This window comes from Ixodes scapularis, unplaced genomic scaffold (assembly GCF_016920785.2).
Source record: "Ixodes scapularis isolate PalLabHiFi unplaced genomic scaffold, ASM1692078v2 PGA_scaffold4__175_contigs__length_147842914, whole genome shotgun sequence".
Classification (NCBI taxonomy): Eukaryota; Metazoa; Arthropoda; class Arachnida; order Ixodida; family Ixodidae; genus Ixodes; species Ixodes scapularis.
The window spans coordinates 129,508,809-129,640,681 of NW_024609879.1; the positions used below are offsets into that span (position 1 = coordinate 129,508,809).

The 131,873-nt window shown below is 45.8% G+C and overlaps 1 pseudogene; it reads left to right on the forward strand.

Annotated features, from left to right (window-relative positions):
- Window positions 1–876: 876 nt before the first annotated feature.
- On the forward strand, window positions 877–61,044 carry LOC120837317 (annotated as a pseudogene).
- The last annotated feature ends 70,829 nt before the right edge of the window (window positions 61,045–131,873 follow it).

Below are 131,873 nucleotides of genomic sequence, written 5' to 3' on the forward strand. Positions count from 1 at the left end.
ACCTCGCGGCCGGCGTACCTTCAAAATTTAATTACTGCACGGTAAATTTTTATTTTTATAAAATATTTTGGTTATCAGTTGAGAAAGGGCTTTTGATGCGGCCTGGAAATTTCCAGCCCAAATCGAAGTCTGCCAATAAATCGGCGGAGCTCCCCATTAAGTTAAAGTTACACTGCTTGTATACATCGTACAAGAGGTGAAATGTTCGCTGCGAACATATTGGCAGAGTTGTCTGCTAACACGGCCGAGCATGTTTCTGAGCGTGTTTGCTTCGTACATTTGTATTCCTTGAACGTGCTTAAATGGAACAGCCGAAGCATCCACGTTGTCAATCTTCCTTGAACATCTTTCTTTGCAGACCGTTTTTGTACGACCAGTGTGTGAAGACTTTCGTACAAGGAGAAAGCACGCCTAAAAGAGTGTATTCATATTGAATTTTGTTTAAGGTATTAGCACTGTGATCGCAGCTTTAAAGCACGCACACGCACAGACACGCAAGTCCGCGGGTACTTCATCTGTTGCGCTGAAGAGAAGGAAAATAATACAAACATATCGGATAGTTTAGTCACCACTCACCAATAAAAAAGAAGGGTGCAGCTGTGGAGTCATATGAGGACATGATTGAATGTCACGTCCATAAAAGAAAGCCAATAACACGTGTTCTCTCGTCTAGCCTCAAGCTGGGTTTCTTAAGAGATGTGTTTCTTGCCCGTACGGATGGTGCTCAAAGGTTATAGTTCAAGTAGCTGCAAAATATCAACACGCTTTTTTTTCCCGAACAGCGTGCCCACAAGACACATTGCTCAATTCATGACGTCAAAGTGTGTACATAAAATCGAAAACCTGCTTTCTTGACGGTCAATACTGTTACTCGAAATGAACGTCCTCAAGCTCATAGAGCTCCTGCTCCTGCTCTTGTTTGCCAGTTTGAGCGGTATGTGATCTTCATAACAAAAGAGAAAATTATTGTTGAAATATTTTCTTAGGGAATGTGTCAGCAGCTACGTGTATTTTTTTTTTCAATTTGTGTGTATATTAATTAGATATCTTTAATCTGTTTTGACCTTTCTGTGATGAGAATGTATAGCATAACGGAAGAAAGTTGCAAAAAGAGCCTATGTTGAGTTGGCCCAGCAACACGCCTTCTGATACTTCATAAGCACTATGGGGGATATGCTTTGTTCGAGAAGTTTAGATAAGTTCAAGGAGCTCTTCGATTTATATTCAGCTTAAACAATGTAAAAATCAAAGGTCGTTTTTTTTTTTTTTTTGTTTTTTTGTTGTTGTTTTAAAACGATTGCTTCACGAGTGAAACTTTGCAGGGATTTCTGTGTCGGCGTTTGTTGTTGCCTGTCGTCGCAGTGGAGATAGAAAAGCCCTTCTCTACCCTCGTAGCACGAGGAGATAGAAAACAGGTGTTCCCATTGGCCACACCACGCGAAGAGTGAACGGAGGAGAGCCCCGACGAATCGCCAATAACGGTGCGACGACGAGGAAGCGTCGTCTGCTAACGATAACTTCAAAACATGCTTTCAAACATTACTCGCTGTATACGAAATAACAGTTTGGCAGCATCCAGCTGCTACGCGTAATGTTGTAGGGTTTTAGAAACTTCCACCGCGTTTGATTTCACTGCACATCTCTACTTCTGGAACGCGGCTCGAAACGTAAAATATGTTCTGGCAAAACTCGTCGCCTTCCACCAGCCTTCCCCGCAGAGCATCGCCTCGTTTATCTGCATACTTCCCCCTCTCCGCTCATCGCTGAAGGTAAACATTACCTCCTCTCGCTCAACAACACCGGGAATAGCTGCGCTTGCGTCGTCTTTGCAGCAGACCCTTCCTAATGGCGCCGCCGCGCCAAAGGCGCACTCCGCACGAGGAGTGAGCGCGGAGGAAACGGCTGGCTTCGGCAGTTCGCAACCGGAGTCGCGCCCACACTGACCACCAACGAGATGCTGCCCGTGCCGCACGATGATGCCCGCAATGCGCGAACGTACCAGAGAGCTATCGCTTTTACTTTATCGCACATATTAAGCGGAAAGGGCACCACTTTTGTAACATTTTAGCGCATTACAGAGCTTTGAAACATGTCAAACGATTATGAGAACAAATCGGATCAAAATTAACGTTTCTGAGGGTAGGAATTATAATTCATCTTGCATTTATTGACAGTCATACAGACAAAAATGTCATCCTATAGCGCCTTTAAATCTATCTAGTGCTGTATATCGAATGATGTCTATGAAATATATTTTATTGGTCGTAATAATATTAACTTCTGTAACTTTAGGGTCAGTAAAATTCTTACGGAGTTGACAAATATCAGTGAATCAATTACTAACATTATTTCTCTAACTGCGTACGGTCAGTTCAGAAATTTTCAAAGAGTGCGCCCACCGTTAAACATAAAAGTCAAACATCTATAAAGTCTATTCACTGGCGACCATATCTGTGTTCTGTGGTTAAGCGCGCGATGACAGCAACCGTTTGCCAGACTTTTTTTTTGGCGCCGTCAAAACGACTGTTTACGCCACACAAGAAGTTTGGTTTCCTCACAGCTCGTGTTCATGACTATTAGCGGCGAGATGTTATAGTGGCACCCTCCTATGGTTCCCCCTTGTGACGTCATTACTCTGCAAACGACAAGTTCGATGGCGTTTGTAAATAGCATGGTTGGAACTTGAAATCATTGAGCTCTTAAAGCAACACTGCCAACACCGTCAAAATTAAAGTTCTTTCTTTCCTCTTATTTCCGTCGATGATAAATCCTTTTCTGACGTCATAGTCAGCGTTCGGCCAATCGTGGAAGGCCGACCACAGCAACGCTTTCGGTCGCGCACGTCGCCAATCTATACACGTACTCGTCGGTACGAGCATAGGAGGCAGAACATACATATTCACTTATAGCCATTGCTGGAGATGGTGTTGGTGGTCCGTGCCCACAATAAAGAGAAGACCAAACAATGTCACAAAATATTATATTACAGGTTTCAAAGGGCATCACGGGCTTGGCAAAAACCTCGCATATCTTTACCTTGAAGTAAAGACATGCGAGGTATACCTTTTTACCTTGAGTTATACTGAAAACGTATAAAGGGGCTGTGAAGCAATATTGGGTACGACATATTCTCAGTCTTTACACAATCCGCTGGGTCCCAAGAATACACGCACGAAGCGTCACTGGCCAAGAGGCTTTTTTGATGCCCTGTAATTTTAAGAACACGAAAGAACTTGTTTTTTTACGTCACTCTTTCGCAAAATTTTACGAAAACGTTGTGGGTGTCGCATTGTTATGCAATCATCAGGATATCGCCATCAAGCTTTGCGATTCGCGCGGTGACAATATTTCAATATTTTTCATACAGTGGAGACGAGCATTGCGCTTGCATTCGATTTGGTCTTGCGACATTCAATGCCTCGACATGCATTCGGGTAGCGACTCGCGCCCAGTCGCTGCGGTGACGAGGGTAGCCGAACACTGAAGCGCCCCTCGCCCCCCCCCCCCCCCCCCCCCAAAAAAAAAAAAGTTTCTTTAATTTTTTCGTTAGCCGATTCAATGTGGTGTCGCTGACTACCCAATCAACATTGTGGTAGAGTCATATGTATCTTTAATAAGACCAGAAAACTCAACTGCTCGAAGTCGAAACCGAAACATGACCACGGAAGCTCATGGCCGCGACACCTGGACGACAAAAGGAGAGAGAGTGTTGTTGGAAGGCACGCGACTACACCATCGCGTTACCCCCCCTTCTTCTTCCAGTGTTTAAGCAGACGACGATGACGACGCAGTTGCGTGCACTGTTTGTCGTGCGATTGCTTTGCATTTATATCCCTTCCGCTCGATGGCCCGAACTTGAAGATCGATAGGGTGGCACCACGAACGACAGTTCCGATGTTGATGCCCCACGTCCGTCGCAACGTAAATCCGTGATGCGCAACCATCGCGTCATTCAGCCACGGTACGTCGCCATATTGAGATTGAAGTAGTACATGTATAGACCTACACTGGTGCGGCTCTGTTTACTAACATGGCCGGAAGGCCGCGCATGCGCAGAAGCTATGTGGTCAGAAACGGCCGGGCTCTCCGTATTTTCGCCAATGCGTTGTGCGATGTGCGCTCGTTGCTGACGTTGTAAGGACGCTTCTAGCTTCATTTGTGTCTCGTATTTCCTGCCAACGTATGTAGTATGTTGTGCCCGTCTATTTGAGCTCGCTACCTGAGCCTGGACGGCAGCGGTGTCGAAACAAAATCTTCGTGGAAGGCGTTGCCTTAGACCATCCGTACGCCGTAAACAAGGACTGCTAGAGTTACGACGTGAGGTTGCTGCCACCGACATCGATGGCTTACGTCGTCGTTTATTTAGTTTTTTCACCGAGCCAGTTCACGGCCGACACGGTGCCGGCGTACAAGTCTCTGGAGGCGGTTTCCGCACTGTGGCGGTATCAGCAGACTGTAGGTCTGTGTAAGTGTATTTATTGATTAAATACACACAGCGTCCTTGAACTCAAGGTATGATATTTTTCTTACCCTCAGGACCACAAGGCACGATAGAAGGTAATGCTTTGTCCGTTTTACCGCCGATCTATTCCCGCTTGGTAGCACGGGCGTAGCGTGCCACCGAGGAGTGCTTGGCGGGTGCTTTTTGCGCGAACACCGTGTGAACAAAATCCGGGTGGTCTCGATCAGGCAACGGTTTCCCTGCACATAAGCAAGCCTCGGGACTGAAATTGAAATGGAAGCCACACTTGCCTTTAAAGGGATACTTCAACAATATTTGAAATATTCCTGTCGTCTTCAAAAATAGGTTGAATATGATCCACAATATCCGTAAATGACAATCGCACGTTTGTATTTTGAGCCTGGTGGCTGTATTTTTCGTTATAAACAGCCCACTCTGGCAAGCGCTCGGAGACGGCCCAGCGGAGACCACGTGACATCCAACGCAATCGTGACGTAGGTCGTCTCAGGACGAGCAAAGCTACGGCGAGGCTGACGTCGAGAGGATGGCCTATTCGTTCCAGCTACCGAAGCGGCTGCTTTTGTACGAATTTTGAGTGACGGATTAATCTTCTATATTCTTGTAGGGGAACAATAGCGACTTCTGCGACACACAAAAGGCATTCTTGGGAAGAGGGGAGTTCCTCCTTCCCCTCTTCTCTCGTCGTGACCGGAGGCGAGACAACCTCCGTCACTAGCTGTCAAGGTTCCTAGACGGGCATTACAAGCGAGGCGCTCTATGCTAATCGTTTAATTCGTTTTAAAATTCCTTTTCGTGACTTTTTTAACAAGATATTGGTATCCTAGATGTGGTGCTGCTCCTTTGAACACATATATACCAAAAAATGAGCGCCCGAATTTCGTTGTAGTATCCCTTTAAGAAAGTGCTTGCCGCACGTACGAACGGGCGTCCGCGCGAGGCGACCTTTGGTTTTGACCCAGGGATATTATCCACTTTCTGGGCCTTTCATAGTCAGCCGGGAACTTGTGGAAACTCCCTCCTCTTTTTTTGCTTTACCTTTTGGTGCAATTAACGGCTACACAGCTTTGCGGCATGCTGAAAGGCTATGACGCGCATGCAAATGTGCGCCCTTCTGCCCACATCACCTGCAGCTTCGGCGCGATCGCAGCGCCGCCGCAGTTCCGTGATGTGAAGCTTGCGTGTCGGTCTATAGAGAGTTCCCCAAAAAAATATCCGTGTTTTTTTTAACCGGGTAAAGTAATTATGCAGCACAAAAAGCTCAAACTCCTCGAGATTGTGACGCGAATGGTTGGGATATAACGCGAAAGTTTGAGAACATGAGGCATCCTGAATCGGGAGATTTACCTGCACTTTCTTGCGCCGGTGCAGAAAAGTGTAGGACAGTGCGCTTCCGTTATGTGTATTGAGATATGACCGGAACTACACCGCCCTACTCTTTTCTGCACCGGAGCTGGAAGTGGTCAGCTTGTTCTGGCTGCGAGCTGAAGGGGTGAATGCTACTCTTTTTTCTCGAACCTTTTTTTCTACGAGTGCCCTTGTGGGGAGAAAACAAATAACTTGTGTTGCGTGTGTGTCTCGGGGGGGGGGGGGGGGGGGGGGATCGGTGAACGACTAGGCTAGTGCACACCAGCTCGGAGTACGTGGAGCGAAAGCTCGCGATGCAGAACCCCGGGATCTTGGGCTCAATCCCCACCCCTGCCCGTTTTGATCCGGATGAGTATCGTACCAGAGTGCGATCTTGTATCAACACTGCATGGTGCACGTTAAAGACCCCAGGCTAGCGGTTGTACTGCTCTGGCTGAAACTCCAGACACCCACTGAGGCAGACTACCTTCCGGATGTATAGACATACACACAACAATTTGATTTCGGTGTTTCGTGGGTTACGGATATCAAGGAATAATTTTAAGTGGTCTTTGCTGAAAGTGCTAAAATTGTTGAGCAATTTTTGTCTTTTCGGAGGCCTTTGCTTTTAAGGGCTATTGTCTTCACAAAAGGGTAGCGCGAGGTTACTCGCTGTTGAAGGCCGTGAAATTCGCTTGTCTTTAAAGGGATACTACAACGAAATTTCGGCGCTCATTTTTTGGTCTATATGTGTTCAAAAGAGCAGCACCACATCGAACATACCAATATCTTGTTAAAAAAGTCACGAAAACGAATTTTAAAACGAAATAAACGATTAGCAAAGAGGACCTGGTGGATGTCGCTAACGCCTCGCTTGTAATGGCAGTCTAGGAACCTTGACAGCTGGTGACGGAGGTTGTCTCGCCTCCGGCCACGACGAGAGAAGTGGGGCAGGAGGAACTCCCCTCTTTTCAAGAATGCCTTTTGTGTGTCGCAGAAGTCGCTATTGTCCCCCTACAAGATTACAGAAGATTAACCCGTCACTCAATATTCGTACAAAATCAGCCGCTTCGGTGGCTGGAACGATTAGGCCACCCTCTCGACGTCAGCCTCGCCGTAGCTTTGCTCGTCCCGAGACGACCTATGTCACGATTGCGTTGGATGTCACGTGGTCTCCGCTGGCTGTTCTTCGGGCGCTTGCCAGAGTGGGCCGTTTATAACGAAAAATACAGCCACAAAGCTCAAAATACAAAGGTGCGATTGTCATTTACGGATATTGTGGATCATATTCAACCTATTTTTGAACACGACAGGAATATTTCAGATTTCGTTGAAGTATCCCTTTAAAGCTACCGAGACGATCGAATTTCACATTTTAAAATATAACAGTATCACAGCTTAAGCGTTTTCGGTATAGACCCTACAGCACGTGCTCGGCTTGCATCTACGTCATTACTCGCAAATAGCGCAACGAGCTTCTTTTTCTTACTACATCTCCTTCCCCAATGGCGGCCGTAAACATTCTGGACTTCCTTTTTTTATTATGTGGTGTCGTTTGCGGTAAGAATACCATATATCATTTACGAACATATAAAGGTAATCGGCGACTTTCTCGAAGTTACGCCTCGTACGTGTTACTGCGTACAAAAGCAGCGGAACGTTTTTGTGAGGGCTCAAATCACAATGCTACAATATTGGGTCCAAACTGTATTTACCTACTAAGTATTGTTGCTTGACAAAAAAACAACAAAAAAAAACAACAAGCGTATAAGGGTAAAAGCCGAAAATGTGATTTTCTTTACGAAATCTCAAACATAAAGCAGTTTACTTTTTTTTGCTTGGAAAGCTTTTTGATTATTGTGCTTCATATAAATTTAAACATGTTCATATGTGTTGTAGCCGACTGTGCCTTGCAGAATAAAACCAAACACGATGTTAGTAATCGGCATCTTTTTTTTTTTTAGAGTGCAGGCATTATATAGTTACAGGTATGGTGCCTGGATCGCGTCTTCGACTGGTGTGTTTAGCGTCCTATCCCGCCCATAAATCAAAAATGGTCCCCAAGTGGCAATAGATGACGTAACAGAAGACGGAGTGTCATACTGTAGGATGCCGCAATCCTGGCGATTAGTAGTAGAAGTGTTGGCGAAAAGCAGGAGTGAACGCAAGCGTCGCTGTGGTCGCGGCGTCCCAACCTGTCGCTGCTGATGCTTCCGTGGACTTCCACACTAGAGAGCGATCTGCAGTAGAACAGGCGTCTGCCACATCCACCACCGCTGCTGCGACACCGCCAGGATCGCAACCGGCGACAGCATGACACTTTTATGACGTCATCAGGCGGAAATCGAGGGACCACTTTTTAGGACGCTCTAAACACACCAGTCGGAGAGGCGCGTTCCAGGAACCATACTGTAATCGTTCTAAGAAAGACCAGATGCATAAAAAAAGACTTCCCTCGTGTTTTAGTTACCTTTATAAATTGTTCTAGTGGCCCACAATGACATTTTTTTGGCGTTAACAAATAGAAGAAAGGAAAAGCAGAAGGGCGCTTAAATGAAACATTTCAACTCAATATATTTGGAGTTGATGGTGTAGAAGTGCTATAGATGGGTATAGAGCGAGATCATCGTTTTAACAAATTTAATGAAATATCGCAGAAAAGGACACCACAGAGTAGGACACACACAGAAAGTCCTTGCTCTTGTGTACTTTTTGGGTTATTTTATTCCTTCTGATTATGCAAGGACTCGGATACTACAGACTCGGATTTAAACTTAGAAACCTTGTCAAAACAAGTGACTTATTATGTGCACTTTTGAAGGAAGTCAATCACATCGCCCCCGTTGCTATGCAAGTTCTCCCACTGTGTCTTAAATTTTACTTCATCTGGTGTGCACGGAGTCAAGAGGAAAACAAGGATAAAAACGTAACAACGTAAAATTGTGGATTACACAATATAATGGGTGCATCTTTTCAGAATATTCACTCCAACTTTACATTTATTAATGTTTATTGGACGTAGGATTTTAGAACTGAGTCTACTAACGTGCTAAATGTGAAAAAAAAAATGTAAATATTTCTAAAGATTTACTAAATATTTCTAGAGATTTTTTTGAGTACAACCAAGTACCAGTATGATTGCTTTCGTTGTGGTACCATAAATGTTTATGTTAACGAAAACTGATCTGCTGTTGTTTTTTTCTTTAGCTGCGGGGGAAAGTGCAACGGCCCCAGAACAAGCGGAGTGTGTTGGGCAAGGTAATTATATTACGTGTAAATAAAATTATTAGGTAAAACAACTTTATGGCATCTCTATCTACGAGTAATATAGGACAAGATAGGAAGTTTAAAGGCCCGAAGTAAGGAAGGGAGACCGTCTTGCGTGGGGATGCTAGCGACGGTAATTGCTATGGTTGGACAGCTTAAAAAACGCAGAGCGGGGTCTATGATTACTATGCTTCTTGTTTCATGATTGGTCCTACGCTCTCCTTATTGACTGACGACGCCATCCTATAGGGAGATCAAGTGGTCTGCTTCTAGAGAAGGAGTTCCGGTGACGTCAGAACGACGCCGAGCTCTGATTGGCCGACTAAAAAAAAAAAACAACTAGTGCGTAGATCTCAATGTTACAGAAGCTTTTAGGTCTACCCACTATTTTTTTTTAATTTAAATCAGCCAATGGTAGCTCGGTGTCGTTCCGACGTCACCGGAACTCCTGCGCAAGAAGCAGACGACTTGCTCTCCGCGTTGGCTGCGGAGCGAAAACAAGATGATCGAGACTCGCTCTAAAAAAAGCCCGTCCGTCTACTTTCCCGCACAACACTCGGAGGGCCAATCACCGCAGCTTACGGGGTCAGCTGAGCGAATGACGATGCCGAATTATATGTTTAGACAAAAAAAAAAAAAGAAAGCAGTCTGAGTTGTGACGCTAAGCAATGCAAAAAATGTCACGCTTTCATTACTTAATGTCGCAACTCAGACTGCGTTTTTGGTCTAAACATATGTTTCGGCATCGTCCTTCGCTGAGCTCCCTCCGTACGTTGCGCTGATTGACTCTCCGAGTGTCGTGTGGAAGTGTATACACAGGGGCTTTTCTTGAAGCATGCCCCACGTTTTTTTGTTTTTTTTTTCTTTTAAGGTGTCCCTGACTGCAGACGCTTTGCACACGCGCCAGATTACAGTCCATCTTTGCTGACCTTCACTTTAAAAAAAGCCCGTGCGTATACTTTCCCGCACAACACTCGGAGAACCAATCAGCGCAACTTACGGAGGCAGATCAGCGAATGACGATGCCGAAACATATGTTTAGACCAAAAAACGCAGTCTGAGTTGTGACATTAAGCAATTCAAGCGTGACGTTTCGCATTGCTTATTGTCACAACTCGGACTGCGTTTTTTGGTCTAAACAGATGTTTCGGCATCGTCATTCGCTCATCTGCCTCCGCAAGTTGCGCTGATTGGTTCTCCGAGTGTTTTGGGGGAAAGTAGACGCACAACTTTTTTTAGAGTGCACCACATCTTTTTGGTCACTAAATTTGCCGTGGGCAATGCGTGTTTATTATGTTAATTTTCAAAGAAATAGTATAGTAAAAAGAAACTATCGGTAGTCCGAACAGGCTGTCGCTCAGTTCTTTTGCCAACAAAAAACGAAAGTAAAGTTCTACTTGAGCCGTCGAAATCGAGGAGGAATGATCGTGTTGTTAAAAGGTTTTGAATGAAATTGGCACAAGAAATGGTATTGAGGTAGCCTTAGGGCCGATGTTGCATATCAAACTAATTCGAAGAGACCTAATATACAATTGACAGCTTTTTGTGTTGCTTTTCGTTTTCTTTTTCTTAGAGTGTAAGGCTCTGTTGAATCTTCCATGCCGGAGTCTGAGGTTAAGAGACAGCACTATAAAGGCTGTATTTAGGTGTTGGTTAGAATAAATATAGAAATAAAGGTAAAATACGGTATGGACTGTTCTAAACTATGAAATAGAAAATACATAAAATGCATTTGAAACTATTGTTTTAAAAATGAAACCAATTTTATAGTTCTACATTTAAACAGCTTCAGAAACCCAAAAGCAATCTATAACATACTAGAACTCTTCACTTGCATGAACAAGATAGTAGAAAATTGCGCTCATTTATAGATACGCACTCATATGTGTAACTTGACATTTAGCTCTTAATTAGCCGATCATTGTTTATCGCCGACTAAATATAACGCGAGCTTTTCAAGGAATCAATAAAGTTCGAGGTACGCAACCAAGTAGAACGTAATTTTTTCTTATAGCGGCTTTCCTGATAACAATAAACATGATATTATTTATCTCAGAAACTGGACTATATTATGCATTATGTACACAGCTTGCTCATTCAAATTCAAGCTCGATGCTCAAACAGACACGCGCAAAGCACGTATAACACGGACAGTGCACAGCTATCTGGGTGCACCGGTCAATCATTTGTGCCTGCTCCATTTGGTGTTTTTATTTAGGTATCATACACAACCTCAAAAATATTCCAAAAGAACTCAGTCCTGCCAGAGTTAGAAGTGGAAGTCTAGAGCCTAGCTCGCTAAGGTCGTTGATTAGAGGCGACCCAAATGACCGGAAGAGTTTTCTTTTAGCCATGATATGTTTAGAGTTAGTCGTATAATAAAGAAAAAACATTTATAGTGTAATATACGTCACGGTAAAACACTTTTGTGAGACATCAGCAATTCATGAGCCCACCAATGACGTTAAGGTGGCGCAAGTATATTGGCGAGCCGATGATTGAGTGTCAAAGCCAAAATGCAACTTATAGAACTGGTCGTCCTGAGAATACAACAAAAAAGGTAAACCAAATACTATATCCAGTGTTTTTATAACCCTAGATGCAATCGATAAAATAAAATAAACTTAAAAAAGATGTGACATCTTAAATCTTCGAAATTACCAATTTCAAATGTCTCAAAATAGGTCTTTTTAGCACGTTGGCATTAATCTAGCTGCTTGTCTCGAGAATACACTCTAAGAACAAACCGGTGTAGTCGGGTGTATCAGGCGCACATGCACCCTCTTCCTGAAAGATGCACCCTCCGTTGCCCAGCCAGTTTACTTGTGCACCGAAAATGAGCGTCCTCCTCTCCCTCAAAAACCTCTAGGTGTATCAGTGCACCACCGCGCTAGACACGCGCCCCGATCAGCTTGTGCTTGGATTCCCCTGGGGGTCACTCTTGAGTTCGGCAGTTTCTTAAGAAGTAGGGAGCTGTTTTGTTCGCTCGGTATCGACAGTAGACTAGGCGCTATGCTTGTTTTAGGCCAATCGGGCCTCCGGGTAGAATCACGTGACTACAGTCTCCAAGCTAGAAATAAGGCAGAGCACGGCACCTGCCTGAAGGCCAAGGCCACGGATAGCATCTACTGCACTATTAACTTTGGGTCGAACTTTCAAGAGGATATAAGGGACAAATCCTCTCGTTGTGTTCATTGTTGGGATAGCCCTGAAGATAAGCCTTTTACGAGGGCAGCCCCTTTTGGCCTTGAAGGAGCTGCTATTTTAGATACTTCACTCTTTTTCTTTCTCTCCCTAAGCTCAAAGCGTGGAAGAAGCTGCGCAGTCGCCGGACCAATGAGCTGGAGGCTTTTTTATCCCTTCAGTCCGCTGTCTGGGCGCGGGTAATGGCAGGAACGTGATCATGTGGTAAAGGTTTCATGGATGACGTAGTAGCTCTTTCCGATCGGGGAATGTCTGATTCCCGGCATGGTTTCTTGCGTGCAGTGCAGCGACCAGCGGGGCTGCGGGAGATTTCGTCCGTGACAACTTATTCGAGTGTACCAAGGCTTCCAGTGTTTGAAAATTCCTACGCACATCGGCAACAAGCAATTTCTTCGAAAAAGCCCAAGGAATTCATGTGATGCGTTTAGTGTTCGTTTCGGCATATCAATTCTTCTTCCTCATCGTGTTGAATCTTCACAGACTCCTTTCTTTTCGCGTTTGTGTCCTTGCGGTTGCTCTGCAGCGCCCGTGTCGACATATATCCGAGATTATATGTTTCAAGTCCGGTATTTTCATCGTAAGTGCGCTGCAACCTACTCCTTTGCAGCAATTGATCGTTCCGTTCCGGATTACATCTAGAATTAGGCAGTGCCTATTTCCTAGCAGCCGGGAGAATAATTTTCCCGAAATTCTATCGGCAGTCGCCTGCCATTATGTGATAGTATTGACTTTCTTAATCTCCCGGCGTTTTCTGAAAACGCATTTCATGGACACCTTCTCGTTAAAAAGGTTTTGTAGACACGTTACGTCGACACTAACATTTCATCGTTACTCGCTCGGCAAAATGCACGCTGTAGGGACCTTTCGTCGCGCGTTTGTCTCACAGGCGCGTGCTCAGCGACCCAGCCCACCCGTTCGGGTCGCTTCGTGGCGTCAGTCTGCGTCGGCTCATTACAAAAAATTCACCCTACCTGTGCCATCCGTATATGTCACTTTGCGCATATAGCCTGGGGTGGCTCATTACACAAAAAAAAAAGAAGAAAAGAGAAGCTTATATAGGAAAGCTAATCTGAGCTGTCTATGAAACACCGCCTGCCTATGAAATGTCGTTCGATGAAGTGATTGTATCGCCAATGAGTGACGACTGCCGGCAGAATTTCGGGTAAATAATTCCGCCGGTTGCTGGGAGAATAGACACTACCTAAGAATCACCCCGGTTCTTGTTTGCTCAGTAATCTTTTCATTTGTGTAACAGCTTCTTTGTGCATCTTAACATATCACGGATGGCTTGCACATTTCTACTTGTTTATGGAATAGGCTGTCTAATAAACTTGTAGGAGATTTGAAAACAACCCTTTATGTCTGTTTACCTGCATTTTTGCAACCACCTAGGTGCGTGCATTTTTTACAGGTTTCCTTGAGGTGGGTGCACAAACAGGTGTAATGGTACACCAATGAATGACGTGTATTTATGTTCCCTATGAGGGCGGGGTGGGTGTAAAGAACGGAGTAATGTAGACGCTCTTTGCGGGTGTATCTCTCTTCCTTGTGAGCGGAGTGGGTAACAACGGTGTAATAGCAAACCCTGTTGGTGGGTGTATCTTTACTCCCAAAAGATTGCGTGGGTGTAGAGAAGGGAACACTTGTACACCTTAAATTGGAGTGTACCCGCACACCGAAACGACAGTGAGGGTGTAAGAAAGAAGTAGCGACACACCCCAATATGGGGTGTATCTGCACTCCCCCGATTGCTGCAAGTGTATAAAAGGGCGCACATATTCCCCCTTAGAAAGGGTGTTTGTATGCACTTCGTTTTGAGGTGTACTTGTACACCTTTTGGGGTGTAGTATTAATGGCAGCACTTACACCCCCTGTGGGTGTACCCCTACACCCTTTTTTTAGAGTGTAACGACTGGACAGGAGTGTCGTGTATTATGTGCGTGTTCGTCGAGCATAGCGAACATGACCTTTGGCTCAGGCCACAGCGTGCTGATGAAACCGGAGACGCCGGCGAGGTAGAGCGAGCCACGGAGAAAAACGTGACGCCTGCGCGAAGGAAGAGACCGGGCGCGGTCGCGAACCGAACAAGACGCTTCTCAGCAGAGTGTAATCTAACAGTTAAATAAATATATCCTGCATTATCCTAAAATGACCGGTACATCACAAGAAGAACCGATGTTTTTGTACTGTGAAACCACACTTTGTGGAAAATCAAGACGAAAATATGGAAGAGAATCATAATATATTCTTCAAAAAAGAAGAAAATATATTTTTCTGCTTCTAATAACATGATATATATTTCTTTATAAACGCTACCAAACACGAAAAATATATAAAACACTCTAAAAATTGTGTGTCTTTACTTACCCGCAAAACACTCAAAGAGCCAATCTCTGCGATCTACGAAATCAGCTCAGCGAATGATGAAGCCGGAACACCCGTGTTGATCTAAAAATGAAGTCTGCGCTTTGGCATTACGCAGTGCAAAGCGTCATGTTTGCATTGTGTATTGCCGCAGCGCAGGCTACATTTTTAGTTCTAAACAGATGTTCCGCCTCATCATTTGCTGAGCTGATTTCGTAGATCGCAGAGATTGGCTATTTGAGTGCTTTGTGGGTAAGTAGACGCCCAGGCATTTCTTAGAGTATATGATAGCATTCTTTTTTCCTAAAAAAACTTAAGGACTGGAATTTACCTGTACTGTTCTGCCCGTCCCAATGTTTATTCTTTCAGTTTTGTTTAACTTCACCAACGCGCTCACGTCGAACTAATACGAGAACTTTTGGCAATAATCTCTGTTACGTAAACAATAGTAGCTGAGTTAGTGAGGGCAATCGTTAGTAAACAAGGACCAAATTTGAGAAAAAGAAAATCGAATCAACCTTATAAAATATATTTTACCATGTGGTACTTTCATTTGTTTTTATACTTTTAGATTCTACCTTTTAATGGACAATGATATTTACTGCAGAAATTCCAATATAACATATTTCGTTTTCGAAAAATTCATCCCTCACAAGGTTATATGAATTTAAAGGAAATCACCCTATCACATATTAATATACGTGATTGGTTAATCATCCATGATTGAACATTAGTATAGTACGAACTAACGCTGATGTGAAAATGTGCGCAAGTAGATACCATCAACAAACAAATAATTTTATATAAACGACAAGAAACCTGTAGTTGACATCTATGTAGCATATTCTCAGGAAAATAGTAGCACGTCTTAATAGTTTTCCTTGAATCTTTATAGAAAAATAAAAACGTAATGTAATTGACTTCACTTAAATTGTGTTAAATGTTGCAGCAACAACAGAGACGTGGTATGTGGGAATCTATGTAGTAACGGATGGATATTTTCGATCCTGTTCACCTTACAAGAACCACACACTCGAGGAATACTTAAAAGCATTTGTAGGGGGCGTAAGTAAAATTCTGTCTCTTTTTTTCAAACTCTACAACTCAAACTTAAACTCTTTATTTCTCTCCATTTGATTTAAGAAGTATGAGTGTACCAGTGTGAAACTTACTGTACACATTTTGACATGGCAGATCTACACCAAGCTGCTGATTGTATGAACTCCCGAAGCACTGGCCGGAATACGTAATTCCTAATAGATTGCCGAGTGTCCCAGAGATGCATTTACCTTTAGAAGTATATTGTGAATAGATACCCAAGAAGGAAGGCATCCCATAGAGATGTCTCGCCAAGTGACAAGCGCTTGCGGACGTGTGTTGTAGGCTCGAAATCACGTACCACAAAAAATAAGAAATAATTAAGGTACAGATAAAAAAAAAAAAAAAAAAAATCACAGTGGGTCTAAATTCACGCTAAGAAAACCGGGAGAGAATCCCCGCGATCTGAAAATGAATGTTGGCAAATGACGAGACGGAAGTATGTCTCGACCTAAAATGTGATATGACGCTGAGCATGACGTAAGCATGCGATATACCATGCTCAGCGTACCCTCGACAAATTTAGCTTTATATAGACCAACACGCGGCCCTGACTTCAGGCAACTGCGGTGGCGCTGTCAACGGTACTGCGCATGCGCAGACGTTTCACTTCACGCGAATTCGGTTTCTGCGAACGCGCAGTGCCGACACCTGGTGTGAGCAAACGCTGGCTTGTTTGGAAACAGCGTGTCGGTCTATACACATAGCAACAAGGGGAGGAACAATAATTCTAGGGATTATTAGAGAAAAACTTAAACGCGTTAAAAGAAGGGCTAAATATGTCAGCGGTCGTAATTGTCTTCAGGGGTTTTCTATCACTGGCTAGGCCAATCACGCGCAGAAACAAACGCAGGATAACGGGTATTCACACGAGGAAGAAATCCCGGGGATTTCTTCCCGGCACGCGCATCCCACGACGAAAACGTCAGGCTTTGCGATGTGCAAAAGCCTCGCGTTTTTATCTCGTGATGCGCGCGTGCCGGGGAGAAATCCCCGGGATTTCTTCCTCGTGTGAATACTTCTATATGGACGCGTTCACTGCCCGTGCTTGGTTCAGCCGGTGATAAGAAACGCGCGAAGACAATAGAGAGTTTTAGGGAACCGTTTCTGCTCATGCGATATTGTACAATGGGTCCTCCGGTACGAGCTGTGCAGAACAGTCGCGCATGCGCAGTTCATACCGGATGGTCCATCGTATACCGTATGTCGGATGTGCAGAAACTGTTCCTTAAAATTCTCTATTGAGCGCCATTACGATGCACTCTTGACGATGCTTGATTGCCTCCATCTGGTAGTAACATCGGCCGCACTCGAACTTGTATTGAAACGGAATATGGCACAGATACCGGGTGTATCAGCCGAAATATTTCAATATTTCCAACCAAAAAGGGGGATTTCAGAAAAAATAAATGAAAAAAATTTGGGAACATATTGCGAGCAACGTCGGACGTCAGGGATTGCAAAGAGCACATTAAAAAGTGAAATAATTAAGTAACCAACCAACTTTCTAATTAATGACAAAACATGTTTTAACTAGAAACTTGCTGAGCGTCATCGATACCCCCCATAAATAAGCCAATTTGTGAAGATGGGGGGTGCGCTAACGTTTATACTCGTGCTGCGGTCACAAGCGACGCAAAAACGCAAGTTTCATTCTTATCATCCCTGTATTCTCATCATTAACTTTAGCGTACTTCCACGCTTTGCTAATATATATTGAGCCTCCTTAAAATTCACTGTTTTTAGAGGTTTTCCACGACGCCTTGTAAGTTTCTAATTCGAACCGTATGTTTATTTTTAGTAAACTTTAGATAGCTATGTTTTGCCGTCCCTTATATCTTCTGCGGCTGTCTATTTGTTTTCCGTTAAAAAGCTTATTTTGTTGTCCTCCAATATAGTGGCAGGATTGTTTTTAACCTTCACTAAAACAACCGGTATATTTTTATGCTCGTCATTCTACGAGCTTGTTCAGCAATAATTCACCCATGAAATGCTCTGAAAGCCAAGTAGGCGCGCAGGATAAAAGCACTGTGGCAACGCGGTTCCGTCAACACCATGAACATTTAATCTGAGTTAAGACCAGTGTGTCGTCTGAGAAATCAGTGTCCACTGAAGAAAATGGTACAAGTCAGTAAATATGTTGTATGCATGTTTAGACAGCAGGAATTTAATCTACCTCAATGGGCAACTTGTATCCAAACTGAGAAGTTTATTGAGTTGAATACAACCCCTAGCCTAGGGTCTTTAATATGCATCACGTGATACACGACTGCACGCCGGCACGATGCTCATACAGGTCGAAACGGTCAGAGGTGGGAATTGAATCCAGGACCTCGGGGTTCTGCATCGCTGGCTTCCGCTTTACGCACTCGAGCTGGTGTGTGTTGTCACACTCCGCCACCTATCCCATACCAGGCAGGAGAGCTTGGTACTGCTACAGCTCCACGTGTGCATGAATGCAGTCATGTGTGCAAGTGTGCACGTCAACATTTCGCTTGCGATTGGTGCTTCTGTTATTACATGCAGCAAAAGCACCCCTTCCCGCTTTTCAGCCACAGTCTCTGCACAGGTGCAAGCAGGTGGCAAATCTAGCCGCTCCGCGAGCTCGCCGCAAACGCAAGGGCGAGAGGGAGCAGGCTTGGGAGGCGCCTTGAATTGACGAAGCGCCTTGTCGAGAGCACATATCAAAGTAGCAAAACTATTTGCGAAATATATGTTTTTTTGCTTGGGAATTTACCACCCTAAAAGCCGCAGTCAAGCTAAAACTTAGCCTGAAATTCAAAAGCTAGAATTTTCATCTTGGCGCTATACCCACCAAACAATTCCCGAGTTAGTCCTCTTTGTATGGCAGCTTGATTGTTTCCTAGCATATTTGGGAATCAACCTCCCAGCAAACCTCGAAGTTAGGCTTCAGTGATGGCTATTTCGAAATTTCCCCCTGGACTCTTTGAATCCAGTGGAACTTTGTCATTTTTTTGGCGAACCGCTGAAAAGCAAAATGTTGGCATGCCCCTGGATCCTCAAACGAAAGCCTAGTTAGGCGAAGTACTATAACTCTAATGGGTTCCTTGGAGCCAAACCCTATTAGGCCATATAATTAGGCCTCTAAAGTTGCCAAACTTGAACCCAGCGAGGGTTTTTATGGCGGGCTGGCAATTGCTTTCCGTCGCGTAGCTGGGCAACCATCCGCTATGTTACTCTGTCTGTCTGAAAACCTTTATTACAAGTATATCAGAGACGTAGTTTGAGGTGGCCCGGAGGGGGCCACCTCTCACAAACACTAGGTGGACTCTTTAATACAGGAGCCCATTGACGACCGCCGCGGGTCGGGCTCGTTCAACCAGGGCCTTCTGGCTTTCCAGGTCGGAGCAGTCGAGCAGGGCTGCCTCCCAGTCCTCCCGAATGGGGTTGGGTTTTGGAACGAGGTTCGGGGTTGATTGTCAACTTTGTTAGTACTGCAACGCTTTGTGTTATACATGCAGGAAAAAGGAGTGCCTTAAAATGCAGGGCATTGTTACCCTCATAATATCTGACTCACTCAGTCCTTCTTAGGAAGGCATTACAAATGTAACCACGCAGTTTCCTGCAGCGTGACGTCGTATACTCTCGTGTCCTCCAAGCTGTTTTTGTATTTTTTTTCGTGATTCACACTTTTCGCTACATCCTATCATCATCCAAACATTCGGAGATAAATCAAGGGCATGTGTTTGGTGTGGAGCAAAAATGGGTGTTTTTGTCACTGAACTAGAAGGTGTATATCCTTGGAAGTAATTTCAGCGGTACTTTGAGACCGGAAGTACCGTACTTTCCACGCGAATGATGAACTTTTGCGACCAATTTGCGCAACGCACTTGCACCGTCCGTAATGGACCTTTTCCGAGAAGCGTTCTGCGCACGCGCGAGCGCCCGATGCCAAGCGGTGGAAGTCGGAACGAAAAATCGAGGAAATTCGGAATAAGGCTGTAGATCGACGAGTAGAACATGTAATTGCAGCAAATATATAATTGTGTTACACAAAAAAAGAAAGTGGACGGAAAGAAAAACACGACGTTTGGGTGGACGCTACGGATTTCCCTCTTTAAAGTCGCGTTGGGCACGCGACGCAGCTCAGAGAGCGAAGCAACTGGTAGCGTAGCTCCCATTATCGATTGGTAGAGCAGGTAGGTCAGCTCCTCGATTTTTAGTTCGTGGAGCCACCGCCTGGTGCCGTCGGTATTTGGAAAAGGTCCATTTCATCTACGAGAGTATTCTAGCAGATGACATATTCAAAAAAAAAATAATGCTACTGGATTTCGGCTGTGTGAAATGCCATGCACAGCGGCGGAAATCTGCTAGTATTTTCTGTGAAAATATTATCTCTACTTAATAATATTGCAAAGAGCTGACTACACGCCTGGTCAGCGGGTACCTAGTATCGGGGATCCAGAATCCTTGAAATATGCAGATAGTTTGAATAAAATACGGTGAAAGTGAACCTCGCATCTAAAAAGAAAAAAAGAAGAAGAAAAGAAAGCTTAATTACAGGTTTGATTATTTTCAGATGGGGCTTTATTTTCATGAGCTGAGATCTCCCCCTATACATATTGTTTATCTTGGATCACGTAACCTTGACGTAAGTTGTATGTCTAACAGCACATTCGCATTGCCGAACACGTTATTTTCAAAGATTATGGTATTAACGTTGAAATTTTGTCATTGGTCACACAGGCGAATGAAGAGGGTGAAATAACTGGAAGCTTGGAAAATAAAGCTGAAATCGCCGTGAAAGGAGGAGATGCACTGAAACATATTATGAGCCTCTCGTTAGAAATTGATGAACTACGGAATAGCGCCTGGAACACTCTGCTTCTTGTCCTGACTGGGTAGGCGAAACATATTACAATCGATTATGAGCATATTGCGAAATACACCTGAGACGCACTGATTGATTTCTATCGTTTTCTTAGATTAAACATCACTGAGGAAGAAACAAAGCGTAGCGTGAACACTGATAAATCAATTTCCGTTAGCAGTGAGAGTAATGAGGATTATGACAACAGCGCCGAAGATAGGACACTTCTTGCACGTGTCGCCTTCGAAAAGAAGCTCCCTAAAACCGTTGGTGGTAAGAAAATATTACTTGACGTTTTTGTATCATTGACATCTCGCAAAGCCTTTTGCTGATAGGACCCAAATTATCTGATGACTGATATTTAAAATAGCCTAACAAGTACTCACATCACTAGGTACACGAATAGTGTTTTCTTCGAATATATTTGTTATATAGATTGGGATTTCTGTTTCCTAACTAAAATGTATTTACTCTGTATTTATCCCTCTGAAAAAATTAGAGTAAGGTGAGGAAGCACGAAAGTTGACTAAGATACCTGTAATTAATTTTGGGTCATGTTGCGTGTTACCACGTTACATATTTTTAAAATGATTGTCACCAATGACTGGTAAAGGAATAACTCAGGAGAACTAAAACTTTAATGTCATAAAGTTGTGACACAACCAAAATAGAATGGGTGGTGTCATGGCGCCAGTATTGATGTAACAGCAGGCTCGAGCGCTAGCGCAAGACTGACTCGATGCAGAAAGATGAGTTCTGCTAAGTATTCGATGCAGCGCGCTATGGCTGCTTTTACGCACTCTTCGTGCCAACTCAAATGCCCCAAGAGGCGCAAGGGAGTGATACTAGTGGTTCCGCGCATATGGCGCGAAATCGCCCTAATACGTCATTGGCCCATTCTGTGGCGTCTGTTCAAACGCAATCATGTTTTCTTCTGTAGGGCATTCAGTTGCAGTAACTCGGCACTTTGCAATTTGTTGTATTCTCGCTCACCGCTTGTCCGGAGAAAGGAGCCAAATTTTTATGAAAATATCTTTAATCTTCGAGTGTTCGGCGCTATATATGCGCCGCCATGGCTGAACCAGCTGAACTGACCCCTAGCCACGCGCGTCATGTCCCGTGCCTTGGTCCCGTGCTCGCTCCGCGCACATCCGCCGTATCGTCGCCAAAGTTCTAGGTGTCCAAAATCCCCACAAATGTTATTGCGGCTTTCTTTCTGCTGAAGGCTCGGTTATGTTTTAGGAAGGCTGGATTTGGATTTGGATATGCGGCTAACCCCTCTATATCGGGGGATCCCAGCGTACTAGATCTAGCCAATTTATCTGTTATTTTCTTCTTGATTTCCCTTCCACCCGTGGTCCAGTCTCTTTCTTTTCCACTCCACCACCGGTAAAGGCCGCGGACCTCTGCCCACAGTGCTGTCGGCGCCGTCTTTGCCTCTATTGTTGCCCTCCTCGTCGATTTCCCGGAAGTCCAACGCCACCAACATGCCTCCGCCGCATGGCGATTCCGGCTGCAGGACCGTGCACTCTAAGATGACGTGCTGTAGCGTTTCTTCGGCCCCTTGCGTGCACAGGGTGCATCGCACGTCGGTGTTCGTGTACTTCGCCCGATGTACTCGCGTTCGCACCATGCCTCCCTAAGCGTCGAACATATGTCCACTGCCCCTGCTGTTGTCCCAAAATTCGATCTTCCTCACTTCCTGTTTTTCCCTGGTGTTGCTGACTCTCGTGCGGATGTTTTCTGTTTGTTGTTCTGGAGCCGGGTAGAGGAAAGGGCTGTTTATGTGGTACCTAAGGGCCAGCTGGTGTGTCCGTCGCACCCATCTAGGTGAACCCCTGCAGAGGAAGGTTGCCTGTGCGCGATGCGACGTCTTGAGGATTGAGGAAATAACACAGGGAGAAGAATATATTGAATTTCGAAGTGCGGCTCGCCAATGTAAGACAGCGTCGCCCGTGGAATCCGCCTCAAAACAAAGACAGTTTTATGTGTGGTTTCGCTCGCTCTTGGCAGACATATATGTACAAAAGGATAAAAAGGCTGTTATATCGTTAATATACGTTGGCGCACAGCTGGGTAATCGCATACGCTCGTCTGACTCCGGCGAGTGTTATTGCAGAGCCCGAGTTTGCGGGTGCTGTAAGCATGCCGCAGCTGTTTGCATTTATGTGAGGAAAGATAATGAGGAGAACTACACAACCAGACCGCTACAGTGAGGCAAGTCGTTCATAAAACCGAAGCGAGAAGGGAACATAATCATTCCTGACCTGCTTCCAGGTACTCCGAGCATGTTGAATAACATAATCGAAAACGTTTACTACACATCGCAACACTGCAAGGTGTCGCGGTTTGTCAGGAATAGAGCATAGATTTGATTCCTAATTTTCTTATTGTCTTTGCACACATGGACCGTTGCGGTCAAAACAGTGGGTCCTTAATTCACGTATGTGCAGCAGTAACAAGAGAATATTTTTATAAACAAAACTAGTAGTTGCCGATCGCCTTTAACTTGCGCCAACAATGTTGCCTTCTTTTCTTTTGTAAGTAAACTTGTAATTATAATTTTCCTAGTTCACTGATAGGTTTCTTTGTGTTGAATGATTTTTGTTGGCCATCCGATAATGTTGAACTTCAGATATTCAGGACCTCTACACAAGCATATGACTTCAATATTACTTCTCTCTCTCTCTCTCTGCAAAAACTGGGGTTAAATTTAAATTTTATTTATACATTTTCAAATTACCTTTGTGACCCAGAAGTGTTCTAGCACCTAACTTGTCGTTTCCTTCTAGGCTTTCTTGCAACGTAATTGTGTATCTTGTACGCTTAATAAAATCATTTTAATAATATTGAAAATTGCTAGAGTGCAGCTACCAGTGATAATATTTTGTGAACTATGTTTTTTTAGTTGCTTACAAAAATTACTCTATATCCGGCTTTCTTTTCTCGGGGGCCACCGGGAACCACTAGAGCAATTACAGAAAGAACGCGCGAATGAAGCGCAGCCGTCCTATTGAGTTATGAAAAACATGTAGAAAAAATACATTCACTTTATTTTCTAGATGGACCTAATCCATTGCAGACTTTTGCGGATAAAACTTTCCAATAAGCCTTTCTACATTTGCGTATAGAATTCGGTTGTGGCAGTAGACGACACAACAATACCTGGCCCCGTGTCTGTCTTTTTCGTTTAGCATCATATTTTCTCTTGCAACAAACGTGCGACGTGCCAGCTTTGCCTGCTCCGTCAATAGCAACGCCGAACTAATATGTCCGGGCCTCTATTGCAAAGTGAATCGTTAGCCGAACGGCCCTATGTTCGTGAAGGTGATAAATTAGAACAAAAAATTGCTGTTAAAATTGCACTAGAGCTTTTCAGGAAAACCACTTATAGTGAAAGAAAAATATTGGCTTTCGAAATCGGAAACACTTAACTCTACTTGTGCGCCCCTTGCTCTGCCAACTCGGCCACACACGCGGTAATGTATTTGATAATACGTGTTTGCCACCTACCTTCGTACATGAATGCAGAATGACTGCTGGAAGCCCTGCACACAATGTTAGAAAAGTAGTCCGCTCGTGATGAGCACGTTGTCTTTACCTCGGCTGCATGTTACCGGTGTTGCACACAAGGCCCGCCACCAAAATAAAAACTTCGTGTTTCCCATGGTTACTTGTACATTTTACAGATCATTGTGAACAAAGCCTAAGAAGTTCCTCCCCTCACCCTATTTTTGCCATCTGGTGACATATAACGCGAAAAACCATTGGGGAATATTTGTGTATTATCAGTTGCCACAGATTGTATCAACTGCTCCAGATTAAAATATTTAATTTAGTTAAAACCATTATTGCAACATGTCTGATAAACACATTTATTAGAAAGTCCCTTAACGGGTTTAAGGTGATTAATTAACTATTCGAGAAGGCATACCCTTCAAATTGCATCAAGCCTGAAAAATTAGTAAATCCAGAAACCAGGTAGTTGCCATCCTTTAAAAATTCTACGGGGATAAAAAAAAAAAAAAAGCAACATGAACCGTGAAACGCCACTCATGATGTTTACTTTTATTTCCGTAACTTTACCAGAGCGCTCTAAGTTGACAAGTTTAGAAGTGTTCAAATTAAAAATACACGCTTTATGTCCTTGCTGTATTGAAGAATATAAATCCAAATCCATCGTTCCAGGATCTAGGCAAAGGCTCGGAAATATCTAGAAGGCCTAAATCTATCTCTGTTCCTGCGAAAATGTACCAACTGCGGAAAAGTACATTCCTACATTTAGTATTATCAGCTTGCTTTACACTGGTACACATTCCAGTCACATGCTGCGACAACGCGCTGACAGGAGGTATAAATCCAGCACTGACCAGATTGGCCTTCTTATTTATAATTATTAGGCTACAGTCGAAATGCTCAGGTTTATAGAAAGTGCTTAGTCGGGGCAAAAATCTGTGTAGAATGCAAGAGTGTCGATATATTCGCCTTAACTGTGCGGTGCAGTGTACGATGCGAGTCGCTGTAGCGTTAAGAATATTTCTAACAGTTCTGATTTCCTCTCAATCATGTTTCAAGTATTTAATAAAAATATGCATTCACGTTTATTCAATTTTGACTGCATTCCAACGATTTAGTTCTTTAACCCTTGATGTTGCATTTGTAATAATGATTTTTGTACTATATCCCCTTCTCAAAAAAAAAAAAAAAATTCAGGGCAACATTAATTTGTAATAATTAAATTTACCTTATCATTCACTTCGTAATATTAGGGCTGTCACAATATGGTTCCATGTGTTTAATGGCTGGGGCCATTGTTCAAGATAATGGAAGAAATTTCAGTGGAGTGTCCCACGCCACTCAGCAACTTGCAAACGTGTGAGTATTAAACATTCTACTTTAGCGTCGTAAATATACCTCATGTACAGTTACAAATCATAAGCAAGCGCTGAAATCATTTTCGTAAAGTTTTGGTTTATAGAACGCACACAAAAAAAATATATTGCCACGCGCGTCGCCGAGTGAGCGCGTGCGTGGACCAATGGTTACAGCGCTCGACTGTCGAGTGGAAGGTCTCGATTCGATTCCACTCAGCGAAATGGTCTTTTATTTGTTCGTTCAACAATGCGTTCTCGTAAGTTGGAGAACATTATCATCTGATCGAGTTCCGAATGTTCTACGTGCCAAAGGTTCTGCGCCGCATGTTTCAGAAGCCCAAGCGTGCACATAAGGGGCTCCGCGTGGCGCGCCGGAGTCAGTCTCGTCCCAGCGTCCGATCCTGTTCTTCTTATACGCCGACTTCGACACCCGCGGCGCTCTGTCGTTATCTTCTGTTCCCCTTTTTGTTTTGGGCACAAGTTCGCCCAATTAAACATTTCAGTTTTCTCAGTTATTTTTTGTTTCATCATCTCTTCGTTCGTGACATTTTGGTGGAGGTGCGGGGTATCGCATGTCCCCGCAGCGTACGCCTCCGAGGGCCTACAATGCAAGTTAAGACCCTACCAAGACCCGATCAAGTCGCCGCAACCAAGGGCTACCCCCAAAATTTGGATCCCCGCCTGCCAAGACCACGCAGTCGACGAGGTTGACGATAAGCAACCAGTCGTCGCAGACCCCGGCCGCCCCCGCCGTCGTATAGCCGCCGCCGCGGTCATATACCTGCCGGTCACACCCAGGACTGTGACACTTTTTTACGGGGAGGTCCGCGAGGACATCGAGGATTGGCTGCACAACTATGAACGTGTGGCCCGCCACAACGGATGGACGACTAAGCAGTGCCTCCACAACCTCTACTTCTCGCTTGAAGGAAATGCGAGGCACTGGTGTGAAAACCGCGAAGCGTCCTTCACTACACGGGAGTCCAGCGCTGCCGAATTGAAGCGGACGTTCCTCAACCACCACCGTCGGCAGTGAGCGGAGAACAATCTCCAAACAAGAGTGTCGGGCCCCAATGAAAGCGTGACCAGCATCATTGAAGATATCATGCGCCTATGTGCCCGGGCCGATCCGCAGGCAGCCGAGGAAAATAATCTTCGCGTCCTCGATACACGGCGTGAAAGGTGAAATTTTCGGTGGCCTTGTCCGCAATCCCCTGACAACCGCCAACAGTTTTTTGACTGATGCCACTAACATCCAGCGCGCACTGTGGGCCCGAGCAAGCCATTATCACCGACTCGCCGGCGTGCATGTTCCTCCAACCGTTGCTTCTTCCCGAATGAACCTGAACACCTCTGGTTCGACGGCCTCCGGGAAATCGTCTGCGACATCATCCGGGATAAGCTTCGCAAGATGCTACCTGCTGCTGATCGCCCATCCTCTTTATCACTCGCCGAAGTCGTGCCAGAGGAGGTTCACCGAGCCTTTCAGCCGGAGACTTCTGTCACCGTATCAGCACCGGAGGAGCCCGCTCTTAATTACGCTGCAATGGTCCAACGAACACCACCAGCCCCGCGCCCATATATGGCGGCCCCCCGAAGCGGGCTTCCCGACCCGCAGTATCCCCGACGCCAGGAAGATTGAGCGCACGTACGCCGAGAACAATCTGTGTCAACAGAGACCGACCTGTGGCAAACGGCCGACCGACGCCTATAGCTGCTCTGCCACCACTGCGGGAAAGCCAACCACATCTATCGTGGACTGGATGCCCCTACCGCCGACTTGGGCTCCGTGGGTTCCACCCGAATGACGCCCGCCAGAGGTGCGGCAACCACCCTCGCGACATCAAGGAGTACCTTCGACGTTCGCCATCCTCACCACCGCCTCCCCGCCGTGAATCCCGCTCACCATCGCCCAGATGTTCAGCGTCTCCAGCTCTAAGACCTTGCTGAGAGAGCCTGTCTCCCCTGCGTTGCCGAGAAAACTTAGTGCGGCAACGCCTGGAGGTGGCGTTGCCGAGGACGACTGAAGTGAAGAGCCCCCAAGAACGCCGGAGCGCTGCCACTCTTCCGACGCCACGCATCACTACAACGCTCCTGCAGCGGTGCCCAAGAACCAAAACGTTGTTTTCGACGGCTACGACACATCGGCACTCGTGGACACCGAAGCAGAAAACTCAGTCTTGAGTGGGAGGCTGTCTTGCCACCTGAGAAAAGTGACAACGACGTCGGATGGACCTCAAATACGAATCGCCGGAGGGCATCTTATCACACCCGTCGGGAGATGCACTGCTACGTCGAGATCCACTGTGAAACGTGCCCTCTGAAATTCGTCATTCCACAAGATTGTGCCAGAAACGTCCTACTCGGTATGGACCTTCAGTGTGAATACGGCGCCGTCATCGACCTTCGAGAGAACAGATTGACGCCGCGGACACCTGTTCCACCTCCAGAGGAACCCGATGCAACGTCAGTTGCCGTCCGAGTCGCTGCCGACCACGTGAACCTGCCGCCGCGGTCAAGCCTTGTTGTACCCGCCGTGACAGATGCAGCTACCTGTGGCGAAGTTCTGGAAAGCAACGTTCAGTTGTTCCTGGGAAGAAGAATAGGCGTCGCAAGGGGGGTAACTAAACTTCAAAATGGACGCACTGTGGTCCCCGTGACCAACTTCCAACAAGAAGCGCAACACTTCACGAAAGGTGAAACTCTGAGCTCTGAGCCACGTCGAAGAACTCCGGTACTCTGCCGAAATCTCCGCGATTGCGGAAATATCCTCGCCACCTCAGCAAGGCAGTACGCCGCCAGCGCAGCCCGACATTGACCCCAAGCTTCCATCCAGGCCCGAAATGACGGCAGCTGACTACCCTTATCGCCGAGTGCAGCACCTGCTTTGTGACGTCGTCGTCGGTGCGCCAAACCGCCGCTGCGAAGCACCACATCGTTACCGAGGACGATGCTCTCCCTGTGAATCTATCGCTGCACAGAGTCTCCGTAAAAGAAAGGGAGGTTATACACGAGCAATTGCACAACTGTTGAGCGACGACATAATCCAGCCTTCAAGCAGGCCTTCGGCCTCTCCAGACGTACTGGTTAAGAAGGACGGAACGCTTAGGTTCTGCAGCTGAACGCGGTGACGGAGAAAGACGTCCTTCCACTCCCCCGTATCGACGACACGCTAGAGGTGCTGCGACACTCTTCCAGCGTGTCATGGACATAGTACTGGCAGGACTGAAGTGTCAGAGCTGTCTCGTCTACCTTGACGACGTGTTAAGCGCGGTTCAAACAGATTCGAAATACGGAATCCGGGAGCCGGAACGCCGTACTGACGTATTCACTTCCGGCCCCCGTTACGGATCCAAGTCTTCACGGTTTGGTTTGAACGCCGCGCGGGCCGGTGGCAAGGAGGTCGGAGGAGGGAAGCGCGCCGCGCTGATTGGCCGTGGAAAAAATACGGAAGCCTATGTCACGACACGGAAAGGAGAAAGTTGAAAACAATTTTCAACTCCTGACTACGAGCCAGTCGTCCAGAACGCCAAGCTGCCTGTTGGTGGGCTAATTGATTGACAATCTAGGCTATAAAACCACAGCTTCGTGGTGAAATCGCTCAAATCGGTTGAAGCAGCAGGCAACAGGACGTGGCTCAATGGAAGTAGAGAGTTACCACCCTCTACACATTCACGCGCTATACATACATTGATTTTCGACGACGCATTATCATGGAACGCATACATTTCGTGCAGGCATTTTTTTTTCTTCAAAAGCTGTTGTTTAGGTGCTTTAAGTGCATTGCAACAAAACCACAGTAAACTCCAACCCATACATTAATCACCGGGCCGACCTTTTTTTAGGCGTATATATTTCCTGGCAGCAGCACGAAAGTTATATGCAACGTATCTATGGAAACAGAACGACCATTCATGCCCACTCACTTTCACAGGAAAGCTTCCGATTTTCTGACTAATGCTGCTTGCCCCCATTCCGAGCCACGCAGCAGCGAGCGTCAACAAAGAGGTACTATAATGGGTTAGAAGCTGCTAGTATAAATGCAAGTTACAGCGCTATGCTTTTGCAACAACTGCGTCAATTTGGGATGCCAGACGACTTTTTGATAAGATTCATATTGACATATTTGGTCCCCTCTGTCCATCTGGTGAAATTCGCTATCTCCTCATTTGAATTTACAGGCTCACACGTTGGTCTAAAACACGTGCTGCCGAGTAGATACATTAGTCGAGCTCTTATGAAAAAATTGATTTCTCGGTTTGGCGTCGTCTCGACATGTTACAACAGACTGGGGCAGTCGTCTGGAATACGAACTTTTTCAGAAACTAAGGCGCCTATGGGCAAACCAGATCCGTTAAACAAGTTGCCACCCTGTGGCTGACGGCCTCAATTGACCTCTTCATCCCTCTCTTCGAGCTGCACCGATGACCCACGAAGACACGATAAAGTTAAACACTATATCGATGGCGCGTTTACGCTAAAACACAATAGCAAAGCTCGACATTGTTACCGGTGACCAGGGTGTAAGATAGACAGGTGGGGAAACGAGAGCCAAATGAGCGACCGGATTGTGTCCCCCTCGGTTTTCTCTTTTTCTGTGGCGCCATCTATGAGGAGCACCGCGAACTCTCACTCCGGGTGGGCGAACGGTGGCGACCGGCTAAACTGACGGAGAAGGTTTCTCGTGGATTTTCAATGGAGGACTGTCGTGCTCTTGGTTTATTTTGCGCATTCTCCCATAAAGTTCCATGCGAATTCAATTCCAATTTTTTTCTTCTCGCCGCAGCGCCATCTGTCGCAAAGCGGGGGTACCCGCAAGCAGACGAGTACACAATCCGGTCACGGCGCTGCGGTAGGCTTCAATGGGCCGTTTCCCCACCTGTCTATCTTACACCCTGCCGGTGACCGAGCTTGTGTACAGCTGCACACTACGCTTTCTCGGAGATTGCTTTACTTTTCACCATGACGAGCCTGTTCTAATTTAAGGGATACGCAAATAAACTTCAATCAACAATGCGCGAAAATTGACTTGTAAGATTCCTGGAGAGGGACTAGCTCATTATCTAGGTAATGCAGAGCCTGAGCACATTCAGTTATGTTTAACTGCCCGTTGTTGGGGTTGGGAGTTATCTACAGCAATCCTGCCTCTCATCATTTAAATACAAGAATACCTAAGCCGTGTACTTCTGCATTAACAATCGCCGCGAAGCCGTTTAAATAAACCGCCTCCAGACAACCCAAATGTAAGTAGCCCTTATTCACGACGACGACCACCAATTACCAGTTTGCCGCGTGCCAGTGTGTTATTTTGAAGTCGTGGCATTTTGTCACAAGCTCATTTTAACTGTATGATGGTATTGTGTGCTGTTTTGTGGGAATGTCTATCACTGCTTTGTACGAAGGGAAGGCAGGGAGGACGAGGAGACATGTCGTAGAGAGGAAATAAGGCGAATTAAGAGAGGAAAAGATGTTTTAACTAAAAAATAAAGGACGCCATAAAACACTCCAGCATTGAAATATACTGCGAGAACCTAGTAGTTCGTTTACGCTTTTGTCATGTTACTTGAACAAGGTGATCACGAGCATTAACTTTTATATCTCAAGTGCATTCCAGAATATGCACTTCACACAAATATATTGGTTTTAATAACAATATTTTATTAAAACGAACAGGCATTGCTTCTTTCTGTTGATAGTGGGACACTCCGTAAATGCTCCTTGTCATGCTAAATCCCCCAATGCATGAACAATGTTCTATTCTCACATTTTTTGGGGCTTTTCTTTCGGTGAACTTCCTACATAAATGACGATGATTCGCTCCTTGAGTTCAAGGATAAGGTTAACACGCAGTCAGTTTTGCGCAGTTCATTTTCATTTGGTGTTGGAAAATTACGCGTCGGTTTAGTTTGCAATAGCTCTTGAAACAACTTACCAAATGAGCGGAAGCAAACTCACTATCGGCTGGTAAAACAAGTTGGAACTTTATATTCATACTACATGGTATGGTAACCCAGGAGCGAGAAAGAAGAGGGACGGACTACACAAAAGTCCGAGCTTTGTGTTGTCACACCCACTTTGTCCTAGCTTTTCTTTTTACCATGTCATTATTTAACCAGCTCGCCTGCACACCTGTTTTAGTTTCAATATTCATACTGTTCTTTCCGTTCAAAACATCTATGGCAGACAAATGAGCTCACCGACGTTACCAGTTTGCACAGGTTATAAGCAACGAAAATATAATCTCAGGAGGTGAATGTAAAATAGTTTCAAATGTTGGTGGAAGCAGTGTTCGCAGATTGTAGTAGAAAATCTTCTGGAAGTGTCTTTGTCGTCAACAAGCGGAGACCTTCGATCTGGAATCCTTTTAACTTCATGCAAGATCAAGTTTCTTGAATGACTGCCTCATGTTGACCCTCACTGACGGCTCCCACGAACACCGGAAAGCAATCTTAGGTATTTTGATTGGCTACATATAGCTGGCCAGGCAAGTACACTTTGTACAACGTTGTTTTTTTCCCTTTTTCCGGTCATTAAGGACTAGCTTCAAGGGCTACGAATATTCCCCTTCAAAAATATTTTTTAACAGGATTGAAATAAAATGCGCACTGAGGACGCACCCTAATTGTTTACTACCAGCTTTCACCAATTTCTCGGATCATAAACATACAGTTTTTACCTTGTTATGTTGTATCCCCTTATTTACTTTGCAAACAGCTTTACATTATAAAAAACTACTAGTATAATCAAGAAACAAATTAATCTCGCGAGTTTAAACCAAGTAATCAAACACGCTACCAACGAAAATATATACAAGCCCGTTTTTTTTTACGCCCAAGAAAAATATTTACCTGATTTATGCCAGACTTTGTGGGTTCCACGTATCTACAATGCTGATGAATACGTAATGTTTTTAATGATCGGTTGCAGACTTGGACCAATGTACAACGGAACAATACCTAAACGTAACTGCAAAGACGGCGACTCCGAGCTTCAAACGTTTCACGGAACGGAATGCGGATTAAGGGAAACACGATCGGAGGAAAAAGAGTAAGTAAAAATTAAAAAAAAAAGAATAAACGTTCAGCATTAAGCTTTTGAAAGTGTCCATATATCATGTTTGAAGCGATACGAATTTCAAAATCCTCACACTGAGAGGAATATTACTATCTTTTACTTGCATAAAGTAGCGTAAAAATCTTGGTTAGTCGCTTAAATAATGAAGGAATACATAATAGTATATCTAAAATGAAAAAACTACGATATCGCATTATTATTTCGACTAGCCTTTCAAATTTCGTTGGTATTATATGGACCCCGTTATTAAAAAAACAAGGTGCTGGATACGTGAAAGAAATCATTGCACAAAACGGCAACTTGACTTAAAGGAAAATATTCGTTCTCCATAATTACATTAAAGGTGGCGGACATATAAAGTCATAACTACAAAACGCGTTACTTAAACGCAACCACCTATTTACCTTTTTAATATATCTATACGATTTAACTGCCACGTTTTATTGTGAGACTTGTTGCCCGTCGTCAAACTATAAAACAGCAGTTGTCAAAAATTAGTGATCCATCTTCTGCTCCGCGCAAATTTGTTTTTATTAGATATATTAGAACATACCAGAAAGTTTTAAAATTAGGACACAACAGAGAGATGGAAATTTCATCTAGAAGTGACGTCAACCTCTGCTGCGAGCGCGGATAGCGAATTATATCGAGCCGGTCTAGCACCTGCGCGTTATCTGAAGGATGGTTCACACATTTGCATCTAAGTGTGACCGACCGCTGGTGTCCGCTTAGGAACAAACATGTACTACAACGGGCGAGAGCCGCTTCGACGCCTCGGCGCGCGCGTCTTGTTCTGGGTCGGCTAGAAACCAACGCTCCCGCGAAAACGCGCACCCGCGCGCAGGAAATGACGTCAGTTTGACGCCGACGCGCCTGAATCGCGAGCAAAAACGCGCCATGCGGTCTGCTCTGAACAAGACCCGCGCGCCGAGGCGTCGAAGTGGCTGTCGCCCAATGAGGGTCGGTCGAACTATCACGTGATCCTTCACAGTACGCTGTTTCGTACAACGTTATTAGAACCAACTCGGTTCTGGAGCTCTGCTCCGGGGGGTGGGGGGCGGGGGGTCCCTTTGCGTGGCGCCTGTTAGAGGGCGCGCGCTCCGCATTAATACTCGTTATCATCATCATTGACGGCGCGCTTGTGGCCGTTGCATCTGGCCTACTGAACTTACGGATGTTCGTGGCGCTTTTTCTGAAAGTGGCAGACGACATTCAAATTGTGTCTGCTGCAGTTGGTACTCATCGGCACATCTACTATTACAGTATGTACAAACTTGCCCTGATTGTAGCCACCGGATTGTGGCACCGACAAATTTGGGTTGTTCAAAACGCTTCGCGCTGTCAGCACTGCTAAGGCAGCAGCATTTTACAATAATACAAAGCGTATGCCGAAACGGTTGTAGCGCTTATCATGCTCAAATTATATTTTTTACTGGCGAAAGGGCAGAAATTAACCGACAACCATGCTGAACCTCGAGAGGAGTCGAAACTCACAAGCAGCTGCGGAGCAGTAGCAGACGAAAACGCGTGGAATAGTTAAGGAATAATGCGCCGGCCGCGCCACCTAGCTGCAAAAAAGTCGGACACGGTTTTGGACCCCCTCCAATGCACAGCGTCAATGGGAAGTTCCGTAACTGCGTTGATCTAGTAACGGTGGTTTTGTGTTCAGCACATTTCAAAGTGTTCAAAAGCATTTTTATTTCCCATACAAAAATTGAAATATGTTCCTTTTGACATACAAACCCGTTGTATTTACTTTTTTGTTCATTTAATACTGAATTTGTAGTATTTGCGTCAACATTTACGACGCGTGTTGAGAATTCTGTTATCTGGCAACGCTGATAACGCGCGGTCGGCGGTGCTTGGCTTTGTCTGCACGCGGATGCCACCGCGTCAGCTTCCGCGCTACCGCTCACAGCGCGTCGCGTTTTCGAGCGCAAAAAAACGCGCCATGCGGTCTGTAGCTCCACGCGAGCGCGCGTTTTTTTTTGAGGGGCGCTTGAATGGTGGCTTGCGATAGAACTAGAGATGACGTCAGGGCAAGTCCATGCGGAGTGGACGGGGGAAGCCGCCTCAATTCAAGAGAACCGTTGTTATTTGCGTGCGTGCGGGTAAGCGTAGTTGGAATGAAAAGGAAAGATGATTCTGCAAAAGCCAAGACCACCGAGCACGAATGAGACGGCAGTTTGGAAAGAGAGAAGGAAACACCTCACGTTGTATTTTCTAACTTCTGCAGAATCATGTCCCATTTTCATGTGAACTACGCTCACCCGCAGGCAGGCAGATGATAACAACGGTTCGCTCGAATTGAGCGGCTTCCCCCGTCCACTCCGCATGGACTCGCCCTAACATCATCTCTAATTTTATCGCAAGTCACCAGTCGAGCGCCCCTCGGAAATAAACGCGCGCTCGCGTGAAGCTATTAACATCCGCGGCGACTGTACATCAGCGCTATCTGTCGGGTAGCCTGGAACTCTTCCGATCTACGTATATTTTACACCTAATACTTGTTTTGTACCGTGCGATTTGATATATTTATCGAAATGTGTAATGTAGGTGATTTCTCATTAATAAGGCGAAGATTTGACTTCGCAAGTACTGGAAAACCATCAGTCTAGTTATTCGCAAATCGGATGTGTTCTAGGGCGACATAGATGGCGCCAGTGGGACAATGTACCAGTGTGCTTTTGGCTATATGCGGTTAGAAGCAGTTGCAACGCAGTCGATCTCGGTTAAACGCAAATGTGTAAAACCCTTAAAAGGGTAAAGTTTTTGTTATACTTCGGCGTTGAGTGCTACACTCAACGCAATGTAGGGCAGAACGTGGGCACTTCATTGGCCGGCGAGCAGGAACTCTATGGCTGCGACCAATCAATAGCGGTGTGCGCTGCGCTACGCCGCGTTTGCTATACGCTCGAAGACGGACTATAGCCGAGCCTTTAAGTCGGACCAGCGAACTTGAGTGAAGTTATAACGGTAAATCGGAACACATGGCCTGCAGCGGAAATGGCACCCCCGTGGTCGCCGCCACCTTGTCCGTTTTCCACATTAGTGGTCACGTGATGTCAAGACGTCTCTGTCCAGAGATGAGACAAGCGTGGTGATGCGAGTGTAATTGAGAGCTGAATAATGGTAAATCATGGCATTTGAAATGTTTGACTAGGCTTACGATTAACAAGCAGGGCCTGGTTTGCACGTATCCCATACAAGATCTGACAAGAAATTGTCACCGATACGATGGAATCGGTCGTATGTCGTGCACCGTAGCAGTGTCGGAACATCGCATAAACACGTTTTGCATAAAATTCGTGCAGTCTCGTTCCGCTTGACCATCAACATGTTGAGGGCTGTCGCCGATTTGTACGTGAGGGTCATGAAGAGATGCGAGTGGAAGCCTAGAGGGAATGCGTGAGACGTTTCGGTGGTTTCGTGTGACTCTGACACAAGACTCGAGGATACATTGATGGCAAGCAGTTCATAGAGGTCTGTAGGCAGTTGTCAAGCTCAGCTAATAAAGAACCCCAATGTCGACTCTCCGGTCACAGCTGAAGAAAGTTGACCGCAGTTTAATAGATATAATTTTCCAGGACAGCGCACACCTGCTCATGTTGAAGCTAAATATACTCACCTGTTTGGCGGCATGCGCCATATGTGGTTACAGTGGCGAGCCAGGATCGCACACCAGGCCAGCGATGGCAGGTACGGCGAATGCGGGGCTGCGCACGCGGTTGAAGATCAGAACCGTTTTTGTGAGCCTTAAAGGTAGTCACTTCTTATTCAATCACATTCGGACATTTCAACCCCGACAAATTGGTGACCCGTACGACTGACTCGTTCATGACTCCTCACCACCTTCAAAGATGAGTTCGGCGGAGGGTGATACGGCTGCTGCAGATGCTGTTTCCTCAGAATCTGTAGTGGCCTTCCAAATCAAGTTTCCACCGTTCTGGGCATAGAGCACTCGGGTGTGGTTCACGCAAGTGGAAGCACAATTTCAACCTCGCTACATCACAGCTCAAACAGCAATGTACCTCCACGTTGTTTCGTCAGTACCAACAGAAATTGGCGACGAGCTCGAGGACATCCTTGCGAACCCACCGGCAACCGACCCGTACAACCAACTGAAGACTGCCGTCCTCGCCAGAAACACCACATCTGAGCGCAACCGTCTTCAACATCTGCTAAACATGGAGGAACTGTGCGATCAGCGTCCCTTCGAGCTGCTGCGCCGGATGCGGGAACGTCTGAGCGGCACAACAGAGGACACAGATACTTCATTTCTCCGCGAGGACTTTCTACAGAGACTTCCAAGTAGCATGGTCGTCGTACTTGCAACGGCTGACGATATGCATCTCCATCAACTGGCGAACTTGGCGGATTGAGTATCGGAGTACCCCACGCCCACAATTGCTGCTTCATCAAGCCTCGTCCCAACAACTATGAAATCCTCCTCGCCGGAAAGTTAGCAACACCAGGGAAATTTGCTCAGCCGTTTAGAACAGGCTGTTCAGGACCTACGGCTGTGTCTTCATCCACAAAGCACTTTCCGTCGAAGGTCAAGATCTAGTCGTTAGTCACCTTCCAACGTTTTTCTGAACAGCGGTCACTGCTGGTAACACGAGACGTTCAAACCGCACGCGCGCAAATGTGTGCAGCCTTGCGCGTGGCAGGAAACTAGATAAACCGTCACGGGTGGCATCAGGCGAGGCCGGTTTACGTAAAATCTTCCTTTTTAATATCATGCATAACGTCACCGGTCAACATTTTTATGTTGGAGCTGAAGTGAGCGTCCTCTCTGTATCACTATCAGGAAAACGTCAACTCGCGAAAACATCGCCCCTTCGAGCTGTCAATGGTGCATCTATTTCTACATACGTCCAACGCTCGCTTACCATCGAATTTGGCCTATGTCGTACATTTTGATGGATCTCTACTGTAGCTGACATTCTATGGGAATTTTGGGGGCCGACGACCTGAGTACCTTTAACCCTAGTATCGATATGCTTTCTCGCCGCTTCGATGATGCAACGACCCTGCTATCCGTTCATGACACTGCTTCTACGCACACAGTGTCAGAGGTTCGCCCAGCGCTCCAACTTCTGCATTTGAGGAGCTGCTATTGTAGTACCCCGAAATCACAGAGCAGATCAACGTGGAACAACAAGTCAAGCACGCTGTCACGCACCATATCGCGACCAATGGGCCTCCGGCGTTCGCAAGACCACGTCACCTATCAACGAAACGTCTTGTCAGGGGTTCGATGCCAGGAGCTCACAGGAGTTCAATGACATGCTCCATCTTGGCATAATCCGCCCTTCTGCAAACGATTGGTCCTCCCCCTACACCTAGTACCCAAAGTGACTGGTGGCTACTGGCGACCCTGTGGGGATTATCCCGCGCTCAACGCACAAACTGTGCGTGACCGGTATCCACTCCCATATCTTCAGGATTTCACAACAAATCTTGCTGGGAAGTCGGTTTACAGCAAGATATACCTGGTCAAGGCATATCCCCAGATACCAGTTGAACTCTGAGACATCCCGAAAACGGCCATTACAACTCCTTTTAGGCTGTTCGAGTACGTACCCATGCCATTTGGGTTGCACAGCGCAGCACAAACCTTTCAACTTTTCATCAGCGAAGTGACGCGGGGCCTAGACTTTGTGTTCGCCTAGCTCGACGATCTGCTCGTCGCGAGCACTTGAATAGATGAACACGAGCCACAGCTTTGACTTCTCTTTGACCACCTTCATTCCTTTGGCCTTATCGTCAAGCCAACCAAGTGCATATTCAAATTTCCAGAAGTCGACTTCTTTGGTCACCATGTCACGGTCGCCGGAGTCACGCCACTGAAGGACAAGGTTCAAGCGGTGAGTGATTTCCCTAAACCTACTTCGCTGCGCAAGCTACACAAGTTCCTTGGCCTCCTCAACTTCTACTGGTATTTCATCCCGGACTGCAGTGCGCCCGTATTCTCCAATTCCTAACGCTCCTCTCTGAACAAACAAAGGTCCCAACACAACTGTCGACTGGTCAGTTGAAGCAGCGCCTGCTTTTTCTGTCGCGAAGAAAGCCCTGGCCGACGCAACCCTTCTCGTCCACCCACAAACTGACACACCAATTCGACTAATGACTAATGCTTCCAATATCGCCTTTAGTGCCTTCCTGCTGGAACACATCGAGGAGGAAGTACAAACTGCTTGGTTTTTACTCCCAGAAATTGCAACCGGTCGAAACGAAATGCAGCACTTTCGGACGAGAGTTGCTGGCCATCTTCCTTATTGTAAAACACTTCCATCACCTCTGTCATAATGTTTCACATTATGACATATCATAAGCCTCTAAGATTCGCATTTGAAAGAGGATATCCCTATCTAGGCCTAGTTTCAAGCAGGCCGTGGGAGTCGTCGACACCAATGGCGGAGGCCTCCCGAGTACAAGGAACCGAGGCCGATTTCCCCGAAAGCGCCGACTCTCCCTTGCCCGCATAGGGTGAATTTGCCACTGGCGCACCTTTGCGAGTGATTATGGACGCGTCCCGTTTACGGGTTACCTTCTACCGGCCTCCCCGGGCACGTCCATTTCCCGCAGGCTACATAAGCCGGCCACCACCTGTGACCGGGGCTGGTGGGCGTTGGCTTGACGGAGCATTCATCGTTGTTTTACTGCTCCCCCCTTTCCGTGCTTCTGCCAGTTACGACAGCGCGGTCTCCCTCCTGGTGATCCTGTCAATTCAGGCAGCGCCAACCTTTCTTCTCTTTTGTACCGCCTACGGGCGCAAGCATGTGGCATAATCGAAGAAACACGTTCTACGGTATCCTTGTGTTTCGTGTGGTCTCCCGTCCACCGGAGCCTAACGGCAGCCAACGGACGAACCCGGCCGTAGCCGCCAGAGCAGTGGACAACGCAGTGGATGTTCCCTCACAGAGGTCAGCAAGGTAAGCCAAAACCCACATTTTGCAACCGACGAGTTACGGAGTGGGTATTTACCTCACTGAGGACTTTGGGGTAAACTAGAATCCTACAAGGCAACCGCACAAACTAGTCTGCTCGTGAGATATGACAACTTGATTTCGTCTTCGAGTTTACTGTTGACATTCGGCACGTGCAAGAATCTGAAAATTCATTTTGTGATGCTCTTTCGCGAGTAAAGCCCTTTCCATTCAGCCTGCCGTGGTGGATTTTGAAACAATGGCACAAGCACAACATAATGATCCTGACCTTTAGGCGGAGCTCTAGAAGCAATCGTCACTGCAACTAAAAGACGCTCCCTTGCCACTCGAGTTATCAAAAATCCCCCGCGATGTCTCAACTGTTACTCCAAGCCCCTTCGTACATCTTTCATTTCAGAAACCAGTATTTTAGGCCATAAAATGTGCAAGTCATTCTGGAATTGGCTGCACAAAACTACTGGCCACTGCGCGTTATGTATGGCCCAGTATAAATACTGATGTACGTCGATGGACCACAAACTCTCTAGTGTCAGCGCTACAAGGTCACCAGACCTGCTGTCACCCCCCTGGTTCACTGCTCCCGGAAGCGAGATTCGACCACATTCGCTTGGACCTGGTGGGTCCGCTGCCACAATGCCAAGGTTTCAGGTACCTGCTCACTTGCGTGGACATATGCGCGATGGCCAAAGGCAATACCACTGAGATATCCCAGCGAAACTGTAGCTGAAGAATTTCTGAAGAAATGGATTTTCCGCTAAAGTTATCCGTCGACCATCGCTACTGACATTAGGAGGGTCATTTGAGAGTGCACTATTTACAGCATAGACGCAGATTTTTGGAGTGCGACACACTCTGCCCACTGCATACCACTCTCCGCCAACGGCATTTTGGAGCGATTCTACGGACAGCTCAAGACCTCCCTCATAGCTCAACAAGGGACACGAATTGGCTTCAACATCTGGCCCTGGTTCTTATATGTATAAGATGTGCGCTCAAGAAGGATCTGGGGTTTATATCATCCGAACTCGTGTACGGTATCACACCCAGGCTCAGAGGTACGTTTTTCACGCCACATCACGACAAAGTCATCTATTCTCCATCCACATACATAAATCGATATCGCGATTTTTTTTTCAACATATTCAGCCGACCTGTTCCCGCACGCGACTCGGCGTCTATTTTTCAGATCTCGAGACTTGGCTGCATGCACTCAAGTTTTTGTACGTCAACTAATCAAGAAGACGCTTACTCCGGCATACGATGGACCTTTCAAGGTTTTTAAGCGTTCATTGAAGTCGATGACACTTGACGCCAACGGCCAGCAGAAAGTAGACGCGCTCAACAGAATTAAGCCTGCCTACATCAACGCAGCTACTACTTTGCTTACGCAAACCTCGGCAACCACAAAAGCTCAGTTGTCTCGAGCTCGCACAGTCCAACAGAAGAAAGTAACGTTGGCCCCAAGTTGCCGTTCAACAGACCAGTAAATAACGAAACACAATCAAACTTGAACAACCACAGCATGCAACCGTCTAATGTCTACGCTTTTCATAGGCAACGAGTCTCCTTCCATCGCCGCATCGAAAATGTTCACGACTTTCGCAGTTCGCATAACAACTGACTCCTCTGCAGCAACAGCATCTTCAATTTCAAAAGTCCCTCTCCTGACTTCGCACATCGAAAGCCAGGACACTAGGGGTAGACCTCTGTCCACCTCTAGGGTGCGCAGCGGCGAGTCAGGCACGCACAGGCCACGCGACGGCAGGTGCGGGGAATACAGGGCTGCGCACGCGATTAAAGATCAGAACCGTTTTTGTAAGCCTTGAAGGTAGTCACCGGTCATTTAATTGCACTCGTACATTTCAACCTTGACACTTGAAACGGCTTCCCGACTCTTACTGAGCTTTCTTTGGGGGGGATACCAGCAGCTGTGAGTTGTTACCCCGTGTTGCCTTGGAAGGACTGGGCATCTGCAAAGTCTCAAGCAAAGGCCAATCGCTGCTGGAGTCTCCACCAAGAAGGGTGGAGACGTATGAAGAATATAAGGAAAGAATGTTAAGTTCGCTCTATAAAGAAAGGTAAAACGCTGGATACACATTGCACAAATAAATTCGTTAATTTGAGTATGAAACTTACAAAATCAAGGTTTTCAGGTTTAAGCCGACGAATACTATGTATAATCACTGGCAAAGTTACGATGAAGATACAAATTTCGAAAGTAAAAGGGGAACACGAAAAGTCTCACATGGAGTGCGGATGGAAGACGGTGTCTCCCCGTGCTACCCGTCCAAGTTGTAGAAGATTTGGTGTTTGGCTGGGCTCATTATAGGTGGGGCCTCCTGACCACGCAGTGGTAGCACTCACCTCTTGAAATGGCTCATAAAATCACCGTAGAACTTGGCGTGGGCCTTCGACAGCGGTCACGCACTTGCAGAATTGGCTTGGCATCTTGTACTTCAGATTCCTCGTTTACCTTCCGCGTTTCGAACACACGGTTTCCAGAAGAAAACGTCTACGGAATCGCTCACTTCATCCGAATCTTCGACACTGATTTCAGCAGCGATGAGACTGATTGTTATCAAGAAATATTTGAAGCTGGTTATTTTGACTTGGATCCGCTAGCGACCAGCTCCAACGACTACGACAAGATTGTTATGGACGAGCCCACAGGCCTCCGCGGCGATTTTGCACACAAAGTACTCGGCCGCGAAATGGTCCACGCACAAAGCAATCGCGTCCGACGGGGACCATCCATCGCGCGTAACATTGCGTTTCCTTGTCCCACGTCGCGTACGATTCTTAGGAACCAGAACAACACAATCGGTGACTGTCTCTCCTGTACACTTCGCCATTCCACCTCACAACAGACTTCGCACGACGTTTGGAACCGCATTTGGAATTGTTCTCGCATTGAGTGCTACACAAGCGTTCTCTTTGGCAGCCAATGTATGTGATCAGGGAGGAAACCAGAGAGCTGAGTCCGAAGGACCGAGGATAGCGGAATGTTCAAAAGTGCGAAAGGTCAAAAGGCAAGGGGACAAGAGCGAGAAAAGCGTTGGAGTAAGCCGAGTAGCGCGAAATTGTGCCATCGTATCATGGTGAGCTTAAACAGCATGGCTACATAGGTAGACCAAGCATGAGAGAGCTTTGAACTACGCGACTATAATCACGTGGTTTATGGGCACCCTGGTGTGACTAACTCTGGTATCGACGTCAGACGTTTGCCATTGTTGCCTGATCGCCAGATGAAAATGATCTCCATTCTTAATTTTCTACTGTACTTGACTATTGCCCTTACTCTAGTAAGTGCAATTGTCAAGTTATGAATGTGGATTATTTTCTTAGAATCGTGAAACATGGGGTGTATACTACGTAACCTATAAGTATTTAATATTAAAAGCAATATAACCATCAAAATTTCTGTCCTAACCTTTTTAATGGTCATAGATATGTCGCGCCATGACGGTTAGTCTCTGATGCGAAGCGTCATGTGCTTGCTTTCCAAGCAGTTTCGGTGTTCCGAATTCTAAACAGCCTAACTTCGCTACTGAATAGCGCAGAGAACTTTTTTTTTTCAATTCTAACTGCTTTGGTGAGTTTTGACGACATGCGAGAAGTCTGTGATTAGAAACTGCTAAGACGAATGTTTCAAATTTTATTTAGTAAATTTTAGAAAATTAATTAATAATACTCTTTTCATTATCTTACCTTTATGTCCGCCGTGTTTGATACGGTTGTTCTGATAAAATTGTTTTCTCTAAGCGAATATCAGAAGGAAGCGCGAAAATTGTAGTTGGTTTTCAACAACCATGTTTAGAGAACTGTTTTTTTTTGTTTAACGTGCTTTGGAATAAAATCTTATTTTGGGTAGTAGTGGAAATACCCCATATATTTCTATATGCACAGTGAAGCAAACTCAACATATGCAGATGGCACCGATGTTGGAATAAACGTGCATTTGTCTTGTTCGTTTGCTTTGTTTGTGGCTTTTTACTCAGTTACAAGCCCTATTTTTTATGTTAAAGGTAATGGCATAGCGAATTTTACACAAAAAAGTACCTTAATTACTACCAAACTAAAATATAACAGCAACTAAATATTTGTCCGTCTAGTGGAAGAAAAAACGTTAATTTCTAATTTCTTAGCGAACTTAGCCATGTAAGCTCTCCACTTTAGCACTGATTAGCCATAAATATAGGATACGGGGAAACGACAAAAGAGATGCCACCAATATTTTTCGGAATTTATAGACACCGTGTTTCTTTTTTGATTATGTTTTTTTTACGCTAGCTTTACTTGAACCTTCTCGCGTGATGTTTTAGTGTCAACTGTATAATCAATTGTCTCCCTAAAAAGGCACTTTTTTAGGGTATTTGAGAGTGATGAACACATTGGTACTTGTACTTTTAAGCAAAAACAACTGATCCGCTATAAAATTACTTCAGCTAACGTTTTTTCTGAGACCTCTGTACACTTCCTACCATACTCAGTGACAGTTTAAGCAAGCAAATAAACAGTAAGGTTTAGTGTGGAAGTTACACGTTCTTATTTTAGAAGCCAGTGCTCGTTCCAGGTAAAACCATTGGGCCTAAGTGTAAGCAGAACATACGTAGAAAATATGGTTTACGTGCGGGCGAGCAGGTCGATATTTACCATGCTGAAGTAACCTGAGACTAGGGTAGAGAAGAAACATCGAAACGTAGAAGAGACAAAATAGACAGGACGACGTCTCAAACTCAGCTGTAGACAGGCGAAGTCTCGAAAATAGACAGGCGACGTCTCAGTTTGAGACGTCGCCTTGTCGATTTCTTGTCTCTTCTACGTCTTGGTGTTTCTTCTCTACCCAAGTCTCAGGTTAATTCAACAGAACATATATGTTTCATTCAAGGGTAACCTTAGAAAAACAGTTTTAGAGACGACTGGTTCACATGCGGTGCATCAAACAACACCACATACCTTTGACCTGCCATAACAAAGTTTATATACAAATCAGTTGATCTGGAATCTCATCAATATTGAATTAAAATGCATTTGACGTTAAGACAACACCTACAGTTGCCTGTTCATAAATTGATTGTTCAGCACACTGCTTTAGAAAATGAAAAAAAAACGTGATTGCATGAACATGACATAATTTAATTCCAGTATGCCCTCTGCCCTAATACTCACAAAAAAGTAACACTATCACTTTAATAATTATCAACTTTTAAATCTTGAAATTTTAAACCTAGGGTCATCTACAGACAAAGAACCGCGGTGCTCGGCTTACCATTACGTGCCTTTATACTTTGTCTCATCCTACGATGGACTAATGGTCGAAGCCACTGGCCACCAGGTCCAACTACCGTTACACGCTAAACTATTACATGCTTAACAATGATTAGGAATGGACAAATAATGCTCCGAAACAAAGAGTGCAGCATCATTTCTGTAGCTTCGACACCGCAGAGGGCTTGCATGTTGTGGCTTTTTTTGCGATGCAAAATTGGTGAGTCACTTAGTGCTATACACGGGTTGCACGTGACGTCATTCAGGTAGCGCCCCGTTGACCCCCAGAGAAGAGGGGAAGAAGGAGCTCCCCTCTTATCAGGACCCTCTTTTGTGCCTCCCGGATTTGCACCAGATGTCGCTAAATTCCTCCCAGAAGATTATAGAAGATTAATCCGTCAGTCAAAATTCTTAAAAAAAGCAGTTTCCCTCTCCTCCTCTTACATGGTGGTCAAAAGTATGCGATGTGACGTCAGTGCAACCTATGTATTCAATTCGAACCACTGTCCGCCTATCCCCATTAGACGCGGGCACCGACACGTGCATCGAAGTGAAATACCACGCAATTTCTAAGTGGCTCGTGAATGGAAATGGTGGTCCGTAGCTTTAAGACTCGTTCACACTCTTGCAACCGAGTACGACTGAGAGAGACAAGACCGGTTTTTTACCCTCTTGCGACTTTTTAGGACCGGGCGCGCTGCTGCGGAGCTGGTCCTAAAACGTTGTAAGAGGATTAAAAAAAATCCTCTCTCGGTCGTACTCGATTGCAAGAGTGTGAACGAGCCTTCAGCCTTTAGTCCATCGTAGGGTGAGACAAAGTATAGCTTCGACATTTGGTCTGTGGCATTCTTATTGGCTAAAACAACAGTCTCGTAAACTGTGGAGGAAAAATAAGATGATCGGGTCTCGCCACGCCCTGCGTTTCTTAAGCTGTCAGTGAGAATAGTCAAATAAATAATTCAATGTTAACAGCTGGTGCAGCTCATAAAGAAATGAAGCGGGATGAAGACGGCGCAAAGTGCAAGCTGTTGTTTTAGGAAATTTGGTATCCTTTTGCCAATCACACCTCCCTAGCTCCATCTCTATATATCTCAATTATTTTATTTTGTCAACTTCTATTTCTTATTTGATTTTACCATGTGAAACCAAAAATCAGCTGTGCTTCATTCATCGAGTACATCGCGAAAGGCTTTAGCTCGTGAAGAGTTTGAACAATATTGGAATGCATGCTTCGGAACAAGAGGAGTCATATTCTGAACTATTTTTTAAATCGTCAACCGGATATGCAAACATTTTAGCTTTTACCTGAAAGCGTATTATACTGATCATTCGTTTAGAGTGGAATATTATGGCTCGTTCGAAATTTATACAGTTTTCTACATACGAGCGCCCATTTTCATGGTGATTAATGTTTTAAAGACTAAATCTACTTAAACGTGAACATTTGCCAGATGTCTAACTGGTTAAGGCCGGACTAATTAAAAAAGAAGACATATAATTAAGCCCTAATTAGGGACCCGAAGTTTAAATGCCTACTCCGCCTCGTCCTCAGGGGTGGCTGTGGCGATCGATGGCAGTTGAGGAGCAATATTTTTCTTTTTCTTTTGTATGATGATGCATTTCTCTACAGGTTGTTGATATCATAGCCGAGTCGGCGGGAAAGGGGGGGGGGGGGGGAGGTATTGGTGGCAGAGCGTGCTAAAGCACTCTAGAGCCACTAATTGAGCTAAGCTTAGAGTATCGGCACTCTGTTCCGCGATATTGTCATGGGCGGCGCAATCTTAGTGCTTAGTGCAAAAAAAACAAAACAAAAAAAAAACGCAACTACCGATCGTCATAATTCAAAAGTGCGGCTTCCTCAGCCTTAGATTCGGTGTTAGGATGCTCATGAAGATTGCTTTGTTTTGTCGCAAACTGTTGAAACGTTTGAGGAGGGCTTAAAAGCGTTTTCTGTTATGTTGAATAAAGCTTCAGATAAAGGGGAAACCATAATTTGGTTCCATTTCACATGAGCGAACAACGTTTTACCGAACAGCGGTTATTTGAGTGACTCAACGTTTTAGCGAATAACTGAGGCGCGTACCAGTTATTCGGACTTGAAACCGCAGACTGTCGCCGCTTCCCGGCGACAGTCTGCGGCGGCATTTTATCAAAATGTTAACCTATCCGGCCCACCCGAGATACGCTGCTTCGCGGCGGCCGACAATTCGCTAAAGTGTCTTTCGATTAGAGTCGGTGGTCGCTAAAATGAAGTTCGACGAACTGAGTGCTACCTGGTCGGAGTACGCGTAGTGAAAATTCGCACTGCAGAACCCAGGGATCCCAATCCAATCCCCACATCTACCCGTTTTTATCTCGATAAGCATCGTACCAGCGTGCGGTCGTGTATCACTACTACCTGATGCATGCTAAATACCCCAGGCTAGCAGTCGGATTGCACTAACTAAATTACTTATCTACAGTAGGTCACGATGTTGTCATGTCCTGGTAGACTAACTCCGGCTGTGTAAACAACTAACAACAAATTTTTGTTTCTCTTTCACCGAGTTGGTTAGCGCACACCAGCGCGGAGCACGTGCAGCGAAAGCTCGCTCGGCAGAATCAGGGATCCTGGGTTAAATCCCAACCCTGCCTGTTTTGATTTGGATGAGCATGCTGTCGAGTATAACTACTGCGTGAAGCACGTTAAAGACCCCAGGCTGGTAGTGGTTTTACAATTTCTGAATTTCTGATCTATGGGTAACAGTGTGTTCTGGCCTAATAAAGTCACATTGCATAAACAACTTACGACTAATTTTATTACGTTTTAAGCCCGTTGACGTAGGCAGATAGTAAAGCGCCAAGGGACCTAATAATCTTTTCTGGCATAGCTTAAATGTGCCATATCTTAAGAAAAGTGGTAATCGGTGGTATAGTTTCAAAGAAGAGGATGCGGATGTTTTTGAAGTCAACCAGGTGGCCCTCGACACCGCAATGTTCAGCGACCACGTTCCTCTCGTGATCAAAATTGAAGACGTAGTTTTTGGTACTGCGGGATCATATCCTGAATTTTTTGGGTTTCGCTGATGCACCTGGTTTGAACATCCGCGAAGGGGATACTGTACACAACACCTTGCGCCCTCTCTTTGAGGGAGCGACCTCTTTTTGATCGTGATATAAACTGTCCAAGTGTTTATTCTGGCTTGTGGGCGGTCTGTATTTCTTCTCTAACTAGCACACGTGTCAGCGATTTGCTTGTTCCTTGTTTGTATGGGACGCAATTGCGCGTGGTTTGGCGGGACTGTGTTGTGGCTGCAGGTGTCGATGACTTTGTTTAATGCAACGGGTAAAGCGGTGGAAAGAACTGCCCGTGTGCCGTTCTCCCTGATGTCAGCAAAGACGTTTTGCTTCGGTTGTTTTCTGTCTGCCTATGATAAGAATATAGTCTTCGCTCTGGACAAAACTATCTTGGCCACCGGCTAGTTGGATGATTTTAGTCGAACTGAAGGTAGCGTTCAGTTTGCGTAGGTCTTTGGTATACAAAAATGTCAGCTCTTCCTCTCGTCTTTTCACTAGTACATCCAGAAAAGGGTAAGTGTCATCCTTTTCGCGTTTTAAGGTGAACTGTCTACCCGGCTCAATTGAGTTGAGGTGAGCCCGGAACTTGACCACTTCAAACTTTTTTTTAGAATGCAGGAGCAGTCATTTACATACCGCAAGAACACTTTGCGACTTGCGGCAAACGCCTGCAGTTTCGTTTGCTCAATCCCTTTCATACACAGGCTTGCCGCTGTGATGGAAATAAAGGCACATATTGGGGTTCTACTGGTCGGCCTAAAGCAAGACTCCTTGAAGCTGCAATATGCGCTGTGAAGTCTAAACTCAAGGAGGCGGCGCAGATCCTCAGCGCTCAGTCCAGTGCTGTCACTCAAGTTCTTGTCTCTCTCGACGTCGTTTTGTCCAGTGGCAACTGCCAGAGGAACCGGAACACCCATGAAAAGAGCGATGCCATCGAAAGACAGCATTGTCTTCTCAGAGCTCACGTTTAACTGTGAGACATTCCTCATGAAGTCAACGAAGTTGCGGACATAAGTCGCTATATTTCCAAAGAGGCGGGAAAGAGTGCGGTGCCGCTAGTTCTGCAGATCTGGAAGCGATGAGTTGTTTATACAGCTGCAGTGTCTGCCAGAACATGGCGATATTCTTGCCCATTGTAGATGAGAAATTGAACCAGTGCATTACGAGTGCTAGCCTGGGGCCTTTAACGAACATCACGCAGATACACGACCACACGCCGGTACGCAACGGAACTCACGATAACACCAACCCATAGTCTTCAACCAGTAGAAAAATAACCATGATAAAAGAAGAAAAAAGAAAAAAAGCACGAAAATGCTGCTTTTTAAAGGACATCGCCACAGTCACCCTTCAAGAAGAGGTCGAGTAGGCTTTAAAACGTCGGGTACCTCACTATGAAATCGCAAACGATTTTCGAGTGTGCCGATTGTCTTTCCGTTTTTTTTTTAATCCAGAAGCAATAAATATGGTTCATCTGAAATTGTGCGTTGGTAAGATTGTCTAATATTAATAATGATCCGCACATCTCATGAAATAATAATCTCGGTATGTAGAAAGTTCTCCTGCCTGAATGAGTCCATCGATGGTGCAAACAGCGAAGCTATGACGCCTCACGACTTTTATGAGAGGCATCAAGGCTGGACTCCATGCGGAACCTCCTACCTGGGCAGTGAAGAGTGCAAGGTCTGTTTTACCAGTTACAATCAATATCAGTGAACCCCGCTTTATCTTGTGCGTATACAAATACAAAACTTATTGATGAATGTAAAAATTACGAAAAGAAAGTGGAGCGCAATTGACGCGATTATCAGTTCATCTCTCAAGAATGGACCGGAAAACGTCACAGTACCAGGATACAAAAGCTTTTAGTGGACGGTTTTTTTATTATGTGAGCCTCAGCCGTCTCAATTTCGCCAAGTATATTAAAGTTGAATTGAATGGCCTCTAGCATTCTACTCCTTCAGCTTCACGTGTGGCGTTGTCGCTGCGTATGGCTGGTCTTCCACGCTGGCCATCATTACTACGCGTGTCGCGGTCTCTATTTTATACTAGGAGACGTTAAAATTTAGACGTATTTGTCTCTCTGAAAACATGCAACTAAGCGCGAGGGCAAGACAAAAAAAAATTTGCTTTTTTACAAAAAAACAAACAAACAAAAACAACCACGCTTGACGTGAAGACAAAAGCAGCACCCTCAGCTGCTTCGCTCACGTCAATTTATTACTCTCTCTCTGTGCTGCATATTTCTTCTTTTGTTCAGCTGGCATATCCTACAAATTTTTTATAGATATATTGCGCTATCTGAGAGAGACAGCGGAAGTTACACCTACCCTCTTTGCTTTGTCTGTTTAATGGCATACATTTTTGACTAAAATAATTGTTTTGGCTATGAAGTTTTTTCTTTTATATCTCGCAATTTTTTAAACTTCGGCTTGCATATTTTAGTTTTTGTTGAGTTTGAGCTTGCATTAATATGTAGTATGTTTCTGTGGTCTAAATAGTAGTGTGTTGTCTGCGCCTGGCCGTTCCTTAAACTCGAAGGGTTTTGTTTTCTAGCGATGAAGAAGAACATATTTAAATTACTTTTATTCTACTTATTAATTTGTGCGTTCTTTTTTTCCGAGTCAATTATAAAACGTGGAGGCTGTGAAATAAATTTTACAACTCAAATAAAACCAACTACAACAAAAAACAAGTATTACGCCTACACTCTTAAAGGAGTCTGAAAAGTATAAAAATACTCTAAATATTGGAAGTGAAATTATATATTGCAAATCGCAAAAAACAGTTGGACATTAAGGTGATAACTTAAGGCAATCGAATATTCAGCACCATTAAAGTCTACAATTATGAACGGCAAAAATCATTTGGTATATATATGCTAATGAATCAGGATATGAGCTAAAAATGATTGTTGTTGAGGCGAAAAGAAGACCACGCGGAGAATGCAGAAATTAACTTCTAGTGGTCGGGTGACGATGATAACGTTCATGGAGGAAGCAAAAACGCTACAATGCGTGCTTCGTGCTTCGCCAGCCAACACATTAAAGGTTGCTTACATTGCAGATATACTAGCTGTGTAATCATAGTTGATAGAATTTAGTGAGGTGCGTGGTTTATAACTTGTTCAAGCCAATTGATTAGAAAATTTCGATGGAAATTTAAGTATACAGCAGTATATGTTTTATATTGATCGAATAATGACTTTTTATGCAATTTGTTTTGAAGTTTTGAAGGAGCGGCATTGATGCAGTTCCAGACGTGGCAGCTAAAATTCGTTTTTGCGTTCGAAGAAATGATGTTAAAGGAGCTGTGCAACAATTTTAACGTTGAAAAAATTGGTATATTTTGCTTTTGATATTGTTCATCTTGTCACAAATGATAGAAAACACACCTTTCATCGAGATGTTCCGATTCCGCCGCGTAATAGCGAGGCACAACTTAGAATATTCCCCGACCTGTAGCCGCGAGCGGCGGCCATGAGAAACACGAGGCGGGACGTCAAAGGGGAATCTTGTCGAAAGATAGCAAGTTGTGCGAATACCTGCTTGATAATAGGTAACTTTTATATATAGCTTGTCGTCCCAACACAAATATAAATGCGTCAAAAACCTGGTATTATCGTCAAAACTTTTATTATACGGAGTTTTAGTGGCGCCATCTATCCTAGGTCCACAAAACCGTCAGCTCTCTCTGCTACCGCAAACAGAGCGAACAGCCGCCAGGAGCCAAAGGGGAGGAAGACAGGGCCGGACGGGTATGGTCGGACCCGGATGAGACTTTCCTCCTTTCACCATATTGTTCGCGCGGCGCCCGGATGAGTTCTCGCTGCTCACTGATGGCTCTAAAGAGAGAACTTTTCCGGAACCCCTCAACGTCACTGCGCACGTGACCCGGAAGACGACGTACGAGTTGAGAGGCGGCAAAAACCTGGATCTTTTTCATTTTTTTTTAAATCAAAACTAGGGTATCCAGGCAAAATCTGTTTTCTGTAGTTCACTTCAGAAGTGTCGGGCATCAACTTCCACAATAATTTAAGTAAATCCCTGAAATTGTTGCACAGCTCTTTGAATGTTACTAATTATAACATACCGGATGTTTGGACAACAACAAAATATTTGTAGTTATTGACTCACCAGGTTGTCCATAAGCTTGATACGTGACCTCGTGTGGCACTAGCGGCGACAAGGGGCAAGGTTCATGGCAACGAGGCAGAACCCTTCGCAAAAGTGCCAATAGCTGTCATTCTAGCCAGCACCACTGAAATATGTGTGGCAACCAGGAATGTGTAAAGATTTCGTATTCCTTCCGATTGAGCCACTCATGGAGTACGGTAACAAGTCATTGCGCTGAGAGCGTTTCTTATTAATTTGAGCGCCTTCGGCTCTTTACATTCAATCAACAGCGCAAAATTTCATATTTTTAACGATCTCAGAAATAATATATAATTTTCACAGAGTTTCCTTTTCTCAATTAGACTTTTTATTACTTGAGCACCGCAAAGAGCGCCATCAAGCAGTGACACTGAGAACCGGTACGCTCAAGTGCCTAGCTCTTCTTCGCTTGCAAAAGCATTGTTTTGTTTTAAGACAAACTGGGAAAAGCTTACTTGTAAGCTCCTTTGTTAGAGATCATTGAAATATGACTGGTATTTCCCTACAGTGATAAATGCGGACGTTACAAAATATCGGTGTAAAAATATTTTTTTATTACTTGTAAATGCGAATTTGCAGTGGCTTCCTCAGAATGTAGTGGTCATACAAAAATACCCTTTAACGGCAGCTTTAGATCCTGCACCAAAATTTGGTCTCGTGACCAGTTGCGTATTGAAATATTTTTTTTTTTGCGGCTGAAGAGGAGGTTTTATCCTAACAAAAAAATTAGCGATCGATTGTTTTTAAACACTTGATAAAATGCAACTTAATATATGAAGTCGACTAATTTACCCAATTATATTGCACAGATATATTCGACTAGTGAATAATCTAAATGCCTTTTTCGGAAATTCTGCTTTATTTAGAATCCAAAGTTGACAGCCTATCAGCATCAAAATTGCAGCATTTCGTGTTGCTTGAAATCACCTTTTCCATTCATGAGTACAACAAACTACACAATTCCTGCTCCAGATGGTGAGCAATGTTACCAAGGTAAGGTACGTAATACTAAATTACTTTTTGTTTTTTATAAAAGAGAACTCGATAGGAAAGAAAGTCATTTATTGAAGGAAAGGAGTTCGAAGAAGACAATGCGAGCGCAAGTTCGTCTGCTTCTTGCACAGGTGTTGCGATGATGTCAGAACGCCCAGCTCTTATTAGCTGACTAAAGAAGGGTTGGGTAGATCCCAAGGCATCTTGCATTGAGGCCTACCCACTATTCTCCCAATCAAAGCCAATCAAAGATCGACGTCATTCTGAGGTCAATACAACCCCTCAAAAAAAAGCAGACGACTTGCTCTTCACATGGTTAAAAGTGTAGTGGACAGGGAACTAACAAGACACGTTTCTCAAGGCATGCTTCGCCGTAGCTTTGCAGGTAAGCACAAGCTGCAGATACGTGTAGTCACTCACAGGATACGAAAGACAGAGCGTGACTTGCTATGCTACCGGTTCTTGGTTCTTCTTCATTGATTCTTCGGCGTTCTTATCGGCTGATGCTGCAATCTCTGACATTTGCTAATACTTCATCGGCTAATGTGGCAATCGCATTGGCTGCGGAGTGAGAACAACGTGCTTGAGTCACGCCACGTCCTGCCTCTCTTAAGCTGGCAGTGTCTGGTGTTTTTACTTAGGCTCATGCAATGATGGTCCGGTTATATATTTTATATGTATGTAAACCATTCAGGGAAAATCATTCTCTTGGGAGTTCATCCCAAGAGCATGGTTTAGATATATAGGAACGCCGCAGCTACACCTCTTGCGGAGATACACAGTTTCGAAACTTGAGGCGTTGACATTGATAAGGAAACAAGTCGGTGAAACACGTTTTAGAGGTACTTTCGAAAATTATTGACCAACCAACTGCTATGCCGGGTATTCTAACAAAGGATTAAAAACAAAATACTTCAAAAATAGAACGGTTGAAAAAAAAATCTTTTTTTTTTCGAAAACAGACTGCCAGCCCCGGCGGACATCAAGTATTGCAAAAACCATAATAATAATTCTTCCGCTAATGACGACGAACGACTAAAAACGTGTCTTCAAAATGATGTCGCCGGCCTCTGCAACGCTAGCAAAACGAAATTTTTCTGTGTGCAAGATGGCCGTCCGGTGGCCGCCATCGCGCTGCAGCGAACATGCGGGGATGCGCGATTCAGCCATTGCCATAGAGGTCGGTGATTCCAGCAGCTGCCGCCCAGCCTCCGCCACTTTCACCCGGCTGATTGTTTGGTGGCATAAGGTGGCCGACTGGTGGCCGGAGTCGTAGAGCTGCAGCGGAGCGGGGAAGTGCGATCCCGCAAGTGTCATAGAGATCAGTGGAGCACATTTTGGCGCCCGCTGCCCACCTCCTCAGTGGCCGAGAAGCGCAACACACGTGCTCCATACGTCCCAATATCCTACGAGGGATGGGAGGCAGTGGTTTCGCGCCTCGGCCACCGTGGAGCAGGAACGCGAGTGCAAAGATTCGCTTCGACAAGAAACCGAAACCTAGAAACGCGTACAAATTAAGCGGTTTCTCGTAAACCTGTAAAATGCTGCTCCTTCCATGCTTTACATCTTTCTCATATGAGTTGATGAAGTCGTTTTCGATCAGGCTTACCAAGTTTCTCTTTGGAAAAATATGTTTATTTTCAATTATTAAAGTTAATTAGTACAATTTTGTTAATTATTTAACTAATTTGTATCTTTTTTGCTCTATCTGGAAGAGGGACGTCCACCGTGGTTTGCAGTTTTGGCCCAAAAAGAGATTCTTTTTTTCTCAACCACTCCATATTTAGATGTTTTTGAAAGCCTTCGCATGAACGCCCGGTATATAAAACGTCACAAAGTATACCGAAATGCACATCTTTTAATTCGTTTTAGGGATATGCAAAATGCATGCTTAGCCATATTGTAGTTTTGTTTTTAAATAAAGAGACGACGCTGATCTCTCTGAGTGTGACCAAATCGCACCGTCGATGTTTTAAAAACCCAAAATTGTGTTGCTTTCAAACACTCCTTATCTGTTTCCAGTGACTTGAACTTACTTGCGATTGCAAAACATTTTGTAACACTGAACCTTCGAAGGCGAAGAGCGGCAAAGAACCTTTATTAGTGGCGAAGCTCCTTAGGATCTAGCCTTGTACGTCCGGCGTCTGTGCTTACATCGATCTTGCTGATGCTCGTGCTCGTGATCGTGAGCTCACGTGCTCGTGTACGGCAAAAAAGAGAAAAAAAGAAAAACGATGAAGAAAAAGAATGAAGAAATGTTTGCGCAGTCGCCAGGATTCGAACCCGTGCGGGGAGACTTCAATTGATTTCTAGTCCATCGCCTTAACCGCTCGACCACGACTGCGGGACAAGTAGGGGGCTCTGAGATGTGGTAGCTCAAGAGCTGGGGATGTCATGGATGAAACGTTCCATGTATCCGCTCAACGTCTATACAGGAGAGGGCGCTGCGGTCAAATGCGTATGTAATCGCGTTAAACTTTGCATGTATTGGCTCAACGTTTATAGACGAGGGGGCGCTGCGGTCAAATGCTCAAAGGCGTATATAACCACGTTCCATACCACACATTCTGTTTCTGACGTGGATGAAGACGCGCGAAAGGCTCGGCATGCTGCGGCTCAGCGTCTACGCAGACAAGCACCACCAGAGCTTCGCCTCAATAAACATCATTCACCACGTGGAGATGCGGTCATTTTTTTAACATTGAGCTAGCTTGTCTCCGTTATAGGGGCTTTGCGGCACGAAACTGACCCCATAAATATATTGTCTGGAACCAACAAAAGCTGTACAGCGGTGCTCTCTATCGTAGGGTGTAGAAAGTGATGCAGTCCCCAGCGCTTAGTTTTTTTGTTTTTTTTTGCGTCCCCTTGTCTTGCTTCATAAAAGCCCCCCCTCCCTTCTTTCGGGTCTTTTCACCGCGTTAACAGACAAGAGAAGTATTATCTTGAGAGGCAGTATCTTGGCGTTCAACATTGTGTGACGTCAAAGCAACAATGCCAGCTAACCATTCCTAAGTGCCGATGCGTACCGGAGAATGAAATATAGGTAGAAGTGGATAACCACAAGTGTTTCGTTGGGTGTCTCCACGTAAATTTATACAATGTTATTCCGGGTTATATATTCATTGTGTTATATGATACATGTACTTTAGAAAGTCATTTCCTTGGGAGAACTCAGGAATACTATAAATACATGGTACTACACGAAACGCGGGTCAAATCATTCCTGTGATAAATGCGCATCGCAAAGAAGACAGGTTGATACTATAGAATTGCTCTCTGCCAAGGGCCCATTTAGAAAGAAAAAAAAAAGTGTTCGATATTATTAGGAAAGCAATTACTTTTTGTATTTTACTTTGTAGTTACTAAATTTATAGGTATAATTTCAACCAAAAACTTGCTGGGCATCATCGAAAACTATTAAATCCACACAGATTGCACAGATATGCGATATGCACAGTTTTTCTTCGGCGCTAAACAAACATTAAATTTGGTCATGTTGTGTAGGGGGAAAAGGGGGAGGGGGTGGCTTAGAAGGCAATGCAATGAAAAGCAGAGATAAAACTAAGCTAGAGAAAGCATGACGTTCTGCACTGTATTGACTTTGTCATATCCAGTAGGGATGTCGCGAACCACCCTAGGTTTGATTTCGAAAGGTTTCGATATTTGCGAAGCGAACTGAGGTTCGATTTCGAAAAATTTCGATATTTTCGTACCGACCGAGGTTCGATTTCGAAAAATTCGCAACTTTTGACCACAGCGGAGTTTCGAATTCGAAAATTTCGAAGCTTTCACGGTTTCTAAAATTTCGAATTCGAATATTTCGAATATTTTTTTACTTCAGGTTCGATAAATTCGAAGATTTCGAAAATCTTTGTACAAAAAATTCGAAAACCTCGAACGCTTCGAATTTTTATGGACATGAAGTTCGAAGAAATCGAAGATTTCGAATTTCTTTCTGCATAAAGGTCGAAAAGTTCGAAGGTTTCGATTCTCTTTTAACGCTAAATTAAAAAAAAAAAAAAAAAAAACTTTGAAGATTTTGAATTTCTTTTTAATCCAAGTTTTGAAAGTTCGAAGTCCGATTTTCAAGTTTTTCCACAGTTTCAGTTTCAAATAACGTCTTCACGACTCACTGGTTTTCACAAAATCAAGTTTAGAAAAGTTCGGGTGTGATATCTAGATTCTGCGAAGTTGGTCATGCAATTGAATGAGACGACGAGTGTCCCGGACGTGCTAGAATATTTGCCAGTGCAGAATTGTGACCGCCAGCCCCGGGGAGGGGGAGTCTTTAAAGGGCTCATGAAACGCTTTTCCAACTTTTTCCTGTTTAGCTTTCCTCCTCAACTCATAAATCGCGCATTCCACCAAACAGTCAAAGAAGAGGAAAAGGGGGAGTCCCCTCTTGCTCGCACTCTCGTTTGTGTAATCCGGACGCATCCTTTCTCCCCCTAGAAGATTAGCCCGTCGCTCAAAATTCAGACAAAAGTTGCTTTCCCCACCCCGTTCATTCCGAAGCTGACAGTGCTGTGGAAGCTACGTGCTCGTTGGGCCAGCCACACGTGCCACGTGAGCGTGGCAAATGTGGCTGCAGAGAATGAAGTCAGGTGATGAAAGGGAGGCGGCTGATTGGTCCGGCAAGCGCGTAGCATCCACCACAATGTCAGCTTAGGGGTGAAGGGAATAAGTGAGCTCTGGTTGCGTGTGACGTCAGTTTGGACCCGATGACACGCTTTTGGGACCGCGGATGTATCACAGTGAAAAGGCAAAGAGGTTGCGAAGGGGAGGAGGTACGAAATAGTCCGCTCTGTTTTCAAATTTTCGCACTGAAAGTCAGGCTTTTGACTTTCTACCTTTTTTATTTTGGTCCACTGAACGATGTGCTATTAGTAAAATCCCAATCTAAAATGATTCATCCCAACCCAAAAATCGTTTCATGGGCCCTTTAACCTGCATCACGCAGTAGTGATCACACGAACACACTGTTTTACGAGACTCATCCAGTTCGAAACGGCCAGGGGCGAGCAGGAGGTTGAGGCTCAGAAAAACTTTGAAGCGACCTGGCAAACTACCTCGCCACCCCTTGCAGGCTGGTAGTAATCCGATCCGGTGAAGTTTATAACTGTCCTGGAGGTTTATTTTCTGGGACGGAGGAACCGCCTCGCAAAAAGCACAAAAGCCGACACAACTCGAGGTCGAGGAGCGTTCTACCATAAAAGTGGCGTCGGAAGAGGAAAAACGGGGGGAAAGAGGGTAGCGAGAGGTGGGGGGGGGGGGGGGGGGGGGGGGGCTTCAGCTTTTTTCTTTCCCTTGCAGGTATTTCGGACTGTGAAAGAAAACAATACGGGGAAAGAGGGCGTGGTCGAGCTTATTTTAATCTGAAATTATTTATGGATATGTATAGCTACTGTCGCTCTTCACTGCATAAAAGGTTGCGTAGATGGTCATTGTTAGAAACTCGTCAGAAGGCACTGCTCGTCACATGCTTAGTGGTTCGGAAGTTCAAAGCTGTCTTTTCGACCTAAACACCTGTGCCGATAATAACAAAGAAAAAAAAAAGAATAAATGCGGGAATAAAAAGCAGGAGAAAACAAAAACAAAAAAAAACTATCAAGAATTCGTCGGAAGTGTTATATTGTTGCATATTCAGAGGTTCAGAACTTCGAAACAAGTTTCTTTTACCAAAATGTGTACAGGCTAAAAGAAACACGTCCCAGAAACGTAAAACGAAAAAAAAAGTTTTTTTTAATGACGTGCTGAACTTGAACACTATTAGAAATCTTCTCCCATGAGTTAATTTATTCCTTAACGTGAAAAAACAATAAATATATTATTTTGTATTCTGCAGATGGCAATGATATGTACTGCCTGTGGTGTTAGGTTAAATGCGATACCTCAAACAACTTAGACGAAAATAAATATCAAGTTTAGGTCATAATTGCATGCAGATACATGTTTGGACATTTCTTCGAAACTCACGTTGAATAACAATAATCACATCTTAAGACGGCACTTACCTAGGCTATACATAGATCATTCTTAAAAAGGTATAACATATCTACCATAAATAGCTCCGGCTGCAGCGTGCTTCAAATCTGGCACAAACGATACTCGTCAAAAACCCGCCGTCCTTCCCGCCCCTTCAGGGATTTATTTCTTTAAACCTAAGCATGCCAGAACATTGAAATAAACGACATTGTCTTTCGTAAGGAACGCAGCACCGCGTGTAAAAGCTAGAGAAAAAAAAATTACGAATGTACCCCACTACTTGAAATCAAATGAAACCGTCCGCCGGTCTTTCGAAGTTCGACGAACGTCGAACTTTTACCCTAAAAGTTCGAAATTCGACGAACTTCTGACTTTTCAGAATTCGAAAGTTCGAAACTTTTCGAATTCTCTTGATCAATAAGTTCGAAAGTTCGGAATTGATCGATTTTTTTGGTCAGTCAAGTTCGAAAATTCGACAAGCATCGAACCTTGCAGCGCAATAAGTTCGAAAGTTCGAAAAAGATCGAATTTTTTAGCGTAATAAGTTCGACGGTTCGAAAAGCGTCGAACTTCTTAGCTTAACAAGTTCGCAAATTCGACCTCCGTCGAATTTTACGATATACACAATTCGAAAAATCGAAATCTTTCGAACCTTTCGAACCGCTTGATTCGATCATCGAAACTTCGATTCGAAAAAAGTTCGCGGCATCCCTAATATCCAGTATTCATTAAACTATAAAAAACAGAAGTGACGTATCACTTTTCCTTTAAGTAATTGAGGTAGAATGTACTTTCTAGATTATATTTGCGGCTAAGAATATTAAACAATGATAATTTTTAATTGTTTTCCGTATCAAAAATAGTTCACGAATGACTGTTTTGCATATACTGTAAACGACTAAATTTTCGCGAGAACCTAATTTTCGCGAATTTCGCGAATCGCCTACAATTCGCGAAAAATAAGTTTGCGAACAATTCGGACAATATGTGAACGCTACGGAAGCTACACTCGATTTGCGAAAATGTGAACCCGCGAATAATTTCAAATTTCCAGCTTTGCCCCGATTCGCGAAAATTAAATCGTTTACAATATATATAAAGGAAATCACGGACATAAATGACTATACTGGAAAAGAACGGGCAACGTCCCATTCCTTGTTTTCCTTTATTATAGTTATATCGTTCGTGAAGCCATACAGGACTTGCTTATAGTTATAGAAAATTGCTGTCTTACCTAAATATTTCGATGCTACGTTGCTGCTACTGGTTGCCAAACCTTATGGCTCGCGCTTTCGTTTTCGGAATAGTGATGGCCATGCAAACAAATTAAGTATCTATTGTAAATGAATACATTCGTTAGAGTTGAAGGTTACATTTACGCTCAACTTTCTTTTTCACCGTCAAATCTTGAGATAATAAATATAAAAAAAACGGTAAATAACACCGATTTCTCAGTGTTTGTTCAACATAGATGAAACGCGAGAATATATCTATGTTCTGTTGCACCCATCATAATTATCGTTTAATCCGATTGTGTAGGCGTGAGATAATACGCTACTTCGTCTTTTAAATTTGTTTAAAACCCTCATTCACTTCTCGGGTGATCGCAGCTTTGTTATTCGTTAAAACGGCTTGATAATTTGGATTTAAAAAAAAAAAAAAGCTGTATTAAGAAATGCAGTGAAAGTATCGTTTGTAAACGTTATGCAAAATTAATGAGAACGTGACGAGAGTTAAATAAAAGAAATAGCTGTCAATTGAATACTGTATTTAGCTAAAGGCTTCAATTATAGCTCAGAAGCATCAGGAAATAATAGGATCACAAGTTGAATACAATAAGTATAAGAAAAAAGATTCCATATATTGAACTTAGGCCAATTCATGAACGTCATCTAACATAAAGCTAATAAGATATGTAAATAATTACGTTATAGCCACGCATATTGCATTTTTACCTGGTCTTATGCTTTTAACCTTAATGAAAGTCTTCTCTTTAATATTACAGATCTGCATTGGAGGTGCCTGCTTGACGACCAACGCAATGTTAGATGAACATCCTCCTAAACGCTGACGCGACGCTGCAACAACATTGCAATATTTTTTCTCCCCAAGATTAAAAATATTTCACATTTTCCTATCTTTTGTGTCATCATTTTAAAATAAAAAATAACGCCTCTTTAATAAACAACTTTTAGAATACAGGAGAAACTGCTAGTTTACATAACATAACCAATATGGAAATAACACTAAAAAGCAGGATGATTGTAAATTGCCCTAATTTGTTGTAGTATTGACCAAAAAGACCTGAGCGAATTTTTTAGTTAATTAAATGGCCATATAAATATACACCTATAAAATATGCTAAATTCAAACAAACAAAAGTAAAACGAACTTACCAAAAGTACAATGGACAATGAGCTTATTTCTAGATGCTTAGCTTGTATCGCGTACAATTTTTTAAAACTAAGACCCGGTATGCTTCGCCGAACTTATTTTGCACATCATTGAGAAAGCGCAATAACATTAACCCCATTTCCTGAACAGTTACTGGATGCGTGGGCTCTAAAATAACCCAACATTCAAAATTTCACTAAAATAACAATCAATAAACCTGGGATTTGATGAACGCAAACATTCAAAATTAAGCCTAGAGCATATCGCCATATCAATTCACTAGTAGGAAACGTATTATTTAATTAGGAACTGCTATAGAGGAACATTTCCGTAAAATAGATAGACTTGACTTAGCATAAAAAACAAAGAAGTTAAAGACCGACCTACGAAACCATTTTCCGCAAGGTAAGAAAATGCCCCTCACGCCCCTCCACTTTACACCCTCTCCCAAACGTCACGTGACGGCAGGGGCTTCTTTTGTATCGTCTTTTCCTGTAAAGATAATCCTCAAAAAGCGGGAAATGAACGGCTAGCTGCGAATGCCACATCGATCTTGAGAGCGAGCCGGAACTGCCGAGTGCGGGGGCTAGGCCGACGACTGCGAAAGGGCCGGGAGGGTTGTCAAGGCCGAAAGAGGGGGGAAGGCCGGGCATGGTGGCAAGGACACCCACAAGCGTGGCTCCTACGGCGTCGCGGGAATTCGTTGGAAAAGAGACCGATAGATGACGCGCCCCGTTTTCGCTCCTGGCTGTTTGGAGCTCTGTTTGGTATGACAAGTATAGTCTGGAAACCTGTTTTTTTTTTCCTTTTTTTAACATGCAGTTTATTAGCAAAATTTTTCCAAGGAAAAAATGTGAGGAAAACCAACCCGTCCTGGGTTTCGAAACCAAGGACGGGTTGGTTTCCTTAATATTTTTAATTGAAAATCCACTCGCTAGGTAGGCCAAAGTAGCAGACCTCTTATCCGCTAGGTCATAAACGCATGAGGGATTTCCGTCAACATTTTAGGAATATAAATAGAAAAAAACGAAAATGCACATTTCCTGTTTTTTTTTTTTATTTCTCTTTATCACGAATTTTAGCAGTCTCAAATATACTTGCCGCAGCTAAAGGACAAAACGATGTTTATTTTCAGTCGTGATTAAAACCACTTGAGTCCCGCTACGAAACCGGAATCGAAATTTTCCAATCGGTGCGAGACCAGTAGCCGTGGTTCCACCGGCCCAAGCATAACTAACTACTTCATGGCCGATTGCACCTCTGAAGTATCGTATCGAAGGTGCAAAAACGGTCTGCTAAAACTGAGGGATCACGGATCGCAAAGCACGCTTGGAAGTCACTGCACACTAAAGTCACAGCTCTATATAATGACAGTAGAAGTCACCTGCGTCGCAGACGGAATCTGCGCGAGGAAGACCGATGATTCAGTCCAGCGAGAGCGCACTTGAGAGCAGACGACCAGACACATCACCTCCGCAAATAAAAAAAAAAACAAAAAAAAAACAGTGCGTTATTTTTTAGAAGATTACTGCGCCCCAAGAAGCACACCATTTTTTGACCAAATAGGCCCGCAACTGGCAAACATTGGCGCCAATGTTGGCCTAATGTTGATTTTCTCGAAACCGCTACCCGATCCAACGTTGCACAATTAACTAATGCCAATGTAGGACCACGATTTAACCAAAATTTAGGCTAATATTGAACCATCATTTATGCCATCGTTGGACCGCCTTGTAACCGAAATTTAAGCCCAACGTTGGACCACAATTTCACCAACACTTAAGCCATCATTGTACCAGTATTGATTGCGAATCTCACAACCAATATTGGCATCTAAGCTTAATCATTGGCTTATCCAATATTGGCCTCCAACCTTATGCCCTGGCTATTTAAATTTCGGCATCTGATTTCAAGCGCGGGTCGTACTATTTTCGGCAGCCATTTTAGCGAGCACGCAGCTTTCTTTTCAGGTGCATTTGTAATGTTCAGTAGAACACTACATATACATCTGAAAAGAAAGCTGCAGTAAACAAGCCACATTCACCGTGGAAATTTTTTATTACATCCAAGTAAATATAAAAGCATGCAATTCAAAGTGTACCGTCAATACATTTTATTAAGAATTTCAAATAAAAAAAAATTACTGCCAGGATTCACCACTGCAAGCTGTGCACCGGGCAAGAACGTGATAGGATCCCACGCAGAGTTCTGGGCACGCAGTTCTGAAAGAAACAGAAGCGGGGGCCTCGATTCAGGTGCCAGTTCACATTGGCCACCTCATACCACTGTAATTTAAAATATTCATTTACCTTTCATCTTCAGTCGCTGTCAGTTCTCTCTTACCCTTGTCAATTATGAATATCTAAATAAAATATAGCTTTATTTTTCATCGCCCTTTAAGCAACTGTTCCATTAATCGATTCAGTTGCTCTCTAAGTATGAAATCTCTGGAATGCCTACCGACTTTTTTAATGTTTACTTTTCTATAATGAAATCTTTCTTTTCCAGCGAACATTTTTTCGTTATTTTGTATACAATAAGCTTGAATTGTTTATTGGGTGAAAAAAAGCACTGCAAAGGGTGGGGCGCGCGAGCGCCTTGAAACGAGATATGAGTAGCGCTCAGCTTGTGCGCTGGCTTTGACAGTGCTTTCCCTAGTCTCAGCTAAGACGCTGTTTCCAGCAAGCCGGCGTAGGTGTTAACTGTCGTTTTGTTCACCCGACTGGTCCTAACTCAGAACTCGACCGATCTATTATTAAATATTGATAGTGATTAAAGAAATTAATGATATAGTAGAGAGACGTTAATCCATATATTGCTTAGCCCTAATCTTGCAACATCATAAGGTTCCTCAACCCTTCATGTAGCCTCAAGTCAAACTCACCATTTAAGTTCACATCTATATATCTACGTTGATTTGAAAAAGAAACTATTTACGGCATCGAAATATGTAGATACAAATGTACTAATATTTCCTCCATAATACTTTACAAGTTATAAATAAAATCGCTGGCCCTCTTCAGCTCACCAGTGTCAAATATCCTACGAAATTAACAGTTACAGTTCAATAAATAGCCTATTATACGAAATGAACATTACAGTTGAACAGAACATAAGGCTTGAATAAATCAAAAATTTCAAATAAATCACGCACATAAAAAACGCTTGACGAGTAAAAAAAATTACTGGGAAATACACTCACGTAGCGCGTTGACATAAATTACGGTAAACCCCACTTCCAGCCAACAAACTGAATCTGGGCAAATAAGGGTTAACCAACGCTTCCTTGGTGTTCAGCTTTAGACATACTGGGAGGACTTAACTACAGAAAACATCTTCCGACACGAAGACACCTATATTTTAACCGAAAAAAAATAAAATAAAAATGACTTCGAACATAGAAGAATAACCAATCAGAACATCTCGAACAATCTATTAAAATAAAAAAAAAAAAACTTACAATTAGCGCTGTATACAAGGCCTGTCGGGCCGGTCTCTCTGGGTTACAGGCTGGACTCGTCGGGGATTCCAGTCGCAAAGTTCAACGCAGTTCAAGCTCATCGGATCATGACAAAGCGTACATTACGTAGCAAGAACACATGTCCCCGATGATCAAGAGGTCCTTTCCTTGTGACTCATATGGACGAAAGGGCGGTCCGTCATGTCTTCGGCCAGTCGAAGCTAGTAGAGACATGTATGCACGGGTGGTTCCTGTTTCAACCTATTCCCAATTTAACCTTCCCGTTTATACCTTCCCGTTTCGACCCGGCTCAAAACGACCTTCTCGTTTCACCCTTTCCCATTTCGCCCGATCCCGAAACAACAATCCCGCTTCGGCCATCGCTTGTTATAAATTGGGTCGGTTCATAGAAAAAATTGTAAGGGTGCAGGCGAGCTGGTGAATATTAACCATGTTGAAATAACCTGAGACTGGGTAGAGAAGAAGCATCAAATCGTAGAAGGGACAGAATAGACAGGACGTCGTCCTGTCTATTTTCCTTCCCTTCTACGATTTGACGCTTCTTCTCTACCCCAGTCTCAGGTTATTTCAACATGGGTCGGTTCGTTTGTATTGTGCGTAAACAGTTTATTAGGTTCAAGTGTCCAATTTCCGTCCTCCTTGCTGACCTTACTTCTCCCTATCCCGAAACAACCGTGGAGACGTGGCACCGTAAAATAAACAGTGTCAGGAAGGATCACCAAACATTTACAGCTTCATCGATTTGATCGAACGGGGTGAGGCGTTGGCAAGGGTATCTTTGCAGCAGCTTGCAAAGAGTGGTGCCGTTCGGGCCAGGGGTCACAAGTGGGTCAGCAAGGAGCGCAAACCATCAGAACTGGAGTGTCGCCTTTCTGGTGGCACGATTTTCCTGTTCCACTTTCCCAACAAGGCGAAGGCCCTTTCTGGTCTATGGTGTTTTCCTGTGTGCGCGAGTGTTTAGTGTTTGAAATTGTAGAAGTAAATAAAGTCGCAATCACATGCCTGTCACCTTGTCTGATTTATCGCTCTCCAAAATATCAAGATCACTAATATGTGGTTTTAGAGTAACGTACGCAAGCATTTTGGGTAAGCTAAAAATATTTTTAGCTTACCCACTGTGCTTGTAAGATGTGTATGCAAGAATTCGTTATGGTACGTAGCGCGAACAAGCGATCGGCAATGCTGCTATTTATATTATCGAATGTAAAGGCTGGCATAAAAAAAAAAAATACCCTGAGCCCTAAAATTTGGTGCCTGCTAATACCATTTCGAAGTAAAATTTAAGAAAGCGACAAGGTCGTCTTTGCAGTAACGGTGTCGCAGAGTGTAAATAGACCGTTTCGCGGTAGCGCGTTATAAAAATCATCCTGAAAAAAAAGAAGGAAGAACACTTTAAGTGGTTGAATTAAGAAAGGGGCATATTTTTAGAAGACATTGGCATGCAATACTACTTCAGAACATATATATTTTAAGCAGAAAAGGTGTGCAGACCAGGGTTAGAACGATTAGACCTTTTGCAAAGAGGTTGTGATGCGCCGGATCCTGTACGAATGGGTTGAAAAAGAACGGGTCCAAACGGAAAGGGTCTTTCGAGTATTGGTTGAAACGGGACGGGGTCAAATGAGAAGGGCGTTTCGGGAATGGGACGAAACGGGAAGGGTTCAAACAGGAAGGTTGATTCGGAAATGGGTCAAAATGGGACGGGTTCAAACGAGAATGCATGGGTTGTTTAGGGCTAGACCCGTATGCGCACAACAAAAGAAGGTGATAGGTGTGTAGGCGCTGCCGAGAGGAAATTCCTGGTTTTGACTATAGAGCCACTAAATGAGCTGCGCCTAGAGTATCGGCACTTTCTTCGCCGACGTTGTAGTGGGCGTCGCATTTTGGTGCTTGTGCAGAGCAAACGTAACTGCGGATCGTAATGATTCAAAAGTGCGACTTCCTCAACATTAAATTCGGTGCCATGAAGCTCATGTAATATTGCTTTGCCTTGTCGCAAACTGTTTAAACATTTGTGGAGGACGAAAAAGCGTTTCTTGTGATTTCAGATAAGGATTCATGATTAAAGATTAAAACAGCGCAAGGACACGGACAAGAACAAGAAGGTAGACAAACAAGGCGCTGTTTGTCTACCTTCTTGTTCTTGTCCGTGTCCTTGCGCTGTTTTAATCTTTAATCATGAAATACCAACTGGCCCAAACTTCTACTTTAATAAGGATTCACATAACTGCCAACCATGATTTTAAGCCACAATATGGCCAAGTGTCGTTACTCTGAAGCGTAGCCTATTTAGTGGCAAAAGTTTTGACAATTCGCATGTTGAAGATCGCACTGGCATTAAGACGGAATGCGCTGCTGGTGATCGGAGCACTAAAAAAAACACCGTTCTTGCCGCTTCCAGTAGAGGTATAGTGTGGATGGGCGAAGATGCCGAGCCGCTTCGCACGATAAAAACAGTCCGCTAAGCAATAAAATGCACTGGCACCACGGTGTCGTGATATCCGCGTGTTGATCTTGCAATTCTTTTCTCTTGGAGAAAAGAGCCGTTTCTGGCCGTTTGCAGTTCCCGGTTGCGCAACACTGTTCGCGATGGCAAACTTCGTCGATGTTTGCCAAAAGCTCCCTGAACCAGTCGAACAGTCCCCACTCTCCACCAGTCCCAACCTTATCGTGTGGCCTTGGTCAACGCGACCTCACTTTCTGTGTGTGTTTCACGGCCTGCGCTCCGTCACCCCTAAACTGAGGGGGTAGTGGAAGCCAAGGTGCTCGGTGAACCAATCGCACGTCTAACTTTAATCGCGTGATCACGCTCCTTCCCATAATCACGCGCAGAGAGCGTGACAGGTGATTGCTGATCCGGCGGGCGCGTAGCTCCCCCCGCACTGTCAGCTTAGGAATGAACGGATTCCTTTAGCTCAAGGACGCCGAATCCTCTTCGCTCACAAAGGAGATTTGTGTGGGGAAAACGGGAGAGTAATTGTTCTCTCATCACCTCTCGCCCTTTCTGAAAGAAAGAGAGGGTGAGCCATGAGTTTGACAAAGCGACCATGGCAAGCAACCCGTTCCGAGGCCATTAGGCTCGCCCCTCTCCTGTGGTCTTCCCTTTCTCAAATACTTACGTCTGTCTCTGCTCAAATTTGCTATCCGGGTGTCGCAAAACCAATGTGGTAGAGATTGCTTATACACCAACTCATGTTTACAAACAAACCGGAGCGCCCCTAGCGGACGTCACCGGCGCCGCGCATGCGCCGTGGTTGGTGGGCAAGAAGCCCGCCGTCGCCCACAAACAAACCATTGAATTGCGTTGTTGTCGGCGTCGGTGGGAGTCCCCGTGCTCTTTTTCGCGTTGAAATTGTTGATTCCACGTCCTCCTAACAATGTCTGACTACTTGAGCGGCTTCAGCAAAACTATCGAGGCAAAACTTTGCGTGAATAATGTGACGTGCGGTGATTCATTTCACGTGGACGCCGCAGGATGGGCGCTAAGGCCTGACTCCCACGTCGAGATTCTGCTCGCTATTTTCAGTCGCGACGTCGCTCGGACTGCAAAAGCGTGGACCGTAGCTGAGATGGTGGACATCGATACTGAAAACCTCAAGTAGAATCGGGCATTACAAGTCGGTGATGGCCACGGGTAACAATGATCAACAACTTCTTGTATCTGTTTACACTTAGCCGACTTACCCCAACCAACCTTCAGAACTGTTTTGAGGCCTGCAGTTAGTTCTTATCGCAATTACCGGGTCAACGTTTGGTTTACGAGCCGCTGTCGTTTGAACGAACTGACGACAAAAAGCAGCCAAGTTTGAAAGAGCAGACGACAGTTCGAACGCACGCGCAATGAAGTACGGGCAAGAAGCACCGCATCCCGCGTCAACAAACCATTCGAATGTCACGTTGTCGGCGTCTGTGTGAGTCTGCATACTCTTTTTCGCGTTGGAGTTGTCGATTCTACGTCCTCATCGCAATGTCTTACCACTTCAGCCGCCTGAGCGAAATTATCAAGGCTCGTTACGCCGCTAAACTTTCCGTAAATAATTTGACGTGCGGCGATTCATTCGCATGAACGCTGCAGAATGGACGCCAAAACCATGATGAGATTCTTGTAGCTATTTTCGGTCGCGACGTCGCTCGTGCTGCAAAAGTTTAAAAGGTAGCGGCGATGATCGACGTCGATACTGAAAATCGGAAGCGGGAACAGACAAAGCGTAGCAAGTAGGTGATGGCCACCGGTACCAATAATTAACATCTTGTATCTACTGTTTACACCGAGCCTACTTAAGTCTTTTGAGGCCTGCAATTACTTTTTATGGCAATCACCGGGTCAAAGTTTGGTCTACGGGCCGCTTTCGTTTGAACGAGCAGACGACAAAAAGCAGACAACTTTGAAAGAGCAGACGAAAGTTCGAACGATCAGGCTGCCCTGTGAATTTGAAGACGCACTCAATCCGTGGGTGGTCCGGACAACTTGGGGGTTTTCTCTCGGTCATGTTGGAACAAAGCAAATACATCTGGCGACTACAAATTGTGGCCCGCACACGCAATCGTAGTTCGACAGCGTCAGGTTTGCCCTTTTCACGGCTACAATCCACGTTCTCGGACGAACGGAGGGGGCAAAAACACATGAAAACTGATCTTCAAACCTTCCCAGATTCTCTTGGTACAGCCCCCGTCGCAGCATTTTGACAGGAAGGCAGGTTTTTTGTCTCGTTTCTTCCAAAGGAACACGGGAATGCATGTCTGGCACGGCGACTTCTGCCCACCGCCCCAGACCGGAAGTGCGTCCGGCGCGCCACCACCGCGGCGTGACGTAGGAGAGTTGAGTTGGTGTATATATATTTAAAAGATCTTTAGAGCCAAATGAGAAAAAGCGACTGAGAGACACGAAGCTCGAAACTTAGCTTGAAGCCTACTGTCAAAATTAAAAGAAAGACAATGAAAAATAAAATGCGTACCAACGAAAAAAAAACGGTCGATATAAATTTCAAGAAAATTGTCGGCCACGTTGGAGTTCCCTCAGAACACCATCGAAGCTAAATAGATTATTCCATTTATTCCTTTATAACGAAGGACGTAGAAGTGTTATGCTTACGTAATGGTCAAAATGTTTTTGCTGTATATTACAGCCCACCGGATGGGAACCTATTAGCAATTTTCGACGATTTTGAGACTTTTTTGGTATTTATAAATGACAATCAATATAGTCATTTGCGGGGGGGGGAATTTTAATATTGATATGTATCCTGACAGCACTTCGAAAAAGGAAATGAGCAACCTAGCCAGTATGTGTGGCTGTGCTAATACCATTGTCCATCCACCAAAAAATTACCCTACCTTCCGAAACTACGTTAGATTAATTTATAGCTAATTTTCACACAGATAGACTGAGCAGCTGAGTAATAAGCTGTGACCTGGGTGACCATCTTTCAATATATTTTTTTTTGTTTTAAACTTAATGTATCTCGAAAGTCTATCAAATACCGACCTGCGGTTTTTCAAAACATAAAAAAATAGCCTCGATGCATTTAGATAGGACACTGCAGCTGCTGCTTGGGACAACGTTCTAATGCAAACAGTTGATGATCCTATAACAAATTTTTAGAGCAATTTCTTAAGCTATATGAACGCCACTTTCTATATCAATCTGTAGGGTATCCAATAAAAGTCGTAAACCATCGGTAACATCCCGTTTGCTTAGCAAATTTCAAAAAAAAGATGGGCTATGTAAACGTTCCATTAAGACGCGTGACCCAGATGTCCTTAAAAAGTTTAAGTCTTTCCGAAACAATTTAACCAAAGAGCTGAGGAATTCAAAAAAGGAGTTTCTATTCTTCCCTTTTTTCGTCGGCAAACGGCCGCACCGACTTAATGTGGAAACATTTAGGTTCGCTGGTTAAAGGCGCTCCTGCATCAAATAATATCGAAACATTGCAGCATAGAGGTGTAAAGTTAACCAATCGAGAGTTGGCCAATGTGTTCAATGAATATTTTGTAGACATAGGTGTTAGCGCTGGTGTTTACGGTGATGTAGCGAATGCTTGTAAACATGTTTGCTCCCATAATTGTAGTTCCATTTTTTTTAAACCAACTGATAGTTCGGAAATTCTTAATGTGAGAGAGATGTAAAAAACAACGGAAGCTGTGATGCCGAGGGCTTACAAATTCGCCCAGTCAAATATGTAGTTGACTTAATTGCATCAGTGTTAAGTTATATTTTTAATCTGTCTTTGGAAACGTGTGTGTTTCCCAAAAGAATGCAAATAGCAAAAGTAACTGTTCCATATAAAAATACGGGGAACACAGGGGAAATATTGGGACCTTTTCTATTTAATTTATACATTTATTATATCGTTAACGTAAATAAGCACGCAAAATTCGTGATGAACGCGGATGATATGAGCGTATTTTTTTCTTCCGATACTTGCGACGATTTAATCGATGTTGCAAATCTGACCTTATGAACGATAAAAGGTCGGCAAGGTAGAAACTCCTTGAACATCAATACTCATAAAAGAAAAGCTGGGATTTTTCGTCCCAAAAACAAGCCCGTGGTGCTGTCTAAAGCACTCACCTTTAGCTCTACTCCAATCAAAATTATTAGTTGTTTTAAAACTCTTGGAGTAATTTTTAGTGAGGGTATGTCTTGGGATAGCCATATAAATTATTTTATCCGAAAGCTAGCTCGAGTAGTGGGGATTACAAATCGATACAGATCTGTGTTACCAACAAATGTTGAATTATTGCTTTGTAAATCCTGATTTTTCTCCCACTTAACGTATTGCCACCTTGTTTGGGGAATGTCAACATTCACCAATATTGAAAAACGTTTTATGTTGCAAAAGAAAATATTGAGATGTATATGTAACGTGCGACGCGACTTTCATACCGCTGATTTATTTAAGAACTTTCAAATAATAACTATTCACAAGTTATATCAGTATCGGCTTTCTACTATTAATAAAAGTGAAAAACAAGAGGTACATGTCTTTTGGAAAACCTTGCGTCGCTGAGGAAAACTTCTCCTCTGATCCTACCTGTAACCCAGGAAAATGGAAGATGGTCAAGCAGCGAACAAATTATGGCTCTCAAATGATAAGCTCCACACTCTCGCATTTGTTAAACAGCCTTATCAACAATAACATTGATCTAGAAAGTCTAACCTTTAGAGACTTGCGCTTATTATATGCTTGTACGTGATAATTTTCTCTCTTAACATTTGCAAATTTTGCTTTTAGTTTTGTACACTGATTTCTTACATCAATGCCTCTAGCACGCAATTATGTTGCTTTTCGTTTGTTTTCCTGCACGCTTCCTGCTGTCCATTGTAGAGGCCCAGGGACTTGTCAAGCTGCTTACTGCAGCCTTTTTTCTTGTGCCCCACCATCATAAAGGATGGAAATAAAAAAAAATATTATTATTATTATTATTTAAACAAAGCAGCAGAGCATGCGCACGAAAAAAAAAACATACACACAAAGATGTGGAATGTGCCACATCGGTAGTCTAAAATACCAACGACATATGGGCGATCATACGTGTGTAGCATGATAGCCCCACGTGCAGAATCCCTGTGCAAGCTTCAGCCAGCATTGTTCCATTTCTTAATCTAATATGTTGAAGTTCTACAAATGACGGCATGATTACGTTACACACGCTCACGTGCCCACTTATTGTCTCTTAATTAAAAGAAAAATGCTCCGCCGTCACGGTGACGACCCGGCCACCTGACCTGCGGATTCGCGTCATTGGCTCCTGATGAAACTGGCCATTTTAAGGCAGGGCCAAAGGGCGGTGTGTCAGTCGAGGTCATTTCGCAGGGGGTTTTTGTCATCGGGCGCTTTCGTGCACCTTCCGATCCGGGGAAGTAGGAGCTTAAAACAGAGGGGAAATTTTTGAGGCGTTCAAAATCTGTCACGATCCTTCTAGAACGTGGACGAAGGGGGCCGAAGCACCAGCCGAGAAGAGACGACACGCAGCCCGGTTGTGAGGGTGGACGATGACTGACCGGGGCGGCGTGCCCTCCACGACGTTTATTTGGCGCGGTGACCAATGTTGCCCGCCGAGCCTGGCGGCCACAGACGGGCGGACTGGAGGGCCGAGGCGCTAGATACTTGTCAGATTCCTCCCCCCCCCCCCCCCCCCCCCCCCCAAGTTTGTTTTTCTACAAACAAAATAAAGAATAACCATACACTTGGCCGAAACCAACTTGGCGTCTGGTCGTGCAAAGTCCTGGCCGTTCGACGGCGAAGGTTACCCCGGCGAGTAGCGGTCAGGTGGCCTTCGCTGCCGCGTACTCCGCCTGGTCACTGGTGTCGACAGGCCAGGTGTGGCAACGCCGGACGCTGCCTGAACCGGTCGCGCTCCATCTGGTGGAGCCGCAGGGACTGGATTTGGGTGTGGCACCGGTCCAACTGGTGCCACAGGATTGGTGACGGTTGTCGCCTCCGTGGTGGGTGGCGCTCCACTGGCCGAGACTGGTGCTGTCGTTGATCATCCTGCGGGCTGGTCCTCCGAAGCGACGCCGAGGGTGCAAGCCAGGTCCCGGAGCGAGGCCTGACATGGTCGGCGTGCCGGTGCCAGGTGGTCCCGTCGGGCATGCGGACGAGCAGCGACGAGGCACTCGCTGGTGAAACCACATGTCCGACAGACCAGGGTGGGCCAGGACGGAAGTTCCTGGCGTAGACCGACGCTCCCGGCTCCGGCAAAGGCCCGGTACGGCACCCTCGGTCAGCAGCCAGCTTTTGCTTCAGCTGCTTCAGGAGCGCCGTGGACCGGAGGTCTGGATGCAAGACGTCCAACGGTGTCTTGACCATCCGGCCCAGCAGAAGCTCGCTGGGGTCACGGCCAGTGACCTCATGGGGTGTGGTCCGATACTGGAATAGTACCCGTGCCACCTATGTCCAGAAATCCCCGGGCTGGCTCTTCTTGAGCTTGTTCTTGATGGTCTGTACCACACGCTCGGCTGCACCATTGGAAGCAGGGTGGTACGGTGGAACCAGCATCTGGCGGATTCCATCCTTCTGCAGCCAGTCCAGGTACTGGGCGCTGGCGAGAGCGGGACTATTGTCGGACACAATAATGCCCGGCAATCCCTGCGCCGCGAAGACCTGCCGCAGCGCCGCAATGGTCGCGCTAGCCGATGGAGTGGCAGTACCTTTACCCACTTGGAAAAGGCGTCCACTACCACCAGGAAGTAGTGACCCTTGAAGGGTCCCGCAGAATCAACGCGCAGGCGGGACCAGGGCCGCTGTGGGAACGGCCAGGGGGTGATCTCCACGTGGCGCGAGGCTCGCTGATTCTCCTGGCAGACCTGGCAGCCTTGAACCTGGTGCACGATGACTTGGTCCAGGCCAGGCCACCAAACGTACGACCGTGCCACCATCTTGGTCTTTTCCACGCAAGGATTCCCTGCATGCAGCAGCTGCAGGACCTTGGCCCGGAGAGTCTGTGGAATCACCACCCTGGAACCCCACAGCAGGCAACCCTGCTCCAAGCTCAGCTCGGCGGGCTTGTGGCTGTAGGCCTGATGAAACAGCTCCTCCCCTCGGGACACCGCCTTGACCACTTGCGACAGGACCGGGTCGCGGCTGGTCGCCTGCGCCACCGCAGTCCTGGTGAGCACCCCCGGGTAGGCCCGCTCCAGCAGGAAAACGTCAGCTGGCTCTGGAACAGCAGCAGGCACCTCCGGCAGGGGCAGGTGGCTCAGGACGTCGGCAGGTCCCAGGTCCTTCCCAGGGCGGTAGACCAGCTTGTACCTGTAGGCCGCCAGCGTCAAGGCCCAGCGTACCACACGAGGCGAGGCTTGCACTGGAACTGCCTTGTCAGGCCTCAGCAGCCCCAACAGTGGCTTGTGGTCCGTGACCGCCTTGAATTTCCGGCCCCACACGTACTGGTGGAAGCGCTCGACCCCGAACATGGGCGCCAGACCTTCCTTGTCGAGCTGGCTGTAGCGTTGCTCTGCCGCATGGAGCCGACGAGAAGCAAACGCCACAGGGCGTTCCTGGCCATCCTGACCCCAATGCGACAGGACGGCTCCTACCCCGTAGGGCGACGCATCTACGGTGAGGACCACAGGCTTGGCCGGATCGAAGTGCACCAGCACCGGAGCCTTGACTACCGACTCCCTGATGTGCTGGAAGGCCAAGTGCTGCTTCTTCCAGGCCCACTGCTGACCATTACGAAGCAGGCGATGCAGCGGCTCTAGATGTGTCGACAGGTTGGGCAGGAACCTCCTGTAGAAGTTGATGAGGCCGAGGTAGCTCTGGAGCTCCTTCTTGCTCTTGGGCTTTGGCGCCTTGAGCACGGCCTCAATCTTGCGGGGTGCCGGGGCCAGGCCAGCCTGGGAGATGATGTCTCCCAGGTACTCCACACTGGGGGCCAGAAACACGCACTTGTCCAGCCTTAGCTTGAGACCGGCGTCCTGTAATCGTGTCAGGACCTTGTGCAGGTTCTGCAGGTGGTCCCCGTCGTCGGTACCGGCAGCCAGGATGTCGTCCAAGTAAGAAGTTTCTTATGTATTTATATAGTTCTCATATAGTTTTTATATTGTTATTATATATCTTGAATGATTCATGTGTTTATAAAACTCAAGAATTTTCTCATTCAAATAACTTTTTCCCAAACCAAGTGTTTTTAGTGCGCTATTTTTTATTTGCTCAATCCATGATAATGAGTCTGGAAAATACACGCGAAAATACTTGTACGACAATGATTGTTCTAGTGGTTGGGAAAGTAACGGGTACTGGGTTAGTGTTTTAGTGGAGGCCTCAATTACGGAAATTTCTTTGCATTTACATGTGTTACTGTTCATCTGCTATAGGGAACACCATGATGATATTTTATCTAAATCGTCTTGGACAATATTGTGATCACTAGGTCTATTAATTTTCCAGTAAATAACTCAAGCATCAGCAAAAGGTCTAATTGTCCATTTAGTTTATTTATTTATTCACAATACCTTACAGGCTCTTTTCCAGAGCATTGAGTAAGGGGGGTATTATACACATAAATTCAGAAGAGAAAATAGAACAAACGCACATACAGTCTCACGCAAAGTTGTCATGTAGGCACAGGATACAATAAAAACCCAGCTAAGTACAAATTTAGAAAAATAAAAACAATAACAAAAACACTGGACTAATATAAAAAGTTGTCAAGTTACACAGAAACAGAATTTATCGGAAGCGCATTGGTTAGAAAGTAAGATTCAAGTCTAGCACGGAACAGTGTAGTCTCGGCAATGGTGACTATGGATTCGGGAAGGTCGTTCCATGCGCGGATGCCACGTGGTACAACTGAGTTAATAAACGCGTTGGTTGACCCAGTGAGGTGTTGAAAACTCTTACTGTTAGTGGTTCGATGAGATGATCTATTGGGAGGTTTAAGAAAAGTAACGCTTGAAAAACGATTGCTATAATAGAACTTGTGAATTAGGCACAGAGTGAAAGTGGTTCGACGCACTTCGAGCAATGGCAGGGCACATTGATCTTTTAGGAGAGAGACACTCATGCTATATGAATAGGAAGATGTTATAAAGCGTGCTGCTCGAGTCTGGACTTTTTCAATGTGCGTGGTTAGGTATTTCTGATGAGGGCTCCAAATCGCGGTAGCATATTCGAGTTTAGGACGGATATATGTTTCGTAAGCGAGTTTGCGGAGATGGTTAGGAGCCGATTTTAAGTTACGTTTAATATAACCGAGCGTTCTAGATGCGTCAGCGGTCACAGAGTTAATATGGGTGACCCATGAAAGGTTAGATGTAAAATGGACACCAAGATACTTATAGGATGAGCATACGCTAAGGGACGAAGTGCCTAATGTGTATGAAAACTGTGAAAGAGATCGTTTGCGAGTAAAGTTCATTACTTGGCATTTGGATTTATTTAGTGTCATTAGCCATTCTTCGCACCAGTTGTTAACGCGATCAAGATCATGCTGGAGTAGTACGTGGTCATCTGGAGTGTATATTTTTCTGTACAAGACACAGTCATCCGCAAACAAACGCACATTAGAAAACAATGCATCTGGGAGGTCGTTTACGTAGATAAGAAATAACAAAGGACCCAAGACGCTGCCTTGCGGAACGCCAGAGGTTACATTAGTAACGTCAGACTGAAAATCACCACAGACAGTATACTGAGAGCGAAACGACAGAAAGTTGCGAATCCATGAGAGGGTTAAAGAATCAAGATTTAGTGACGAAAGCTTCGACAAAAGGCGACAGTGGGGAACGCGGTCGAATGCTTTAGAAAAGTCCAGAAATATTGCATCGGTTTGAGAGTTAGAGTTCATGTTAAGATGTAGGTCATGGGTGAATTCAAGCAGTTGTGCTTCGCAGGAAAAGCCTTTGCGAAAACCATACTGATGCTTATAAAAAAAATTGTTAGACTCAAGATGCGATGCAACATGTGAAAAAATTATATGTTCAAGTACTTTGCACACAACACTAGTTAAAGAGATGGGGCGGTAGTTCTCTGCGAGGTGGCGATCTCTGTTTTTGAAAACAGGAACGACCTTCCCTATCTTCCAGTCGTCTGGAAGTATACCGGTGGACAATGATTGTTGAAATAGTAGACCGCAAATTTCACTGGACACGCGTTTTGTATTTTTAAGAAGCTTAGAGTTAATGTTATCTGTGCCAGCGGACGTAGTAATTTTTAGGTTATCTATAATATTTTCAATTCCCGAAGGTGATACGGAAATAGGACTCATGAATTGATAGCTAACGTCATTAATAACGGGCACTGTTGACGTATCCTCCTGCGTAAATATAGATCCAAAATGGTTATTCATAACAACAGGACATTCAACATCAGAAATGGTGTCACCTTCACGGTTAGCCAAGGATATTTTATTTGTGGTTTCATTTGGTGCGATAAGCTTCCAGGATTTTTTAGGGTTGTGTTTGAGGACGGATGGTAGGTCACAGTTATAAAATTTTCCTTTAAATTCTCGTAGGCGATTAACATAAAGTTTAGCACATGTGTCGTAATTGGACCAAGCATGTTCTGTGTTGACATACCTGGCAGCTCGAAATAACCGTTTCTTCTTGTTCCGCAAGGATTTCAATATTTTGTTAAACCAAGGTTTGTTGCTATCGGAAAGTATATTAAAGCGTGGCACATTACGGTCAACACATTCAATCATTTTGTTTTTATATAGCAACCAATTTTCATTTACTGTGCGGCTCCAGAAATCAACAGAAAAGCTGTTTAAAAACACATCAAGTTCGTCATTCATTTGAGAATGATCAGCTTTATTGTAATCAAGTATAATCTTTGAAGTTGTTGAGTGTTGCGGTGAACATATATCTAGTGTTATGTGTATTAGTTTATGGTCACTTAGGCCATTTATGTACTTGATGATGGTAGGTCATTGATATTTGTTAGAAACAATAAAGGCCCGAGTACACTACCTCAGGGACACCTGATGCAACAGCAACGGGACGTGAATTGCCAGACAAGTATGGTAATAACATTCTAAAATTGTGATGTGCTGGTTTGAAAAATGTATTGCACATAGTTTGAAAAATATACTGCACATAATTTGACAAACTGTTCTTAGACCTGTAATAAACCTCCATAGGTTCAGCACTTCAATGCACTCTGCCTGGTCAAATATAGTACTTGTTCTGCAGCAAGCAACCTATCTGGTCACTACATCGAGAAAACACCTCTTGGCACTGTCATAATCTAAAAACTTTATATTTGCAAAAAAAAAGTACCGTAATACCCAAGAGTTGCTCCATACGCTGATGTGCTTCGACAATACCGAGTCTGTGAAACGACACAGTTAGGAAGGCTAAAAACAAGTTTTGTACACAAACAGAAGTGGGCTTGGGAGCTTGATATTCAAAGTTGCTTGCATTTACAATACAAAAGAGAGTCATAAATAAGAAATTGGTCACCTTTGAACACTGCGAAACGAGCCTCCTGGTATCCATAAGTTCTGAAAATATCCGTCTTGAAAAACATTTGCACACATGCATCTCAGATGCTGCAGATTTTGTCACACCGAGACACACAATATCTGTGCAGCATGCTGGCGTTTACGCAGAGCACCACAAGATGCCCGAGTCTGCTACAAAGACACCGACTATCTGCGCGCGCGCGCGCGCGAACACACACACACACACACTCACTCACACACACACACACACACACATACACACACACAAACACACACACAACACAACGCAAAGCTCACACACACAAACACACGCACACGCACACACACACACACAGACACACACACAGATTCACCGACTTCAGAGAGCAGTTGCCTTTGCAAGAGGATGAAGCCCAAGCATGTTGCTGGCCGGACAGGAACTAATTTGTTTAGCCTTGACCCCTCAGATTTTTTTTTAGATGCTGCCTGGCACTTATATTATTGTTGTCATCTTGCAACAAAGGTTACTCAGTTGAATGTTTTGACTGCAGTCCAACACATGTTTCAGCTCGAACTCACGAAGGGTTCATCATCACAGGCGTCAGACATACTCTTCCTTGGTCCGAGTTCGCTGCTTGATATCCGTGACGGTTGGCAGCGAGTGTCTTTGATTGCAGAGTTTCAGCTTTTCATTTCTTTTGTTTGGCATTCTTGGCACTAATGTGAACATTCATTTTGCTGCAAACATGTCACAAGACAATGCTTGTACATTTCCTTGTCAGAGCAACACGTGTTTTAAAACGAGCTCAATCGTATGTTAATTTTCACAGTCGGAAGTCTTTTGTTTTGGCAAGTAGTTCCATTATAAGATTTGTAAGAAATCGGCCCTGGCTGGGCATCACCAACTGCTGAACAACATAGTTGTGTTCTACAGTATTTACACCAGGAAAAACAAACCCTTCTATAACGAGTTTCAATGCGAGAGCTCAGTCTTCCAGTGCGAGCAAACTGAAGCCAACTTGTTTCGTGCTGTCGATGCGCCCTTGCATTTTTCGCCCCTTAGGTTTTTCAAAGTGGTGTAGACTGCACGGCTGGCCACATAGCCCAAGGCCGGGAGGCTGTGTCTTATTTTTTACAGCCCAGGGCCACAGTGCAGGTATACCACGTTGCAGGTAGGGCGTCAAGTATCCGTTCGCTCCGGAAGATCTTTCTCGTTTCCATCCTTGCTAGCTCTAGTGATCGTTGACAGCGTGCTCCTCAGCAGTATTTTGTTTTCATCTTCGTAAATGTGCCTTGTAGACACGTGATATTAGAAGCAAGCCAGTTGCCTATACATTCCAAAGCACTCTTCTTAGTTGTCAGTTTTCAGCTTGTCCCATGGAGGCCGTAGAGTAGCCCGAGTTCATCAAAACAGTATCCAGGATGTGTATTTGATCGCTTCTGCAAGAAATATAACGAGAAAGGAGGAAATGATGTTCATCCAAAGAAAGGTAATGTAATCGAAAATGGTTATAAAAATAGAAAACATAAAAAAAAAGTAATGCTCCTCTTTAAAGTGCAGCTGAAGGGTTTTGTATTTGAGAGGAAACAATGGCAGTGTTTCGATCTGTTATTTCGGATCACAAACGTCAAAATTATTCTTGAATTTATGTGCCAAATGCGCCATAATAATAAAAAAATAATAATAATAATAATAATAATGCTTATTTTACGATCACATAAAACCAGGTACAGAAAATAATAATAATAATAATAACAAATAATAGTAACAATATGATCCATAGAGCTTCCTGGTGTGTGGTAGGACTCCTTGGGGACCCTGAAGGAGCTCCAGCTAAATTGTTAGAATATGGCTCTGGTGTATGGATAAGTAAACTGGTCAATGAACCATATTCTGGCTTGCGTGCACTCCAAACTAGAGCTCAGAGACCCGCTAAAATATAGGTCTTACTAGTAAGTTGTAGCGGATCGTTTCTGCGCTCCGATGACGATACGCAGAAACGACACAAGGTACTTCTGTTTTTTTTTCTTTTTGTTTTGTTTTTTAATTGATGTGCTGGTTGCAACCGCGATAACCTATCACTTGCATACCTTCCAAAAACATTCCAACCTGACCTCATAAATCAAGTCATTTTTATTTAGTTCTGCACCTACAAGTAGCGCCAGTATTTGAATATGTTGCTTCCAGGCCACAACCAAATCACTCCCAAGCATGCCTTCAGCGAAAAGTAAAAACAAGAAACGAAACCACAATCATAAAAATTGAAAAGTTCTCACCCTACCTTGCCGTCAAGGAGCGAGATCTTCCCGTCGATTCGCTATATGGTCCAAGCTTTCGTAGTCCTCCTTGCTGAAACTCAAATATGGACACTTTCACATCCAACTTTGCGTCAAAGCGCGGATAAACAAAACCTGTACGGAATGACAACACCGACAATCGAAAGGCCGCGGTTGTGTTGTATTCCAAATTGTACTCGATCTCACTCGAGAGTTGAACTTCCGACCCTTGGCGTCCAAAAACCTACTCGCTTCTAGAGTTGTTCTAGTTCACTCCTCCAGCCTTAATGCCACGTGACCCAACCTGCAGGAGCAGCTAAAAAAGCCGTCAAAGAAAGGAACGCGACAGACGACCGTTAAAGAGAAAAAGAAAAAAAAGGAGAAAAAAAAACGCACCGCCATGCCGCCTTTTTTTTTTTTTTTTTTGCAACAAAATGGTGAGTTGGGCCAGTTAGTTCATAATGGGAAAAACAAGCGCCGAAAGACTAGGACAAGATAAGAAGACGACGACACAAGGCGCACTCTCAACTGAAGTTTTATTTATGGAAAAACAGTCTTATACCCAGGCAGCACAAAATTTTGGCCCGACACTGGCCAATGCCTCATTTTTGCTCGGCACCTGCCTGGCCAGCCCGGCCACTGGAAAGCAGCTGGCCAAAGGTCCCCAAAAGATCACTATTAAGTCCCCGGCCACAGAGTCTTAGTTTTTCCATTGGCAACCAATCACCAAATTATGTTCGGGAAGGGCTTGGCCACCAAGTCTTTGTTTCCTCCCTGGTCACCCGCCTCAAAAAGGTGACCAGCACTCATCCGGCCAATGTTCACCGGCATGAACTTGGTCAATGAAGACAAAAAAGTGCCCGGTAGAAGGCAGAGTACTGATCGCTCTTTTCATCCCCGGCCACCAGTCCTAAAAATATCCTCAGCACCTGTCCGGTCAATGTTGACTGGCAGCAACCTGGTCAACGAAGACAAAAAAGTGTCCGGTAGAAGCCTGGGACTCACTACTCTTTTCATCCCCGGCCACCAGTCCTAAAAATATCCTCAGCACCTGTCCGGTCAATGTTGACTGGCAGCAACCTGGTCAACGAAGACAAAAAAGTGCCCGGTAGAAGCCTGGGACTCACTACTCTTTTCATCCCCGGCCACCAGTCCTAAAAACATCCTCAGCACCTGTTCGGTCAATGTTGACTGGCAGCAACCTGGTCAACGAAGACAAAAAAGTGTCCGGTAGAAGCCTGGGACTCACTACTCTTTTCATCCCCGGCCACCAGTCCTAAAAATATCCTCAGCACCTGTCCGGTCAATGTTGACTGGCAGCAACCTGGTCAATGAAGACAAAAAAGTGTCCGGTAGAGGCCTGGGACTCACTACTCTTTTCATCCCCGGCCACCAGTCCTAAAAATGTCCTCAGCGCCTTTCCGGCCAATGTTGACCGGCAGTAACTTGGTCAACGTAGACAAAAAAGTGTTCAGTAGAAGCCTGGCTATTGACCACACTTTTTATCCCCGGCCACCAGTCCTAAAAACATCCTCAGCACATGTCCGACCAGTGTTGACTGGCAGTAACTTATTCAATGATGAAAAAAAAAACTGTCTGGTAAAAGACTGGGTACTGACCGCTCCTTTTATCCCAGGCCACCAATCCGAAAGATGGTCACCCTATTTGGCTTGTTTCAAATTGGTCAACAAAAGAAAAAAAGTGTCCCATAGAACATGGGTGTGCGGAGTGCTGCTTTTATTCAGGACCACCAATCCTCTCTGGCATTACATTGCCCATTACAATACAGTATACAAGCCACAGGCTTGGTAAGCAATGACTTCCACTTGTTCTGCAAATATTAAGTCTGGTCACATGTAGGTGGCTACATATTTGCCCAGGCCAGGTAAGACTGGGAGAAGGTACTAACACTTGAGGAATCCAGGCCATGGCGCGTTCCATACTATAAAATTGGCTCAGAAAACTTCATTTGGATAAAAATTATATTTTATTATTTGAACACACATTATATGTACAAAATGTGAAAACATTAAAAAATGACTGTGCCTTTAACAGAGCAGTGAATTCTGGACTTGTTGTACACAACAAAAATGAACCAGAATATGAAAAAAAGCTTTCTCTGGTATTCTTTTGCCAATTACAAAATTCTTCATAACAACAGCTTTTCTTTAATCACAGATTTCTGGCCAAGATAAAACCAGAAAACTTGAAAACAAACACACAATAAGCACATGTATTTCATAACCAAAACCTGGCAGGCAGTATTGCTATATCAAATATAACAGAAAAGTTCTATCACTTAAAAACCAAATTATATAAGCTACAGTCACAAAATATTGGGTGAAATCACGGTCAGAAGTCGGGTCTCTCTCCACCTGAGGAAACCTCAAGGTGACTGGTAGCAGTAAGGACGTCGTCAAATGGCTACAAAAGAAGCACATTGGGCTATTGGCAGCGCGTGCAGAGCAAAAAACAAACAAACATAAAAAAAAAAAAGCTCTCCTAACTAAGCCATGGTTAGAAATATTGGGTGAAAAAATGGAGGAAAACACATATCCGACTCTTCGAGACAACGAAAGAACTTTATCGAACGAATCACACTTCCCGCCGTGGTAGGCCGACGTTGTCACAATCACGAGACCTCCACTCGTCGTCGAAAACACGCCGCTAGCTTTTTGAGGGGAACGAACGGCACAATCGTACTATACACAGTGCGACGGCTTTGTCCCGATCACGATATCTCTACACGTCGTCGAAAACGCACCGCCTCTTCTTCCACGACACGATCGAGCACCAGTTGCACAATCCTGCGCACCTTCCTTCAACTACGTCCGACAGGCGTAGCGTAGTCTCGCTTTGCCCAGCTCGAACACTCACCGCGACGCCGCGCAGTTGACGATGCGATGCAGTTCTCACAAATGCTCTCCCGTGCACGAAAAACACAAAACAATCACATGCCGATGCCTCGGTTGATTTGTGGGCGTCCAACTTCGTTGAATGTCTCACGTGTACACAGATTTCCACTGACCCGTCACATAGGGTTACGTAACTTTGGCTACGGAGGCCAAATAAAACGAGATGCGGTGCTTCTTCTTGGCTCCGTAAGGTCCAGAAACATACACCGATCTATCTTAGGTCCGGTCCAAGGCCAATTGTCCGGTCTTCGACATACCTTTTCCGATTTTCCAACGAAAAAAACTTAAAAAAAAATATAAAAAAAATATAAAAAAAAGGCGCGCTGCTTATCCCTGCTCACCGAGCAAACATACAAATGAACAGGGGGGGGAAGGTGCCGCCGCTTCCAATGCACCCTCCTCAGAATTTACGGCGCTCCGTGGAGGCCGCCATGTTAAAACTTGATACCAGTGTTGCTGCATCTGTAGGTCATCTTTACGTTAGAGCTGACGGAGAAAATCTGGCCACGGCGCAACGCCGATGTACGCTGGAAGCTGGAGCCGGTTTGCTTTCGTTGTTTTTGTTTGGTCGGAGAAAATCTAGCAACAACGCACGTTCAACATGGCGCCGGTATTGCTTCGGCAGCTTCGGTTTGACCACGTTTGACGCGGTTTTCGAGAACATGTAGCGAAGACGTGACCGAAGAAGTGCCCCTTGATGGTCCCGGAAGACGGAAAGAATCATTCGTAATCGCCGTGTGTGCTTTGAAAGCGAAGGGAGTCACAGGGTCCACGAGTGCGCAACCACAAGCCAAGGTTCACGACAGCGCTCCGTTGACTTCGGCGATCTCGTTCTGTTTGGTGCAACGCGGCGATGCGACAAAGAGTTGAAACGTTCGTGGTGTGTGGTGCGGTGCTTGGAGGTAGAAAGAAGCCCATACTAACACGAAGCGCAAATTTGTTATTGTGGGGTTGAAATTCAGCGGTTTCAGTCCCGTCGTCGTCAGCTGATCGGTCCAGCTGGTCTGGGAGGACGCCAGTGAGCGCTTTTAAAAGTAAATCTTCCTTCGTTCCGTTTCAAAATGTGGAAGATTCTCGACGCATACCGTGAGTAAAAAGCTGCGGGCGTTTTCAACGAAATTAAGTCGTTTTAATTGAACAATGGACTCCGGATTGTCGTCCTAGACCTGCCGTTTTTATGTTTCGTGTTGTTGGCGTTAGCACAGCGACGCACACCGCCCGAGTAGATGATTCGGTCCTGCAAACGACCGGTCATACAGAATTTCAGGGAAACTTAAGTCACCACCGATGTTTTCTTGTAAATCTCGTGTGACTTTGTTGCGCTCGTCATGTTGTGTGAATAAATTAGGGCAACGTTTCCTACCTGCCTGCGGATGCATGAACTGAGACCATTTTTTACGTAGTGAACATAGCGTTTTTTCTTTATTTTGGAAAGAGGTGTTGGGGAATTTATTATGGTACAATCACTTGAGAGTTAAGAAATTGGAGAGAGCGAGCATGCTTTCCCAACTTTGTCTCTTTTCTCTCTGGCATTGCCCCTAGTTTCAAGTTGCAGTTTCAGTAGACATGCCTACTAGTAGGTACAAACTGCTCTAAAGCAGGGAAAAGACTGCTAAGTCGGGGCGGTGCGGACTCCGTGTTTCGCGCTTTTCGCAAGGTGACTGGGTAAGTGCTTTTCCGAGGTATGCGGAATACACAAACGATTTTGTTACGCCCGTCGGTTGCGTCTCTCCAGCAAAACGAATAAGATGATCTACAAAAGCGCAATCACAACCCAATATTTACGATAACAGTGCATTTGATTCGGTGGTCCGTGTAGTTGTATTTTACCCTGCTTTCTGCAACACCGTGTCATGGCGAAGAGCTGGAACGTACACGGATTGTGCTGGGCTACCGGTTGACTTAAAGGCGGATCCAGAACTCCGTTTGTTTTTTTTTTCTTTGGAGGGGGGGGGGGGGGGGGGGGCAGAACCACAGTGCACCGACGGCCCCTAGATGTGCGCCGCTGCGCCGACTTTTGGTTCTAAGCCGTGCTTTGAAACCGCCGCCGCGGACTTCAGTCTCGGTTGAAGCGACGGAGTGGTTCTCCAAGTTCAGAGTACAAGTGTCCCTGCTAGGGTGCGGCCTACCCTATTTCGAACCCTCCTCCTTGAGTACCGAGCCTCCTACCACCTGGCAGGCCGGTAGTTGGTGTTATTTCGGGGGATCCACCCATGTCAAATCGCCCTCCGAGAAGGGGGCAAGGGGGGGCGGGGGGGGGGGGGGGCGGCCGTCCCCGTCGCCCCCTCTTCGGTCCGCCGCTGGGTTGACAGAAGCCCGCGTCGCCCGCATCGGCACTGAGTGCACTTAGGCTGTTATAGTGGCTTTAGGCTGTTGATGCTCAAGCCTTCCATCCGCGGCTTGCCGCCAGCTGATCCAGCTGCTCGACGGTGAGGAAGCGGCGAAAGTTACCTCTAAAGTAAATGTAAATCCTTGTTCATACAGTTATCCGGTGTCAAAGTGTGGAAGGTGTCCAACGTGTATTGAGGGCGCGAACTACGGGCGTTTTGCCTTGCTTTCGTAACCGAAACCAGAACAGCGAGATAACTGCCTTGCGTACTCTAAAATGATGAAAGTCGTCAAAAACCCGTTTCTAGGGTTTCAAACCAAGTAAATAAGACAAATATAAGTCAACTTCGTTGTCTGTATGCAGGAGGACTTATGTAACACAACAATACATTCTCGTTCCAAAACGAAAAAGAAAGTAAAACTCAGTCCGCCGTATATGGCAGCGACTTCTCCGCTGCAAAACCTATGCTGGCAACGTAAGCGGTTTTAATATGGCAGCCTCCGCTTTGCGCCGCGTTCCCTTTCCCTCCTTCCCCCCCTGCAAATGAAGCAGATGAAGCAGGTGAACCGGAAGTGATCTCGTCCCAGCAAGTTCCGCCAGTTCCGCCATTACTTGATTATGCATACCCACGACCCTGTACACCGACTGCGTAGGGTGAACACGAAAACTGGCGACTCTTACATAAAAGAGAAGTGACGGGTGCTTTAATTAAAATATATTCATGTTCGTCCTAATCCCCGAAAATCTGACTAGGTTCCCTGCGCGGTGATAGTTGTCCGCCAGGTGGCGCGAACTACCTCCCATTGCAAAAAGAGAACTTATAATTTTATTATTCACCCATCCACTCGATCGTGTCGCGCTGATGCCGGTGCAATGGCCGGTGCAGCTGGCTGATGGTGGACTCATCAGGCCTAGTTCAACTTCAAGCGGCTCAAGGCGTTCAAGGTTCGACGATTTGAGAAGCTTTGTTATCGGTTTGTGCACATTTCAAGCCACCCAAGATAGCACGCGGCGGCGTCCAGAGACAAGAGGCCATGAATACGCTGATCAAGGAGTAAGTCCATTTTCTACTCGGTGTTTTGTTTTGCAAAGTGATTGGATCACAATGGGCATAGGGTTAGTAGTAACGGCTCAGTTGACAAGCTCTGCATTAGCGGTGCTTCGGAAAGGCGGCCCCGTCCGTTCGTGCGAGCGTGATGACGCTGTCGTCGCAGCCCGCTTGGTTCGCAAGGTCGGGGAAGCTCGGGCCACTGGCTTGTCATTGCAAAATCAGGCGGTCGGCGGCATGTCAGCGGCATGTCAGCGGCTCTTGTGCACTTTTTAGATTCTGCTGATTGTGTGATTGTTAATGGGAAGTGGGGATTTTGCCGGCAACCGTCATGCCAATCCTACGAAGAAAAACTGTCGCGAACGCCGAACTGGCATGTTGTTTCTTGTATAACACGAATTGTAAGAGTAGAAATATCCGAAAACAAGGCGCCCGGCCCGGACGGCATTGGAGCAGAGTTTTATAAGATCTTCTCGGATGCGCTCTGCCCAATCCTGGTTCAGGTGTTCGAGGACATAAAGAAACGCAAGCTGCTCCCCCCGTCCATGAGGGAAAGTTTTACTGTACTGATACCGAAGAAGTCAAAGACAAGTCCTATAGCTGAGGTCACTGACTTCCGCCCGATCAGCCTACTTTGCTGTGACTACAAGATTCTAGCCAAGATACTGGCAAGACGACTCGACACTGGGCTTAGATCCGTCATAGGGCCCCATCAGAGCTACGGGATCCGTGGCCGATCGATAGCGCGGAACCTGCACGCCATGCGCTCCGTCTGCGAGGCGACCGCTGTGGGTCACGAGCCTCTCGCTGTGATTCAGCTGGACCTGCGTCAAGCGTTTGACAGGGTGTCTCATAATTTTCTCCATGCAGCACTCAAACACTTCGGTGTGGGGGAGGAGCTGCGGGGGTGGATAGCCCTCTGCTACCGCGACATCAGCACACGCCTACTCATCAACGGAGACAGGGGAGCGCCCATCCGCATAGGGAGGTCGGTCCGTCAGGGATGCCCCCTTTCGCCAATTCTCTTCGCGCTGCAGCTTGAGCCACTATGTCGCGCGATCAATGAAGACCAAACTATCACGGGACTACAACTAGGAAACGAGAATGTCCGCGTTTTAGCCTTTGCGGATGACGTGTCCTTCGTTTGCTCTTCCAAGAGACAGGTGGAGACCATCTTGCGGCATGTGGAGAATTTCACTGTCGCAGCAGGCGCGGAGATAAACAGGGAAAAGTCGGTGGGAGCGTGGCTTGGGGGATGGGCAACAACGCCAAAGCTCTTCGCAGGGATTGGCTGGACCACGTCAGTCGGAAACTATCTCGGTGTTCCTATTGACCAACAGGGACCTTCCTCCACAGTATGGAAAAAGGCTGCCAACTCGGTATCATCCAAGCTCTCACCCTGGCAGTGCAGACATCTCTCCTTTTTCAACCGTGCCTACGTATGCAACGCTGTCATATACCCAGCCGTTCTCTACAAGGCGCAGGCCGTATGCTGCCCTGGAGTGACGGCCAAGAGGATACACAGAAGCTGGGCCGTCTTTGTCTGGAAATCATCCATGGAACGGACACGGCGGGAGCACCTCTTCCTACACCAGGAGGGCGGAGGTCTTGGCCTGGTAAACATCGTGCTCAAGCTACATGTACATCGTTTTCTCCTCTTCCGGGACGCAAAGGACCCCGTTCTCCTGAGTGCGCTACACCACCTCGGCTTCCCTTACCTGGGAAGATGGATGGTGACCACCAGTGGCCGCACAGCGAAGGCAGCCGCATTGCGCTTTTACAGCGAAATAGCGGCCTCCATCGAGTTCTTCCTGGCTCGGTTCTCCTGGGACTATTTGGCGACCGTCGGCAAAAGAAAACTCTACTGGGACACAGTTTCTGTGACCTTTCCATCACCTTTGTATAGGCCGCCGCCAGTACCCGACGGCACAGCAGGACTTTTCAAGCTCGTGCGCCGTCTCCCTGTCTCTGCGGCCAGCAAGGACTTTTTTGTGCGCATGCATCTGGAGGTGCTTCCAGTCAAAACATGGCTGCACCGGAGGGGGATTTTTGTGCCCTGGTCGCTCAACTGCGACCTCTGCGGTGCCACCGAGACCATCCCACACGTCCTCGTCGAGTGCTCGAACGCCTACCTGTTCTGGGACGAGATGAGGACGATTTTCAACCTAAGAACGGCTTTCGACGTAGAGTGGGTTAACCTCAAGTATCTGGCTCTAGGCGGCAGGGAGACGGCGGAGGTGACCTATGTGTTGGTGCTACTAGGACTGCACGCCATCTGGCAATCGCGCACTGCGATGGTGCAATGCCACATAGACGCACGCCCAACCTGGGACTACTTCGTGGCCAAGCTGGACTGGGTGATATCACTGATTGACAGGGGGACAAGCACAGCGACCGACGAGTGGCGGTGCGTGGAAAGACAGCTGGAGGCCGGGGGTATCCGCCGTAGGCACCGGCCTCAGCGTGGTGGGGTTTGGCGGCTACCTCGCGAGAACCAGTGCGGGGAAGCTGAGTGAGGGGCGCGCTGCGCAGGGGCGCCCTGTTGTGTTGTAAATATGTCATGCCCATGCCCATATAACGTATCTTTCCTCTGTTTTTGCTCGGGCCAGTGACGGTCAAGTTCGTTCTGCTTTGTAAGTCTATCTGTTCAACTGTTGTGCAAACCACCTGCGAGTGGAAATCATCTGTAAATAATATGTAAATAAATGTGTTTTTTAGGAAAAAAAAAAAAAAAAAAGCCGGCAGTAGCTCAGTGGTAGAGTGTCCGCTTCTCACGCAGGAGTTCCGGGTTCGATCCCCAGTGGGTATACTTTTTTTTTTTTTTTTGTCAAGCTTTTTGCGATATTTGCACATTTTCTTTTAGACAATTATCGCTGAACATGAATATATATTTTATTATTTGTTTCCACCGATAATTGATTTTTTTTATACTTAATGTTTTAGTGATAGTGCTCGTTTTTATAATTGATTTTTTGGTGGTAATTAATAGCTTTTTGCGATATTTACACATTTTATTTTTGACAATTATCGCTGAAAATAAATATATTTTATTTTTTATTTAAACCGATAATTGAATTTTTTAATAATTAATATTTTACTGATAATGTTTTTTTTTTATAATTGATTTTTTACTGGTAATTGATTATATCATATGCGTGAATGACGTTTTAGCGAACAACGCCATTTGAGTGAATAACGGAGGCGTGTCTTAACCCACTCCCCAGCACTGCACTCGCGCCGCTTTTCGGCGGCAGTCTGCAGCTGCTCGTTACAAAAATGTTAGCTTTCGATTGTTTCGATCTCGCCCAGAAGTTCGTTCATTTCTAACTTTCAATGAAAAAACGGTTAAAGTGCGGGCGAGCTGGTGTAAGTTATACATGACGATTGAAAACCTGAGTCTGTGGTTGGAAAACGGAAAAACGTGATGTAGAAAGTATGGTGCCTGGATCGCGTCTATGACTGGTGTGTTTAGCGTCCTATCCCGCCCATACATCAAAAGTGGTCCCGAAGTGGCAACAGATGACGTCACAGAAGCCGGAGTGTCATGCTGTTGACTGTCGCGATCCTGGCGGTTGGCCATAGAAATGCTGGCGAAAAGCACAAGCGAACGCGAGTGTCGCTGTCGTCACGGCGTCCCAACTTGCAGCTGCTGTAGCTTCCGTGGACTGTCACAGTGGAGAGCGACCTGCAGCAGGACAGGCGTCGCCACACACACCACAACTATTGGGACGCCACCAGGTTCGCGACCAGCGACAGCATGACACTTTTATGACGTCATCAGGCGAAAATTGAGGGACCACTTTTTTGGACACGGTAAACACACCAGTCGGAGATGCGTTCCTGGCACCCTAGTAGAAAGACAAAGTGACAGAGAGCATCTCTTCCATTTTTTAACCACAGTCTCAGGTTTTCAATCATCATGTCTAACTTTCGATTGGTGTTTCTCGTTCAGAAGTTCATTTGCGTTACAACAAAGCAGCTGAGTAGTTGGGCAGTGAAGTTTCGACAGGGGCCTTTGCTTGGCACGTAGCCAGGATTTTTTTTTTGGGGGGGGGGAGGGGAAAGGGAGGAGGAGGAGCAGGAGAGGAGGAGCGCGCCCGCCCATGACAAAATGCTGTATGAGGGGGGGGGGGGAGGAGGTCCCAGGAAAATGGAAGATTGCGGGGGGGCCCTATGGTCCCCCCCCCCCCCCCCCCTGGCTAGGTGCCTGGTCTTTGCACCCCAGCCTTGCTGTGTCAACATTAACAGGGGCTGACAGTAAAGTGGCTAAAGACTTCTTATTTTGGCTTGAAATAGATAGCAGAAGCATCACAACATCAATTGAACAACATCATCATGAACCTATGCCCTAAACAGACCTCTTGCTTCGCTCCTAAGTGTAGCGTATTCACTGTTCAGTCTGTGGTCGCGTCTCGTGAGTGACAGTGAGCTCCTTTTTCAAATCGTGCAACGAAAAGATGTCACGCGCTGCGGGTCAAGTGCAGACGTTTTGCGTCTCGCTGAAAGTTAGACGTGCCTGTTTTGCTAGATGTATTTATTTTGGATCTCTGCTACAGTTTTTTGTGAGTTTAGTGCATTATGCTTGTATCAGAAACCTGCATTTGTAAGTAACTTTTTTAAAAATTTGTTTAGCGGATTTCTCCATCCAAAAATAAACAAATCTGGCAGTGGTTTGTTAGTGGTTGCTGGCGGGGCCCCCAACATTGCCCAAGCTGTCTAAAATAGGTTCTAATATTCTGGTAGAATGCATATTCCACACTTTTTCTCTATAGCTACCACGTCATGCACTTTAGATGAAGGGAGCGCATACGTCGTCTCGGAGTGTTGGCTGGTGAGGAAGCTAGAGCAAGTCGTCTCCTACTGGCCACCTTACAAGCAAAAGCAGCAGGTCCTCTGTGCAATTTTAGAGAAAGAACAGATTACACTGACTTGGTCGAATCACCCAGTGAAGATTCTTCACTCCTACATTAGGTTGGCGATTTTTTTTTAAATTGAGCGTATAATTGAGATGATCGTTTCTCATGCAGCCACACTGCAGCACGCTTCAGACCATCTGGTCGCAGCTGCCTGAGCACCCAATTTGGACTGACAGACCGGATGTAGCCCCAAGACAGGAAAGGGCGAGGAGGCCTGCTGGCCATATGGACAGCGACTCTTCGGACGATGCCTCAAGAGAAAGAGTGTGTCCCGGTATAAGGCTGTTCATTATAAATTATTATTCAATGTGAATCAAAACTTGCATGAATAACTTTAGCTCCTTATGCAATTGTAAAATTGCTAAATAGTTATAGTCAGTAACAGGTCAGTAACAAAGGGCAAGGGAAACAAAGGCTGGATAGGAGAAAGCAGACTGAAGGTAGAAGAGGTTTTTGTCCTCTCACCTTCAACACCCCATCTGTTTTCTCCTTTCCACCTTCGTTTTCCTCGCTCTTTGATCTTGATTTATCACTGAGTGTAGGTCAGTCTGGTTAGTGCACGCACATTGTAAAATTCAGTAGTTAAAATTGAAAGAATGAAAGCACGAAAGATGTATACAGACAGCTGAGAGCTGTCAGTTAGCAACATTTAATTCTGCAGTGCAGTGCCTGAAACAACCAACAGTGGTTCAGCCTTGAGCGAGCCTCCCCTCTGAGCAACATGGAACTGTCCTAATCATGTACTGCGCCCCTTTCGGCCACCGCCTCGGCCATGCGCTCTGAGTAGGTATTTCATATTGCTGCAGACTGTACCACATCAGTTAGAATTGCTTGTCCTTGAAACCTTGCAAGCCAGTCCCCTAGTTACCCTAGTTACACGTACACTTCCAACTATCGTTGAGTCTACGACATTTATCAGCCTCAACTTTGACTGAACTCAACTCAACTCTCTAGAACCCAGTTAAAGCTAGCACGAAACTGGTTCTTGTGCCGTGTGATCAGTCTAATTTTTATAGTAATTTACTCGGAGACACACGTTTTATTTATTTTAAGTAGATCATACTATATGTTTGATACCTTCTTGCTTTTTAGCGGCATTTACACAAGTACCAAAGCAGATTCAGGTCTAGGTTGCACATCATTTAGGCTAGGTGGTGCAAGCTACTGCCCGCTATGATGGGTGCCCCACTACTATTTGTCTATTTGTGCAGCAGATTCCTCCGCCATTTTTGCTCGTTTGGAATCTTGCCGGCTAGCCGGGATGCTATTATTGGCAGCTCGGACGCCTAAATTTATTCCTTCCCGAGAATTCTGCTGCTACGATTCTTTCTAGACGCCTCCCCCTGCATTTCGAAACAATAAGTGCCTCACAAACAATGGTTGCTGGCAGCGGTCCCGCGAACAGGTGCCAATTTACCTTCGTTGGGGAAGTCCGTTCGGTTGAACTGAGGTGGGGGAGCTCAGTCGAACTCAACTGTCATTAGCGGCTCAATGACGGTTGGCGCTGCCGTGTAACTTTGGCTTATCGCGATGGACTCGACTGTTGTTGGATTCAATGGCAGCTGAGAGCGCCCGTGTAACTGGGTACTAGTGCACTAGCTGTCCAACGAAGCTTCCAGACAAAAATGTCCCCAGCCTGCGCCCAGGGTAGTTCTCTCAGCCATGAAGTGAACAGGTGTTGACCATGGGGTCCCCAAGAAATGTCAGTAGTCTATAATGCCTTGTTGGTGGTCTTTGATTTCTGACTTTGTTGGGCTCAATCTTTCATACTTTCAAATATTATATACATAATCTATTTTCACTTACGTGGTACAATCGACACGGCGAGGACTCGAATCCAATCACAAAGCCTGTGATTGGATCCGAGTCCTCGACGAACTGTGACAGAGCGCTCATTTGCAATATGACCTAAGTTCACGCCGAACGCTGACGCAACTGCCGTGTCCATTACATGCTCAGAGTATGTGAGCAAGCAATGGTGGCCGGGTGTTGGTACAAACTTTTGAAAAGGCTCTAAAAACAAATTTATGAAAGCTTTTATTTCAGACGACCATGCGATTGAGCTTTTTGTTCGCTGTTCTAGATAGCTCGGAAAATGGCACTCTGAAATAAGAAATAAAAAAAGTGCCTTAGTTGTTCACCATACCTCTAACACAAGAACATTTGGGAACATGGTGCTTAGATATGCTGTAGCTTTGGGTTAAGCAATATGGCCTATTCTAAGCTCTAGGCCTGAGGCCACAGATGTGGCCTCAATCCAAACATTTTTGTCATCAGAGTTGTGCATTCTTGCGGTAGGATATTACAAAAGCAGTCTGCATGAATTGAGCGTCAGTCCTGCATTCCTTTTAATGGATTGCCAGAGAAGTGTCAGAAATGTGGGTAAGAGTTCATAAGTCCTACCTTTGTTTCAGGGAGCCATTGCAAAGGCTACACTGTAAAAAACACTGCTTACATACCTATAGTTTTTGTAGCATTGTTTTCTGTATCTACAAAACAGTTTCACTCTTTCTGATTCGGTCTAAGCATCTCTCTTTTTTCGTGTTTGAATGTCTTCTACTTCAGGTTCAGTCCTGCCAGCTTATCATGTATCAGGTTAGTTCGGGCTCATTATGAAATATCTCAAGCTAATATAGCTGGTCCCACTTTCAGAACACATTCAATTTTGCTCTTGGTTTTATCTCTTGTGCACTCCTGCTTACTTGAGGCCGTCTTTTTTTTCTGCTCCCTACAGGGCTGAAGCGAGCCGCGTCTACCACAACCTGGATGCAGGGAACTTCTCCGAAGGGGTGAGAACATTTATGACATCTTGGCTTGTTAAAGAGCACGTAAACAGAGGATCGGGATTGGCTGAAGTGTGATGTCGTTGCTTGCTTTTTAATAATTTCTGCAACTCTGCATGCACCACCAAAGATAGGTAATTTTGTAATTTCACGGCATCCAGTCCACAGATAGCAGTCGATGCGGAATGCTAGCCGTGGCTAGCTACTAGTTCAAACTTTTCTTGGAGGAAGCAACATTAGTAACCTCATATTAATGTCTTGCAATTTCAGCTGGATGCCCATGGTGCTATCGTTTTATCCATGCATGTTTGATAAACAACTTTTTCATCAGTGCACATTTTATCAACACTCATTACGCAACCTTAACTGTTGCGATGTTTGATTGGCACCGTGATAACAAGCTACAATTCCAAACATGCCGCGCTTTGTGCAGTCACCCCTCGCTTTGCAAGGGGAAAATAAATCTATTCTTGGGCTTGAACTTGCAGTGAGCCTTCTTAGAAAGCTATGCTAGCAATCAAAAGGGCGGATACGGGGCGCTGTTGGCCGAGCTTCGATGCTAAAGAGGTCTGGCGATATTCATGTTAACAAAAATCAATTTCAAGGCTGTCATGAAAAGGAAGCTATCTATGAAATGTGGCAAGATGTGTTGCTGAAAGAGTCTTCATCGACAAAGCAATTTGTCGGTGAGACATTCTTTGATGAACTGATTGCCACCAGGGGGTCTAGACAACATCTGAAATCTCTAAGGCCTGCATGCTTCAAATTTGACAGTGCATAGGTAGGCCACTGCAGTGCACAAATTGAACACGAGTGCCGCATCTGCATTCGGCAGGGTCCTTGGTAGAGTTAGAAAGGGTTGCAAAGTGAACAACTTTCGAACATTGCCATGGTTTGAATTTACAAAGTTGCTTTCGATGTTGATAAAAGTAGAGTTCAACAGTTTCCTCTTTCTTTTTTGCATTTTTGATTCTAAAAATATTTGAAGATTTGAAATTTCTTGGTTTAAGTTAGAATTATTCAAAGATTAAGAGTTTTGTTCCAAGTATAAGTTTGTAAAGTTAGAAGTCTTCAAATCGCACGAGGGTCCCAGTTTCGAGTGATTTCTTAATTTTCTGATGTGTGAGCTCTGTTTAACTGAGTTTAAACAAAGCTTGCGGAAATCAGAGATGGGTACAGCTGTTGCTACCACCAGATAGCTTGCTGCATTTGCTGGGCAGGTCGGCACTCGGCCACTTAGCTTGCCTCTTTGAGCTGTGAGTCAGTCTCATGCGACAGCAATTGCTATCTGCACAGTTCAAGCGTGGTTCAAGCGTTGAAGCAGTTGCTATGTGTTCTGAACATGCAGGTACCGATTGAATCCTGTTTCGTTAGAAGTTCCTCAGATCAAGAGTTTAAGCTTCGTCAAACTTTTGGACTTCACGCGTTCGAAGTTCGACAAATCTGTAGAGAAATAATGACTAAAATAGTCGAATTTTTTGACATGATAGGTTCAGTGTTATATTTGTTAGTGCCAAAGTTAGAAAGGTTTAACATTTTTGAATTCTTCAGACCTCAGGTTTGGAAAATGTTTGCTTCATCTCTAGTTCTTGGTCTGATCAGTGAGAACACGAGCCCCAGCCGAATGCTGATGCAGCACTCGTGGTCTCTCTGCTTTGTGCTGGCCTATGTGTCAGCATATTTGAAGCAGGTCAAAATGCTTTAGGGGGGGGGGGGCGAAGAAGAGAGGAGGTGCCTGCAAAACTAGAATTTCTGAGTGAGTAATGACCTGGCAACTACTTAGTAACCAATTTTCTGCATCTTATTCCCACAAGTGAGAAGCTAAGACTAATTGGTGTGTGGTAGAGTAGAACCGGATTTGTAAGGCACAAAAGGGGGCCCTGATAAGAGGCGAGCTTCTTCTTGCCCTCCTCCCTGGTGGTCATCGTAGCGCTTTTTGAATGACGTCGCGTGCTACCTATGTGTAGATTGAACTACCAAGAGCGCCGTTTTGCTCTGCAAGCTGGCTTTCACTCAATGCAGACAAGCCCTTGAGGGAAAGCCAGCTTGCAGAGCTGGCTTTCCCCCAGTGCGCCTGCTGGCAATGAGGCCGCTTGAAATAAAAAAGCCAGCTTGTAGAGCAAGCTGGCTTTTCTCTTTCAAGAGGTCGTGTCGACCACCCGGAAGAGAAGAAAAAATTCTCTTCTGTAAAGGGTGTGGGGAGAGGGTGAGCGGGTGAGACCTTGAAAAATGAAGAAACGGCCACTGACTATCCGCGTGACGCGTCCCTCGTGACATACAGACGCTCCTTTGAGAGCAAACAACTTTCCTAAATGTGGCGTTCTTGTTTGTTGTCAAAATCATTAGAACTTTTATAGACACACACGCCTCCCTGGCGTCACGCAGCTGCGGTGGTGCTGTCGACGGCACTGCGCATGCGCAGAAGCCTCAGTTCACTCGAATTCGGTTGCTGCGCGTGCGCTGTGCCCACACCTGGTGTGGGCAAACGCGGGTTTGTTAGTAAACATTGTGTCGGTCTATATCGAATTACTGAGTATGTCAGACTGGTAGAGAGTTTTTGCGAGTTCAATAAACGTTGTTGACTGTAATTTTATGTCTAAACTCAATGCTTTTTATTTTCTGAGCTGCCAGCAAGGCGAAGTATACGGACTTGAGCGAGGCGACGGTTCAAGATATCGCAAAGAGATGGCTGTGGTCATTTGTCGACCGTGATGGTGGGCGAAGCAAGAAGCAGGATGAAGAAATGGAAAAGGTTAAATAAAAATAGTCCCAGAAAATCCTCAGCCTTTTTGTTTTAACAATACAAACCAGTTCTCAGTGAGTTTGTGCATCCCGACATTTGATCTCAAGTGGTTGATCTTAACTGATACAGACTCCACAGCTACTGCAAAGTGTGCAGGCAAAATGTCAGGCACAGGCTCTTGTTCTGCAGTGCGTCCATGAGTTAATTGCAGGGCTAACACCTAACTGCAAGTCGCTCACTAATGTGCGACCTCGGCTGTAGGGCCAGCACCCAATCGCAAAGGTACGGCCTATGATTAGTTGCGAGGGATCGGCCTGTGTCCAGCTGCATGTCATCGGCCTGTGCCCGGTCAAACTTCTTTGCCTAGCACCTGACATCTAATGTACGGCTAATGCCCAGTTGCTTAACTCCGGCCTGCCTCTGATCACAGGACACCGGCCGATGCCCTGTTGCTAAACTTCGGCTTGCTTTCGGCCACACGGCATTGGCCAGTGCCCAGATGCTAACCTTCAGCCTGTGTCCTGACACAAGTCTTCGGCCGGCCTCCATTTGCTAAACTCCGGCCAGCTTTCAATCGCAGGTGATTGGCCAATGTCCTGTTGCGCAACTTCGGCTTGCTTTCGGCTACATGGCATTGGCCAGTGCACGGATGCTAACCTTTGGCCTCTGTCCATACCAGTCTTTGGCCGGTCTTTATTTGCTAGCCTTCGGCTTGTGTCTTGCTACAGGTCATCGGCCAGCCTCCAACAGCCAGTCCCCTCAAGTCTTTGGCCAAGGCCCACAGCCATGTTCGGGCATAGTAGTTTGACCAGCCTTAGGCCGGAGGAAATGTGACTGGCCAAAATGCTTCAGCCATTGCCCGGCCGTTCATTTTGTGCTGCCTGGGTATACACTTATAAAAAATGAAAGCCGTTTACAACTCCCTGTAACGCCGAATTAGAGCGCAGCTCTTGAGGAGGAGGAGGGAAGGGTACTGGGGGGTGGGTCAAGTGACCTCGGGGGGCGGGGGGGGTCACGTGACCTTGGGGGCCACGTGACCTTGTGGGTCACGTGACCTTGTGGGAGTCACGTGACCTTGGGGCGTCACGTGACGTCGGGGGGTCACGTGACCTGGGGCCACGTGACGATACCGATGACGTCATCAGTAGCGTCACTGATGACGCCATCAGTTATGATGATGACGATGCGGATGCCGGTGACGTCATCAGTGACGTCACTAATGACGTCATCAGTGATGATGACGATGACGATGCGGATGCCGGTGACGTCATCAGTGACGTCACTGACGACGTCATCAGTGCCTATGACGTCAACGGGGGGTCACGTGACCTCGGGGGGTATCCCCAGGTCACGTGACCCCAGGGGGGGTCACGACCTGGGTAACCATCGTGACCCTCGTGAGGGTAACCCTAGTAACCCTTGTGAGGGCAACTCTCGTGACCCTCGTGAGGGTAACTCTCGTGACCCTCGTAAGGGTAACTCTCATAACCCTCGTGACCCTCGTGAGGGTAACTAACCCTCGTAACCCTCGTGAGGGTTACGAGGGTGAGTAACCCTCGTGAGGGTAACTCTCATAACCCTCGTGACCCTCGTGAGGGTAACCCTCGTGAAGGTTACCCTCACGAGGGTTACTAACCCTCGTAACCCTCAAAAGGGTTACCTTCACGAGGGTTACCCTCACGAGGGTTACTAACCCTCGTAACCCTCGTGAGGGTTACAAGGGTAAGTAACCCTCGTGAGGGTAACCCTCGTGAAGGTAACCCTTTTGAGGGTAACTAACCCTCGTAACCCTCGTGAGGGTTACGAGGGTAAGTAACCCTCGTGGCCCTCGTGATCCTCGTGAGGGTAACCCTCATGAGATTAACCCTCGTAACCCTCGTAACCCTCACGAGGGTTACGAGGGTTGCGGTTACGCCGACGCCGACGCCGACGGCGACGCCGCTCAAGCCGGGAACGGGCCCCTAAGAGCTGCGCTCTAAAAAGTGAAAGCCGCTTACAACTCCCTGTAACGCCGAATTGGAGCGCAGCTCTTGAGGAGGAGGGAAGGGCGCTGGGGGGGGGGGGGGGTTAGACTAACCAGGGGGGGTCACGTGACCTTGGGGGGTCACGTGACCCCCAATGCCGATGATGTCATCACTGACGTCACTGATGACGTCATTAGTGACGTCACTGATGACTTCACCAGTGATGATGACGATGCGAATGTCGGTGACGTCATCAGTGACGTCGCTGACGACGTCATCAGTGACGATGACGATGCGGATGCCGGTGACGACATCAGTGACGTCACTGATGACGTCATCAGTGATGATGACGATAACGATGCGGATGTCGGTAACGTCACCGGCATCCACATCGTCATCGTCATCATCACTGATGACGTCACCGGCATCCACATCGTCATCGTTATCATCACTGATGAAGTCACCGGCATCCACATCGTCATCGTCATCATCACTGATGACGTCACCGGCATCCGCATCGTCATCGTCATCATCACTCATGACGTCACCGGCATCCACATCGTCATCTTCATCATCACTGATGACGTCACCGGCATCCACATCGTCATCGTCACTGATGACGTCATCATCATTGATGTCATCATCACTGATGACATCACCGGCATCCACATCGTCATCATCACTGATGACGTCACCGGCATCCGCATCGTCATCGTCATCACTGATGATGACATCAGTGATGATGACGATGACGATGTGGATGCCGGTGACGTCATCAGTGTCGATGGCGTCATCGGGGGGTCACGTGACCTCGGGGGGTCACGTGACCTCGAGGAGAGGGTCACGTGACCTCAGGGGAGTCACGTGACCTCGAGGAGGGGGTCCCGTGACCTCAGGGGAGTCACGTGACTTCGAGGGGTCACGTGACCTCGGGGGGGTCACGTGCCTCCCCACGAAGTCACGTGACCCCGGTGGGGGGCTCGCGCGGTGCATTATGGGATATTTCCCATGATGCACCGCGCGGTTACGCCGACGGCGACGGCGACGGCGACGCCGCTCAAGCCGGAAACGGGCCCCTAAGAGCTGCGCTCTAAAAACACCCACGTCACTTTCCACGTGCCCACTCTTTATCCAAGAATAGACGCTCTTTTTCTGACAGAGTCACTGAAGGCTCGCTTATGCACTTACTTGCACCCTTCCTTATTGCATGCGCCTCATGAATTTCCCTTGTAATCTTTTTGCTGTATCGCCCCAGGATTGCCACGTCATTGAAAACTGGTGTGCACTCACATCGGTTGCAGTGCACAGCCAGGTGCCAAGAAGATGACTGTTTGAAGGAAGCAGCATGCTCTCTTGCGCGATCATTTACACAACGCCCAGTTTGGCCTACGTAAGACCTACCGCAGGAAAGCGGAATGTCATACACAACACCGGTGTGACATTCCACAAACTTATTCTGGTGTTTTTAGAGCGCAGCTCTTAGGGGCCCGTTTCCAGCCTGAGCGGCGTCGCCGTCGCCGTCGCCGTCGGCGTCGCCGTCGGCGTAACCGCGCCCCTCCCTCTCCTCCTCCTCCCCTCCTCCTCCTCCTTCTCCTCCTCCTCCCTTCATTGTCTAGTATGGTCCGGGCGGGTCACGTGACCTCGGGGGGAGGGGGTCACATGACCCGTTTCCAGCCTGTGCGCCGTCGGCGTCGGCGTCGTCCCTCCCCCTCCTCCTCCCCCGCCAAGGTCACGTGACCCCGGGGGGTGACTCCCCTCCCCCCGCCGGTCACGTGACGGCCCGTGCAAGGTCATGTGATCCCGTCCCCTCGAGGTCACGTGACCCCCCCCCCGGACCATACTAGACAATGAGGGGAGGAGGAGGAGGGGGAGGAGGAGGAGGGCAGAGGTCCGCGGGGGTCACATGACTTCAGCGGGGGGTCACGTGGCCTCGGGAGGGTCACGTGACTACCCCCTCCCCTCCCCCCCCCCCCGAGATCACGTGGCCCCCGCGAGGGGAAGAGGAGAACGCAGGGGAGCAGGGAGGATGAGCAGGGCGGACGAATCCGAATTTTCATTTCTCCGAAAAATTATTTCAAAAGACTCTTATCTCTTATCCCTTGGCCGGCTTCGGCTTTCCTGCTGCACGGTTGAAAAACCCTGCAGCAGAAAAATAATAGAACAAAGAGAAGCTAAAAGCTGCTAAAGTCCGTTCATCTCTTAAAAGTAGCGCACGGTGCGTCGATGCACAAGGCACGTGCAACGTGCAGACTTTGGAAAGATCATGGCGGCACAGTGCACATTCAAACTAGATTCCATATGCCATGTTATAGTGGCCATGTTCTTCCCAGAATTGGTGCACGGCACGTGTCTCGAGCATTTCCACAACAATCAATGCAGCCACTTTTCTCAGGATGGAGGGGCTTTAGCAGCTGCTGCTAAACGTGCTGCACGAGCAGAGGGTCAGCACCGCCGGCGCCGTGATCCAGCATGAGTGATATCACAAAGACGACGACGACGAGACGCAATCAGGCAGTTCTTTTTTCACAAAATGAGCGAGTCAGATGAAGCAGCTGCTGCTAAACGCACTGCCCGAGCAGAGGCTCAGCGCCGCCGGCGCCAAGATCCTGCAGTGCGTGCCGCCGAAGCTGAAGCTAAACGGCGCCGTCGACAAGACCCGGAAGTGCGCGACGCCGAGGCAGAGGCTCATCGCCGCCGCCGAGAGCAGCCAGGAGTGAGCGCCGCCGAAGCGGAAGCCAGAAGCCGCTATCGAGAGGAGCCGGAAGTGCGCGACGCCGAAGCAGAAGCTCATCGCCGCCGTCGAGAGCAGCCAGAAGTAAGCGCTGCTGAAGCGGAATCTAAGCGGCGCCGTCGACAAGACCCGGAAGTGCGCGACGCCGAGGCAGAGGCTCATCGCCGCCGCCGAGAGCAGCCAGGAGTGAGCGCCGCCGAAGCGGAAGCCAGAAGCCGCTATCGACAGGAGCCAGAAGTGCGCGACGCCGAAGCAGAAGCTCATCGCCGCCGTCGAGAGCAGCCAGAAATAAGCGCTGCTGAAGCGGAATCTAAGCGCCGCCGTCGAGACCACCCGGAAGTGCGCGACGCCGAGGCAGAGGCTCATCGCCGCCGCCGAGAGCAGCCAGGAGTGAGCGCCGCCGAAGCGGAAGCCAGAAGCCGCTATCGAAAGGACCCGGAAGTGCGGGACGCCGACGCAGAAGCTCATCGCCGCCGTCGAGAGCAGCCAGGAGTGAGCGCCGCCGAAGCCGAAGCCAGAAGCCGCTATCGAGAGGACCCGGAAGTGCGCGAAGCCGAGGCAGAGGCTCATCGCCGCCGCCGAGAGCAGCCAGGAGTGAGCGCCGCCGAAGCGGAAGCCAGAAGCCGCTATCGAGAGGACCCGGAAGTGCGCGACGCCGAGGCAGAGGCTCATCGCCGCCGCCGAGAGCAGCCAGGAGTGAGCGCCGCCGAAGCGGAAGCCAGAAGCCGCTATCGAGAGGACCCGGAAGTGCGCGACGCCGAGGCAGAGGCTCATCGCCGCCGCCGAGAGCAGCCAGGAGTGAGCGCCGCCGAAGCGGAAGCCAGAAGCCGCTATCGAGAGGACCCGGAAGTGCGCGACGCCGAAGCAGAAGCTCATCGCCGCCGTCGAGAGCAGCCAGGAGTGAGCGCCGCCGAAGCCGAAGCCAGAAGCCGCTATCGAGAGGACCCGGAACTGCGCGAAGCCGAGGCAGAGGCACATCGCCGCCGCCGAGAGCAGCCAGGAGTGAGCACCGCCGAAGCGGAAGCCAAGCAAAAGGCAAGGATCGCTAAGCCTGACGGTGCAACAAAAATTTTCCAACGGCTGTTTAGAGACAACCCGTTTGGGAGCGTATGTTCAGTCTGTGATCGCCTCTGGTTCCAAAACGACTTGCAACCGCTACCGGACAGATGTCACGAGACCCTAGAGCAATCATTTCCAAACTCGGACCTAACCCAATTCAAACTGTGCTCGACCTGCATACAATCAGTGCACAAGGGTCATATTCCTCATCTTTCCTCAAGTAACGGTTATGTATATCCCCCGAAGCCAGCCCACCTCCCACAATTGAACGCGGTGAGTGAGAGACTCATATCTCCACGAATTCCTTTCATGCAACTGCGACGGCTGATGCACGGTGGAGGTCAACACGGCATTAAGGGACCAGTAGTGAACGTCTGTGTTGATGTGGACGACATGGTGACAATGTTGCCTCGTGCCATGGAACAAGACCGAGCCCTCAATGTACATTTGAAGCGGCGTATGCTTGCCAAGACGACGTACCTGGCAGGGGCAGTAAAAAAATGTGATCTGCTGCCGTGGCTTAAGCTGCTGTGTGATAGCACGCTGTACAAGCATTATAATATAAAGTGCGATTTCGCCCGTTTGGGGGATATCGTAGAAGTGGACGAACACGACGAGATCGAGTTGCTCCCGCAATGCTCAGACCTCAACGATCCGATCCAAGTGGCTACAGCCATGACTCTGGCTCAACACACTCTCGTATGGGACGAAGACAAGTTTCTAGCGATTGCGCCAGGTGAGGGAAAAAGGCCCGTGAGCATCCTTTACGACGAACACGCAGAGGAGCTCTCGTTCCCACAGATCTATCTCGGTGAGCCGCGCCGAGTAGATGCCAGCGCAAAACCGACAGTCTTCACACACGCCATGAGTGAGATCCGCAGATCAGACGGTCGAGGGGCCACCCCGCAGCACGTACTGTACATGGCCATGAAAGTGTTTAGGCACCGAGTAGCCGGTGACATGTGTGTGGCCTTCCGTAACATAAAGGCACTGGAAACACTAACGAAGCAACAGTTGCTCGACAAGGATTTTGTGCAGCAAGCGGTCGAGCACGACATGGCTTTCATGCATGGTATACCCAACACCGTGCAGTACTGGACAAAACGCAAGAAAGACCTCTTTGCTATGATACGGCAGTTGGGTAAGCCGACCGCGTTCCTTACTCTTTCTGCCTCGGAAATGCACTGGCCCGACCTTTTGCAGTTGCTTCAACGCCTTCGGTTGAAGCCCGGCGAGATCGAAGTACCACTGGAGCAAATGAACAGTATTTATCGAGCTCAGCTAGTAAATGACGATCCCGTGGTCTGTGCCATATATTTCGACCGATTGGTGCGTGTCATTCTCAACATTCTCCGCAACACCCGTGTATCGCCGTTTAGGCCGTACATAGTCGTCGACTACTTTAAGCGGATCGAATTTCAGCACCGCGGGTCGGCACACGCGCACATTCTCCTTTGGCTTCATAACGCGCCCGACGAGGAGCTCTCGATGCTCATGCCCCAGACTCTTGAAATGGCCAAGGTTCTGCTTTCCATCGACAACGGATGCTTGAAGCGGGAGCGGACTCAGGTGCACCAACACACGCATACCTGCTACAAGCACAACACCACCAGATGCCGCTTTAACGCGCCTTTTATGCCCATCGATGAATGTATGGTCGTAGTGCCTTTCCCCACTGTGGACAATGAAGCGCAAAAGAAGAAAATCGAGAGCCTCCTAAACAAGTACGAGGCCATGCATCAGGCCCTGGAAACGACAAATTATGACTCCATGGAGCAGTTTTGGGAACATCACGGTGTCGCGGACAAGGCGGAGTACATTTCTGTTCTCCGAGCAGGCACTCCTCGTGCCACCATCATGCTACCCCGTACTGTGCAGCAAAAGTGGGTGAATTACTTTAACCCATGGGTTGCATCAATTCTCGATTCTAACATGGATCTTCAGATCGTCCTCGACACGTACGCGTGTGCTGCCTACGTGGTGGAATATGTCAACAAGGCCAACCGAGGTATGTCGAACCTCAATCGAGCAGTGCAAGAAATTGTCAAGGAGAAGGGGGATATGGCCTATTCTCAGGCACTGAGACATCTAGGTGTGAAAATGTTGAATGCCATTGAACTGTCCGCACAGGAGGCCGCATGGTGTTTGCTCAACCAGGATATGTCGGAGACGAGTCGCAAAGTTGTCTTCGTGAACTCTGCATGGCCCGAGGAGAGGACGCGCATTCGGAAGTCTAACGCTCAGATGGCGCAGGAAGGCTTAATAGAATCAAGCACTGATGTATGGAAACGGACGATGATCGAGCGCTACGAAGACCACATTCCCGAATTGGAACCTGTTACTCTAGCAGAGTTCGCTACCGAGTACAACATATATACCTACAGAAAGAGGAATCAGCGACGGATACTTCGCTACCGCGGTTACTCCGTAGACGATTCAGTCAACTTCAAGCGAGAACATGTCCTGCTCTTCTATCCATTCCGCAAAGAAGTTGACATCTTAGACCAAAACTGTTTCGAGCGTCTGTATGAGCAAAACATCGACGTCATTCTACAGAACAAGGCACGGTACCACAGTGACGTAGACATTGAGCAAATTCGTGCCGTTTGTAATTCCATGCTCCAGTCAAATGACGGGGAGCATTGTGCCACTTCTGAGCTCCCAGATGTGAGACTGCACCCGATGGCCATGGAAAACGACGACTCCGATCTCCTAGACATCGGTATGGTCCAATCCAATGCCCCGTTTAAGCAGTGCCCTGCCGTGTGCACGCGCCAAGACGTCATGAGCAGAGATCAGTACCTGGACACAATGCGGAAGACGAATGAGGAGCAGTACGAGATCGTCTGAGAAGTCGTGCATAGACTAACTATACCGGACTCTCCGCCACTACAAATCTTCTTCACGGGAGTGGCTGGATGTGGGAAGACATTTGTACTGCGTCTCATCATGGACGTCTACAACAGATATTGCAACCCTGCTGGTTCAGATAATGTAAACGCCTATGTTGCCTGTGCTACAACTGGAAAAGCGGCGGTCGCGCTTGGTGGAATAACTGTACATGCAGCGTTCAGACTTACCATCAATAGGGATGGCGGACTGCGGGACAACGAGTTGAACACGTTCCGCTATGCGTTCAGGAACGTCAGGTGCGTGATTATCGATGAGGTTAGCATGATGTCCGCCGACATCCTTCAGAAAGTGGACTCGCGACTCCGCATCATCACTTGCAAATACCTAGAGCCTTTCGGCGGGTTAGACATCATCCTCTGCGGAGACCTGCGCCAGCTTCCCCCCGTTCGTGCCGCCGAGGTTTTCAAGCGCGTCAAGACGAACAGTGTGTTTAACACGGAAATCGCATGGCACCATTTGTCATACTTTGTCCTCACGAAGGTCGTAAGGCAAAGCGATCTCAGGTTTTCGACAATACTTACCAAAATTGGAGACGGTGCAGAATTGGATTCCGAAGAAATCGCATTGATCCAGAGTCGGTTCGTCACGCAACAACAAGCAGAAACGTGTTGTCCCGGTGGCATCCGCTTGTACTACTCCAACAAGGAATCGGACTACTACAATACGAACACGGCCATTGCAACCGAAGATAATTGTGTGGCATGTCCGGCACGGGACACAATCGTGGGATTCAGGTCTGTGCAGGAGAAGACAGAGGCAGTGCGCAAGGCCGAAACGCTGCCCAAGGCCGAACTCGGAAACCTGCCAGCTAATATAATGCTATGCATTGGAAAACCATATATGCTCACACTCAATGTCGATGTTTCCGATGGTCTGGTCAATGGCTCTGTTGGAATAATCCAGTACATACAATACGACACGCTCCGAGAACCGGAACGCATCTGGCTGCATTTCGGTGAGCTTGGTTCCAAAATTGCGATTGGAACCGTGGCGGCCGCAAAATCCCGGCACTTACGGGCACTCGACAGAAATATTCAGCAAAATTGGACACCTATCGAAAGACGCACAGTCACTTGCGTCATTGATAAGAAGTCAAGGATATCCCTGAGGAGATGCCAGCTACCCGTTGTGCAAGCAAGTGCTATCACCATTCACAAATCACAGGGAGGCACGTATGAAAACGTGGTGTACTCGTATGCCAAGAGTCATCCACAGAAATTGGTATACGTAGCACTGAGTCGTGCTACAGACATCAACGGGCTCTACCTCACCAATGTGGACAATGACTTTACGTTCTACCACGGCAAGCCCAATCCCGACAGGGTACTACTTGATGAGTTTCGTCGGCTGCAGTCACACAAACTCCAAACTGTCACTGCTAAATGCTACGCAATGATTAAGCAACCGCACTTGTTCTCAGTCGCCGCACTTAATGTTCGCTCTCTGCCGGCGCATTCCAAGGACGTGCACCACGACCCCATCCTACGCCATGCATCTGTACTTTGTCTCTCGGAAACGTGGATGGATCCAAAACAGGCGGTTGAAATCATGGACTACCAGTACTGCTGCGGCGTCAGTAGAGAGCACAACAGAGCGGCAGGGGTGGCCATCTACGTGCGTAAGGGTCTGTCTGCCGTACCCATCGAGATATTTGGAACGTCAGACGAAGTTGGAGAACTTTGTGGCGCCAAGTTCGACAACGGCTTGGTAGTGGTGGCTCTGTATATCTCGCCTACAGCACTCACCAAAGATATCATGCATTTTCTGCGACTTGCGTTAAGCACACGTGGGTTCACACCCATGTTACTAGTGGGGGACTTTAATGCAGACTTAAAGACGAATAAGAACTTCATACCACTTATGCAGGAAAACCTCCCATTTCTCTCGCTCGTAACAGCTCACACCGCTGTGACGACCTCTCGAAACACGTGCATAGACCTCGTCTTTCAAAATCAGCCTTTGGTCCATCACCTGGAACACATATCCTGTCACTTCTCAGATCACAAGGCTTCCTTCATAACAATCAAGGACTGGGATAAGAGTGCTATTTAAAGCACCAGTATAGGAGGAGCTTGCTCTATATTTGTATATATTGTGGGGATTTTGGACGCCGAACTTTGGCGACGATATGGACTGCACGCTAGGAAGAAAGGAGGAGGAGAAGAACGAAAGCTGGGAAATTGTTCCCTCCGACGGTCTTGCGTACCTTGAGAGGTGTTAGGCGGGCCACTCGGAGGAGCATCTACCAGCTTCGTTATCAGTTGGAGCGTGCAAGTCGTACAAGACGAAGAGGAGCAGGAGGACGGTGAGGTTGAGGAGGAGGAGGAGAGGAGATGCCAGATACGTGTTGTGCAAGCAAGCGGTCTCATCAATCGTACATCACATTGGAGTTTCCAGATCTGACAAATATATTCCCTTTCTCCGTACAAGCGGTGAGCAAAAATACCACAATATATTACATAGTTCATTACGGTATATCGCAAAATCCAAATACCTCAAAAGAGGAGGAGGAGCACAAGAAGAGGAGAAGGGGACGACGAGAGAGTACCGATGAGGAGGAGGGGCATACCCTCCCCTCCGTTCCCTCCCGCCCCCCCCCCCCCCTTGCTTGGAGCACATTTGGAACTTAGGGAATGTCATAGCTCGGCGCCTCTTCCTTCCTTTGCTACTGGAACTACACACTCTAAGTATCTAGAGCTTGAATATTTTTCATTCGAATTTAACATGGCCGACAGCATTGTTCAGACGTTCGACGATAACATTGTAAACGTCATTAACACAGTTCAGACCGGCTTCGGTACATTTATTGTAGGTGTGTTCCAAGCATGTGACGACTCTCATGATTCTGTTTCATCATCAAGTATTGAAGTTCATCTTGTGCCAGATCTAAACAAATCACAACACCATGTTTGGGGTAAGTCCCTTATCAAGTTTAAGATGGTGTGCCTGCCTGTAGCTTCTCTAAAGTGTCTTTTTTTACGCTTGTTTCACTTATTATAAGTGTTTTTTTTATCTTATACTCCGCCGAGTGCCCATCTACTAGGACGACGAAAACCATCCCAGTTTTAGTCTGGTGATCACGTCACCTTGAAACCCTTGTAAGCTTAGAAGTGAAAACGTTTTGCTGCTCACGCACAGCAGACAAAAAAAAGGTAGGCAGCATTTTAACTTATAACTGTCTAAGCATAGATGTCAAGCATAAACCCTGGGAAGATTTGCCCACTGCTTAACTACATGCTTTTTTTTTTTCATGTCCTGGTTGGCTGCTACACTGGAGAGGCTGCTGAACATCGTACCACGGCGGCTGATCATGGCGTTTTAGTTAAATTAATAATGGGGTTTTCATCCAGGACGTAAATTGGAAACTCGCGGAGCAAACTTTAAGGTACATTGGTATAACAATTGCGTACGTTGGCTTTGTACGTTATTAGCGTAAACCTTGGCTGGATATGCAACGCAGTTTCCAATATACACCACGGTTTTTCCCCAATCAATAAAATTTCAACCCTCCAAAATATTTGTCCTGACTATATTTCAGAGCACAGCTCTTACGCGACCCTTTCCGGCTTGAGCGGCAAGCAGGAAATCAGTACGAAGGTGGAGGAGGGGGGGAGGAGAGACGAGGAGGCGGAGGCGAGGGGAGGAGCTTGAAGGACGAGGAGGTGGTAAAGGAGAGGGAGGGCGAGCAGGAGGGCAGCAGGACTAGCAGGCGTGATCACGAGGGAGGAGGAGGAATATACCCTCCACTCCTCCTCCTCAAGAGCTGCGCTCCAATTCGGCGTTACAGGGAGTGGTAAACGGCTTTCACTTTTTTGACTCGGTTAATTGTAACATCGTCATTAGTAACTGTATAAGCCTTTGTAAACCTTCATTTGTAAACTCTATCTTCATAAGCGTTTTAACCTATATTACAGAAGCTATTTGCGGAGAGTGTATGTATCATTATTAGCTTTCCGCTTGCCACTAAATTAAAGCTTCTTTGTGTTCCCGAGATACATCTCTGTCTCTCTTCATTGGTCAGACTCTCTACCAGAGTGTGGACCTATCACTCGGTCAGTGGTCCACCCTTTAACAACGTCACACCCGGAAAAACCTTTCTCGAATTTTTTTTTTCTTACACTCGTCACTCTTCCCTTCAGGATCATTCATTTTCCTGCATAACGCAGAAAGCTTTTTAGGGGCTGAAAAAACGACAGGAACGTCGTAACGTTCCGCCACCTTTTTTTTGTTTGTTTGCGCCGCGTCAAGCGTAGAGGGAAAGAAAAGTAAAAGAGAACTTGCATTACAAAGCAGCCAACTCTCAAGGGAGCCTTGCGGAGAAGCGCACTACCAGTTCAGCCTACTCATGCCGACGCTCCTTGAAGGGAGAGAGGGAAGCGCTGCGGCTTTAGATCTAGGTGTTGTTGGCGGGACCGTCATGACGTCACTCGTAACGTCACGTGTGACGTCACTAAGGTCCAGCGCGGTGTTATGGGACATTTCCCATGATGCACCGGGCGACGTCACGTGACCCTCGTGACGCGAGTCCCGCGCGTTGCATTGTGGGACATTACCCATAATGCACCGCGCGAAGGGAGGAGGAAAGTGAGAAGGACGAGGAGGAGAGGAGGAGGAGGGGAAGAGAATGAGGAGGGGAGCAGAGGAGGGGAGGCTGAGGGAGGAGGAGGGGGAGGGACGAGGAGGGGGAAGAGGAGAAGGAAAGAGAGGAGGAGGATAGGGGGAGGAGCTTGAAGGATGAGGGGAGGAAAGAAGGGAGGGAAGGATTGAGGGGGAGAGGAAGGGAGGAGCTTGAAGGATGAGGGGAGGAGGAGGTGGAGGAGGAAGAGGGGAGGAGTATACAATCAAATATTAACGTTAAATACTTCAACATTCATATTCGTCAAAAAATTGTTTCTGAGAATCTACGCACCTTTACTCGTTTTATGGTATCTTGAGAAGGGGGCCTAAATTAACCAACAGAAAGAGCAAAAAAAAAAAAACTTTACCTAGGTGACGTTTTAATGTGGTCTTTTAACGTGTATTGTGTACTAATGACACAACATGACGCGATCTCGTAATGCAAGCAAATGATTCCAGTCAAACCTAAGTAATTCAATGGAGAGACATCCATTCAAACTTATGTTAATCATACTTATTTTCACATACATAACATATTTGTCTAACTTTAGAAACAGCAAAATTTTGCCATATGTTGTCAAAATTAGTGGACCGGAACTATGTTTTTTTTAATAGTGAATGCTTCAATTTAGAGATCTTCATGAAGTCCGTCAAATACTAACTTCACAACGTATGACTTTAGGTATTTATTAATATATGGCTAACGGTTGAACGTTGCGGAGTCTCGTAACATTACAAATAACAACATGGAGCTTCACGTACCACTATTTCAAGTGTCCACGCGAGGAATGAGTTTACCTAATAAACAATAAATCAACACTTGATCAAGAGAAAAGGTGTGCAAAAATCACGCTGTGTATACGTTGCTTCATTGTTTTTCGGAAAAACATAGCATGTCTTCTCAAAGAGGTTGGGCGCGATATTTCCTATCCTTAGGGGTAGTGACATTCACGTGCCTTCCAAGCTGCCAAACGTTTGAACTTCATACTTCCAAATATCACGGCTTAGGCGTTAATTGTTTATAACTAGGGTTCCGCGTTTTCGGCTTTTATTTTTCCAAAATTCGGCGTACTTTTTTTGGTGATTATTTTAAAATTCAATTTTCGTTTTTTTTCGGTGTATAATTATGCCCACAAAAGTTTATCGGCTTTTTTCGGTGAATTAAAATAAACACTAACGGACACCGGATCAGACGATCATTGTAGCTTTGATATTTGTGATCCCGTAAAGAATAACTGCGCAGATACATTGAAAAAGAAATCGACACCTTATTTGGCAAATGTCTGCACCTGTAGAAGAAACAAGAAAAAAACACGGAAGTACGAACAAGTCAGATATGAAGCCTATGCCCAAAAAACCTGGAACTTCACCTTCTGTACGTCGGGATTACGTGATCCTAATATAGTACACACAGATGTGCTTTCCTAGGTTCTCTTCGTTGATCTGCACTCTGTCTTTTTTGTTAATATGACACAGAGCTTGGAGAATGCCCTCTTAATGCTAACACTGGACACTGGCGGGCTGAGGAGATAAAGCGCTGCCTTAGCCAAAATCGGCCAATCAACCAATTGTGAACGCCAGAAGAGACACGGTGCGACGTTTTGAAGCACAACACACCATGCAGAGCTTGCATACAGTCTTCTTTACAACGAGTTTGAAAACAGACCTGTACATGGCGAAGTCATGAAGCATTTCGAACTACACGTTCCGAGCGATGATGCGCACATTAAACCAAAACGTCGTGATGGCATCCGTGTATCCCGTACATTCGGACACGTTTCGGTCGCCACTGTCGTTTTCACTTTTTCGCCACGGCTCTGCGGTACGACTGGAAGGTCAAAGTGAGCTTTTCCGGTTAAAACTGAATTTTAGAAAATGAATTCGACGTACTTTTATCGGTTTTTATCGGTTTAAGTCGAAAATGCTGAACCCAAAAACTGACCTTTTTCGGTTAAAACCGAATTTCCGAAAATGAATTCGGCGTACTTTTATTGGTTTTATCGGTTTAAACCGAAAACTCCGAACCCTATTTATAACATACAACACATGCTTCCTTTGTATCTACGCAAATGCGCACAAATGACGTCAGACGCTTCATTTTCTATTACGCATCCTTCCATAATGGTGGTCGTGAAATGATGGACTTTTTTTATTTCTGTTATGTGGCGTGATCATCTTGAAGTAACTCATCTATAGTCATGGGCGGCTTAAACAACACGGTGCGTGGCTAATTATGTTCACTCTTCATGCTTAGGTGGGAGTAGTTCACGCTTCTTGTTTAGGCGTGAATCGTTCACTCTTCTTGCTCACGCTGAATCGGTCACGCCTCTTGCTTAGGCGTGAATCGTTCACGCTTTTTGCTTAGGCGTGAATCGTTCACGCTTCTTGTTTAGGCGTGAATCGTTCACTCTTCTTGCTTACGCTGAATCGGTCACGCCTCTTGCTTAAGCGTGAATCGTTCACGCTTCTTGTTTAGGTGTGAATCGTTCACTCTTCTTGCTTACGCTGAATCGGTCACGCCTCTTGCTTAGGCGTGAATCGTTCACGCTTCTTGCTTAGGCGTGACTCGTTCACGCTTCTAGTTTAGGCGTGAATCGTTCACTCTTCTTGCTTACGCTGAATCGGTCCCGCCTCTTGCTTAGGCGTGAATCGTTCACACTTTTTATTTAGGCGTGAATCGTTCATGGCTATTCTTATCGTATAACGCAGCAGTCTGATTGGCTGCGGGGAGATAATAAGATGCTCGGGACTCGCCACGCCCTGCGTTTCTGAAGCTGTCGGTGACTATTGGCGACTCTAGAGGAATCGACGCCGCGTAGTTGAAACGCCGAGAAGCTCTAAGAAAATGTCGATCGTTTCGTCTCTGTCGTCATGCTATCGCTGCTTGGTTCTCGTAGAGAGCATAGCTTTGCGCGTTTGCTTATTAAGATTACCTACATAGTCGCGATTGATTGGTGCTGCAACAAAATAAGGGACGAAACGACGACATGAAAACATGTTAGTAGTGTGCAATTTTTCCCATCCGCGGCATGAAAAAGAATGCCATCATGCCAAACGTGTTCCCGTGCGAAACCTGTAATGAAAGCCACGGACTGGAGTATGCTAATAAAATAAAAATTTCTCCAAAAGTGATACCAGAATATAAAAATATAAATGAATGTTTAGAAACGGTTAGTTTCTGGTTAAAAAATATCATATAAAACACTAACGAATCTAAATATCTAAACGAATGCTATAAAATTTGATTACGATGGCATGTATACTCGACTTGGTAGGTTTTGTAGTGGGCTAAAGCGCTGGATATTCTATTTTTATCATCCAGCCTTTTTGTATTGGGGTGGAGAACAATACACCACCATCCCAGCGCTTCGACACCTCAGCTCCAAAAGCTTTTGTTAGCACGACTAGAGCAGGACTACGCGTGCCACAGTTTCAAGATTTGGTCAAATGTCCTACTACACATAACACTTCACCTAATAAACACAACGCGTGAAACAGGCTTTGCCACGCTTTGCCTAAAACAGCGCATGAGGCGAGCTAACGAGTCGTGGGATCCAAGATCCATGTCCTACCGGTGACGTCAGAAGTGACAATGACGATAGCTAGAGAAGCGCCCCCTGTAGTTCGCGCACGCCGCCCGTAGTAACAATTTGTTTCTGTAGAGCAAGCGTATCCTAAAGTTTCTCCAGAAGGCACATACATATGGAAAAAAGGGCACGCTTATGCCTACATGTAAAGGCACCGTTAAGCTAAAGTTACACTGCTTGTATACATCGTACAAGAGGCACAATGGTTGCTGCGTACATATTGGTAGAATTGTCTGCTAACACGCCCGATCATGTTTCTAAGCACGTTTGCTTTATACATTTGTATTCCTTGAACATGCATGGATGGAACAACCCAAGCATGCACGTTATCAAGGTTCCTCGAACATCCTTGCAGACCGTTTTTGTACGACCAGTGTTTCACGACATTCATACAAGGAGTAAGCACGCCTCGGAGAGAGTATGCAGACTGAATTTTGTACAAGGTATTAGCACTGTGATCGCAGCTTTAAGGCACGCACACGCACAGACACGCAAGTCCGCGGGTAGTTCATCTATTGCGCTGAAGAGAAGGAAAATAATACAAACATATAATATAGGTTAATAACCACTCACCAATAAAAAAGAAGATTGCAGCTGTGGAGTCATGCGAGGACATGATAGAATGTCACGTTTATAGAAGAAAGACAATGACGCGCTTTCCCTCTTCTAGCCTCGAGCTGGCTTTCGTAAGAGATGTTTTTCTTGCGTTTACGGGCGGTGCTGAAAGGTTACAGTTCAAGTAGCTGCAAAATATCACCACGCTACTCTCTCCCGAACAGCGTGTCCGCGATACACTGCCCAAATCATGACGTCAAAGTGTGTACACAAAACCGAAAACCTATTGTTGACGGACAATACTGCCACTCGAAATGAACGCCCCGAAGCTCCGACAGCTCTTGCTCCTGCTCTTGTTTGCCAGCGTGATCGGTATGTGATCTTCTGAACAGAAGTGAAAATGTTTGTTGAAATATTGTCTTATAAAACGTGATATTGGCTACGTGTTCTCTTTTTTTCTATATTAACAATGGGTTATTATTTTTTTTTAGTATGTGACATAGCAGAAGGCATGTGCGCAAAATATAAGGGCCTACACACTAAAAAAAAAAAAAACAGTGAGTTAGTAACTGCAGCAGTTACTACCTTGAACTGACCGTTACTTTCTTTCCACTAGTTATTTACTCCCTCAAACGCACGACAGCTTGTAAAAGGTTAGTAACTGCAGCAGTTACTGCTTATTTCTGGCCGCTACGTGTACCTTTCACTAGTTATTTGCTACCTTGAACGCTCGACAAATAGTAACTGCAGCTTTTACTAGCATTAAAGGTTGAGGTAGTCTGATGACTGAAATACTGTGCCTGGCATACCTTGTTATCTTTATATAGCGGATCGGAATATCCTTGATGCCGCTAAATAATTACGAGCGTTTAACTGGCACTGTGTAATTGTATTTCTTTTGCAAATATATGAAGGGTATCTAAAAAGGTTGTCATAAATGAAATAAATTCAATACGTGTGCAGACACTAATATATACAAATATTTTTTTATTGTTTTTAGCGTTTGTATTTTAAAGCTAATTGTGTGAACATTACTGCCATGACCTAATTTTTTTCAAAAAGGGTGAAAGACTAATCGTCGCGTTAATTGAATAAATACCAAAAATCGAATAATTGGCATATTCTTTAAGAGGAATCACCCTCAAAACAACATTTTAAACAAGGTTTATCACATCACTAATACAAGTTAATGAATCTATTTTAGTTAATTAATCCTCTGTGACTTTTCTGAAGGTGCTGGATTTAGAGCTATAAGCTTTTCGCTCGGAAAATGTTGAAGAAATATTAAATACAAGTAATATTTGGTCAGCCTGTTCGTGTTTATGCGTTAAGACGGAAGCTTGACCGAGTTGGAGATTCAACTTGAGGGTACAGCGTTTCTCTCTTTGTAGGTCTCTAGTTGTGCCCTCGTCTCGTGCGCTGTAGCCTCAAGGACCCGTATTCACCAGGCGCGAGTAGCACGTGTTTAAAGGGGCCCACCAACAATTTTTTGACTGTTTTGAAGTTCGCGCCGAAACGGAGCTCCATGAAAGCAGGAACACCGAGGAAAAAAAATATTACAGAAATTCGCAATATTTTGCGAGTTATTAGCAAAATAAATATTGCAGAAAACAACTTTTAATAAGCAAAACATTGCGCTTCATGACGTAAAATGAAACAGTTTAGCGATTGGAGCAAAGCGGTTGGCCAATTGGACGCGAGTTTGGTTGATTGCCCGTCGGCCCGGTCGGCTCGTCGGCCATTAGGCCTAGTTGCAACCATCGTAGCTTTGTGATCGGGTTGCCATCATCGATGAATTTACCGGGCTTATCGAATTTTGAGGGCGGATCTGGGCGTCGCGCCGTACGAGGACACTCCACGCAAGCACCGCGTCTCTGCCTCAGTCCGCTTCGACAGCCGCGGAAGACTCGTCTCCCGCAACTCCGCCACCGGAGCCACCTCGGCGAGTAGGAGGTACAAACTGGGGAGCTTCGCCGCACTTCACTCGAACAGTGAAAAGTCTGTCACAGCACTAAGAGAAAATAAGGGTTCCCCTCGCTCCTCTTACTGCTTTTAGTTGACCGGGACCGGGGGAGCACAAGTGAAAATACGATGCACGTTGACTGCACGGATCACTTGTCGTCTGCTCGTGATGGTACGTCGCAGACGCCGCAGGGAGGCGCGCATGAGCGACAAGGCGTTGCTGTCGCCCTTTTTGAACTTTACTTTGCAACTTTGTTAGCTCTGTAAAAATGACTTGTTTGAGAAATAATGACGGATAACGTGTGATATACTTTATTTCGCTTCAAAATTACTGGGACGGCTCTCGCCAATCACGAAACCCAGAGAATGTGACGTATAGTGAAAGCATAGAGTTATTATAATGTACGCTAGAGGATCAACTGGCGCTACAGTCTATGCGACTTCCGTGACGCAAATTGAAGCAGACAGCAACCAGTCTACTTTTGCGGTGCTCCTGTGCATTCCTATGGGAAAACGCGCGTGCATTTTGCCTCTTCGCCGAAAAATAACACGGAACACTTTGGTTATTTGGGCCGTATCGAATAGTATGTACCTTGACTGACACTGTAAAAGTGTAATTGCTTTAGTTAGCGCATTTTTCTTCATCAGTGAACGATGTTTAACTTCGCTACATTTCAGTCCCAAACGTGTGTTCCGTAGCAGGTGTGTAAAAACAAGTGACGATTCGAAGCAAAATTACAATCGAAAGGAATAAAGAGTGTGTTCAAGGCTCGCCAGCATTCCGGTGAAGCTTATATATTGACAAAACAATATGCCAATCCTGTCACTATATCAAAATGACCCCGTCGTACATGAGTGGATAAAAGCATTTAAAACGTAGATAATAAAGTCCGTGGGCTATATGAAAGGTGTCTCTTCGTGTTGTTTTCTCTGCCGGGCAGCTTTTATCGGGCACTTGCTCTCAAAGATTTCGAGCGTGCGGGTGATATTTTAAGCGCACAACAAGCAGCTTCGCTCAGAGCAGAAAGCATAAAGCGGTACTTACTTATTTAAAATCGGAATAGATTACGTGGCCTTCAATTCATTATGATCGTACATGCACGTGTAGTTACTGATTCAGTGTAACTGCGTAGTTCTTGACGTCTTTCTTAATTTCCAGATGATCTTCGTTCGTTTGGCACGTGTATCCCCCCCGCTGAAAAGCGCCGACGTCGTGTTCGCGCTAACAGTGTCCGACAGTGCACATAAATACACGTACGAAGCCGTTTTAGCACCGTTTTAATGCGATAAATTTGAAAGAAAAACGCCGTAAGTGACCAATTATTTCGTCAGCCTGACTGAGAAATGTTCCAAGCTACCTAGTACGTACGAATTATTTGTGATATTTGCTCTTATGATCGAGCGCAGAGAGAAAATGCACTCACTTTTTCCCATAGAAATGCATTACCGGAAGTCAATTTTGGACTGGTTGCTGTCTGCTTCAATTTGCGTCAGCACACTAGCGCCACTTGAACCTCTAGCGTACATTATAATAACCACTGATCTCTATGTCTATTTGCTGGATCGCGTTTGACCAGCTCCTCCTATGGACCGGAATGCGGTCACTGGCGGCCATATTTAGGTAGAGTTATATCATCTCTAGCCATCATAGTAATATGGCGGACAGCGCAATGGCGGCAGGCTGCCATAAAATAGTCGTAGATCTAGTACACTGTACCGTGGGTGACATTTCGTGCTTGATTGAAGTTGTTCGACGAAGCAGATTCTTGAAACCCGGCGTGAACGGTATCCTCATCTTTGAGGACCCGGCAAAAGTTCTACGAAAGCGCAGCACCGGGGGAAAGCAGCGTAGCTCGCATCAAAAGCAGACTCCGTACCGTCGTCTGCTTTCGATGCTTCTTTCGATGCGACTTTCGATACGTGCTGTGCTGCTTTTCTCCCGGTGCTGCGATTTTGTGAAACTTTTACCAGGTCCTCAAAAACCGGACTACTGTTCACGCCGTGTTTCAAAAACATGTTTCGTCAAATAATTTTAATCAAGCACGCAATATCACCCACGCTATTTTGACCAACCCACCTGCCAAAACGCTATCTGCCATGGATGGATGATAGCGGCTGCAGCAGCTTACATTGGCTAGAGGTGATATAACTCTACCTAAAGATGGCCGCCAGTGACCGCATTCGCGGAGCGGGCAAACGCGATCCAGCAATTGCCATAGAGATCAGTGATAATAACTCCATGAGTGAAAGGGAGCGCCGTTTTGCGCGCGCATTCGGCACCTCGCGGCGCCACCGTCGGAGGAGGTGTTTCCGAGTTGTCAAATTAAAATATGATGCGCTAATATTTTCAAATTTTTTCGTTGTCCACTGGGTTTCCGGGACAACTAGCGTGCAGAAACCGCAAAAAAAAAAGTCGAGGCTCAAATACTGTTGGAGGGCCCCTTTAACCACTGACTAGTGACGTCATCGATAAAAATGATCACGCGGCGAGCAATAGTCGCCGCTAAGTGAGCGCTTGGTATTCACCGGGGGTGTTTAGGGCCTAGTCGCTCCGCGCGACTAAGAAGTCGATTAACAAATCTTTGTCATAGGGTAGGGCTAGTTTCGCCGGTGTTTAGCGGGTGACTAACGGCTCAGCGCCATGGCCGACTCGTATCACCGCTGTTTGCCAGCGGTAACGAAGCACTTACTGTCTCGGAACGCTGGGGGACACATGTAGAAAGAATCCGAGGAGCAAATAATGTGTAAATAGCCACATGTTCAGCGGTCAGAGATACCACTAAATAGATCTCAGCAGGGCGCAGGACGACGAGAAAGAAACGCATTTACGGGCGCTTCCATATTTGTTTATCTCGCTGGCAATGCGTCTTCCGTGTTTTTCCCTGGCGTTGTTTTTTTTAATTTTTCTTTGTGAAACTCTGTCTCGGACAATATGTCTCTTATTGTAACTTTTTTTTCTGTTAAACATTTAAAGTTTAGTTTTTATACGATAAAATACCCATTTACGCAGTAGCGTTCAAGTATGCATATGCGTGACCTATCTTTTTTCGTCGCTTCCGCTTGTTAGGTCTGACTAGATGGTCACCCGCTCGCTTCGCGCTCGTGAATACCGAAGAACACAATCGCTCGTTAGGGGGCGGATTTCTTGTTTAGCTCGCGACTACTTAGTCCTGCTACTAATCTTAAAACGGCGCTAGTTAGTCGCGCCTGGTGAATACGGGTGAAGGTGTTTATGCGACATATGTGGCAGTAACCGGCATTCTCGAATTCAAAAATTAAACTTCCATAAATAGCGATCGGCTGAACTTGGCATTCGTTGAGGACGGTGCGTCATTGGTTTGGCCGTTGTGTTGCTGATGTTTTTGTGTTCTTCTGTTTGTATATATCAGTACATTGTATCGCATATTCCCTCATGTCTTTGTATTGAGAGCTCGAAGGGCGAAATAACAGCGAGCAACGCAGTTCCGACTTTTTTTTTTCTTTTCTTTTTGCCGTTTTGAGCTTTATCCGGTGAAGGTTACACCAATTACACTACATGGCCCTAGGCGCCATTATTTTTTTTGAAAGTACGTCTTGTGAGCTTAGTGCCAGTTACTAGCTAAAGGTAGTCCAATATACTAGGTTGGTTAGTAACCGTTACTTTTCTTGCCTTAGTAACGTTACTAACTGGATTGTTTCTAACTGCAGTTACTAAGAATGCAGTGATTGTTGTGAGAAGCACAGGTACTAACATTTAGTGAGTACTACTAACTTTTTAAGAGTGCATTTTAAGTTCCCTAGTGAAAAAGACATTTGTATGAGAAAGGTTTGTGTCCAATAAACACATATGAATCATTCAATATATATAATAAACTATCAGAACCATATAGGAATTATATAAAAGCTATAAAAAATATAAGAAACGTGAGAAGCTTCTTATACGTTCCCTATACAGTTCTTATATATCCTTATATATCCTATATAGTTCTTATATGGTTTTTTAATGTTTTATATATCTTGTTTGATTGATATGTGTTTATTTAACACAAAGAATTTCTCATGGAAATTGCTTTTTTCCATTAGCGGTGGCAACATGCATTTTGATGCTTTGAAGGTATTACGGAACACACACACACACACACACGCACAAACACCACACACACACACACACACACATATATATATATATATATAAATATATATAACTGAGAAGAAAAAATCCTTAGTGAAAACAGCAACAACGGACGATTTAATCTTCGACGTTTCGGCCGGAGTCCGGCTTTCGTCAGGAAGAATATATATACATATATATATATATATATATATATATATATATATATATATATATATATATATATATATATATATATATATATATATTACCATTTTAGACCCTTTTACTGTTTACAAACATGAAGTACCGCTTGCGTCCCTCACCCTAAAAAAAGGGTGTATTACTACACCTTTTGTCCCTTGTAATACACCCCAAAATTTCAATTCGACGTAGACGTACACCCGCCAGCAATATGAGGGTAGACACCTCACCTAGTTTCTTGCCTGTTTTACGGCTGTCAAAAGCTATATTAACTCTCAACGTCTCAGGCGGTGCGTGGCTTGGGGGTCTAAACTTTGTGTTCTAGCCCTCTTGTGGAACAGGCTTGAGCTTATTGTTCCAAAACTTGCAGGAGAGTCAAAAACAAGAAGAGGGCTGCTCACCTTCATATCGCTCAGGGATGTACACGCACTATAGTCGAACAAATGGCCCCAGATTTTACTGTTAAAATAGCTAATGTACGTGTTACTGACTACAAAAAAAAAATAATCCGGGTTTTCTTGCCCCTACTGCAAAAACTCAGTGTTTTCTTCCTGTGGTCTTTGATACGTACTTTGGCTATTTAAGAAGTTATATCGCACCGTTATCAAGCCCCTCATAATATTTTGGGGGCGTCTGTTCGACTATAGTGCACTGTACGTCGAACTAAAGTTTTGGGGTGTACTTTATGGGACAAAAGGGTGTAAGGTGATACCATTTTTTTTAGAGTGCAAGCAACTCCCGGTCGTTCCGTCTTTGCAAGCCTGTCGAGTTTTGCCTTCGCTACCAGTGCTAGAAAGCATAAATGCTGCATGAAAAGTGAAGTTGGAGTTGTGACTAGGGTATTCGGTTGTAGAATTTGAAAAGGACGTTCAACCATATCAGCTTGGAATGTTCATGACCTTATAGAGGCGTACTGGTCCTGGTCTGGCCCAACTATATTCGCACGGACCGCCACTGACTCAGAAGCGTTTTGGTTGTGGTGAAATTGGGAGGATAAAGAGGAACTATTTCTTTCAGCCTTGCCTTCACCAAGCTTGATGACGTTCGCGTGAACGTAGTTTGGCCCTTTGGAAAGCCTGTAATTGCACGCACGTGCCCCACAAGCACAGGCATGGCTGCGGCCAGATGACCTGCTTGCAATGGTCTATATAGAATTTAATAGAACCTAGTCGAATCCTCATCGAAAATTAAAAGTGAACCAGGCATGTTTCGACTCATTCGCAGTCATGTCTTCGTGCAGTCATTTGGGTCATCACACCCTATGTTATGGGTGTTGGTCATTGCGCGTTTTTTACTTCTCTTTTTGTGGTGTTACACCCAATTTGGAGGGCGTACTGCGCAGTCATAACAGCCTGATAAAAAGGTGTACTGTGGAATCGCACCTTAATTTAAGGGTGTACGGAATAACGCCTTTATTGAGGGGTGTTGCGAATAAAGTTTAGGGCGTTTTGGTACACCAACATGGGTGTTAGTTATAGACCAGCCATTTACACCTTCAAAGGTGTTACGATCTTTAATGTGTGCACAAAATCTGATGACGAGGTTGAGAGGATCGTATAGTTTGTCTTGCCAATATTTCATTCAATCCCCAGGGTTGTGTCATCAAGCTTTGCGAGCTTGACACGAGCATTGCGTGAGAATTATAGTTAGGCTCGTCAAGCAATGCTTCGGCATGCATTTGGGTAGCGACTTGTGCCCAATTGCTACGGCGTAGAGAATAGCTGTAATTTAACATGTCAATAAATAATAGCATACCTTGCAGTGATAACCGAACCAGAGCATGGGTACCTGGTTGGAATTGGTCAGCTTGCCTTAGACGAAGTTTTCGTAAGCATAAACGTGGCAAGGAAACTGGAGCAAAGCTCTCGCGACCGATTCTCGCAATCGACTCACTACATAAATAAGGACTCTTGGAGAACTTGTAAACCTCAAAGACATTGCAGTCATACTCGTACTGGAGCCTCTTGTGCTCCTCGCGCACTTTCCGCGGTTGTTCTCGTGCTTAATAAAATTATCTGTGCACCCGACGATGACGCAATGATCGCCAGGCAAGCGTAGCTTTTTTTTTAAATCGTAACGCGGTAAAAAGAAGCATTCGAAACTATACACCTTTTCCCCATACGTCCGGACGCAGCGGAGGCTGCGAGCTATCCTAGCCAATCTTGTTCTGTGGACGTAGCCCGTTATACGCTTTCTGCGCGTCGCTGTGCCCCATGTCCAAGGTCACGTGACTCTCACGTGGCCTTGGATTGGCTCCGTTGGCTTGTAACATCCGCTGGGTTTGGATGTAAGGTGAAATGGAGTATAACTCACACACGACGTCCATCTCTAAGCCTTTCTTTTTTTTTTTTCCATGCCCTTGGCGGGTGACCAGGGGGAAGTTCAAAAATGCACCGGATCGAGGGTGTTTCAGTTGCGCGCGTATATGAGGCACTGTATGAGATTATGCGAAAAGGAATACAATCTTCCAGAGATCACGTGCCGCTTCTTCTGTCTGCGAGTAGAAGAAATGAACGCTACTAGTTTTTTTTTTTTTTCGAATTATTTTCTGCTACTTCCAATACGTGGAAAGAATGAAAACCGCGTGTTTCTTAGATTGTGGATGCGCAAAAATTATTTTAAGCTACATATACGGAGAGAACGAGCGTTGTTGCATCGCCCCCTTAGGTTGTGACATTTGGAAATGTCAAATTCGAACGTCTTGGCAGCTTTAAAGACAATGAATGTTGCTGCCGTTCAAAGCGAAGAACACGGAGCTTCCCTTTCGTAGGGACAATGCCACCTAAAAGCTAGAGGATAAGGCCTGGCCATTAGGTCATTGTTATTGTATCCCCGACCTGTCCTCCGCAGAAACTATACGCTGAAACTCGGCGACAGCAGCGCCGCGGAGCTACAGTGTTAGCGTCTGGCCGCGTGCAAGCGTTGCCCTCGTTTTCAGCCGCTGCAAGATTCGCTTGCGATGACGCTAGCCGAAGGTAGGAGGCGCTGCGAAGATCCCCAGTGACGTCATTGGGAGGAAAAATCCACAGGATTTGATTTTGAGGAGGCTCAAGGGCTGTTACTTTTAATAGGAGTGTCATTCACTTTCCTTTAGAGTTGCCAAGGCCTTCGTATTTGACGTTTTCAAATATCGCAGCTTAAGCGTTTTAGGTGTAGATCATACAGAACATGCTGGGCTCGTGTCTGCGTCATTGCTCGCAAAAAAAAAACAAAAAAAACGACATGTGCTTTAGTTTCTTTTACATCTGCTTCCCTAATGGTGGCCGTAAAAAAAAGTATTGACTTCTTTTTTTTCTATGTGTTGTTTGCGGCGAGAATATCATCTATCGTTGACGAACATTATGAGGAATTCGGCGACTCTCTCGAAGTTACCCCTCTTATGTCTCGTTGCGTATTTAAACCACTAAAGCTTTTTTTTTGTAATAGTTTAGACGGCTATGAAACAATATGGGGTTCAAGCTGTATTAACCCAGCGACCGTTGTTCAATGAGGGCGACCCCATGAGTGTAAAGATTTGGAAATGTGATTTTAATTTCAAATCTTAGACATAAAAACCGATTATAGCAAGTACACTGACGTTCCCGTTGCTCAGTTCACTGAGGAATTAACCAAGCTCACAATGTCTCTAAAAAAAATCACTTAATATGGCAGTTCCTGCTTTCCTGACGATTCCTATTACGACACCAATATACTTGTCTTTTAAATGTGATATTGATTTTAAGGCGAGAATCCCGATCTCGTAGCATTATCTTCGGCAGTTGCTCCTGCTGATTGAGAGTTCGAGCAAACCGAGATTTATCATTCAACAAAGAGCTCGCGCTTGCAGCCTAGTAGGAAGAGTCTTGTACATAACAAAAAGCTGGGACGCAAAACTTGAAACGAAACAAGGGGCATATGAGCACAGACAAGTCAAAGCTACGTGAATACGTTAAAAGAGCGGAGATACTTTTCGAGCGAAAATTAACCGGCGAGATAAGATCATGATGACATTGCCATTTCCAGCGCTCGAAACATGTTAACCGGGACTCGTAGCCGGTTGCTCGCGGGCCGCGTCCCAGCGAGTCGCGGGCCGCATGCGGCCCGCGGGCCCCGTGTTTAAGACCCCTGCCCTGTGTTATGGCTGTTGGTCATTGCGCGTTTTTTAGTTCTCTTTCTGGTGGTGTTACACCCAATTCGGAGGGCGTATTGCTCAGTGATAACACCCCGATAAAAAGGCGTAATGTGGAATCGCCCCTTAATTTAAGGGTGTACAAAATAACGCCTTTATTTAAGGGTGTACAAAATAACGCCTTTATTTAGGGGTGTTGGGAATAAAGTTTAGGGCGTTTTGCTACACCAACATGGGTGTTAGTTATAGACCAGCCATTTACACCTTCCAGGGTGTTACAATGTTTAGTGTGTGCACAAAATCTGATGACGAAGTTGAGAGGATCGTATTGTTTGTCTTGCCAAAATTTCATTCAATCCCCAGGATTTTGTCATCAGGCTTTGCGAGCTTGATACGAGCATTACGTGAGCATTCGTTTTCGCGAGCTTAACACGAGCATTGCGTGAGAATTCAATTTTGGCTCGTCAAGCAATGCCTCGGCATGCATTTGGGTAGCGACCTGTGCCCAATTGCTACGGCGGCGAGAATAGCTGCACCTTAACATGTCAATAAATAATAGCATACTTTGCAGTGAGAACCGAACCAGAGCATGGGCACCGGGTTGGAATCGGTCCGCTTGCCTTAGACAAAGTTTTCGTAAGCATAAACATGGCAAGGAGACTGGAGCAAAGCTCTCGCGACCGATTCTCGCAATCGACTCGCTACATAGATAAGGACTCTTGGAGAACTTATAAAGCTCAAAGACCTTGCAGTCATACTCGCGCTACACCCTCTTGTGCTCCTCGCGCACTTTCCGCGATTGTTCTCGTGCTTAACAAAATTATTTGTGTACCCGACGATGACGCAATGATCGCCAGGCAGCGTAGCTTTTTTTTTTTTAAATCGTAACGCGGTAAAACGAAACACTCGAAAGTATACACCTTTTCCCCTTACGTCCGGACGCAGCGGCAGCTGCGAGCTATCCTATCCAATCTTGTTCTGTGGACGTAGCCCGTTATACGCTTTCTGCGCGTCGCTGTGCCCCATGTCCAAAGTCACGTGACTCTCACGCGGCCTTGGATTGGCTCCGTTGGCTTTTAACATCCGCTGGGCTTGGATGTAAGGTGAAATGGAGTATAACTCACACACGACGTCCATCTCTAAGTCTTTCTCTCTTTTTTTTTCCACTCCCTTGGAGGGTGACCAGGGGGAAGTTCAGAAATGCACCGGATTGAGGGTGTTTCAGTTGCGCGCGTATACGAGGCACTGTATGAGATTATCCGAAAAGGAATACAATCTTCTACAGATCACGTGCCGCTTTTTCTGACTGCGAGTAGAAGAAATTAACGCCACTAGTTTTTCTCTGGTTATTTTCTGCTACTTCCATTACGTGGAAAGAATAAAAACCGCGTGTTTCTTAGATTGTGGATGCGCAGGAATTATTTTAAGCTACATATACGGAGAGTACGAGCATTGTTGCATCGCCCCCTGAGGTTGTGACATTTGGAAATGTCAAATTCGAACGTCTTAGCAGCTTTGAAGACAATGAATGTTGCTGCCGTTCAAAGCGAAGAACACGGATCTACCCTTTCGTAAGAACAATGCCACCTACAGGCTAGAGTACAAGGCCTGGCCGTGACGTCATTTTTATTGTATCCCCGGCCTGCCCTCAGCGAAAACTATATACGCTGAAACTCAGCGAGAGCAGCGCCACAAAGGTACAGTCTTAGCGTCTGACCGCGTGCAAGCGTTTCCCTCGTTTTCAGACCCTGCAAGATTCGCTTGCGATGACGCTGGCCGAAGGTAGGAGGCGCTGGGAAGATCCCCTGTGACGTCATTGGGAGGAAAAATTCACAGGGTTTGATTCTTAGGCGGCTCAAGGGCTCTCACTTTTAATAGGAGTGACATTAATTTTCCTTTAAAGTTGCCAAGGCGTTCGAATTTGACGTTTTCAAATATCGCAGCTTTAGCGTTTTAGGTGTAGATCATACAGAGGATGCTCGGCTTGCGTCTATGTCATTGCTCGCAAAAAAAAAAAAAAATCGACATATGCTTCAGTTTCTTATTACACCTGCTTCCTTAATGGTAACCGTGAAGAAGTATTGACTTCTTTTTTTTTTTTTCTATGTGTTGTTTGCGGCGAGAATATCATCTATCGCTCACGAACATATTGAGGTCATCGGCGACTCTCTCGAAGTTATGCCTCTTGTGTCTAGTTTCGTATTTAAACCACTAAAGCTTTCTTTTTTTGTAATAGGTAAGACGGCTATGAAACAATATGGGGTTCAAGCTGTATTAACTGAACGATCGTTGTTCAATGAGAACGATCACATGAGTGTAAAGAGTTGGAAATATGATTTTAATTTTAAATCTTAAACATAAGACCCGATTATTTTTTTTTCTTTCATGTTGGAAAGCTTTTTGATAATCGTAATCCACTCAAAATTTAAACATTATGAGGCGTGCCATGGCTGACCGCGTCTCGCGGGTTTGACCCTTGTCAGTGAACGGCTTGCCCTCAAGATCTATTCAGTCTGACGATCAATATTCGGGCTCACTTTGGTGCGAAATAAGTGCAATGACGGAAATCGACAATTACATCAATTCCAATAAAAAAAGTTTTTTTTTTTTCTTTTGCACAGCCAATGTACAGTCGGTGACAGATTAAGAGCACCCCGCGCCTCGACCGAGAGGTTTCTTTTTTTTTTTTTTTTTGAGGGCGATTCGTCCTAAGTGCTGACGAAGCCCGGCAAAAGGAAATGAGCATGGGTTGGAGGCGGTGCATTTAATGTGTTCTTAATTTCTCGCTACGACAAGCATTAGTAGCACAACATCAAAGTACACATGGCACATATTGTTCAAGTTACAAGCGAAGAGATTAAAGGCGCCCGAGTTTCTCCGGTGGTTCTTTCAGCAGTGAAGCTAAAAGCGTCTTAATGTGCGAGTATAAGGCTGTGTTGTACGGAACGGCGTTCCAAAAAAACGGCATTATTGGAACGCGTTCCTTTTAGGAGGAACGAAGGAACGCCGACGTTCCATCTTGCATCCATGGAACTGGAACGGGAACTCGTTACATTTTTACTGGAACGGAAAAAAGAACGGCGTTCCTTTTCTTTTTGTCAAGCGGGGTAATTTTCATTTATTTCCAAGGGGACAATTCTAGAAGAAAAAAATATTTACGGAGAGCAGGATTTCGTTAACTTTTCGGTTACTTATCTTAGGGTTTATTTTGTGTGGCCCTCGCTTGATAACAGTCGGGCGCAAGAGAGCTAGTGGGCACTGATCTTTTTTTTTGTGCCCGAGGGTGCGGTACAAAAAGCAAAACTATTAATCGAAGGAAAAGACACAGAAAGATGGACGTTTCAAACTCAGCTACTTTCTTTGCCTCCATGACTCCTCATACACCCAGAAATCTAAGGCCCACTACAGCCATCATTGAACTTACACGAAGAGACCTACAGTTACAACAAAAGAACAGGTTACGAGACATCGAACGCACCCTTGTATCCCGAACTTTGGTGACTTAAAAATAACAAGAAATTACCCTTTATTCCTTCTCCGATTGACCCCCAGCTACAAAGTGAACAACGAATCCAACCTTCGCGAAGGACTAACAGTTTTCAAGATGACCTTCCCAAAGCCCTACCCTCTTCTTCACTGGCTCGTCTTGCGGACAGCAACATCGAGAAGCAACTGTTGTTAAGTTCATACAAGGGATTTTGTTAGATTGAAACATGTGAGGTTGTTGTAAAACGCTCGTGCAGTTTGGGGTAACAGTACATTTGGCTCGTCTGAATCACCCACTACAAACTTGAATATGACTAAGCTGAGATTTTTAAATGTGAATATATCAATAAATGTAACCCAGCTTCCGCTTGTTTTCTTCTCTCGGTGCCCTTCCATCACGGCATACAAAGTCGTATGTTGCGATTTGGATAGATAAAAAGGAGAAAACTTTGCTTGCCCTAACTAAGTATCGTAATTAGAATAATGCAAATGTAACGTATATGTAACGATTAGTTCCATTTTTTTTAACTGTAACGGGAACGAGTTCCTTTTTCACATATGGGACTTCTAACGGGAACGCGTTCCGAAAACCAGTATAAACGAGGAACGAGCTTTCGTTCTTTTTCTTTTTGAGGAACTTGAACGGCACTGGTATAAGGACATTGAGCAAACCGTTACCGTGTTCCGCGTACCGCACTATACCGGAACATTTGAACCAAGCTCATAAACGCGCGTCCGTGCTATACCATAACCACGAGGTGCGCGCTTAAAACCATGCTTCAAAAGCTCCGGTATAGTGCAGTACGCGCAACACGGTAACGGTTTGCTATAAGTACCTAATGTCAGGGTCTGCTTAAAGCACTATCTGACACTGATAGAGAAACATGTTTCACTGCCCTTTCAACGGCGATTCCATTCTTACAAGCTACGTCGAGAACGTTCGAGAACCACGCTATAAGTATTTACAAGTCATTATTTTATTGTCTTGCGCCGCAAGGGCCGCTATTCGTCCGGCCGTACCAGGTGACACAAAATCAGAGCTCTCGTGGGCAATACCATTTTATTGCTCTTTATGTCTGCATCTTTGCGTCACGTGTCATTTGTATACGCTCCAGCAGTTCGCGGTCGTCAGCATTGACTTTAAGTCGTGAAAAGTCGGCTCATTGGTAGTTTAGACTCATGTTGCAGTACAAGAGCTAAGAACATAATTTTCGTGCACGGCTCGTCTAAATATTAGGCGCTGGAGAAAATCAGCCATCTGCGTTAAGTCCTTATTTCAAACTGTTTTTGTTCACGTTCCCCGCATTGAAAAGTACGGCGAAAGAACAAAAGTACACACCTGATTTGGCCACCCCTCCGTCTCCTGCCGCACGATAAAGTCCGCGTCCTATCACTCTAAAAACGTATGTGCGTCTACTTTCACGCACAAAACTTGGAGAGCCAATCACCGCAACTTGCGGAGTCAGCTCAGCGAATGACGATGCCGAAACATATGTTGATACCAAAAAACGCAGTCTGAGTTGTGACATTAAGCAATGCAAAACGTCACGCTTCCACTGCTTAATGTTACAACTCAGACTGCGTTTTTTGGTATCAACATATGTTTCGGCATCGTCATTCGCTGAGCTACTTCCGTAAGTTGCGCTGATTGGCTCTCCGAGTGTTGTGCGTGAAAGTAGACGCACAGACCATTTTTAGAGTGTATGGTTAGCGTCACCAAGGCAGCGAAACGCGAGCATAATTCGATTACGACGCCTTACACTCTCAAAAAAATCCCGTGAGCCTGCTTTCCCGCACAACACTCGGAGAGCCAATCACCGCAACTTACGGAGGCAGCTCAGCGAATGACAATGCCGAAGCATATGTTTAGACCAAAAAACGCAGTCTGAGTTGTGACATTAAGCAATGCAAGTGTGACGTTTTGCATTGCTTAATGTAACAACTCAGACTGCGTTTTTTGGTCTAAACATATGTTTCGGCATCGTCATTCGCTGAGCTACTTCCGTAAGTTGCGGTGATTGGCTCTCCAAGTGTTGTGCGTGAAAGTAGACGCACAAACTTTTTTTAGAGTGTAGCAAGGAGTCATAATCGGATTATGACGCGCCCAAACGCACCCCAGTGAGCAAGATGGCGGCACCCTGAGGCCGTACTTGCAAACGTGTATGGGGGAACGCGTGGATGCAGCGTCTGAAGCATGGAGGTAGGAAGATACTGGAGGCGACGTGACGCCACCAGATGGGAACCCCGGGGAGACTTCCTGTATGTATGAACACGCCCACGAAAAGACGCTATTGGACGGAGTCGAGCACCCTTGGGCGCGTTCCCACTGATTGCGGCCTTCACTTCCAGCTTCACGTTGGATTTTCTCTATCAGCGACACCACCTGCTAAATTGACACGCCTTTCAAATACCTCCTCTCCAGGTGGGCGTAATAAACCATTGCGTCCGGCTTCTCGGGTATTCTCGATTCGACTTGACGAAGCCGAGCCAAGCCGCCGGGCAAGTTCTAGCCTGCTCGCCCACGCAATTCGCCCATCGTAAAATACGTCGTCAAATTCGTCGAATACGCAGTCGTCACAGGTAGAAGGTACTTAATATGTACCTACACAGAGCTTAGAAGGTACATATCGTTTCGTGTTTCGCGGTGGTTAGTCGTCGTCCTTCCTTAATTGAGCTCTCTCGCTTGGCAGGATGCTAACACTAGACCTAAACCAGTTAACGAATCCGTCAACAAGTGTTCCTTTCAGTAAAACTACGAGTTAGGATTACATAGATTACATAGAACTAAACAGTAGCGTAGCTGTCAAGAAAAATTACGCTCTGCAGGTCCAAGAAAATAAGACGCAATCAAAACCGCTCCCTACTTGTCCTGATT